We start from the raw sequence: 121,081 nt of genomic DNA, 5'->3' as shown, positions 1-121,081 counted from the left end.
GGTACAGTTGACATTAGAAATAAATCAGAGAGCCGTTGGACGATTAGCACTAGGTGCCCACGGCAAAACCACAAATGAGGTGGTACAGGGAGATAGGGGCTGGGCATCTTTCGAAGTACGGGAAGCTGAGTAAAATATTATATGAGGAACGCCTGAGGAAATTGGACAGTAACAGATGGGCAGCTAAAATATTTAGATATATATACTTAAAAAACGTTGACTCACAATGGAGGAAAAGAACTAGGAAACTAATTAGTAAGTACGCTAGTCGCAAAGACGGAGAAATAAAGAGCGTTAAGCAACAGTTGAAAAACATAGAAGGTAAAAATGGGATAAATTCGATGGAAAAGAAACAGAGTGTGGAATTATACCGAAAGTAGAAAAGGCAGATCAGGAAGGAAGCTTTCTTTGATAACTCAAGAGGCAGTGCCCTACTTTTTGAAGCTAGATCAGGGTGCATTAGAACACGCAGCTACAAAAAATAGAAAAAAAAATAACAATGAAGATGACGCATGTGTTGTATGTGGTAACTCCAGTGAAACAACTGACCATATTATACTCGAATGTAATGGTATCTATCCGGAAGTTGATGCAGGCGCAGTCACTGTTCCTGAAGCTCTGGGGTTTAGAGATACCAGTAGCCGGGTGAATAAACCGGATGTGGAAGCTAACAAAAAACGACAGGAAGATTGGTGGCTTAAAGCAGAGAAGTGACATAATGTTAGTAATGTAGAAACAAAAATTTCATAAATAGAATGATGGTATAGTTAATCATTCTAAATCAATAATTAAGATATAGGGGAAAAAAATGAGCATGACAGCTACTGCTACCACCCCGTTTCAAAGGGGACGCTCCATCCAAAAGTGCCCTCTTTCCACCTCCTATTGAATAGCTGCGCGAGTCATTCAAGGGGTCAGTTCTACACATGTTGGGCTGCTGCAGATCTGTTTGTGCCGTCGGGTGCTTTCTCCTTGATGCTTGAATGCTTACGCACGCGCATGCTTCAGAGAATTAGGAAAATTTTTCAGCAAAACGCGAGAAAAAAAGAATAAAACCAGTGGATCATGCCCCCTCTGTGAGGCAAATTGACGAACGGCGCTTTTAGTGCCGCAAGTAATTAGGTAGCAAGACAGTTTACAACGTGGAAAGTAAATCCCTTTTTTACATAGCCATCTTCACAATGCAAAATTTTATTCGATGGCTCAGTGCGGTGCACACAACTTCGCTGACTAAATATCTTAGATTTCGATACTTTTTGTGCTAATAATAATAAAAATTACCTTTATTTTAACACAAATTAAGAGTCCTGAAGGCGATATGCGAGGCTGAAGAGAAAGACGAGACCATCCACCGAATATGCCTACCAACTGCTCGCTTATGGCTAAAAGAAAAATGTCGTAAACTTGGTTAATAAGTGTCATAGAGAAAAGCGGTACGTTACTTATTTCATGCTATCACAACGCACGCATACCCTCAAGACAACCTATCTGCAGAGTCATCGATCATAAGCGAATGCTCACTGATGTGGATGACAAACATTTTGACTTTTCACAGTTCTTTTTTCGAAAGTGCATTCGGCCGCATGAACACTCGTCAGTAAATAACGATAATGGAGAAATGCTTAACTAAATGCTACGGTTCCGTGCAAAAGTTTGGTAAAAAAATGTTTATGCAATAAAGAACGCCATACGATTTCAGTTGGATAGAAGAAGTCTGGTTTAGTTGGAGGCCGTTCATGGCAAAAATTTGTGGGCGCGTCTCCTCTTTCTTTGTACTCGTAAATTGTGCGACAAAGACGTTTCATCGCGAAAATCTTTTTTAGCATTCATGACTATGCTCTCCAAAGCAGCAGCTTACAAGCAGTGGCAAATGCATTTGCGCGGCTAGCAGTAGCAGTGGTTTATTTTTTTATTTTTTTAAATCAAAAAGAAGGAAAATAGTATTGCCGACCGCGGCAACTGCTATCTAAAAAACTGAAGCACTTGATCGGCTGCCGGCGGGAAAGAAAAGGAAATAGGGAGAGGATAGCGAGGGGAAGTATAGAGGGGAGCGATAGGAAGAAAGTACAGGGGGAGCTTTGTACATTAATTACAAAGTACAAACGGTCAACGAGTTCGCGTCGCTCGCGCGCAAATGTCCAAGCACTGTCCACAAATGCCTGCGCGCGAGCGGCCACTGCAATTGTTTACATATACATAATATCATTGATGTATACATAGTCGCGCGCACGTAGCGTCCTGTCGCAGACAGATCGCGCGCGACACACAATGCACCAGCTGCCGGGGTGGGGCGCCCGGCAGCATAGGTCCAAGGTGCACACACAGAGCGTTCAGATCACGCACGCACTACCTGGCGAAGAGCAAGCGAGGCTTCAAGCCCACCTGCTGGATGAACGCACAGAGGCTCACCATTGTCCTGTCACGGGTGCGCGCACTGCCTCGGCTGACATTATGTGGCACTGCAAGCATGGCGCTGTTGTGTGCTTTTAATAAAAAGAACCAAGAGGGGCCATTCAGCACCCCTGGACACAGGAACTTATTTTTCCTCACTGAACCTCCTGGAATGCCAGCCAGACTCGCAGCGACCAGCACCTTTTGTGCACCTGCAGACAGCGCGTGCATACAATGGAAAGGGTGCCAAGAGCGCGAGCAGCGCGCTTACCAGTCGGGACTCCCCCAGCGACGTTCCCGACCAGTAGTTCAGAAATGACCGCCAGAGGAAGGTGGCGGCGCGGGTGTAGTGGGAGCAATAAAGCCCCTCTATCTTTAGGGAGCAAACTTCAGGTGCGCCCACTCGGACACAGGTAGCGTCGAACACGGAGCAGAAAAAAAGAATAAAAAAAAACATATTCGTTTTTTTTCTCTCTCTCAACACACCGTCCTCCCTCCCTCTCCGTTTGCGGCTCTGTTCTCTTCCCTTCCCTGCACGTGCGTCCTGCCGCCGCACCGACTGTACGCCCCCATCTTTTGCAGCTCCAATGCCCGGCCAGAGTCCTTCAATGAGGACTCTGGCCGGGCTAATGACAACAGACCCGGCCACCATTGAAAGCAAGCAGGTGTCAATGTGCGCGGTAGAAAATGCCGCCAGGAGAGTTGTACATACAAAAGGGGAAATTTTTTTGCCTCTAAGGGGACCCCTCGTTTTGATGTCCCAACTACAATAACCGAAACCAATGTGTTTGTGCAGAGAGTGACAAAAGGGGTCGGCAGCGCATGTCGACGACCTTCGCACATCCCCGCGCTTCCGGCTTGGAATGCTGGCCGAACTCACTCACGCCTAATCCTGAATCCTTCTGCATATAAACCCGGCGTGGCGTCTGCCCACTCAACTCCCAGCATTTGATCGTAAACCTGCTCAAACGGGGCCAGCGCTTCGTCGATGATAAAAATAAGGTGGCCACCGACACGACGCGTGAGGAATGTGGCGCACTGACACATCCAGTCACCCGAGACGTTGGTTTTCCGGAATTATCAGACTTCCTGGCTGGCGCAAGCGATGAGATTGCATTGCACATTTGACGCCAACGGGAATATCGAATGCCTCACCCTGCAACAAAAAATAGTGCCAGTATACATAGTGAAGATTTCTGAAGGTCTTCCTGCTAATGAGTCTGCTGGACGGAGCATTATAGGAGACTGCATTTGATAAACCCATTTCCTTTGTGGCACTCTAAGGTTTCTTGGGCAAATAACAGAAACAGAAATTTTAAAACACAATTTTTAGAAACTAGAACATTCATACCTTCCCATTTCTTAGGCAGTGTCACTGGCTTACGCTTAAACTTCCCGAGTATGACGGCCTCAATTCAACTGGATTGTATGCGAATAGTGAGTGGAGGTTTCCCAGACTACTTGCTATGCTGATTTTTTTTTTTCTGACTGTGCTTGTCCACTGAAAAAGCAGCATTTCAAGACTGCCAATAACACCAATTTCAAAGGTAGTTCATAGTAGGAAGTTAACCAGATGACATAGCAGTGAATGTCATAACCAGGCTATGCCAGACGTAATGGGGTTCGTGCCATTCCTGCATACATCACGAACACAGCTTTCTCTTCCTTTCCTCTGTTCTCGTACTTCTTCCCTCTGAACCACGGCACACATTTTGCTGTCAAACTGTCATGCAAACTTAAAATATAAAAGTAAAAATAAAGCATATCACACACCAAACCATAACAAATATGGGGTGGTTTCAAAGCCAGCATAGAGGAAGGCACAAAATGACAGCAAAGGACAGGCTGCCCTCACAGGCCATCAAGAGAGAGAGAAGTGGGCTTATGGTGGTCCTCCTTTATTTGATACGCAGGTCAGAACATGGATGCACCTTGACATGCATATGCTCACATAAAACGAGGTATAAGTTTAATGAAGTAAATAGTGTGACCTTGCAATATCCTATACAAGGACTAGGCAGCTAGTGTAAAGAATCTCAAATGTTTTCAAAACTGTCTGGAAAACAGCCGGACAAGACTGTGGTCACATGTTCAGTGAACCCTGGCAAGAGCAAAAAGTAAAATAGTGCTTCTTAAAAAGAAAAAAAGAAACAAACAGGCAAGAGTATTGACACAATGTGGAGACAGTGCAGTTCTCTAAAAGTATGTGCTGAAGTCCACTTGCTTCAAATGGAAGACTCGTCACCCTCAACGCATATTGCTTTCTTCGGCAATAAGCACTTCGGTCATACAGGCATTATCTTAAATACAATTGTGACCATTAAGGCAGTTGAAAGAAATCGCACAAAAATATGTTCAAGAATAATATCAAAATCTTGGCAAAAAGAAAAAATAGCCCAATAATAATTTTATGTTGCTTAGAAGCATAGCAACATCACAAGTAAAATGTCATCAGTAGAAGTAAAAAATCATTCCAAAGCCCCGTAAGAATTAAAAGGGCAGGTGTATTTTCAATCTTAAATAGCCTGAGTCAGGCACCAGATGTGCACCGGTATCAAAATGTGCGAATGTATGACTGTGAGCATCGTGTAAAGACGGCAAATACAACTTCTAAAACAGCCACAATATTGAAAATTTTTGAACAACATTTACCATGACTGACACATAAACACAATCGTGAAATCCTCCGCAAAAAATATAGCAAAGCTGAACAGAAAGATGATTGATCTAAAATATCAGTTGCTTTGTACCTGTAAAACGAAAACATTCCCAGCCCACAACTTTTTTGCAGCTATGGCGCTATGCAATTAAAAGAACGAAATGCTTAGATTTTCGAGCTGCACGGTGGCTGCAAATATAAAATAAAAATTGCATGCAAAACGTTAGTTACAGGTTGGGGCGTTTTATCACACACATGCAAGACTTCTCCGTATGTAAATATTAATGAAGGCGACGCCGCTCCAGACCTTGAGGTGCTCGCCGGCAACCTTTTCCTCTTACACAGACATACCACTGGGCATGCCATGCCAACAGCGAGTGAGCTGCAAGGTCGAGTGGTAGAACAAGGAGAAAAGAATGTCTAAAGCTGCCAGAAAATTATTTCTGAGTACTGCAGTTAGCTAGAGTTTCTTCACACAATTATATTGTCTACATTACGTCTAAAAACAAGCTTCAATAAGTCATCATGACGTCACAGACTGCACAGCCAAGTATTTAGTACATGCATTTAAATTTCCGAATGCAATATTGTCAATGACCCTGTAGTATGACGCGTGTAAATGTACCCTTAATGGTCTGTGCAAATTTGCATGCAACGAACACCCACGACTACATATATGAACATTCATGTACTCCATGTGATGGGGAAAATAGCAAATTAATATATTCGACATGTGAGCTGATTCCACAGCACATGTGTTTTTGATCCCATGGCATGCTGAAGACAATTTTGAGCATATGCATGTGACCCTCGAGCACGGAGAACAGATACCTGCCCCTAGAGTGGCTCCTTGTCAAGGGTCCTTTGGATGGAGGTGCGCAAGCTGTCTTGGAGGAATACTTTCAGGTTTTTCCGGTTGATCATTGTACCAAGGTTTCCTATCTGAGAGGCCACCCAGCTAACCACAGGAACACTGGGAACCTTCACCCAGATCTGACTGAGTTCAGTGACCTTCAATGACTTGACAGTGGCCTTTGCGTTGGGCTTGCGCAGCGGCATTTGAAGAAAAACGTCCACAGTGGCACGGTCAGCATGTGCAATGAACTGGCCAGTGACGCCCGGGATTGGTGTAAAGTTCCACCTAGTTTGCAAAGCATTAAAAAAAAGAGAAGGCATGAAGAAAACAAAGTTGAAATACTCAGACTTAAAATGAGCCATCAATATGTTTCGAACTTCTAAACAAAAAAACCTAGAAAAATACATCTCAAGCTCAGCCCAACACTTGCAAATCAATGTGCCTCACCTGTAACGCACATGTGGTCGCACCAGGCCAATGAGCATGGTAAGGTTGGCATAGTCACTGCCACAGACCAACTGCGGTGCATGGCGCAATTCAAATGTACTGAGACCCCACAGGACGCCGTCGTGCAGCCGCAGAGGTGCTATCTCACTGGGCAGGTGGAATGGCTCCTCACCACGCAGCCGGTCACGAATCCGCTCTACAAGACGCTCCAGTCGTGCCTGCTGGTCAACGTTGTTGTCACAGAGTGGGGCAATGTCTCGCTTTTCATGGCGGTGGCTGACGTATGCAGTCACACCTGAACAGGAAGAAACCAATGACAAAGGGTAAAAGTGTGTTTAACCGGTTGCAGTCCTTCAAAACTATATATGCGGTCAGAGTTGCAGATGTTTCTAAAAGGGTAGAAAACCAGTTGCCTAATGCATTTTCAGTATTTTTATCTCAAGGCATCTCTCGTTTGGCGAAGGTAAGCATTGTTATAGCTTTTCGGAGCTAAACTAGAGAGTGTTTAATGTACTACAGAGATCCTATTGTACCCTGCATACCTGTATTATTCAGATGAAGAATTCCTTTCCAGGCAGGCGGTCTGGTATATGCCAACGAAAGAGATAGATAAAACGGGAGAATAATGCTTATGAAACATCATGCCAAAACTTGCAAACGAAGTTCCCGTCGCAAATGTTGAAATCTGTGGCCTCCTTTATACGGCTGTGACCGATGCAGTTCGAAGGATGCAAAATGCAGCCAAGCTTGTAAATAAAGATTTTTGTACAAACTGAAAAACCAAAAGAGGATATAACCTTGGGGCCCTGCATTATTGCATGCCTCAGCTCTGGTGAAGGTTTGGCACAGATAAATAGGCAAAATTTATTTTAATGCCATATTGAATGAATTCTTCCTTGTGCAATGAAATTAGCAGCGCACCGCAAGGCAAAAGAGCAGTCAAAACACTACTTTCAGAAAAAATGGATAGGGAGCCAAAGCGCACGCCTAGGGTATCTGATGGCGAGTCATTTTTCAAGCGTCATGCAACAGCCTCTTCATCAAAGCTAGTAAACACGTGGCAAATAAACAGCCAACACACAACTTTGGCGTAACGTGTGGTGCTTGAGGGCATCCTGTGATGAGGTGGGCGCGCTTCCTAGCACGATGGCGAAAAAATGCTCGCACCACCTTCTTTTAAACCCGACGCGAAGTGCATTCAAAGGCTCAAAGTTCCGGAATTGAACTGGTCTGGTGCGCCAGCACGACTGCACGTACAGAAATTGTTAAAACTCTGTTGGTATAAAAATGACGATGCTACCTTCACTCCAGGAACAAAGCGGAAGCGGGGATACTTCGACATGGCAGCATTTTAAGAGCAAAGCGGCAAGCATGCCGCTCGCGCATCGCGTCAACAAATGAGGGCAGAGAACAAGCGAAAAAAGCTAGTAGGACCCACCGGCAACAGCGCACGTCGTCAGGACGAAGACAGCAAGGACTTGCATGGCTGGCTTGAAATCACTGCGTCGGTCTCGACGACCCTGAAACCTGTCGCTGTTGACAAGTCCCGAAGGTCTCCAGGCGTCAAGAGCTGACCGAGTTAGCTGCCGCAGCTGGCTCGTCCGGTCACGCGAGGGGGAAAAACAGGCGACCGTCAGATAAGCAAGCGCCTTGGCGAATGCGGCAGCCAAGACAAAGAAAGAGCGACTGGCCAGTTACTGTCCAGACGTCCGTTTAGTCACGAAAGACCGCGAAGCACGATCTCCAACAGAGGGATCAACTCAAAAAGAAGCGAGAAACGATACGGAGACAGACCTGATTGCTAACGTTGTCGGCGACTCCGCGAAATCCGTCCCTCTTCGTGGCGCTAACTTCTTCGAAAGTCATAGGCGTCAACTTCCGCCTTTCATGGCGTGAAATGAGCCGTGCTTTCTCGGCCTTGGCTGCCCGTCCCGCAACGGAAAGATCGCTGACCAAGACGCGACCACACAGCTGGCTGGAAGCAAAACTTGGCAAAACTTTTGAGTCGGCTGCACAGCTATCTTGCCGGTTACCTACAAAACAAGTTCACTGAACCTCCTAGGCGTAGTTCATTGGCTTGTTTATGTCACGTGCTTAAAGTAATGTAAAAGCCGCGAAAATTTAAAATTGAGGCAATTGTCACACCGTCATACGTAGCGTATGTCTGCTTATCCGGCGCAAACATGGCTGAAATGAAATAAAATTTACATTCTCCAATTTTCGTAACAGAGGCTCCTATTTTCCATCGAAGTCCGCGGACATTCTTTCTAAAAAGAGTTAAGTATGGTTATGGTGCTAGATATAGTATGGTCCAGCGTTGGTCCAGCGCTGGTCTTACTGCAGAAAGGTCAGGCGGCAATTTAATAATTCGTAAAGATTATGCTGAAAGCAATATTTAGTCGTTTTTTTTTTTGTAGTAAATCACTGTGCTAGACCTTATCAAATGCATGTATTTAAAAAGGGAGATCAATCAAACCGACACATAGAGATCAGTGGAAGGAGTCCGGAGAACGAAAGATAGCGGCATGCATATGTGCGTTTATACAGTCAACATGCTTTGGTGTCCGACCACAGCCATTGGCGGGACGTATCTCGACCTCGCGGCCACAGCTTCTTTTCTTTTCTTTTTTTTTTTTTTTATCAGGCCACTTGGGAAGCTCACTAGAGGACCCATGTATAAGAATCTGTGGTGTTTAGATTGAGCCTGATTGAGACATTTGCCAGAGACTGGGAAGGTCAGCAGAGTGTCACGCCACTGGCGGCGCTGAGATGATATATCCGGCAAAGTGCGTCTATCCGGCGCGGGTTTCTTTGCTCTGCGAAATTATGTGTCAGGGTGTAAACAAAAGCGCGTGATTCAAAGGGAAACTGGTATTCAGACACTGAGGTTTGATTGCTTGACTGATTATAGAGAGCTTCTCCCAAGTGCATCGATCGGCTGTAACGTCCCATCCCGACGACAAAATACAACACCTCGAGGGCTCTTGAGCAGTAAGACCTCCCAATCTCCCCTCAGCTAGTCTTAACTGGTTAATGGTACAATGTGATATTTGGAAGAAAAAGAAGAAACAATCATTTTTGTGCTTCTGTTTTCTATCGACATATAAGAAAAAAACATCCAATGAAAACATGCACAACTACATGTACGATCTCTTGCTGCAATGTTGTACTTTCCAACTACGGAAGCGCTTTTATTTACTTGGAAACCATGGAACAATGGAACGACATGGAATGGATGAATTTGCATATATTAATTAAATATTTTACAATTAAAGTTTATAGAGTCCAAAACAGCAGTTTAAACGGTATTTATTTATTTATTTATTTGTTTTTTAACCTTTACGTAGGCGCATAGAGCTGATCACATATAAAATTCACATATAAAATTACTTCAAGACTGATAAAAACTGAAACCAAAACTACGTTCAAAATTTTATAAACTATTTACTTTTTTTTTGCTAAACCCACGCGGCTATTTATATAGTATGCTGCACACAATTTCACGAACATAATGCACAACAAAATATAATTGCATGGTATGTCCATGGTTAAACATGTAAGAATATGTTTTCATGCATGTCATCGACAGCATGATCGGCAGCACCATCAAAATAATGGCTGCGCCCAGCATTTCGGCACTCATGGACATGGTATTCATGGCTGGAACTTCTGTAACATCGTGGCGCAGTTCTGTAGTATAGTTTTTCGCGACTGTTTTGTGATCTGCATCGCATCCCGAAATGATGGAAAACAGTGAAGCTATTACCGTCGTTGCGAACCCGGCCCGTAAGGTTTTTTCAGCACGGAGACCAGGGGTGAGAACAACAAACCAAGTGCCGCCTGAGATCGCCGAGGACCCTGAAATTTTGGACGCCCTTCGATGTCTGCCGTGCAATTACAACTTTGAAGTACCTAAAACTATATGGAGAATCCGCCAGCTAGGAGCTCGCAATGTCGCATTGCAGTTTCCCGAGGGCTTGTTGATATTCGCCTTGCCTATCGCCGACATACTGGAAAAATTCACCGGCTGCGACGTTGCCATTCTCGGTGACGTGACCTACGGCGCTTGCTGCATCGACGACTACACTGCTCGCGCCCTGGGGTGCGATCTCATGGTGCACTACGGACACAGCTGCCTCGTGCCTGTAGATCAGATGGCCGGCCTGAAGATGCTCTACGTATTCGTGGATATTAAGATCGACGTGCACCACCTCGTGGAAAGCATCAAACGAAACTGGGGCGTCGACACGCGGCTGGCGTTCGTGAGCACCATTCAGTTCGTGTCAACCATCCAGGTGGTCGCCGCTGAGCTAAGGAACGATGGGTACCAAGCGAGAGCGCCGCAGATCCGGCCGCTGAGTCCTGGGGAAATTTTGGGCTGCACGTCACCGATAATCGACGACGCTGAAGTAGCCATTTACGTCGGTGACGGGAGGTTCCACATGGAGTCTTTAATGATCGCCAATCCACGGACTAAGGCGTACAGGTGAACAATGAGCTTTATTCGCTTTCCGATCTCTCTCTCTCTCTCTCTTAAATACGTGTGGGCATTGCTGAGAAATAGTTTTTGCTTAGGTTTAGTCCACTGAGGTATCAAAACAGTAACAATCACTTTTGGCGCAAGAAAATGTGACGAGCAGTAAGGTAAACAGTGCCCAGTCAAGTGAATTTGCAAAGAAAAACAAATTGAGGGGCATGGTTGATTCTTTTTTTTCATTCTTGTGTGGTAATTAAGTGTTCTGCATTTTTTGCACTTAGCGCTTTCAAAAGGTATGGCATCAGAAGTATGAGAGTGAGTTTACGTGTCTCGCATATTTAGCTGCCATATATATATATATATATATATATATATATATATATATATATATATATATATATATATATATATATATATATATATATATATATATATATATATATATATATATATTCAAATGTGTACCCAGTGCAATCACCAACGGACAATGAACTGTTTACTTTTTCCTTTTTTAGCAAGGATTTCCGCCTTGCAGTTTCATTATGGCTGCCTTGCTATTTTTTGTCATAAATCTGTCATTAAGAGCTGCAATTCAAAATGCAGGTACAACCCATATGATAAGACCTTGACCGAAGAAGGGTACGACCATTCTACAATGCTCAAAGTTCGTCAGGCAGCCATACAGAAAGCTGCCACAGCCGGTACATTTGGAGTTATCCTGGGCACATTGGGACGTCAGGGCAACCTGCAGGTTGCCGATGGCTTGAAGAAAACCCTTTCTGTAACTGGAATGTCTGCGCAAAGAAAAGTGATTTGCGTTCTTCTCTCGGAGATATTTCCCAAGAAGCTGGAACTCTTCAAGGATGTGGATGCTTGGGTACAGACGTCATGCCCACGTTTGTCCATTGACTGGGGCCTCGCTTTTGCCAAGCCTGTGCTGACACCATATGAGGCTAATGTGGCAATGAGAACAGTAGCATGGAAAGAGCGCTATCCCATGGACTATTATGCCAAGGATAGTCTTGGACCATGGACTCCTAACCACAAGCCGTCTGTGTCAAAGGCCGAGGGGAAGTGTGAGAACTGCCAGTGTCAAGGCACCAGCTAACGGTTGGTCTGGATCAACTGCTCGTGCTGTTTTTGCGAGTGCTGCTTGAAGAAGCATTTACTGAAGTGCTTGCCCCATCATTGGATTGGATTGGATTGGATTTGTACTGAGGCTTCCCTTTTTTACCAGGTGGACCAGAAGGTCCTAGCCAAGTCAATTCCCGACTGTGACGCAGTCTGTCCCGCCATGGCGCAACGCCACCAACACTATTTGTCTAGTATGCGTTATCCAGTTCTCAAGGCGTCGTTTGGTTGTCTCCACAGCCACCATAGAGAAAACAGTGTTGCCAATAGGGAGCTACCACTGCTCTGTGTTGAAGTAATAATTTCATTTTTAATCTTAATGGCCATGTCGACTGCTACAAAAATGGCTGAATGTAGCCATTTTTGGGCACAGTTTTTGCCTCTTTCAGGCAGTGCTTGTAATAATTCATTAAGATTCTTGTAACCGATAAGGTGCTGAAAAGTAGCCATATATTATGGCTGGGCGTATGCATGAAAAAAATTGAAATATTTGAAACGTGGAGGCTTTCGAAAGTGGATTTACTTAAGTTGAGGACAATGCAGAGAACTCGGGAACGAAAGATGGTAGGTGTAACATTAATTGATAAGAAGAGTGCAGAGTCAGTCAAAGAAATAATTCGAGCTAATGGCATTCTAGCTGATATCAAGAAGAAACGGGCATGGGCAGGACATGCAATGCGAATGGTGGATAACCGATGATCGCTAAGGTTAACAAACCGGATTTCAAGGGAAGCAAAGCTTAGCAGGGAGTGGCAGAAAATTACCTGCGTGCGTGAGGTTAAGAAGTTTGCAGGGGTCAAGTGGATGCAGCTAGCACAGGACTGGGTTCATTGGAGGAATTTGGGAGAGGCCTTCACCCTGCAGTGGGGTATAGCCTAGCTGCTGCTGATGACGAAAAAATTTGTCAGAACACGGTAATATTAGTACTTTATATAAATTCACAAATATATGTGTAAACCTGCATATGCATCTGAGAATTCTAGTGCACCAAACTTAGCACACTACGGCCATCGAATTTGCTAAGAAGTTTGGAAAGAAAAAAGTGCATTTTGATGGCTTGGAGGCTGTATACAGAGCAGAATAAAACCGTACTTTGCGTGAGGCTGGTTATAGTAATCAGCTGTGAAGCATCCACAGCAGCTGAAACTCTCATCTCTCTACATGCTCTCTCTTCATGGTGTTCTGCTGCTGCTTATGTTTGCCGCGAGGTTCCTTCCAATGTGCGCTTTCAAGTGGTTGCTGATAATAATGACGTCTGGCCTGCCTGTGCAAACATCTTGCTCTCCTGCCTTCAAGGATTCCAGTAGTGGCATCTGACCACAGTTGGCTCATTGTTATGGAGTGCAGCTCTATTTTGACGACGACGGGATGTACAAGTCCTGTTAAAGTATGAAGAACGGGTGTTGTTACCTGTGCACCCATTCATGAAACCATTGGTTTCTTTGCATTGTCGATGGAGTGCAACTCGTTTCAGAATGCCACCTTGGCCTGTGTGAAGCCGTCATTTGCAGTGACCACTCAAGCGCAGGCCAAACTATCATCCTTGCACTTTTTTGCGGGTTGCATGAAACCTGGTCAAATGGGCTTTGCAGCTAATTGTATGGCGGCCTTATCTGTTGATCGATTCTATAACAAAAGCTTATGTGATAAGCAGGAAATGCAGTTTGTTTTCAAATTGGCCGAGATATTTGCCCTTTAACAGAAAGGCGCCATTATAAAAAAAACTGCTGGATATGCATCTTTGTATGTGCAGTGACAAACTGATGCTAATTTTTTAGAGTTGTGTAACCACAAATGATTGCAGAGACCCAAATCATGTAATTGCTTGGGGAACGCCTTGGTGGCGTTGGTCTTCTCTTGTCACTGATGTTCGCTTCCCTCCCACAGCTGCATGTGATTTTTATGATTTATTTTTTTGACCATGACAAGAGCATGATTTTATGAGTTGAAGTGCTAATAGCTATCACAGCAGAGGGGCATGACATTTGCATTTTCATAGAAGAAACACAGTGCCAGTTACACAACGTAAACGTAAAAAAAAAATAAAATATTCAAATGCGTATTGTCAATCTTTGTCACCACTATTGTGTTGCAGATAGCACAATGAAGGGCACCATTAACAATACAATGGGCCAGTTTAGGAAAGTTCATTCTAACTCGTTTATTGCGGTATCTCAACATATTGTTTGGCACATCATAGCCTTAATTGCTTTTGCGCCATAAAACTCAACATAACTAACCTTGACAAAAGGATTGCTCTTCAGGTGCCCCTCAAATGAAGAAATAAAAATGTCTTCCTTTGAATTCTTTGAAGCTAAAGTTTGTCAAGCATGACATTGCATATATAACTGCTGAAATGTCTTACAAGGTTATGGCAGGAATGAAAATATTTTACCTCATATTTCTATAATTGAGCACTGCATGTATTGAAGCAGTTAAATTCATAATTTTCCTTTGAAAATGACAGGACTCAGACTGAAGCTTGAGCTGGTGGTAAAACTGTGTTCATGTATTCCACCAAATGCTGAAATCTCAGTAAAATGTTACTGAATTGTTTAAGTGCACTATTGGGCCCAAATAAATCAGGCAAGAAAAAAAAATTGATTCCTGGATAATGAGATTTTCAAAATCTACAGCACCTCCTACAAATCTAGGTAGTATTTACTCATCCCTGGGTCATTCAATCCTATTTATAAGGCGTAAACGAGCTGAAGACATCTAATTTTTTCCCAAATACGTATTTTTGGCTGTTTGGTAGGTTAAAAAGAGAATATCTTTCCATCAAGAGCAGACAAAGGAATCATTTTATTGTAGCTTACAGTATACAATATTGGGAGCTGATTTCTCTGTGCTAGTTATTTTGTGCATTTTGTAATTAAACTGCTTGTCAACCAATCCTTTATGCGTTGAAATCCAACAAGCTAAAAATTACAAAATATTGCCTTAATAAAAAAAAGTACTTCCTACACTGCATTCCTTGTACTGCATACTATCTAGCCACATATTAGTAATAGTTTTGTAATCAGTGTTTTTCTTCCTATTGTTTTTGCAAACAAAGGAGTAAAACTTTGAATGTCTTGAAAACAGACTGACATATCAGAAAAAGTTATTACATATTTGATATTAGGATAAAAATGAGATTAATACTGTATTTTCATTGCACGAAAATGTCCCCCATAAAGGCCCTATTGTCCAGAAAGAAATGGAATTAGTGCCGTCAGCATGTGGGCAAAAAAAGAGCATGTATCTGGTAGGCGACAGGTTGTGCAACGTCACGAGACCACGCCACGCGGCCGAGTTGCAGGAAGGGAAGTGTTTTCGGTTTGGCTTAGGTTTATAGGGTTTAACGTCCCCAGGCGACTTCATGGATAGGAAACTTGCTAGTTTCGGTTTCAACTACACTGGGGACTGAAGGAGACTGATGCTTATAAAAAAAAAGACTTCCAGTGCATGCATGTGGCGCGATAAAATTCAGCGGAGGCCGAGTCGTCTAAGGCGCCGGCATCGGGAAGTGCTTTGTTTTTTGGCTGTGATGGTTCGAATCACGCATGGCGATAGTTTTTTTACAACGCTTCAACAGGCTTTCTTCCGGCCACTATGAAAGGAATTGGGGCTAGTGTCTTAAATGAGGGAAAATGGCTTCTATGGAAGTTTCCTACCCCTGGTGACTTAAGCTACGAGAGACTACATAGTGGAAAGCTCCAGACATTTCGACCATCGGGGGTTTTTTAGCATGCACCGACATTGCTCGGCACACGGGCTCGTTGCTTTCTGCCTCCATCGAAGGCAAGTATTTTCACGAGCTGGGAATCGAGCAAAGGAGCCATGGATTCCAGAGTCGAATGCATGCACGTTAACACAGTTTGGTTAAAGCGAGGCTTTGTAACTATACCAGATGGTCAGTCACATAATGTGGTAGCTTGAGACTGTATGCTAAAGAGTATGTGTGAGGTAATAGATGCACAAATTAAGGGATTAGTGATTAAAAGAGTACCAGAGTGCAGTTAAGCGAACGAGCATCTGTAGAGACAGCTGGCAGACTGGTGCCATTAGCACTAGAGAGTCATAAGGGCAGAGCCTAAGTGTCCCGTAATTTTTTAATAAGCTTACATGCACTTACCAGTGTGCCTGTTCATGAAAAGCGATGCTATCTTTGTATTGCCAATGAAGCGCTTTCAGCTTCAGACACTAGACAGAACCATAGTGTTTTGAATTCCTTCGATTAAATGGCAACCATGGTTAACTTTTGCCAACAAGGTGCAACATCAATTTTCAGTGTAGGAACTCAAATGAACTCTACTCAGTACCAAAACTGTCCCTTTAATGAGTGCGACCTCTGTGTAGCGGTGCACTTTAATGCTTGCTCATTACCGCTAGCTACTGTTGCAGAATGTTGCGTTGTACAGGCGTCATGAACATCTGTGAGTTTCTTGCTTGCTTTGGTTTTCACTGTTCACGTATGCACAGGAGTACAGTCAGAACTCGATTTAACGAAACCCGATTTAATGAAGATATCGTAATTCCCCCTCAGATGCCATAGGATCCAATGCTTTGACTAACTCGAAATAACGAAATAATTCCATGATCTTTCCCAATTTAACGAACCTTTTTCGAAAAATGAAGGTGGAAAGGGGCTATTTTTGGTGTATGTTGTGGAGAGCACCCCAAAACTTATTGATTGCGAGCCCACGGTAACAGGGTGCGGGCACCTTCGTCCCGCTTTTTTCAAACTGCGCGGCTCGAAACGACAGTTGTAGTGTTCAGTTGAACTCACCAGATGGTGTCAGCGGCAAAAAAAGCGTCATGTTGCATTCCAAGGGGTGGTGCTGCACTTTGGTGCTTTTTTTGTGGCAGGCTTCGTGTGGTTCGTTTGTCATTGTGCTTCTGCGAATATTTCCCCGTGCCTTTGAGTGCATGCTTCTTGTTAAGCCTACAGTGCAGCGTAGCACTTCAGACCTACAAGAAATCGGTGCGGCCATTGCTCACAAAGCGCACGCAGGCAATGATCACAGACTTCGTTGGTGGAAAATAAATCTGTATTCGTCTTGGGCTCTTCTTGATGAGTAACAATTTGTTTCTTGTGTGCTAGCGGCGCCGGTCATTTTTGCTCGCCGCATTTCATTTTGGGAGCACTAACGCTTCATAAGTATGATACTGTGGTAGCTTTTTGGGTACTGCCACACCTTGTAATCGAATGCACAAAACTATAGGACTGAGAAATGCCTCATTCGATTTAACGAAATAATTTACGGCTGCCCCTCAACTGCATTAAATCGAGTTTCAACTGTAGTAGTTTACACTCATTGTTGTGATCTCTGCATTACCCTTTTGGTGTTCCTCCATACTCAGAGTTGCATACTACTGAGGGTAATTGTACAAAACTAACTGGCTATATTCAGAGCTTTCCCAACAGAAACAAGCTGGCAAACCTTTCCTTCTGCTGTGCAGAAAAGGTAGCTTGCTTCACAGTCAAATGCAGGTGCAAGCATGCTGTGGTGTTGGAACAGTTTTTCATGAACTGATCATGGAAGACAGTTGGGCTAGTTGGTGTGTATTCGTTAATGACTGCGACATGAACTGAGCGCCAAGCTATTATGTTGCCCCTTTTTTGTATAACACTACTTAATCTGCTGTTTGGAATAAAGGTTACTTCCCCTTCCCCACTTGATTCTTAGTGGCAGAAGGGAGAGTAAAATTGAATTATCGTAAGGAATTGACGCACAGTTTTGAAAAATACACTGAATGCTTTATTATACATATACTTCTAAAGCATCAGGAAAAACACATCTCACCTTTAACTAACAATGCGTTCACAAGTTCGCAGTTATTTTGCGCCAAACCCACGCGGCTCCTTTTGTGCATCACAAAGGAGCAAACGACTTCAGGCAAAAGCAGAAGACTGTGTAAGTACGCATATAAAAATAACAACAGGCTTCTGAACAAGGGCCAAATTAGCAAAAAGCTAGACAGTAAGCTTAAAAGTAAACTTTGCGATACAATGGCAACATGTTGATGATTTTTTTCAGTATTTGCTGCAGAAACAAGAAGTCCCTTAGAGCTAGATACTAGCCAATACCAGAAGCACGCTAACAAAAAGCTTATCCACCCATTCCTTTCAAGTAAAGCAAAAACACCAACGCGACAACTGGCAGCACAATGTGGAAGAACGCACAGGTACAGGTCAATACCTACAGCATGCAGAGGTTTAAAATGGTGCGCCTTTGCAACAAAAACGCCTTCAACATCCACTGGAACATATACAAAGCATACGTAGCTGGTAGGGGAGGGGGAGCATTGACATGCCACAGTTCCTAACACCTACGTACAGTCACAGTTGCTTGGGTCACACAAAGAGGCAAGAAGCGAAAAAAAAAAAAAAATCTAGCAACAAATTCTTGAAAATGGCAAGGAAAAGAAAAGCAAACAAAAACTTAGCCACAGACATCACTTCAATGCTGTCACTTTGCAATGGAAATGTCTGGCCTCTCTCAATTTGTCTGCCAATCTACCAGTGCAGTAGCACCTTTGTCCTAACCCTGTGCACAAAACTGAAGAACTTCCTCATGGCCCAAAAGTTTCTCTAAGTTACCTAGAGGGTAAAGAGGTCTCGCAGCAGTTCACACACTGTGGAAAGATGGACACACGAATGCCGGGTGGAAGACGCTTGCCCTGTTTGGCTTGGCTATTGTTAGGCAAAAGTGTGGATTTGGTCATAATAATGCAAATCTTCTCGAGGCAAACCTCGAAGAAATGCTGCGGCAGCTTCCGTACCAGCCAAACATCAAACATTCACTCACATCAAATTTACAAGAGGCAAAATTTGTGTTATCGAATAAATTTAATCTGGGCAACAGTAGACCGCATCATAGCACAGCAACAAATCTGCAGCCACATCCACATTTTTAGCCTAAAAGCAGCCAAGCTAAGTACGCAGTCTCTAGTTTCCAGCACTGCCGCAGTTGATGCAGCGTTTTAAGAAATCCTTATAGATAGTGGCACCTTTACTATACTCCCCTAGGCAATTTTGAGAAACTTAATGACCAGTAGGTCTTCGCTGCGCCAGAACTTTCACCATTGCACAATCCCATAAAGCGACCTGCCCAGGAGAAAAGTAGTGCTAAAAAAAAAAAAAAAAAGAATGTGGACTCTACAAGTGACGCACAAACTGACACCAACATGCACAAACACTGGTGGCACCGCAGCATGACACATGAAGATGGACAATGGCGTGGGCACATGTCGTACCACGCCGAGGAAGCACCGTGAACGGCATTGTGCGCAGTCCCTGATGCTCCAAACGCATGTAGGGCATACTGTGAGTGGAAGCCCACTGCCTACGAGTGACACAGGTCAAAGGTCAAGCATGGGGCACTGCAACCGGGGTCCTTCTAACGCAAAGCGAGCAGACCTGGTGTAACAGCACCCACCCCCCGATGCCTCAAAGCTGGATTTGGTTGGCCTCAACAGTAGCACCACTGGAAGACTCTCGCATGGCGATGCCTTTTAAGGTGTCGCACACACGACCCAGGCTACGATTAATGTGTACGGAGGTCAACGATGCACAAGCCTAACGAGGTCGACAAGGGAATGTTGGTGCAGCCAAGGTCAATTGTCACCAACACAAAAATGGAATTGATTGGTGGGAGGAAGCTTCTCTACAAGCAAGGAAGCTAATGCGCAGCACATTGATACATTAATTTTGATGTCCACGTGGGGTACAAGGCAAGTCAAAAAGCATGCCATGTGCCTGCTTTGGCACTTAATATGAGACTGCCACGCTGCTGTAAAATGGCGCGAAAAGAAAAATGCACTCGCTGGCGATTTCACGTGCTGCTTGTAAGTTTACGTAACTGAACGAAGATGGTCTACTAAGTTTCGTAATTAAAAGCAAGGATGGTTCCAGCCTAGCATTGCTAGACTACTGCTGCCACCTTCTAACCAAAAAAGCGTACTATAACACATTGCGGGAACACAACAGAAAATATCCCGGCCAGCTGCAACACCACGGTGCCCATACGCTGCACTTGGAGAACCATGGCACGAGACATGGCATTTTACAACACCGCTGAACCTACCTTAACTACTCTGCATATTAGTCCCTTTCTGGAACAGCAGAACAATGTGATAAGGAGCTCGTTTCCCAGTGTGACCTGCATAATAACAATGCAGTTACGATTACTCGAGAGAAGCTTAAGTGCCAGTAATGAATGAAGCAAAGAAAGACCGAATTGCAACTGTAGACGCCAGAATGCTTGTCACCTTACTGCAGCACCATACAAAGCTTGCAACGATGATGTAAGAGGGCACTGCACAACAATAGTCTTATGGCCCCAAACTGATTCTATGCCTCTATTTGCACCCCCTCCTCCCATTTATTCTCCAACAAGTGTGCAGGGCTCTCCCAGCTGGTCCAGTTAATGGGACAATGTCATACTAGATGCTCTTGCCGAGGTGCTACATATCATATGCTGTGCGCTATAGGAATGTAAAGCCGCAGGTCAGAAATAAAATTGCAAGACGTTAAGATCAACAAGCAAGTACCAGCAAGCAGCACATGTGTGTTCCCGCTGTGGATACACAGTTGTACAATGGCTGTGTAAGCTGTTTGGCGACAGCTTCGAAAATACTTTGATCACCAACACAGTGTCGCAGCTTCTCTGCCACTGACAGCTTGAAGCTTAAAAGACAACACGGAAAAAAAGTCCTCTCATGTACAACTGCAGGTAAAAGGACAAGTTACATCTACACACAACGGGAATATTTGGCCTAATATCCTGCCCCTGGAATGTACCTCGCGAGAATTTGGCCGTAACAACAACCTTCATCACAAACAACGGCTGGTGAAACAGTCTTTTGAAACTACAGAGTACGGACAGCTCAGCTGAGCTACGTGAACCAAGACTGGAGTTATGTGGATAAAACTTTAGCAGTGCTTACGAACTTGATGGTTCTCAATACCATGGATAAAGATAGGAGTCAACAAAGCAGCTGATCTGTACAAGGCTGCTATCCCCATGTGTAAGAGAAGCCTTCAAACTGCAATTATGCTCTGATGGGTTGTTTTAGATGGATGGCTGTCTCCGACACTAACTACAAGCGGATTGTTTCGAACCCCCAGACACTTAAAGGACAGGTCAGGGTGAGCGATACAAAGGACACTGTTGCTACCATCACCTGTACAAGTCTAAGAGGCTCTACTTAAACTGCTACAGGAAAAGACCCTAAAATGGCGCAATAGGCCACCCTAGAAAAATAGGGGTTTGGACTTGTATGGAGAACACGCACGCTGTCTCTCCGAAGGGAAGATCACTTCTACGCACAACAGGCTGACAAGAGGTATTCCTTTTTTTTTCTTCTTCCTTTCTGTGGCTATGTACACTATGGACTGCTTCTCTTTCGACCAAAATGTATTACTACTATCAGGGTGCCTCCAGCACAGACACAACCTGCTCCCCCACCTCCTCTCCATTCCAGAAAAGAAAGAAAGATGTGGCCTCGTGTAAAACAGCACCAAAGCACAACATGTGCACAAACCGCACGTACGCCGTCGTAGTCGTTTTCCGAGGAACTGCGGCTGCTAAAGACGCTTTGCGGACATGTAGAGCACTTCAAGCAGTCCATGGGAGTACACGACAGGTGCCTCCATATCTGCACAAGGCTGTCGACAGACTTGGCAAAGCACAACATATCCTCTGGGAAAGGAAGTACAGCCAAAACTCCCTGTTGCCGATGGGGGTCATCGTCTCCTTGGAGGCGCATCATCAAAAAACAGTCCCGTCGCCGTCAGGACCAGCAGGTGGTGGCTTGGACTGGCGATCAGGTGGCTATGTGGTCCTGACGTCACTGGCATCACCTGGACGGGCACGAGCTCAGCGCCGATGAGTGGTCGCTCGATGAATTGCACGTGTTTCCACTGTGTGAAGACTGCAGGCTTGACACCGACCCCCTGAAAGGTGGGAGAGCGTAAACGGCATGTAACCTACTTGAAAACTCAAACCAGTCTCACGGCTCTAAAAATATTCGAATATTCTGGTACATCTTGCCACTTTGTGGCAGTATCGAGGGGAAGAACTCGCTGTTTAACCAGAAATTTATCTTAAACTGATCAAGAAAGTCAAAATATTAGTGGACGGTGGCATCATACTGCATCCTTTCGTTGCTACTAAATCTTCTTGGAGTGTCTGAAGTGAACATACTACATTTTATGACAATGCCACAGCGTCACAAAAACAGTTATTTGTTTTCATATCAGTGAAAGCCTACTTTTCTCCTCTTTCAATAAATTACAGCCACTTTTATTCTTTAATCTTGCTCGATTTGATTTTAAAATGCATTCAAAACAAAAAATCATGCAACCAAAGACGCTGCTATACTTGTAGCGGTGCTTCCGTCGGTAACATTGATGCGACGGCAGCGCCACTACAGGAAAAAAAACGCTGTTATCTGTGGTACGTATCACCGATTTAATTTCATTAAATTAAAAGGCCCCAGTGACACCGCCGCAGCCTTCTGTCTTTCTCCTTGCGTAGCCACAGTGACCTCCTCTCCAGAGTGTGGGACGACCTTCTTCGGCCCGATTATTTCTTTTCTGAATCGCCCGGTCATCGTACGCACTTACCGCTCCAGGCCATGAGCGCAAAGCCACGCGAGCCGAGAACATTCCTTTCCCCTTTTTTGCGTGCGGTTCCCATTTTGGTGATTTATGCGAATGGGATGTTTGCTTGCTACGATAATTGCTTTTTAGTGTTGTGTTGCCCCGTATAATTACTCAGGCGCAACAAACGTTGCTTTGAGTATGAAATCCAAGTTTGTCCCTACTGGCCCGAACCTTGCAATGGCACTCATCGCACCTGACATCCAGATTTCTTTTTTTCACCTTTTCGGAATTTCGACCACCTGGGGGGGATCTTTAACATGCGCTGACACTGAAACGAAGAGGCGTCCATGTGCTCTACGATGCCAGCTCCTCTTTCTCTCTTTCCACTTCACTCCCACCTTCCTCCCTTCCCTTATGGTAAGGATCAGGTGTCCACAGAGCAAGTGTGACAGATACTGTGCCTTTCCCTTCCTATGAAACAATTATTATTATTGCTTACAAAAGCTCCACTTTCAGTGACAATGGCCTTTTCGTTGTTAGAATTCGGTCTGATATCAAAACAGGCTAATTTAACTTTGTGCACAGAAATCCATTTGGAGCACGATCAGCATCAGATAAAGCATCGAGCGCAACATGATGAAAGCGATTAAAACGGGGTTTCAAGTCCCGACAGCCAATATGGCACACGAAGGGAATGCCCGAGCCCATTCATATCTCCTAAAACTTAGTTACAGCCCCAACCAAATGCATGCAAACAGCAACAAGTAAGCATTGTCCGATGTAAGCAAAACAGACCAGAGATAAGAATAGGCATACTGAGTTCCAGGACAGTGGAAGGAAAATTAAAAAGAGTAACCCTGCACACTCACTTGTAGTCTTGTGACTTGAGCACCTCGTAGTAGTACATCACCTTGGCCTTGTGTGGTGATAGGGGAAACTCAAACGGATGGTGCTGGGGACCCTCCAGGTGGCGCCACTGAAGAATGTACGTGCCAGGCGCACTTGTCACGTGCGAGCCCTGCAGTAGAAGGAGCATACGCAGACTCCTCAAAATCGACAGTTTGGCATGTATAAAATAGATGGAAGTGCTGACTGACAAGATCACAAATATGAAGAATGGCACACACGACATGGGAATGTCTCATTCTACTGCATCTTTTGTCACACACAGGCAGAGCTGCGTTAGCTTCACGATTTTCCAAACAGGTTCGCACTATGAATTCGCGATTTAGACAGGTGTTGAAGGCGTTGTGAAGTCTAGGAGTAGCGTGCCTGACTCGACATCCAAGAGCCCCGGAAAGATGATTCCCATCCAACTATCCCACCTCACACGAGCAGCTCAGTTGGCAGCTTCTCCCAATTTTGTGACAGGATGCGGTGTCGTTACGTCACACAACCTATCGAGGAATCAGTGCTCACCTGCCAATATGACTCGCCAGGGCCATGCCCGTGGCTTTTTGGTCACAACACTAACAATGCCGACGCCAGATTTTCCGCAGAATATGGCCTTTAATTATCGTGTTAACAAAAATCACAGCACAGCAAGCAGGGAAGTCGGAGGCCACATGAAATCATACAAGGGCTGACCTTCTAACTGGTGACATGACATTTTCGTACATCCCTCTTTTCTGTAGCAGCGCTTAAAATAAATGTTAACTACAGATTTGAATTCTTGCTTTAATTACAGATAGTAGTTTTAAGAGCTCGCATGTGTCTCCCAGTGGACATCTCACCTGGACACTCTCGCCGTCATGGCACGTGAGGCAGGGCTCCACGGTGCGGTAGTCCACCCCAGCCACCCAGCCCTTGGGCAGCACCGACGGTGGAGTGTCCAGCGTCAGCATGGTCAAAGGAAGGGGCGAATGGGTGCATCCCACTGTCTCCTCTTCGGCATCTGTGTCGCCCTCAGTAGACTCTGCAGCTGTCTTTGGCGGTGGAAGTTCACGAGTCGTATGGAACACGGTGAACGACACGTCCTCTTTCATGATGTCAAAGTCCCAACAGATGACACTGCCTTGGTCAGCCACGTTTACCACCACCTGAAAGCGTTGAATAAGCACCTTTACTAAATTTAGACATGGAATGTCTCTGGTCTACACATGGGAAGGAGATGCAGCATGAGAAGCGGGAAGTGATTGGATATAATGACCTGCTTCGAGCTCAGGAATGCAAATAGGGTCAGGGAACAAATGCTTGCCAAAAAATATGCCAACGATTACGATACTCAGTATAATGTGAACGTTGAGCGCAGCTTTGGCTTTGGCTTTATGTCGTATTTGGCTTTGCAATATGTCGAGGTAAAAAATTCGAGAGAGATGTTTCCATCTGCGCTTAGAGCATAAGATATATTTTCGAGGAACACTTAAGCTCTGCCTTTAAGGGTATGACACGACCTCGCTGGCTCCAATCTGTGGCTCAGAGTGGGATGAAGTCCTTATCTCTCCACTCTGCCCACCTGACAGCCATGGCAGGTGGCTGGTTACACAGCCACCGCTGCCGACTACACCAACAATATGCTATCCAGGAACGGGCCACATAAGAGCTACACTCTATAATATCGTAGTGGAAATCACAAAGAAATGGGCATGCGCAGGTCACGTAATGCAGGTGCAAGATAACTGATGGTTGCTAAGAATAATGAGAATAGATTTGCAGATAAGGCAAGCGTAGCAGGGGGTGGCAGGAAGTCATTTGGGCCAATGAAATTATGTAGTCTGCAGTGACGAGGGAACTGCAGCAAACATAGGTCAGAGTTAACTGAATGTCAATGGAAGAGGCCTTTTTCCAGTAGCGGACGTAGCCAGGACAATGATGAGAATATTGGTGCATCAGCCAGATGAAGCTCTAATATGCAGCATCTAAATCATTAAGTCTAGAGAAAACAGCTTGTTTTAGCATGTGCACGGCAGCAACCCTTATAGCTCTCGCACCGCAGCCTGGATAACACTGAGCACGCTTACAATGCAGCTATGTTGCAGTTAAAATCGTGACAAAATTCAATTTTCTAGCTCATTAGAGAATGAGAAATCATGCTTAAATTCAAGGGACCGTTTGCTGGATCTAAAGCATCCAACTTTTTACATGCAACAAAAAACCTTTTAAAAGTGCCCAATTCCATGAAGGTTTTGTCAGAAACGAAGCGCAAACTTTTGCCAAGAATCATGCAGTCCGATGCTGGTAAACATGATAAGTAAGCCAATACGTAGCTATTTTGAATGGGCAAAAGTGATGTACTACCAAAAACTAATATAAATCCCACTAACCAGGCGCAAGTTCTATATTTTTAGTCTTTCATGGCTGGATACAGCCTAGTTATGAAATTCCTCAAACTCTGAATGAAAATGTGGGCCAGTCCTAGTGATCAGCTAGGATATGAGCTGAGCAATCAGCCTACAAGTGATGCCAAGCACTGCACTGTAGCAACCTTCCCTGCAGCAAATTCCCCGATATTGCGAAGTTTTTCGATTCCTCAATGCCACCCCCCTTGAAGTAAGCATATGTAACTAAGCAGTGGTTGACCTTCATGAATGAGCTCGCAAAGCCGATTGTCCGTTAGCCAGTGCGAAGTAGCTTAAACTTTTTCAAAACCGTGCCAAAGCTCTGCGACAGTAAATTATGAATCGACATCACACAGGAAACTCTACGATCCTTGTGCAACGCACCGTGCTCCACTTTCATCAGCGTATCTATTTGTAAAATGCAGCAGTCTCCACTGCTTCCGTTTCTCGAATGTCGCAGCCTGTGGTGCTACAACAGTTCATGCTAAAAAATGGCAGCTGTTGCTGCTGCTGCTTGTATTGGCAAAAAAGAAAAAAGAAAAGTACACATATCGATGAGATTCATGTGCCATATATTCAAGAGTTATTTGTCTACAGTATGCTACATGAACACAATATCGCCTATGTAAAGAAATGACGAATACATTATTGCTTGTTTGTGTCCCGGCAATTTCGTTTTAAGTGACTTGGACCACATGGCATACCCTGTAGCTGTCGACATTTCTTTCTGGTGACGGTTTCGAGCTTAAAAGGGCCATCACAACCTTGCGGTCAGAGTGATGGACACTCCTACTACACTTCTCTGAAGTATGCCCGCGATTTTTTGAGGTGGCGAAGCTTCAAACGCAAGGTGCTGCATCAGTCCAGTCTGTTAGATTACCATTTCCTTCATCCTTCCATATGAAAAGAGCTGCACAAGTCAGCAGTTCCTTCCAACTTGCCATCTGAACTCATGACGCCACACAAACTGCCAACCAACCAGCGCAGTTTCACCGGCCAACCACCACCTTCCAAGAGCATGCTCGTAACTTTTTCAAGGCTGTGAGGCTTCAAACAGCTGACACCACTGACATCAGCATGGGAATACTAACACTCCCATGCCGAAAAAAGAAAGAAAACAAAAGCAGAGATGACCAATACAACTGACATGATAGAGTATGTGCTGGCATTAGAGTTCCCCTCGGACAGAGCAGTCATAACAAACTGCTACCGACTTGCTCAACTTATGGCACTGTTAATCTCATCATCATCATCATCAGCCTGACTATACCCACTGCAGGGTGAAGGCCTCTCCCATATTTCCACAATTAACCCGGTTCTGTGCTAGCTGCATCCACTTGACCCCTGCGAACTTCTTAATCTCATCCGCCCACCTAACTTTCTGCCGCCCCCTGCTACGCTTTCCTTCCCTTGGAATCCAGTTTGTTACCCTAAGCGATCATCGGTTATCCTCTCTTCGCACTACATGTCCTGCCCATGTCCATTTCTTCTTCTTAATTTCTACTAGAATATCGGTAACTCGAGTTATTTCTCTGACCCACTCTGCACGCTTTCTATCTCTTAATGTTACCCCTACCATTTTTCGTTCCATAACCCCCTGGGTTGTCCTCAACTTAAGTAGAACTCTCTTGGTTAGCCTCTACGTTTCAGCCCCATAGGTGAGTACAGGTAAGATGCAACTCTTATATACTTTCCTCTTTAGCGATACCGGTAGGCTGCTAGTCACAATCTGCGAGTGCTTGCCAAATGTGCGCCATCCCAATCTTATTTTCCTTTTTATTTCTCTTTCATGGTCCGGATTTGCGGTTACTACCTGTCCTAAGTAGACATATTCGCCTACTACTTTCAGTTCCTCGCTACCTAACGTAAACTGCTGTTCCTTCTCTAGGCTGTTAATCATTACCTTGAGAAAATTGGCCCACACAGACAAAAAAAAAAAACTTAGTTGTGACTTAGCTTTGGTTAACCCTAGTTGAATTGCGAAAGCAACGGCGGAAGCTTCTTTTGCCTGCTACATTATTCCCCTATCACGCCCTATCAGTGTAAGGTGCTACATATTGAGGACACTTAAGCTCATCCTTTCAGCATATGACGTAAGCTACCAGCCCACATATAAAGTTACGACATATAAAGTTACATATAGACGTGCCTGCGTGTCGTAGGGGTAACGAGAATGCAAACAGTTCTGGCAGGCTGATTCTGATATCACCCTCCCGTATGAAAGGAGTGACCCGAGTTGGCAGCTCCCGCCCGTGGCATAGGAGTAACGTGAATTAAAATGTCATGGCAGGGTGGTTTTTTTTTTATGAGAAGACTGTAGCTACGACTCTTCATGGCGTAGCTTCACGGCAAAGCGAGGTCTCGCTTTGGCTGTCATAGTGTTGCTTTTGCAGCAAAAAAAAAAAAAGCCATGATTCACACCTCATGAACCTGTCCTCGGGCCAGGCTGACCGAGTGGTACATGGTGTCATCGAAGAGGTGCATGCCATCAGCCTTCTCTCGTTCATAGTCCTCCTCGGACATGTAGAAAGTCTTGGGAATAAGGCCTCCGTCGGGGATCGACGTCTGCACAAAACACATCACCATCAGGTATGACATGAACAAATCAAGTCAAAACAATCATTTATGTCATTTAGAGTAAGAGCCGCAGGCAAAAAAAAAAGCTCTTAATAGAAATGCGTGCCTGCACACTTGTAGAAGATTTTGAAAACTATGTCATTGTTGCGTATTGGCAACATTACCAAAGTAACATCAATTGAAAGAAACAAGTAAGACAAGGCTGACATGCAAAAGCATCAAAGTGGAAAAAGGTTTGCTGAATTTATGAAGCCCGGGAGTGAGTGATGACGTGGTCCCTGCATCCAGGCAATATATGCAGCAGGATTCCTAGTTGAAAGACATGCTACCGTCAGATGCCCGATTCTTGTCGGTCGCAGTGCAGGACAGTCCCACAACAAGGGGTGAATGTCGGCTTCAGAGTTTCCACATTTATTTATTTATTTATTTATACACAGTACCTACAGCGCCCTCACTTGGGCATTTTTGTTGGGGGGAAATCGACATAAAATAAAAACAGACCTATGGTACAGAATAGGTTAGGCAAATGATGCGATGTACAATGTACTCAGAAAAACCAAAAAAACCCATGCGTTATGGCAAACAAAAACAAAACAAAAATGAAAGTACCATTGTAGGCAGACAAGCACGGCCAAAACACACTCACATACAAAATAAGAGCATTTCACGCTACAGCACTGCTTCTACAATAAAGATTTGAGAATAACCAACTTAGAGATTTGCAATATAGCTACAAAAGAAGGACAACCACAACACAACAACAACAAAAATAGCTGGCAGGGACATAAATGCCGGAAATGAGGCCACGTCCGAGAAACTGCAGGAGTGAGGGCAACCCCGACACAGATCATCGGAAGCGCAACCATCTCTGCATGGGTGAGACTGTGGGGGAGGGTCACTGCACAGGGAGGAGGGATACGAGCCTGTGTGTGGCACCGGAGGCGTTCCTTTCTTGATGAAAGGAAAGTAGTGTTGTCCAAATTAAGGAGTCGAGGCAATGATGATCCTGGGGTCATGAGGTGTATCACTAAATCTGCATTTGTTTGACAAGGCAGTAGGTCCCGTAAAGCCTATTCAAGACTACAGGAGACATGCTGCGAGCTGGTGGATGTCCTGACACATCCCTAGGCAGCGGCTGACAAGACTGCACATAGGATTTTGACTGTGCTCCTTCTCGCAGAGTACTTTCGCTTCCGAGTCACTGTCATTTGCCACGGCCATGAAGAGATTGAGACAACACTAGGATCTGGGCAGAGAGGCTCGAGGGCAAGAAGACATGTGGCAGCAATGACATCTCTCGTGAACACTGACACTTGTGAGCACCGATAGCGAGGGGCAATATTGCTAAGGGAGAACATTGTTTTTGTCTCGTTTTTCTCCGCTTTCACCTCTTCCTTTGGGGGACAACATCCCTCCATTCTCTGCAGCTACTTCTTTCTTTCTTTCTCTCATCGCCGCCCATCTCCATTCTCTTATCTTACTTTCCCACTTCAATCGGTGGCCTTGGAAAAACTTCGACCACTCAACAGCTCAGGGTGGGCTCTGTATAAGAGCTCATGCTGTAAAAGGTATTGTGAAGTTTGAGATCAAAGCAAATTATTTTGTAGTCACAGCAAATAATGACTGTGTATTTGGAGGCTGCGGTTAGTGCATATCTGTAGAATTAACCATTCAGCGTGATTTTTCTGCCACGAGTGTGTTCTCTAAGGTCCAGACAAGATCTATAACTTTAAGGCTGTATCTGTGCTAAGAGCCATTCAAACCACAGTAGAATCTTGCAAGCTTGAACACGGTTAACAGGAATTTTGACAAATTGGTAAAATTCCCTTGGTCGGTGTGCATTGTGTACAATGTGCAGATTCGGGTGTTCCAAACCATCTCCTGCACAAGATTCGTGTCATTAAGAGGCCACTGCACTCTATTAACAATCCATCACTGCACATAAATGACTGCATAAGCTGTCACTATTACCTGCTAACCTGTGTCACTTTTAAACAGCTCCCTGACCTTGGCAAGCTCTTTTGCAGCCTGCTATCGGGGAGTACCATATAATACTCGTGTAAGGGCCGCCCCCCTGTAAGGGCCGCACTCCCAACTTCGGGGCCATAATTTTGAAAAAAGTTTTCGAACCAAATGCAGAAGTTCATGCACTAGCACAAGTTAGCCTTCAAGAGTCCTCATTACATGGCGCTAGCTTCTTTTCAGCCCCTACCATCATCAGTACTGTGAGATCACGTGGCGACGCAGTCTCCGCCACACGGTGCATTTAAGCATCTGTTTTTGCTCCAGTGCCATTTCTTTGTGTAGTGCTGTGGTGGTAGTGTGGTTTTTGTGTGCAGCGTTATTCAGTGGATTGTGACCTGTGTTCACCGCTCAGTGACTATGGGCAAGGATTTGGATCCGTACACCACTGCCTTCAAGCTGAAAGTCATAGCTTACGCTGAAGAACACGGTAAGCGGGCGGCTGGACGCAAGTTCGAAGTCGATGAGAATAAATCGCTGGCACGAACTGCAATCGCAAATCATTCCGCGAGAAGCAGTGCAAGTTTCCTGAACTTGAAACAGAACTTGTTGAGTACGTCACTACGACCAGAAAGAACGGCTATGCAGTATCAACGGAGATGATCCGCGTGAAAGCCGTTACCATTGCTCGCCACATGGACATTCCGCTGCAAGTATTAAAGTAAGTAGGGGATGGCTTCAGCGGTTCATGAACCGGAACACTCTCTTCATTTGATGCAGAACAACACTGTATCAAAAGCTACCCAATGAATATGAGAATGAACTGAAGTTTCACCGTTTTGTGAATGGGCTTCGGAGGGAGCACGGCTATGACCTTTCACAAATAGGGAACGTGGACCAGACGCCTGTCTGGTTTGATATGCTAGAACGTAGTACAGTGATGCTGTGCATCACCGTACTACGATGGCAGAAAGTTGTCACCAAACGTGGTCTTTAAAAGAAAAACGCTGCCCAAAGAGAAGTTTCTCGACGGAATTGTCGTTCGTGTCCCCGAGAAAGGTTGGATGCGTGATGAACTCGTTTTGGACTGGGTCAAACCTCTGGGAAGGCACCAATGACACGAGCTCGTCAGATAGCTGCCAAAGCGACAGCAATGAGGAAGTTCCTTAAATAAAGTGTAGTCACTCAGTAGTGTTTACATTATTATTTAGGACAGTCACAGCAATGGTAAGACTTTCATGCAGATATAGGCCTGACTCGTGTAAGAGCCACACCCCATCAAAATCGCAGAAAAAAAGTGTGGCTCTTACACGAGTACATACGGTATATGGAAGTTCAAAGCAATGTTGAATTGAACCTGTAAATCTCACTCGCTTGCTTACCTGGCAGGCGCCTCCCAGGAAGTCGGGCAGGTATGACGGGTCGACAAACTCAGCAAGGCCCGGCGGTGCCGTGTGCCCAGTGTCGGCAAAGAAGGTGAACTTGGAGCGCGTGTTGTCATTGATGAACGTTCCCACCAGGGCCCAGAGGATGGGAAAGACACGTGGCGCCCGCACCACCAGGCAGCGACCCATGGTCTCCGGGTAGTTGGATTCCACCATCTCAATGATATGCAGCAGCGCCCGCATGCCGGGACGCCACAGGTGGCGCATGTTGAGCCCTTCCAAGTCAAGCAGGCAGGTCCACGCGCTGATTGGCTTGCCGGCCTTGATTGTGGCCTCTTCGGTGCGCTTGAGGCCCTCCTCACAGAGATGCAACGTCAGCTTGACAAGACCCTGCTCGCCGATGGACTTGATGAAGCCCTTCATGTCGACCTGGCCCAAGCGGAGGATGTACATGGGGCGGCCGTCCTTGTCGTGGTGGTGCCAACCGCCAGGGAAGTACTCGCGGACCACCGTCGGCAGGTCGTAGGTGCTGAGGATGCGGTCCACCTGGTACTTCTTGCGCCACACAAGCGACTGGCAGAGCATCTCGCGAGCCTTCTCCAAGTTGAAGTCCTGTGCTTGAAGGAACCTCACCAGCATCTGGTCGCTTGGAACCTGTGTGTGCAAGAATGGAGATGTAGATCGAGGAAGGGTAAAAAAAAACTGCTACCCTCAGACATCCGACAGCAAAGTGTGCAAAAGTCCTCTGCCTGATTCAATGGATGCCACAAGCACATACTGTACCCATGTTCCTCAATACAGTGGAAGCTTACTAATACGATTTTCACAAGAATTCAAAATTAACACGTATTATCTCGCAATCGTATTATCCAAAACAGGCCCCAAAAGGGCGCGAGTGAATCATACTTGGTACAGAACTTACTTTTATTATTGCGTTCTGAGAAACTTGTCATTTTTGTGCTTGAATTTAGTTCACTGTCCGGAAACAAGCTTTTCTGAAAATAAGTAGAATGAGCTGCAGCTCTGTCACTTAGCTCCGCAAGACCGTCTAAAACTTGACACTCTGCCAACTTCCCCGGGAGCTCCACTTCACCCCACCGCACAAGTTTCGCTGTTTTAGGCCTGCCTTTGCAACCCAAACGAAATTTCTTGCTTGCCTGAAGAAAGCAAAACAGCGATACACATACTTTTCCTTGGTGTGCTTCGGCAATCCATTTCTTCAGCATGACCAAGCAGGATTCCTGGTATGGAGTGAGTGAGCCGAGGCAACGCTCAATGTACTCCGACTCCAGTTTGAAGTTGGCATCTGTAGGGGAAAGAAGTGCAGCCAGCATTGAGGTGCGGTTTGCCTGCAGCAAATGAGACCTTCGTGATGTAATAGGCCAAGACAATATGCCACTTCGATGATATCATCATAAGATTATCAGTTAATGTTTAAAATTGTTAAATTTTCATCTGGGACCATACAGAAGTTCAGTGGTCTGGGACAAAGTTTCCAGTTTAGAGACGGCTCAACTTACCAAGATGAATCTGATGTTACTAATGGATGTTTCTGCAATCTGAGAGTGCTACCCAAACACATGCTTGAAACTGCACAGATTTAGAAGTTACGCACATGTAGAGATGTTAAGATGCAGTCTCAAAGATTTCAAGACGTTTGTGCGCTAAGTACACTTCAGAAAAAAACAAACAAAAAGCAAATGTGATATAGAGCATTAAGCCAAGGCAATTTCACATTTAACAGTGCACATCCTTACTCAAAGGTACTCTTGCGAAGTGCAGCTTTAAAAACAATGAATGGTACATGATGCATCTGCGTTCATAGCTGGCGTAGCGTTTGTCAATTCCTGGGCCAGCATAATGTTAAAGTTGTGGTATTGTAATTACTATTCATTTCAGTTTTTCCTGCTTTTAGTCAATGGCTCATGTGGTGCCCCGCCTCGTGTTCACTATCGGCTACAGGTCAACACCAGTGGTGATGTGATGCCATTTGGGCTGCTGATAAAGAATAGGAAGGGAGAAAGGGAAGGAGGGGGGGGGGGACTAAATAAGACCAGAAAAGAATTATACTAGTGAAAAAAGTTTGGCCAGGGTTCCCAACAGCCTGCACTTTTTAAGGACCGGCTTTCGTCCAATTCCTGACTTCGATCGTGCTATATACACCGACGGGTACCAGCGACAGGGTGCAAAGCCAGGCTTTCGATTAGAAGAATGTTTTTGAGCTCAAATCAGACAAAAGAACAAAAATGACAAGGTATGCAGTCTGTCAACGTCCGTCTGAAGGAGCATTGCAATTTTTTATCATCAGACCCATTATTATATGCTACAGTACACCACTGTGACATAGGGTTAGTCGGGCACTAGAGGTCATAAAAGCTTATCTGGCCAAGAAAAAAACAAAATACGAATAGCCTCCCGTATCGCTTGCAAATTGCGAATTTTTGCACCCAGACAGTACATGAACGTACTGTTACCGGACAGCAAACCAGAGAACAAAGAGAATATGGCCGGTGACCGTGAGATGAATTTAATGAATCGCTGTGGGCCTAGCTCGAGTTCTCCTGCCCACTGCCTGGTTCTTCCTCGTCCGTAACAATATATTAGCAGTGACACCATTAAGACTGAAGTCTTTCTTCCAGTTTTGTTTTCGAAAGATGCAGTATCTGTCACACTTTCTCCGGCAAGTGTGAGTTTGGACGGTACACTATTGCTCCTGTCGCGTGGCGTTCTTTGAGCGGGTTTGCAGATGGCAGGAACGCTAGACAAGGAGAACGCATCTCGCGGAATCTCGTGCACAACTCTCATGCACGGGAATTCCTTCCATGAGCCCAGAAAGGCTTTCGACTTAAAAACGGTACTCTCACTCTGATGCACACAGTAAAAGTGGAAGGTGAATAAATGGCTGAATTTTCACGTCACAGGAGAGAGTGAACTTTGAGCAGACATTGACCTTTCTGGCCAATGGCAAACAACACTGTGGCCACTTTGGCCATGTCAGTCCTCAACCTGATTCCATTAATAGACTTCACCAATGTTCTGGGTTAGAACACTGACCCTGTGGTGACAGAGACTCTGATGCACCAGCCGGCAGGGCAGCCTTCTCGGTCAGGGACTTCTTGCGCATGCTTTCGCGCAGGGCGGGGGCCTTGGCATCCCCGCTGCCACCAGTGCCTGGCTTGTCTTCAAATGGGGGAATGTATGTGATGTTCTCTTTCAGGAGCTCATTGATGTAGTACTCGATGATCTCTTTGCCCTGCACAAATGCCGAAAGGGGTGGAGCCACTTCAGAACCAGCGCAAATCTGTCAGCCTTCAAGGAACGACACAACAAGTACCGCAAAAAAAAAAAAAAAAAGGGTGAAATAAGTTCAATGCAATAAAAAGCTGCGCTAATAAGACACGGACGAAGGAAAGGTAGGACGCACACAAACGCAGTTTGTGTGCGTCCTACCTTTCCTTCGTCCGTGTCTTATTAGTGCAGCTTTTTATTGCATTGAACTATGAACCAACTAGCCCAACAAATTTTACTCAGGTGAAATAAGGCTCCTTTCATCTTTCTGTCTGTGTCAATCTGTTGAAGCTCTTTCTCTTTTTTCTCAGGTAAAAATAAAATCACACTTACTACGTCAACATGCTGCCAGAGTATATTTACCCAGAATAGTTTAACAAGTAATACTATGATGGGACTTAAACAAAGACAAAATAAAAGTGTCTCAGCCCGTGTTTCTAAGTACAGCAGGCTGCAATTTAACAAGTATTATGTTTTTGCAAAGTCAATCACTGCTGCAATACAGTGACTACAAATGCAGCCATTTACAAAAGCCCCGGGCAGGACCTCCTTGCAATCTTTGCTTCCGTGATGGAAATAGGATCCGAAGTGAGGCCATGCACAAAGGTCAGAGTAAAAGGCCCCCTAGGCTTCATTCTTCAGCTTCAGCAATTCATTTATTTTTGGATTACAGGCAACGAAAATGCACAAGCTTAGGTTTTTTATGCTGAATTCAAATATTCAACCCCTTTTATAATATGCCGGTAAGCTTTAAAATATCACACATATGTGGCTTGATAGTGTACAGTATAAGGATTAGAATGTAGGAAGTACTGTCTGCTTAAGCTAATAATAGTTATTTTACTACTTGCTGAAGTTCAATGTAGGGAGGACTGATTGACAAGAAGTTTGAATAAGAGCTCACAAAAATATTTCCAAACAGAACCGAACATTGTACATTTTAATTGCATAGCAACATACTGTCATAACAATTAGTTTTACCTACTCTAGATGCAAAGACATCCTCCTTGTAAAGGAGTAAAGAGTGAAAAATTTGTGTTTTCAGAAAACAAGGAAAAACAAAATGGAGATGAGGTTTATTCAGTATAAGAAACTTGCCCTGATATTCAAACTCAGAGGCCACGGCTCACGCGTGCTATCACCCTCTCATGTCCTGAGGTGTGGCTCCAGTCAATTCACCTTTGTTATCAACAAGAAAAGGTAATTTTTCGACATAGTATACAAATTTACACCCATAGCGCTACATACTGAAGTTGAGTTGGGGTTCCTTGGTGGAGGTTAATGTTGCATCTTTAACTAGCTGCAGCTCTAACTTGACGAGTTAGCACCTCTCCACAGCGTTGCCACTGCTGCTTCAATGTTTCACAGTCTTGCTGGCTTTACATGATTACAAGAAAAAAACTTTGGCTGTGGTTTAACTCTGGTTAAGCTTAAGATTTGCGAGAGCAATGTTTTGTTTCCGCCTCTGCGGAACCGCTTTTAGAACAAATATTCATATTTTACTGAGTGCTATCACTACTTAAGTTGGTAACAGGGACAACTCTTCGTATCTGATGCGGGAAAAGTACTATTCACCACCCCCCTAATGATGAATAAATCTAGAAAGGATAGCGAGGCATTCGCTTACAGTCTTCCTGCCTGGCTGCCATCTTCTAATGCAACATACTGCATGGTACTGATGTGCAGTCAACAAGACTGCTAGTGACCAAGTGCACCTTGATCAGTTCTACTCGAAATTGCCTCACCACCACAAGTCGACAATGAATATCAACTAACCAAACTATGCCACCGTGCATTTTGTAAGAACCATTGAGACGGCATGTACCTTGGAGATGTTGTGGGAGTACTGCTTCATGGCCAGCTTCTCGACAGCACTCTCAAACCCAAAGAAGGACTTGACGTCAAGAGAGGCACTCTGCTCAAAGCAGGTCCAGTCTGGGTTCTCTGGGTGCACCTGCCGCATCACACATGTGGTCATAAGAAATTAACTACGTCAAGTAAGTTGGGGCAGAAGGGGAAGCAAAATGACTAAGCCCTTAAGCTACATTAACAGCATCACGACAAGGGCCCAGAAATCTAAGGCAGACATCGACGCTCCAAAAATGCAAAAAAACAAAAATATGGTGCTTAATTACCGCAAAAAGGTCATTTTAGTGATATCATTCGTTCTTTTGCAGCAAAATGAAGTTCCACTAATTACAAAAACACTGTTAACGATGAACTCTTTGTAATGCTATACTTCTGCACAGTACCAGGTTTCAAAAGGGTCCATAGGAAAGCTTGTTGTTAGTCATACAGGTTATGAAAGAGTCCAAATTTTTAAGGTCTCATGGGCAATTCAGAAGAAAAGGTGGGTGTGGAAATGAACCGTAAAATCTTCAGTAAGAAACAAAAATTTTCCAACATACACTGGCTTAGCAGCAAGAAAAAAATATTGTCAACTAAAGCATCAAGACTCACCGAATAAGTGCAGTTTTCAGTGATGCCAACACGTGCTGAAAAGCTCTCGTTGTAAGCTTCGATCTTAAGTATTCGCTGCCGCCTGTCTAAAGAGTTCTTCTGGATAAAATATACAAAGTCAACTCCTATGATCTGGAAACAAACCAAAAAAAGGGCATATCTGCTTCAGAACAAAAAATTAGTTGTGGTTTAGCTCTGGTTAACCATAGCTGAATTGCGAAAGCAACGGCGGAAGCTTCTTTTGCCTGCTACATTATTCCCCTATTACGCCCTATCAGTGTAAGGTGCTACATTATTGGGGACACTTAAGCTCATCTTTGAAAGGTATGATGCGAGAGCGTAAGCTCCTAGCCCACACATAAAGTCACGCTTCAACTAAGCCATATGGACGTGCCTGCGTATCGTAGGGGTAACGAGAATACAAAAGGTTCTGGCAGGCTGATTCTGATTTCACCTTCCCATATGAAAGGAGCAACCCGTGTTGGCAGCTCCTGCCCATAGCATAGGGGTAACGTTAATTCAAATGTCATGGCAGGCTAATTATTTTTATGAGGAGACCGTAGCTATGCCTCTTCACGGCGTAGCTGCGGCCACCCGAGGTCTAGCTTTGGATGTTGTAGTATTGCTCTCGCAATAAAAAGAAAATGCAAACCTCAACGCTGACATAAACGGCTGTCTGAGATCACGTTTATTTTGGGCCCAAAGTTCTAGTGTTCAGTGTTCTTACCTACTTCCAAAAATAACCCTTCCACATAAAGCTAAATTAGAAAATGTAGCACGCTAATAATTTTCTCACTCTTCTTGACAAGTCTAAGACAAAGGAGCCTAGCGGTTATAATTTGTAGCACAATCTTTACGGTACTCAGTACATACCGACGCTTGAAAATAATGACTTAAGTAAGGCCATCAATATCCGAAATGTAGACATTTGCAAGTAGTTTCACATGGGACGGTTATGTCAGAATCAGCCTGCTAGGACCCTGGCATTCACGTTACCCTATAGACCACTAAGGCACATTCATACGGCTTGGTTAAAGCAGGTCTTTATATGTGGGCTGTGGAAGAAAAAGGAAGAAGATGGCTCGGTCACCCGCAGCTAATGCCTTCGCTCAATATTTGGTTCAGCAGCGTTGAACCCTTGTAATTTTTTTTTTTTTTTTACTTCACTAGAAATGCATCTTTGCTACCTTGATATCAGTTCATGTCAGAAACACCTGGCTTACTGGCTGAGTCAAGGAAAGCTGTCTTATTCTCGTTGATATGGCTGTCCTGTACTCTTCATTTCATGATGTTTCTTATCATATGTCTATGTGCCACTACTGTATGCTCTTGGGTTGTGAAACTCCAGTTAAGCTGTTTCCAGAGAATTTTGTCTTGTCTCCACCATAACTTAAAGGGTATGGCCGATAATATAGAATAAACTTTCAGACTGCTCTTATAGGAGTATAGACACCAAAATTCGGTGGCATTTTTCTCCTGGCTAATGACGCATAACACATTCCTGTGCATGGACCACTATGTGGTTTTTGCCTACGACAGCTAAATAAACTAAAATTGAATTTTCTTTTCCCACCGATTTCCGTTTCAGGTGCTGAGAGATGGCTGTGACGTCACAATCAAGTCTAGGTCATGTGTGGCATGAAAAAACAGTGATAAGATCGCTGATTCTTCACTTGTTATGATTGCTGTTCTTAAGGCAAGCTGGTTTTAGTGTTATGGTGAATTCAAATGATAGAGGAACAATCGTTCCTTTATTTAATTGCTGTTTTTTATTTTTTTTTTCATTCCTCACGTGACCAAGGCTTCACTTTGACGTCACAGCCATCGCTCGGCTGTTGAAACTGAAACCGAAACAGGTGAGAAAAGAAATTATTCAGCGGTCGTAAGCGAATATCATGTCATGATCAGTGTAATGTCTTGTGGATCATTACGTTTAACGATAATTTGCTCCTTGGCCAGAATTGTGAGGCGACATGACTTCACAAGTCATGATGTCTTTCAACGCCAGAGCGGGTGACGTATCAACTACTTAAGCTTCAGCTCAGTACGCACTGTTATAAGGTGCACCAGATTCCATTTTTCATTCTGGTATTGACCTGTCACAGGATGGCAAAGCAAATCAATATGTGCAACAACTTCCCACATCTACACCGATTTTAACCACGCCGATTTTAATTTATAGGAAGCTAGTACTAACCTTTTTTAATAGATATGGTGCGTCCACATTGAGGCGGCAGCGGCGTTCAATCACGTGCTCTGCACCATCCTCACTCTTGTATTCAGACACCGTGTCACTGCCCAGGAACACCGGGATCATGGGGCATGTTGGGAACCGCCGCTCGTACGCCTGCACAAACAGAATTTAACCATGAGTGGAACACAGAAGCAAAGCCTCACAAGAACACCGAAATTCCGCATCACAATGGCAAAAATGCTGCTTCCAACTAAAAGGAAGCTTTTAAAAGTTAAAAAAGTTAAAAAAAAATAATTATATACAGATACTGCCATCACATGCAGTTACCGCAAGTAAACTGCGCTGTGTCCAGGACAATGTTTTCCCTAAGGATGATTGAGGCTTTGCTACATACACTGCTATTGTTTTAGAAACAGTGATCATGGGGTCGTTATTTGTTTTGATGTCATGAGACTGAATTAAGTGATGGGGAAATACTTAAATCCAACATTCTCAGCAATCAATGACACAGCTTCTACTACTAAAAACAATGTCGTCATAGCCAGAAAAAGCACCACAATCAATTTATATTCATGATCACATTCCTAGGAGTCCCGTCTCCAGAGCAGCAAACCATTTATCAAAATACTAAGTAGAATCATTCTAAACAGCACCAGCAGTAAACCGAAACTCAGTCCCTGGCCAGAGATGATGTGCTTTTGATGCAGCAATTAGACATCACTGGAAAAATGCTTATACATATGTTCAATGGCTGAACATGCAAAATAGACTCAGATTGTAGAGTGCCCAAGACGACCTCACAGAAGACTCAAAACTTCTTCGTCATGCTGGCAGAGAACTATAACATGCATTTGATGGTTGCTATGCTACAATCCCAGCGTCGCTGCAAAATTCTTCTGAACTCGAACTACAGAAACAGCAAACATTAAAATAGATTTGTGCACGAGGGAATTGCTGCACAGTTCCCAAACTTTGTGGGGACCCTCTCAGTGACCTTGGGGGTACTCTGAAAACTTATCCAGTGACTCTAGCTCAATTCTCTACATATTGCCCTCTGCAAAGGGCATAAGTTAGCATGCATGTGACCATAGGCATATACAGCTGTAGGTATCACCTACTGGCTGAGCAATTACATTTACCAAGTCATTCATTCTTACCATAAATTATGCGAGGACTAAGCATACTACATGGGTGGACACATGACATGTGTTCCTTATATCTATGCGTGCATACTGCATTTTACTTAAACAAATGTCCCCACTGTGGTCTCAGTCGACCATGCAGAATTGTGAAAAGAGGAAGTAAAAAAAAGAAGAAAAAAAAAGGAGAGTGTGTAGAGAGTGAGAGAAAAGAGGAGAGGGAGAGATATTCTCTCTCTGCATCTTCATTTTCCTGCAAACCAATTGTGAAGTTACATTTAATTATGAACATGTTGCTATGGCTTATGCTGACCTAATAAAATGAGGTCACAATGTGACCTCATTTTATTTGAACGCCCAAACTAATGAATGCCGTTTGGTTGTGGGGTGTTAAAAGCTGTGGGCCTTTCTATCTCTGCACCTAACAAGGCCTGAACAGCTGTACCTGTCAAACACAACTCAGCACGGCACTAGTGAATTCCATAGCCTGCTGGGCCTCTCGTCCAGGTGCCGAGCTGCTCACTCCAAAACTCATGTGGCTGTTCATTAAGTGGCCCCCCACAAAATATGAGCGACGCGTGTCCAAGGCTGCCTTTCCTTTCCCGGTGCCATCTCCGCCCTCACTGTGCCGATCACAGCAGCTGCTGCTGGGCCGGCTATAGGCGCAACGTTCTCGGGCGAAGCGCGGTCAGGCGAAGCGGGCGATGAGCGTGCCGGGTGGCCGCTCCCGTAGCCGTGTCGCGTGCAAGCCGCGGTCGGGACGGGAGGCTCGGCAGTGCGCGGCGATCGATGACGCGTGCGACGGGGCCGCGCACGGGGCGGCGAGCGTGACCGCGGCACACCTGCGCTGGCCGCCCACGGATGCTTTCTCCGCGCGCGATCCTCGTTCGGGGCGTTCACGGCGCTCCGGATAAAAGCTGTCACAGAGCATCATTGCAGAGAAGGCACATCCCATGCGGGCCCCACGTGGAAAGGCGATTATTTTACCCAGGACGCCACGTTCCGCTTCTACGCGTGACGTCAGAGCTAAGCTTTTTGTCCTAAGGCAGACTTGAACGCCATCGCGTGTGATGCAGTGGGAGAACTTGCTGGCCTGCGAGGACGAGGAAGCGCTACGAGCGTCGAGTCACAATAGACGCAGTGAAGTGCGGCATCCTGATCCTGGACCGAGGATCGACCACGGCGCACAAGTGACCCCTAAGGGTCAGGAACATCTCAAATATGTGGCAAATAAAGTTTTTTCCATCCATCCGCCAAATGCTCAATCCACTGAGCACGGTATAGCCGAGGGTTATCTGCGTCCTGATATGTGAATGGAAATGCTAGTCCCGCCCACATGGAAGACCCGCGCCGCGGTGGGGGTTGAGCCCGACTACTAAACCACAGTACCGAGTTCGAACCCGACTCGATGGAGGCGAAACGCAAGACGTACTCGTGTGCTGTGCGATGTCAGGGCACGTCAAAGATCCCCAAGCAGCCGAGAATTTTCCGGAGCCCTCCACTACGACACCTTTCCTCTTTCACTACCACCTTCCTCCCTTCCCTAACGGCGCGGTTCAGGCGTCCACGGAGAAGTATGACAAATAATGCGCCTTTCCTTTCCCATAAGCCAATTGATATTTTAACATAAAAGAACAGCCGCAGAGGTCGAGCAGGACATTGCTTATGAGGAAAGGAGAGGCGCAGTAACAGTCTCACTTTCCGGTGGACGCCTCAAATACGTAGCGAAGGAAGGGATGGAGGAAGGAAAAAAGCAAAAAAGATCTGATGTATAGGCTGCCCCAGCTGATGGCGCTCGAGCAGTATAATTTGCGCGTTGACAATTTATAAAGCGTGTTGAGCGATTACATGCGGGCCAGCTTCTTCCTTCTTCCACTTCTTTCAGCTTAATTAACCCTAGAGGATCAAATTTTGCTTAGGAAGGACATTTGGTCGTCAGCTTTTTGACAAGTTTCTTAATCACTTGCATGGTTCGACCAGAAGAAGTCGGATTTTCTCATCGTCAGTGGCAGCAGCGAAGCAAAGCGAGCAGTTCTCCCAGCGATGACGCCGGTGGCGCCATCTCGTTGCGTTCCGAGCTCGCAAACATTTATTGCAATACACAAACAAAACTTTTCAAATTCAGTGCAGTTTAGTGCAGCTTAGGCCGAATGTTGATCGCTGATCTAAAACCAGTTGATAAAGCTCGTCAAACCGTCCACAAAACAATTCCGCCTGCCTACCTTCCTTCGTCGAATCTCTGCGGCAGTGTTACTGCAAACAAAACGAGATGGCGCCACCGGTGTGATCGTTGGGACAGCAGCCTAATTTGCTTCGCCGTCGCCACGTTTTCGGATCGAATCAGGCATGTACCTCCAGTAACAAATTTGCCATAAAAAAAAAAAATACTGACGACCAAATATTTTGCGCGAAATTTGAACTGCAAGGACTCGTCGGTTTAGCTGGAATCATCTATACGGCGCGCATGTAACTGCACAACACATCAGTTGGGGCAAAGTACACCAGATCGCGAACGATTTGGCGAAATCCGCACGCGCGCCACTATATGCAAAGAGGCCATGAAACAGCGGCGTTCACATTGCTGCTCGTTCACTAATTACCGCTTCACTAATTATAATTACCGTAACTTTTACCCATCTGATTATACGCATACTCACTGACATAGTCGTGAGTGATTACCACTTTACGTGAAAGACCACACGATAAATAAAATAAATCCCGCTTATTGCCGAGCCACACCGTGCCTTCTGTGGCTCAATCGGTTGTTGTTGTTGTGGCTGTAGGAAGAAGGAAAAGAAAATGCACGTGCCTGCTACTGGCTCTGTAGCTGAGCCACCTCCGCTGCCTCGTGCGGACAGAAGAGAAAATAGAGAAGAAAAGGAAGAGGGAAAGAAAGACGCGCTCCGCAACAACAGCCGTCGTCCACCACCAGCGGTGGCGTGTGCAATGACGGCCTACAGCAGATAAAAATTCGGTGCCAGGCTAGCCCCCGCCGCAAGCAGCGGTGACCCACCTGTACCAGCCCCATCAGGGGAGAGGACAGCCCCAGTAGCGTGTCTGGCTTCATATATATATATATATATATATATATATATATATATATGTGGTTAAATAATTTCAGACGTGTGGCGATCCTCGTGCGATCTTTTAACCGGTTTAATTCCATGCATGTCATCACAATTCTGTCAACAAATCAGAATTTTTCGCTCACAGCCATCAATGTCGACGACGAGTCGTGTTTTCTGCGATATACGGGCCCTAGCGGTAAAAGAAGGGCGGGATATGCGCGGACACGCCGACCATACTGCGACAGAATGGAACGCAGGTGAAGCGCATGCGCTGACGGGCCCGGTTATGCTCGGGTATCCCCTGCTACGGAAAAATGCGTGCCACGGACCACGAGCGGTGAAGCGCTGTTGTTTTTGTTGTTGTAGCTGTGGCTGTAGGAAGAAGGAAAAGAAAATGCACGTGCCTGCTACTGGCTCTGTAGCTGAGCCTCCTCCGCTGCCTCGTGCAGACAGAATAGAAAACAAAGAAAGAAAAGGAAGAGGGAAAGAAAGACGCGCGCCGCAACAACGGCCGTCGTCCACCACCGAAACGGTGGCGGGTGCAATGACGGCCTACAACAGATAAAAATCGGTGGCTGGCTACCCCCGCCGCAAACGACGTTGACCTACCGTCCCAGCCCCGTAGGGCCAGGAACTGTCACCCTTCACCACCTCCCGCCGGATGCGGTGAAGCGCGGGCGCTGTCCTCTCGTATGGTCTATGAACACTCCAATATGCGTCCATTTTGGAGACGACGGCAGCACGCTCACCCGCCTTGTACACGTCGCCACCTGAGCTCAGACCTTCATTCCACATCGCTGTGGATGACGACCATGGAGGAAGGAAACAACTTAGGAGAGGCCCTTGCCATTCCCAATGCATTGGAGAAAGTGTGGCGGAAGTGACGTCAAAATTTAGGACTAGCCAAGTCGGGCCATTAGCAACGGCGACGCTGTTGCTATGAAAACTCGGGCCACTAGCAACAGCGTTGCTAAGGGCCCTGTAGGTATGTCAGCGTCAAGGAGAAAGGGTAAAGGAGGAGGAGAGACGTTGCAGCGTCCAGTCGCGGCGCGGCCGCGCCGGCTTCAAAAAAATGACGTCAGGGCCTCAGCTTTTCTTTCTCCATGATGACGACGCACTACGCCATATAGCCGCGGGTGACGAAGACCGACAAAGTACGCCACGGCGGAAGAGGCTAGATCGAGCAGCTCCGTCGGGATGTGATATGGTCGGCTTTGGATTTGAAGCCGCGACAAATAGTGGCTCCATGGCGGCCCGACGAGAGCAGATCAGCCCAAAGTACGGCCCAAAGTTCATCAGGCAGCTTTCGCCTTCACGTTCAGTTCTAAGCATTCTTTTTTTTTTTCTCACGATTTGCTGCGCTATCCTTACTTTATTTTGATGTTTTTCCGAAGCCTCTCCTTGGCCTACAAATAAAACAAAACACTTTATACGGCCACGCGCACGTTTCGGCCTTGCGGCAACACGAACACATCCGCTTCGGTGGCCACTGCGCATCAGAATGCTACGCCATCGCAACAGCCGAACATACAGCGTGTTTAACTGTACGTCTTTCGCGCTGTGCACTGTATATTGTCATCCTTGCACAGAGGATCCAGAACAAAGCAGTACAGTGCGCCCCCATTAAGCTCCCCAACAACCGATTTCGCCAATCTTAGCCTGAAGCCTTCTCGAGAACCGAAATCGGAGCGCCAGTAAACCTAAAACGCATTTCGCCTAACCGCACTAAATTATCCATCTTTTTTTTTCTTTTTTTTTCCCTTATGCTCCAAGTTTCCGCGGCACAGGTGCAGATGCAAGGAGCAACCCGTTACACGCTGGTAACGACAGAATAAAAAAAAAAAAAAGATCACGCTCTTTGTTGCTTGTCGCTTCTCTATTCTATCTTTCAAACATTTTTTTTTAATATTAATATTCGTTGCTGATACAGCATTCATGCTTTTCACCATGACATGTGATGATGGCGCGTTGTCAGTGAATTAAATTAGTTTTATTGCGATAGCATTAACATGGTTATATATACAGGAGGAAACTATACCTAGCCGACGTCTGTGTGAAGACTCGGTATGAAAGGGTCAGAACTATAAAGGATCAGAACTATAAAGAAAAAAGTAGATTGGCCAGGGAAAAGGGGGAAAAAAAAGGCTATCGCATTTCTAACATCCAGCTGATCGCCGCTTTTTTTTTTTTTTACAACTCCTGTATTCGCGAAGAAATACAAGTTGTTTATCGAGGCCGAGAGAAAAGGAGAGAGAAAGACAGAGAGATAGAGAGAGAGAGAGGGGGGGGGGAAGGAGGGAGGGAGAGAGACAGTTGGATGTTTTTCGTAGCTCCGCATGTGCAACGGGAAATGTGACGCTTCGCCCTGGACACGTCCACGACAGCTTGCGCCGAATGGAGCAAGCGGCACTTGTAAACAACGTCAGGGGTCGCGGGAACTCAGGACCCCGTGTGCGGGTGAACAAAGTACCGGCACGGAGCGAACAGCCTCGAAAACCTATTGTACAAGGGAACGGACGCGCTTGTCTGACAGGCATCACGATCGAGATGGGAGCGGCCGGGAGGCTCGTGTAGGCATGGCGTCCTTCCCTGTCCTTTCTTTCAAGCTCGTATATACTCTTGTTTAGCGTTGACCCGTGATGTCACACCAAATTAAACTCTATAGCTGGGAGTGGGATCCGGCCTGAACAAATCTGTCCCCGTCCACGCGTTCAACAGCCAGCGCCTCGCGCTGTTATCTGGGTGTCGTGGTATTTGTCAACACCCTCACGTGTCTGTCGCGATAAGCTTTCCATGTGCTCGTCTTACCTCCCTTTAATCTAGCATAAATCGTGACCAATAGCGTACGACGAAGTCGCGGTGTACAGTACGGTCCACTGTTAACGGGAACATGAGACCGCGTTTCTGCCGCGCTTTACGAAGCACTCGAGAGAGAGCCAGTGACAAACGATCGTACAAAGTGTTTGTGCAGTAAGCACGGCCGAATGCTCTTCCCGCCCGTGCACTTGATGCCGTCCATTTTTATCAGTGGCCGGCGGCAGCGCTTTGCAATGTTTAGGCCATGCGATCCCGTGTTCACTTTAACAGTGGACCCTACGGTACATCGCCACGCGCATGGGTGCGCGCCAATAAACTTGCTTTTACTAATTCCTTTTTTTTTTTCTCCAGATTTTGTGCATTCTACGCTTTCCCGTGGTAACTGTCGAACTCGCACCAGAACCACGCCACCATGAAGGAAGAGTTGAAACATGTGGTTGGAAAAAAAAAAAAAAATACGATAAAAATTCGTCTTAAGATTGCAACACGTTTCTTTCGCTTTGGTGACAAGACAAAGTTGAACAGTGGACTACTCTTTGTCGCGAAATAATTTATTGTGTGTGGAGGTCACCGCAGAACCAATTAAGTTGCATTCGTCTGCAGTCCAAAACGAAGTTCTACTGTTATCGATTCGTGAACGCCAGATAACTATTTAGAAAAAAAAAAAAAAAAAGCGAAATTTGTTGCTTTATATTACTCTCTTTTTAAAAGAAAAAAAAAGGGGGGGGGGGAAACAAACACAGGGACCAGCCCCACGACGACCAGAAAGCGGACATAACGCCCCATAAAAGCAGGTTTATGCATACACGAAGTTTAGCCACATTACGTTCAGGAAGCAGCGCACCATGAAACTAGGACGAAAAGCCATACTCTAATCCAATGATGTTCTTACATAGCCGCTGGGAAAAACCCGATTTCGTATTATCTTTATCGCTACTGAAATGCCATTCAGAGATCCGGGTGCCTTGCAATCACAACCTCTTCCGCCGCTGACGACGAGGAACGCCGGTCGTTCGCACAACCGAATCAGCAGCAGTATCACACCACGCGGGCGGCGCCCAGCAGCCGCACAATCGCGGAACCCCTCGACAATGTAACAACGAAGTTATCGAGGCGGCGTCGCGTTCTCGACGGAGAAGCTACCAATATCTCTGCGGGTGCACTCGCGGTACAGAACAAGTGGACGAGGAGACGAGCGGCGGCCGTGTGCCATTGTTTTTCCCCCCATCTGGCGCGCGAAGGACACGCGCCCAGATCGAACGAGGTGTTTTCCGCCCCGACGGCTGCAGCGAGTGCGCCACTTCGTTTATTCGCCACCCATCGAGGAAGAAAAACAACGGGCCGCCTCGCCGGCGGGCTGCCAAACGCGCACCCATTTCGCCTCGCTGATGACTCCAGGAAGCATATACACACACACATCGCCAACCCGCACCCGCTCGGCGACACGGCCGGGCGTCTAGGGAGGCCTCTGTAGGCTGAGCCAACACAGCAGCAGAGTCGTCTGCCGTCATGCGAGGGCCGTCTGCGAGCGTACTTATACTGCGCAGTTGAAAAAACGAGATAGCACGGGGTGTCGTTTAATGAACAATGCGCGTGCAATTTCCGGTTCAGATGAGGTACCAAATGAAAAGGCTTTAATAGAGTGTAACGCGTGGTTTCGAGGTCCTCTCGAAGCTTCTGTGTACGCTATTTGAAGATTGCCATCATGCGTCTACCTAGCCGAGCGAGCTCGGAGATACGCTTCAGGCACAGCCTTTATCATAGCTTCCTCCACTTTTTTTTTCTTTTTTTTTTTTAATAGAGGAGGCTATGTCTTTATGCACTATTACCTCATTTTTACCGAGTTGAGGAATTGATGGAGGTTTCAAAAGAAACACTTCTGCAGACAGCTAGTGATCAATGAAATTCCTGCTGCTTTTATATTCCGTAAATAAAGATATGCTATCAGAGCTATATAGTTTTTTACGAGTTGTGAAAGCTAGCCGGGAGTATTTAGTTTGCACAAGTGGGTCCCCAGGCACTGCGCTCTCTCTCTCTCTGACCCCGCAAGGCTAAGCAGAAAAGAGACGGAGAAGAGGCTTCGTCTCCGTGTCGTGCGGAGTGGCTTGGGTCAAAGCCCAGGAGGCTTTGGTTGGGTGCGGAGGTTGAAGTGAATGAGGTGAGTTGAGATGTGATTGAGGTGAGCTGAGATGTGAATTAGTTGTGTTGACGTAGGCAGTTTACGAAGGCACGTCTCATTCCGTTTCCTGCGTAGCCTTTGCTGTAGAGCCACCAAAAGTTGTTCGAAAGTATTGCGTAATCATTCAGAACGGCGCAAGTCGGACAAGCCATATCTGCAACCATCTGTCGGGGCACCCGCTCGATCCAATTGCGATGTAATAAACAACTCGGGCCTTGGAAGCAGTGAAAATACGACAGCAGGAAGAGGAGGAGGGGCAAGCAGGAAACGGCGAATCGACGCACGTTACCGTGCGGGTGCTTCCTGGGTGCCATTTGAGCCGACACCCCTGCGGCGACAGAAAAGTTCCGCGTCGGGGCACGCGCCGGTGAAAGCGCAAGCTTTCAACGAAGGGACACATATATCGAGATGAGGAAATGAGACCGCTCCGACTAGGCAGTCCGCGTTTCTATCACTGGCGCTGGTCATCATCTCCGCCCTGGTGAAGCAACGCGCTGCCTGGTAGTTACGCGTAACGATTCCTGAAGCGACCGAGACCTCCTCGCTCCGCGGTACCCACGTGGATCCCGCGACAGGGCGACAACACCCTCGGTGTCGAGCAGGTTGTGCGGCCGCTGCCATAAATAAAGAAGCCAATGACGACGACGGCAGCGCCCTCGTTTCCGCGCTTTGGCCATAGAATCGGCAGCTACGAGCTTTGCAGAGAAAGAGGGCCGCCGAGAAGTTATTTATACGGCGCGAAAAGGGCCCTCCGCAATCCGCGAAAGCTGCAGCACCGAGAGGGCGCAAAATTGGTCACGCCACGGCGAAGGTTATCCGGGGCGGCGCGTCGCGCCAAATCTGGCACGGGGTGCATTCCTCGATCGGCAGTGTCGGCTCCAAGGGCACGCCGCCACTGCAATGATTTCCCGGTAGCTACAGTAAAAATTTTGTCGTGCACTTCTTTCAGACCGTGCTTGGGGGGGACGTTTTCCGCGATACAGGTAATAGCCATTGCTCTTTTCGCATTGTTCGTTTGATTCATTATACCGCTAAGAGGAACAATAGCGAGTCACGCCTGCCTCAAAGTTGACAACCCACCTCCCTGCCGGTTCTCCGCTCCATCCCGCCTTCGAATGTCACTTAACTGACCACGTTGCAAGACATAAATGATCTATTGCAATTACAATATCTGAAATACAACTTATTAGGGCCTCGGCGGCCGCTTTTCTCTGGAAACGAAAAACCAGGCGCCCGTGTGCTGTGATGTCAGTGCACGTTAAAGAACGAACCCCAGGTGGTCGAAATTTCCGGAGTCCTCCACAACGGCGTCTCTCATAGAGCCTGAGTCGCTTTGGGACGTTAAACCTCACAAACCAAACCAAACCAAACAACTTTATTATATTGCTCAATTAGTATATTTTCAAAAGTAACTGATTACAGGAAAAGTAATCGATTGGCTCTTTTTAACTTTCATTGCCATTATAAAAAACTGAGGTTTTCAAAACTGTACAGATGATTCAACTAGTTTCAGAAAAAAAAAATACTGATTACCATGTAGTCAATTACAGGAAAAGTAAACGAATTACCTGGAGCGTCATCAATAAAAAAAAATCGTTTTTAACTACAAAATTAACGGAAAACGTAACTGGCTACAAGTAACGATTACTTGTAACGCGTTACGTCAAACTCTGCATGACACAGTCCCAGTTAGTCAGGCACCGTGATGCGCAGCCGCATAAAATTAAGCCTCGTTCCACGAGTTCGAACCATGTATTTGTTTGAACATTGTACATCGAAACAAAAGTTGGTGAGGAGCACAGTTTTCTGACGCGAAATTTCTCGCATGGAAGGAGAGGGAAGAGAGGATGAAGAGGATCCCCCTTGAAAAAAAAAAAAAAATGAAACTCCTTGTTTCTGTGCGATCAGCGGGGTCCCGCGTCTGCTGCCACCACTCGGGTACATCTCAATCGACAATGTGCTTTGAGCGCTTCTAGGGCCGTGGTCTGAGGTCTCAGCCCGATGATTTTACTCGTCGTTAAGAGGCGGGGAACGAGGCCTGTCCACAGCGATCGAGAGAAAACTCGGTGTACACAACACACCATTTCGCGGAGGCTGAGCTGCTGAATTTTTTTTCGGTCAGCGGATACATTTCATGCCCTCTCTGTAGCTACGCGCCGTCATAAAAGCAAACATATCTAGTTAAAAGAATCGTTTGCCATCTGTTTCTGTCAGCGGCACGCGGAAGTAGATCCCGGTCGCGGCGGCAGCGTTTACAAGCGGGCGAAGCGGATAGGATCCCTTGATTACGCGATATCAGGGCGCTGACCCTGCGGCGTTTATTTTTTTTTTTTTTTATCTTTTTTTTAACCTCCACGGTCATTTTACTGGATCTTTCACGGCAACCTTTCATCCGTTTTCTGGCAGTTTGTACCAAATGTCGCTGTTCGTTTTGTTCAGCGCCAATGATGTTTAAAATTATTCACCCTTTCGTGGCGTCATTCGGCGCGAAGCCTTGGATGCGTGACGTCACTGGATGTACGGCCGTAGATAAGTTCGCGCTATACTTGCTGGAGGACAAAATTTTTAGATTGTTCTTTGGCACTTCAGACAAACAGTCACTGATAAGACATCGCTAAGAGTAGCCATATCGTTCGCTGCAGATTGCTTCCTGCACTTCGCGCTATAGAACGGCGGAAGCAGCATTGAGCCGGGTTTGTATCAGCCCAGAGAGAAGGCGTTTCAATATTTCCCGCGCCTCAGTGGACAGGTCTGTAGCCTATCAGAGCTGACACGTCAAGTTTTGTGGCAGCATCTGTGACGTCACAGGTTGGTACGGCATGACGTAAGAGGTTGGTCGGAACCTATACTTTCGGATTCCTGCAGTCTCTCTTAAAATGCCTCCACTCACAAAACCACCGGATGTACCTTTAAAGGTGGTAGAAATCTATTCGGAGTGTGTTTGGTTTACGGAGGTTTAACGTCCCAAAGCCATTCCGGCCATGAGAACGTCTGCTGACATCGCACAGAATACGGAACCTTGCTTCCCGCCGCCTTTTAAAAGCGGCCGCCGAAACTCGGGATCGAACCCGCGTCCTTGGGATCCACAGTCGAGCGCCACAACCACTGAGCTACCGCAGTGGGACTTGTCCTCCTTCCGCTCCCTCCTTTATAACTCCTTTATTTCCCAATTCTTATTTCGGCTCCCGACCAGTATATACCATGTATGATGCCATTCGGCAAACGCCGCCCACGCACGACACGTCGTGCCGCTCCCACACCGGAGGGAGCTATTGCCTACAGGAAGGTGAAACTGCGTGCACACAACCATCGATCGTCGTCGTGCACGCCACGCAGACATCTCCAGAGCGGAAGCTGCTCCCAGCACGGTGGTTCCCCTTCGGCGGCCATATGCACCGCACAATCTTAGCTGCCTTCCTCTAACGGTGTTCTATATGGCGCAGTAGTTGCATGGACGCGCGTAGTGTTCATAAATGGCAAGCTGCATTTCATATGTGATTCCTTTTTCTACGCAGAACACGTTTTCGGACAGGAGGTACGGGGAAGGCTGCACAAAAGCACAGAGGCACGTGGTTGGTTCGCACGCACCCCACCGACTATCTCAAATGGCAGCAATGGAAGAATCTTCGGCGCCGAAACCCAACGCCCTTGAAACCACCAATGAAACTGCGATATTAGCCCCAACCGGCATCCTCTTTACCAGAAAACCCGATTCCGCGAAAATGAGTCTGGAAGTAGATCCATCATGGTGGCTCGGCATATCGATGGCATTCATCCGCATTACGGGGAGGTAAAATTAAAAAAAAAAAAAATAAGAACGGTCGTGTGATGTGCTCGAAGTTGGTCTGAAGGAGCCTCCTGTATACGTTTTCCCATAGCTCCATGCACGCACTTGCAGCTTCAAGCTGTCATGTGCCATAACCCCACACCACTATTTGACGTCTGAAGAATGTGCATCTGCATATAATACCCACAGTATACATATCCACAGGCAATGTATATTAGGGTCCTGGTCAAGCCGCGCGGTTCCCATCTCTGGCTTTTCCTTTGCCCTGGGAAAAACGCCGGCCTGCTAAATAGTTGGCACAACACTTTTGCTAATGTTCAAGCTATCGCATTATCGTTTATGATCGGTGCTGAAGCCCCAGCTAAGTAAAAGAGAAGCAGCTTCTTTTTTTCTTTCGGCCAACTTTCGCGCCCTGAAAAATCGCGAAATAATAAAGATACTTTGATTTATGATTTACCGAAGTATGCTTCTCGGTTCCTTTTCCCCAGGCATTTTGCGTCGGCGGTCAAGGACACCGCACGCACCTCCACCGGCATGGCGCATCGCTGACACGACAAAAGATCGCGGTTCGCTCAGCTTGCCGCGACACACGGCCGGAGGGCGTGGCGGCGACCTTTCACGCGCACTCACTAGATCACCGGACGGCCGGACACCAACGAGAGCGGGGCCGCTCCTCTCAGGCGTGGCCGCACCGACGACCTTTTCCCAAATTCTGGAGACCACCACCCCGGCTGCTGCCACGCGCTGCACCTGCCGCCCCGAGTCGACGGTGACTCACCGACCGAGGTTTCCTTGCATTTACCCTGCTCCATTTTGCGGCCAAGTGTCACGCCATGTGCGAGAAGAGAAAAAGAAAGAAAACGGCCCATATTCCCGCAATGTGAAGAAACGTCGTCGCCTTCTTGCAGCCAGGACACCCTTAAACGTCGACTCAGCTCTCCATTACGGCGCGGCTAGGCGCCCACGGACCGGCGGGGCAGTTACTGCGCCTATTGCTCACTTCAACCTCGATACTTTACAACCGTTTACTCCGGCCATATGCCCCTATGTGTCGGCACTCGATTGCAGCCTGGTTCGAGGGTGGAGTGTATAAAACCGCGCTTTCGCGAAACTCTCGCGGATGCCTTGCAGAGCTTTGCAGGAACCCTCCCGGGCACTTATCTAGAAGACAGCGCACCAACGCGCCAGCATCTGACCTCTAGATATCTTGCGAGCCACAATTGATGCAGCTTCCAGCAAAAGCTGGCCTCGTCCAAACATTATTAAGACCGCGCAAAAAAACAACACGGCGCTATAATTGGGACAAATAGACGCACCAAGAGCTCTCCGGTCCAACTCACGCCATCCCCGCCAAGCAGATACACCCCCCTTCTTCTCTCTCCCTCTAGCTGATAGAGTAACGGCACTGGACGGACACGTAGCATGAAAGGCAACGCAAGAAGGCCCGATACGCGCTTATATTATGACCGCACGCTACTATGATAACGCGCCTCGCGCGGAAGAGCTCGGCCGACGATAAGGCGACCGACACATACCGCAGCCTACTAATAAAGCTCAGACAGACGCCCTTCCACGACGACGGTCGTTGGGTGCAAGGCCCGCCGCGGAACACTTCCACAAACGGAGCCATCGCAATAGCGAGGGTTTATTCCAACGACCCGTCCGACATTCGTTCCGACGCTTGTTCTGCCTGCGAACTCCGTTGCTCGGAACAGACCTGCCTGTACCACACTCTTTGACAAAAAATCCTTAATCGCGCCCACGCCGCACAGACGCAATTAGCAGTTGCCCCCTCTGCGTCATGGAGGCGACAGCTGCCCGCACACGCATACACACACGCACGCACAACCAGCTCCTTCTTTCTCCTCCTCTTAGAATCCATAAGGCAGCGATATTCCCTGTTCCTCGCCGCATCGCCGATCTCTCTGCAATCCCATTTTAGTACCTCCACTATGCAGAAATAGACTACAGAGCGCCCGTTCCTAAATCACCAAGCATATATACGTCGGCTCTCTTGGAGACACAGCGCGCGGCGAGGACTATATATAATAACTGCGCAACGCGACATGCATGGAGGCGACGTCCAATTTATTTCCCGGGACTTCCGTGATATCAAACGTTTCTGCCTTCTTTATTTTTCCCCTTGTCTGCATTGGTTAATTCCACATTCACTGCGTAAACGTATGCCAATCGCCTTTGCGTGCACGTGTCGTCCGTTTGTTTTCTTCGCCTACGTTACAGAAAAAAAAGTATGCCACTATACGTACCCATCACTACAGTGTTTCCGGAAAGTGAACCACTTTTTAGGGCTCTGTCCGAAAAATTGCAGTAAGCGAGTAAGTGCGTCCGTTTATCTGGGATCCTCCTGTATATATTTTCAGATACCATGTCTCCAGTCATAGTTGACCAAACGTTACAGACCTTGTCCCTGGCACCGTTATCTGTTTTTCCTATATTAGCATTATTATATCGAGGACGCCGCTGACGACGTAGACGTATAATTCCGCTTCATCCTGCGTCCCACCAGTAGACGATAAGCGTGGCGACCACCGAGAAGAGATGCGGTACCGCGTCTCTCCTTGCCTCGAAAACCAATTTTAGCTTCAGCCGACACACCAGCTCCAAGAGAGCAAAACAAGGAGCCCTAATTGAATCCCGCATTCCAGGAGGGCTAACCAGAGAAAAGCCGGGCCCCCTCCCCCCCCCCCCCTCCTCCCCACACACCCCGTTTATTTTTTTTCTTCTTCTGTTCAAAGTAAAAACTGATTCTGCCTGAGCGACCGTTTGTCCGGAAACAACACACGCCTTTAGCGGTAACAAAGATCAGGTTATGAAAGCCCTTCGCCACGCCCTACTGGAAAAATTGTATGAGGCCTCACATTTTCTCACATAATCTCACTCAATTCACATAGGAAATCACATACAGGTCGCATATAATCGCATAAGATCTCATAGTTTCTTGTACATTATCATAAATTATGGAAGATATTTTATGATAATGATGTGTACCGCATGAGAGTCTACGCGATTTGATGAGATTTTGTGAGGTTATTGCCCCGTAGGACTTTTGGTGGTTTTTCGGTAGGAACTGCATGGAAAGTCGGACGCCTGCAAGAGACTCCGGAATCACCGTTTTAAACGCGTTACATTCACAGAAGCAGAAGAGTGATGAATGAGTATGGACGCAAGCAGTTTGCTCGCGAGACCCGCGGGCGATGGCAATATTTGCACTTTATATTGTGGCTTGTCCTACCCTACTGAAAAACCAAAAGTTCTACCGGGCAACAACCTCAAAATCTCATCTAATCGCATTCACTCATATACGGTGCACACCATTATCATAAAATATCGTTCACAATTTATGATAATGTACAAGAAACTATGAGGCCTAATGCAATTATATGCGACTTGTATGTGATTTGTTTTGTGAATTGAGGGAGATTGTGTGAGAAAATGTGAGGTTATTGCCTCATACAATTTTTTTCAGTAGGGATAGCTTGTAAAAGCTCAGGTCCTTTGAAAGGCAGTATATTTTGTCACAATTTGCGCCCGGGATCCCTTTAAAGCTGCCCGAGTTCAATGCCTAAAAGAAAAACGGGTGGACGCTTAAAAGAGCACGATGCGACAACGTTAAATGGCTCCCCCAGGGGATCGGGTACGTGCACTTTGCTTCTCGTTCTCGCTCAATCGCTAACCCTTAATTGCGCCTCTATTATCTCACAAATACTCATTACAGCATACAGCTATATAAACCACATTACGTGAATAAAGAAAAAAAAAAAAACCAACCCGATATATATACAGGGTGTCCCAGCTAAATGTAACCAGGTTACTTTTAACAGTCTGCGTGTTTATTAGTGCTCTCCGAAACCGGAAAATTATTTTGGCGAGTTTCCCTTGCACGTGTTTCCCTTGCACGTGTTTCCATGTGCACTGCTCCCGACTTCTATCCCCATACGTTTCGCGGTGCTTTAAAAAAATACTCCGCCTCTGTAATGAGGTTCCATAATTTCACAATATGTTCTACGATGTTCATAGTATATCGTGCGACGAATGAAGGCGTCACAGGCGCACTGTGAAATCAGAAAACTACTCTCAAATATTTTGGTTCCATGTATTCCTACAGGCGCTAAGCCTTCTTTTCACCCCCAGTCGGGCCAGCCTGGCGACAGCAGCGCCACCGCATCTTGCTTACGTCATAGGCCGGTGTTTGTCTATAGGCGGGTTAAGGACGTATTCAGGGCAGGATCTGATCGAGCGAAGAACACCCTGGCAGCAGCGAGACTCCTGTCATACCATTTCGCTGCCTAACTGGCATTCACCTGATCGTCTAGTTAAGCGACTGCACGCCCTTCAAATCGGGCGTCATTGCGCTAATGAGCTCTCGAAGTGAAGCACGTATAGACCTTTGCAGCGAGAGCTCCCTGGACGTCGCCATACCGCGTGCACCTGACGTCAGCGCGCGTGGACGTTTCAGCGGAACTGGTTTGCAACAGCCCAGAGATGAGGTGTTTCGACATCCCCTTCGCCCTATGCAAAGGTCTTCCTAAGTGCATCAAAATGTTTCCTACCGTCGTGGGCAGTGTGAGAAGGGTCAGAGTCCGAGCGGCCGGAATGCATGCGGCGTTATTTGTCGCGATTTTCGCGCGTAGGAAAGATACGTGGTACGACGGAGCGGCGCGAGCACCGCCGCGGATCCCTCTATGAGAAAGCAAATGCATCAGAGAGCGGAAATGACCGCAGAGCGAGGTACGAGAAGCGACGCAGCCCCATTGTGTTAAAATCGCGAAATGGTTCATTCCAACACTATACTGTGCTAAAAGTAGAAAGCGGTACATAGGTCGCACAAGGATTCGGCGTGCTCGAACGAACGAAGATACCTCGGAATGCCCGATCGGTTACTTTTTCTAGTGAAAGGCGAAAGCCTGAGTGCCGCATTCTGTCACGCAACTGGCACTAATAAGAAAATAATTTCTGGTAATTAATGTTGTAACTAATCAGTCGTTAATTAGTAAATAGTTATACAATTGTTCAGTCATTAATTAGAAATTGATCATTGATTGGCACATGGCCATATAAGGCACGCATTCGCGCATCTGTGGTGGTACTCTGTGATTGGTCGAGACCTCTATGACGTCATCACGCCTCGGCCAATCAGAGCCGCCGCAAAAGCGGGACACATTTTGTCCACGACAGCATGAGCCATTAAAGGCGTTCGCCTTAAAACGCCGCCTTGACGCGGTAAAAACGCTCCACGTATTCCGGGCAACGTCAAAACTGTTCAGCGGGAAATCCAGCGTCGTCGCCCGGGCAGCATGTCGAGAAACAACGTCACGCGCGACGTCACTGACTAGAAATGAAATCAAAATGAGGCGTTGAAGTGTGCATTACAGGTCGGCGCATGCTTTTGCCAGGATTCGAACCTGCAACCTTCGTGTCGTCAGCCGGGTGCACTACGGACTAGACCACGCAGGCACGTTGACTTAGCCGAGGCACGAGGGGGTATGATGAGTGGGTAGTGTTGGCTTCAGCTTCTAATGCGGTAACGTAGACAATTAAGTGAGATGAACCGCTGATGGGCGCCATTAACGCCATCGCGTAGCGTTAGTGTCCCGATCAGTTTTATTTAGTCCATATATTGGCGCACATCTGCAAAAATCGTTTCTTACTTTAGTGGGGAAACAACGATAAAATTCTCCAACTCTGTGCACAATGCTTCTTCCATCTGAAACTGCTCATGATAGTACAATCGCGATTCAGCACGGGCTTTCCTTGCCAGCTGCTGTGCTGTAGGAAGAAAGGCGAAGGCGTAGTCGTCGAAAGCCTAGTTTCGCAGTCATGAGTGATGCCTAGTAACTGTAGTCATTACCGCTCAGAGCTAGCTAAGCATATTTACTCATTTCCAATCAGTTGCGGTCATTTCAAGTCGTAGTTTGACATATTGATCATTACAAGTCATTTTTGTCCTTTTTAGTCATCACTATTATCCATTAGCATTATTCATTCATTCTATCGATGTCTATATTTATTGCCTATCACCATCAATCGTTTTCGTTCTTAATCGCCCTCCTCACAAGTCAACTATTTGCGAGTGACGCATACATCAGCGCACAGCTCTTCAAACGCGAAAGTGAGGCGATGCGCGCACTCCGCGAGACATCAGCTCATCCGTCATCGCGCTCGTTCGTAAACAACGAACGCGCGGACATCCGCGAAGTCATCAGTGTAATTGACCGCCTCTTTCCGGCAACGTCGCATCCTTCCGCGGCCGCGCTGGCAATGCGGAAGCCCTTGACGCTCAACAGCTGCGGTGGTGGCAACGTGCCAAACGCGCTACTGGGCTACCCTAACCTAGCTGACGGTGTTCTAGTATTCTCATACAGCGACTCGCAAACAACGCGCGCTGGGAACGAAACGAGTCACAAAAGCGGTTTCCCGATCAACGCCGAAAAAGCGGACTGCTCGAATTAGACAATAGAGAGATTTAGCTTACCGGGATCCGTGATCCGCCACCGTGACCCTCTACCGCGCGTGGGCGGGGCGCAGAAGCTGATTGGTCCCAACGTGGCAGGTCTATGTGCCGACATCTAAAGGGGCTTTTTACCGATATCCAGTATGTGGCGCCATCTATCGGCGTCAAGGGGATCTGGGCATGCGCAGTGAAACGCGCGGTGGCGGATCACGATAGCGGATCGCGGTAAGCTAAATATCTCTAATGACAAAACGGAACACTTTACAAAATACGCTCCTTATAAGCGTAATTAGTGCTCAGTCCCCATCGTGAATCGCTCGCTGCGTTACTCCCAGCCTTTTCGCCAGTGTGCACCCTTTATCAAAAGGTTTAGAGTCCAGGGGGTCGGTCTACTTCTGAGCCATACTATGTGGCTCATAATGCATTCGCAGGTTTCAAACCATGCTGAAGGCAAGACGATTTTTCGTCCTACCCTCTCCAATGGCTAGGACTTCCACGATTGTTAAAGAAGTCATAATAAAAGCAAACCCTCTGGGCTCTAAACTTATGACAAAGGTTGTACATGTATTTTCGGCCCCAAAAGATGAGGTGTACACCATGTGTTTCAGTGAAACCCGCCACTAATATTTCTAAAAAAAAAAAGAAAGCATCAGTGTAGTCGGGCATCAGAAATTAAATGATCACGTTATCTATACGAAGCTGCTTAATTTCAACGTAGTGCACTTTCTAACTATTACGAATACGTTTAGGTACCGATAGTTCGACCAATTTTGGTCAATTTATCGCTCAATTCGAAAATCACGCGCTGTCTAAGCATGCTCAGCGGTGATAGTCGGGTGCGGTGCTATGCTGTGCGCAGCGTTCAGTGCATGCACTGTTTCGTTTTCTTGCACAGACCTGCGAAACACTGCGAGTAAAATATGCGCGTTTCAGAAGAAATGCTTCGTTCCCATTCCAGCAGCGTAAAAACAGTGCAGTCTTGAAACCGCGGACATGGTTTTTCTTTTATAAAGGGGTGAAGGGTGCTGCCATATTGGGAAGCTGGGCTGCTATCCTAGCACAGGAAAGTGTTGATGACTTCCCCCCTTAACAGCCCAGTCAAACCGGTTTCTCCATGGTTTCTCCAAGGGTTGTAAAATGGAGCGATCCGTGGGAGTACCGCAGTACAGCGCAGTCCACCGTTCATCTTCTGCATTATATGACCACACCACGTACTAGTGACGTGTTTTATTTTTTTCGTTCCTAACCATGAGAACATGCTTTAATTAAATACTCGACTATAATATTCAAGCAAGTTTTGCGCTGTACGCAGAGCCAAGACATTTCGGTACAGGCGCCCCTAGTACGCTATAGCCCCGGTTTCACAGCTTAATTGTTGTTTTCTGCTGCAGCTTCGCACGTTATTCAACTTGTTTCCAATCGATTGATTAGTGAAAGTTTCAGCTTGGGACTTGTACTAGCCGAGACAGCAACCTTTAAATGGCGGTCAATTAACTGCCGCTGAAAACACACGTGCTGGAGGTGTAGTCAAACAAGCGACGAAGTTTATTTATTTATTGCTGCTGCTGTTGTAATCTCAATCTCTTCCAAGCGCACTATACCGTTGTCTGTCCGCAAGTTACATATTTCGCGATTTTATCAGGCCCAATTGATGGGGATTATTCACAGAAGCAAGGCGACAGGGCCATCATCGAGAAATTCAATAAGCAACAAAGAATAAGCGGAAGCCTTTAGATAAGATGACAAACACTACAGGATACAATTTGGTACATCTCACTGCCAAGAGCTGTCAATAAATCTCGCGTCACAACGACAATCGTCTCTTGAAATTGTTTGGTTTGTGGGGTCAAAGCGACTCAGGAAGCCGTAGTGGAGGGCACCGGAAATATCTACCACTTGGGGATCTTTAACGTGCACTGACATCGCTCAGCACACGGGCGCCTTTAGCCTTAATCGAAAAGCGGCTCTTTTAAATGACTTTCAGCACAACGCGCACCGCCAATTACGCAAGTAGTCCCGATGTGGCAAGTGCGTCATAGGTGCACCCACTGGCCGGCACCCAGCTCCACCTGGCGCTCTCAGGGGGATCTGCGCATGCGCACTGGGGTTTGTACGCCTAGCGTTCCTATTTGCCAGTGCCCAATCATAGAAACGTCGCCCAGCAGCTCGGCTACAACGCCGCTTCAGAGTGTACTAGTACACTCTAGCCGCGTTTAGTTACCGTGACCGCAACGACCTGCCTCTGTGCAGCTGACGCGCATGCGGAGACGCAACTGTGACGTCAGTGCGCCTGCGCATTGCGCCCACGCACGCGGGAGGAGCTGAAGCGTGAGAAGGGGACAAGGCCCAGCGGGGCAGGGGAAATATGTGCGCTGAATGTCAACCTCCACTGCACGCGGGCGGCCTCTTTCCTATTAACAGGCTTTGTTCAGACACAGTAGCAATGAGGGAGAGAGCGCGCCGCAGCCTCCAAGGGACACGGTGCAAGACCATGAACACGGAGCACAAACTAAGCAATGGTCGATGCCATGTGCGAAAATCCCTTCAAACCAAAAAATCCACACTTTAGGTACTTCAGGTTCTTGTTCCCTGCGCAGCTAGAATACTCCGAAACAAAAGTGTTAAAAAAGGAAGACTATTCTGGTTCTAACAGATCCCTAACACTCCGTGAAATTTCCCTTTTTCAAAAATATTCTCCCAAGATTCCGTGTGAAAAGTGCAATACCGCGAACGGAACATCATTTATCAAGAAACTACACAGTTATATCGAGTAAGAGGCTTTTGCCCCTGACATTGGGACTTTCAGGGACTCAAAAAATGAAACAAAATACATGTGTCACCGCCACCGTCCGTTTTCGCGAGTAAACTGCGGTGACGTAAGAGGAGCTTAAATAGCCCGGATCCCTGAGGTCACGGCGAGCACGGAGTCTTCGGTACTGACGTCACGATAACTTAAATAGCATGTCGGGAGAAATTTTTGAAATGCTATTTTTTTGGGCAGTAAGCGCTTTTAAGTGTCTAACAAATGTCAGCATAAAAAATCTATTTCTACTGAGAAACAATGCAATGGAGTCGCCATGGGCTTCAGACAGGGAGTACCTAAGAAACGGTCCAACGAGGTTTTATGTGGGCCCCGGCAGAAGCGCAAATGGCTGCACAAACAACGAAGCGGACGACAAGGCTATATATAGCAGCAAAGGTGAGCTCATGTTGTGACCCTCGAAGAAATCGTGTGAGAAAACAACAAATAAATAAAGGAATAAACAAATAAAGGACGCACTGTTTCACTCGTTCACTTTCGTGAACGGCCAGCACGATGTGCTGATCCTCCTTCGCTCTCCTCCAACTATACCTCCAACCACTCGCTGCCAGTCACGTTCTGTAAACTCGGTCCACAAACATTGGGTTATAGATAGATATCGATCCTTTTGCTAGAATTAAACCCCTATCAGGGGGCTTTAAGCTAGAACGAAAAAAACACCGCAAACTGTTTTCAGAGTGTTCTGCGCCACGTCATGATGTCCCAAGCATAATTGCCCCATGTGCTACACTGAGCAGAACTACGCACAGTTCTCCAGTCCTTAGCAAAAACTGATTCTACGTCTCTCTTTCTCGGTAAGTTATTGGTAACAAAAAAAAAGAAAAAAAAAAGAAAAGAGTTGTCCGGTGGCAGCTTTTAAAAGAGGCATTCACTGGTAAGGAAGATTGGATTGAAAAGCTGAATATCTCTGCGCGCCGGTCAATCGAGCCTCCAGACGTCCACACCGAAAATGACTGCGTAAAACTAACTGTTCAGGACTGAATTGGCGGTGCAGGCTAGACAGATGCGCAAAAAAAATATATATATAAAAAAAATAAAATAATAATAATAATAATAATAATAATAATAATAATAATAATAATAATAATAATAATAATAATAATAATAATAATAATAATAATAATAATATCTGTCTTGGAGCATAGAACCTGCCGGTGAGTCACTAATGCTTTTTTTTTTTTTTTAGCCGCTTTCAATATAATGGAGAAGCCCCTCCTGAAATCGTAAGTTCACTTTATTCTTAAACAGTAACAGTAAATTCTGTCATGGGAGTGAGAGGGCTCCAGATTTAGCCGAAGACGTTGAGCGCACGATTGCAGACGGCAGTGAGAGGAACCTATTGCTATGTGACAGGCCACTTCTGCGAGTGACCTACATCGCCAGCGGTAGGCTCGGTGATTGGAGCAAATGATCAGCAAACGCCGCAGAGATGAGAAGCTCCGGCCATGGACAGAACGAGTCTGTTGCACTTGCCAGTGCTATGCATAACCGACAGTTGTGAAAAACAGGCGTTTCTTGCCCGAACCTTCTAAACAAAAAACGCATGCACTTTTTTTTTTCTTGACGTCATCCTAAGACATTGTAAACGATGAGGCAGAGAAATACAGATGAGAAACTGCAACGGCGGTAACCCCAGCGTAATACGAGGTTCTGCGACGGCCTCTTGCATTGGTGGTAGATATAACGCTGTTTATTCATTGATATTTGCATTCGTTGGTAGGGTGCGCGTGACGCCGCTATGACGTCACGTCCACGTGCTGAGCAATAACGCGTTATGCCACAAAACCCTTCAACGGCTGTTACCGTAAAAGGCCTGCGGGCGAGTGGAAGATGCTCGCCTCAACACACGGGGCGCCAACACGAAGAGTCGCCACAACTCGAAATATTTTAACGAAGGACATTTATCCATTTCCGGACATTTATTTTGTCCGCTGGTCAAACGTTCTTTAATCGCTGAACTGTTCACAGAACTGGAGATGAGTTACCGTATTCTCGGGTTGGTATTATATAGGCTACTTACACCCCTCGAATCGACTCGTATGTAACTTCGCTGAATCACTTTTATTGTCCAACCGACAAAAAAAAAAAAAAAAAGAACGAGAGAGAGAGAGAGAATCAATTCAAAATTGCACTGCGCCAGAAATGAAGGTTGTGCGTAACGCTTCAAAATAAAAGGTAACGGCGTTATAACAACATGTCTAGACCGCCTTGCATTACAGTCCACTTACTCTACCCCAGGTGGCACAGAACGTTGTAATAACGTTATTTGTTTGCTATGTATGTTGAAATAACGTTATTTATATAGTAATGTTATTCTAACGTTAAAATGTAACATTTAATGTTATCTGGTAACTTCTAAACGTTTACACAACATTTATGTTATAACTTAATATTAATTTTACCAATAAAATACCTGTATATGACACATTTAAACTTAGCAAATAATGTGTGTATGTTCAAAACATATATGTAATGTTCCGTATAAAACTGAAAATTGACACTAAAGACAAGCGCAGCTGTAACATGGAAATACATAAAGCATGAAGCTTGTACGAATACAAAAAGTCATGCCCAATGCCAAAACAGTAACCATGCTAAATGGAAGTCAAGACAAAACTCTTCATTAACATTATATGTATGTTTGGGTAATATTTATGAAGCACTAACTTACAACGTTATGAAAACGTTAATACAACGTTAAAAATACATTCAAGATCAACATGACCCCTTCAAGTACCTAATTTACCGCTGTTTGAAGGCTTTTTCTCGGATTTTTTTAGCAGTAATGATAGACTTTAACTAACAGAACTTTGCAGTTAAACCTCTTGACACCATGGCAGCTAGAGATTATACATATTAAAAACTGCACAATTCACCACTAACACACTTGAGGGCACTGCTCATAGGTAGCATATATAAGGATCAGCCCGGGTTACAGCATCAGGTGAGTGCTTGAGTGCGATATGCTTTATATATATATATTGTGCACTATGTTGTACTGCGCTGTGGTTGCTCCTCTAGCATTCTTCATGCGAAGTTGATGAAGCTGCTAGCGTGCATGCGCGTAATATAACTGCGGAGTTCGGTCTCTCAAAGTTGTTATTTTAACATTGTTTTAAGTTATTGTTATATAAATGTATGTATGTTAGAATAACATTAAAACCACGTGTGTGCATAATGTTTCAGCAACGTTACAAAAAAAAAAAAAAATGACACTAAGAACATTGTATAAACGTTTGATTCAAACAAATAAATAACATTTTACGTTTCGGTGCTACTTGAGGCTTCACTTTATTCTGAAATCATTGTGGCAGCGTAGCGGCTGCAGTTCGATGTAGGCGGAATGCAGTAACACTCGTATGCTACGTGATATCACTATAGATACCATAGCATACATGCGCCCAATAAAAACAGTCGACAGACAAACTATGCTTCAGTTAAATGGCAAGCTCAGTCGTTTGGTACATTGGCAAAAAAAAAAAAAAGAAGTCTAGCATTCAGCCAGCATCTCCGCCGCTCGTTTTCTACCGCCAGCAGTGCTCGCAGCGATGAAATATGAGGGATAAGAAGTAGTCACAATTAACGCTGCCGAATGATGCCGACTGAAACGTCACGGATACCAGCGAACACGTCGCAACGGATCGCAACAAACTTTACGTAGCAGACGCGCGCGCGCTCCAAGTGCTAACTTGCGGCTGACAAGTTAAATGTCACACTCCGCGGAAACAACGCGTGACAGTAGGGAGCAAAACGCCAACAGCTGGTAAGCAGTAATCGCCGTTCTCTCTCTCTCGAGACTGATGCGAGATTTTGTTACAAGAGACACGTCTCAATCCACCAAGCTGCGCGCTCCTGAAGCGAAAGAAGGCGCACACGCGGGCAAAGATCGTAACAATGCGGGCAGCAGGTGAAAGAAAGCAATCGACCAGTTTCGAAAGGAGCGAAAAAAAAAAAAAAAATGGGCAAGCAGAAACCAGGCCTGAGGCAGGAAACAAAAGGCCATGACCGGAGGCGGTCCGGTTACACGATGACTGATTTCACTCGCTGGCCCCCTCGCTGTCTAGAGCAGACCGAACCCCAAAGTTTTGTCGGTATGAATCAGTGGCAACTGGGTTTTATAACGGAACGCGATGCGCGCACAAAGTTCCGCTTTACATACAGTAACACGTCCCGGTTGAACAAGCTGCTGCCCCCAAGGCGAACGGGCTCAGGGACCTGCTCAGTAATCTCGTTAGCGACGATACGCCACTGCGACCACCTGAGCGGCGGCGGCGCTTCCAGGGTGGAAACCAGAAACAAAAGAATCAACACTCACCGCCATCACGAGCTCGAACGGGTATTTGTAGACCCTGACGGGTGACTGGTACTTCTGCACCATCGTTGTCTGAGGAGGACGTCGACTTGGGTAAATGAATCTAACACGGGGAGACCTAACGGATCAGGCCAGATCGGGCGTCAAATCCGTGGCGTCATTGGAGTACGCTGGTGGTCGCGCAGAGAGGTCGACAGGCTGCCGCTGTCGGCGTAGTCCTAAACGGCGCCACTGGCGACGGTCGGCCGGTCATAGCGGCGCGCCTTCACACCGGCTCTTGAAACTATGGACGACGTTGAACGCCGGACACACACCATTTCACGGAGCCAGCTGCAGTGTCCACGTCCATGCACAAGCGCTGAGCTTACTCGAGACGGCTGCAGCAAGAACCGACCACTGGCGCGACTTTCTCCCATCTAATACATCTAATAAGCAGAAGACATCAAACAGCGCCAAGATCGAAAGAGCAAAATAAAGCAAGCATGCACATCTGAGCGACCGAAGCGCCATTTATGACCAAAATCTGCACCACTGGAAAAACTAAATATTTCTTATATAAAATGCTTGAAATTGCGTATTATTTTCATCAAAACATGCATAAATAAAGTGTTTTTGCAAACTTTGAGATTATTTTGTGTTTAGCGGCTGTACACTCTCTTTTATGTCTTTCACTGCTTCCAGTCGCTGCTTTGCTTTGCTCTCTTTTATGGTGATGAAGTTTGCAGATACAGAAAGTATAGAGGCTAGACAGAAAGACATTTTTTTTTTATATTTATTTGCGGAGGCCACCTATTAATTTGCTACTGCTACCTATTAATTTGAGCTTTTGAGCTGAATAGTGTGTCCTTTCAAGCGTTTCAAGCCTTTCAAGGATGGTATGATCGTATCATGGTGTAAAGGAGCGTTTCGCAACTGTAACGTATTCGAGGCTTCGAGGTGGCACGAGTGAAAAGAAACGCAACACGGCTCTCGGATAGCCGTTTGATTTGATGCGTGCTAGACTCCAAAATTTTCGACTTCCTCTCTCGGCTTGGTTTGTCGTCTGCATAAACTGCCGTTCAAAATACGAAAATAGCGTCTTTTTTTATTATTATTATTATTATTATTATCATTAGCCTCTCACATCCGCCGGTACACTGCGCTCTGCGTTGGCGATGCTCGAACGTTTTTCAAAATTTCTATGATATTTTGGAAAATTGTGATTGGTACGTTGAAGTGAAAGCCTGACGTGAAATTTCGAGCAGGTTTGGTGGAGCCAAATCCCTTTTTTGTTGTTTTCCTCGTTTGTTGGAAATCGAATCTGTCCAGCCATTGCGACGGCAGCGCATATTACACGCCGCTACACAAAGAGCGACCGACCAGCCCGTTGGCGTTCGCGCTGTGAAAAACGCTTTCAGTGTTCCCGATGAGCCACAAACGCCTCATGCGGGCCAGGAAACGGCTCTGTTGCCCGGTCGAGCCGTTTTCGACTGCACACTCGAAAGTCTCAAGCTGCCAAGGTAGGCACCATCACTACGACGCAATTGCGCTGCTTGTGCCGCGCTGGTGGGCTCTAGATGGCCGCTGTTGCTAACGCGTGCATTCTGCGCTCTTTGACACCCACCGTGGTCGTCGTACCGTGCTCGCTGCGAAATGCTCAGCGCGTGAAAATGTGCAGATGCGGTACTCAGGCTGCACGGCGGTGACCTGTCGCGAAGCCACCACCGCATTGCCGGCGAAACCAAGTCCGCGCTGCAGATGCTGCGCTCCATATTCCCCTCGGACAAGTTCCAGGCCGGCTTTCCTGCTATCGCCATGAGGCACCAGCTCTATGCCATGGTCCCCAACCGAACAGAGGTCGACAAAGCTTTAGTAAGTGCAGCGGGGACATGGTGCTCATGTGCGTGGCCTATTAAGCCCGAGACCATCGAATCTTGGCCTCTGTGCAATGCGCGTACGCCAACCTAACCGTATATGTTAAATTTTTAAGCCCTGTAGCATTGCCATGCGGTGGCATGAATTGATGTGATGCGTGTAGATGGGCAAGGGGAGAAGGCTGCAACGTTTAGTTGAAATGTTTGCTTGTATCACACGTAGTGTAGAAGATTTTGCGCTATTCTGCAGACATTGCCATTGACCCTTTCCACAGCCTTCATTCTAGTTGGCCACACTGCTTCACTCATCTTGGCGAAGCTTCAGGCGAAAAAAGGACAGGGACGTGATGGAGACACAGGACAAAGCGCTAACTTTCAACTGAATTTTGTTCGGAGCACGGAAGCATATTGTTGTAAAAAGACGAAGGTGAAGTGTTTCCCTCCCTTGCCTTGCGGAAGGGAAAGGCAGATGACGAAGTGGGACTGTTTTCCATGGTGCTACTCGCTGCTATGCCAGTTGCAGCCGTCTTGTAAATAGAGTCTTCACGTAATATCTTTGTGGAGGTGGTGGAGATAACATATATACAGAAGAAAGCGCTTCACAAAGGAAAAAATTAGACGAGTCTCATCGCATGCTTAGCATATATACAAAAGAAAACGCTCCAAAAAGGAAAAATAAAATGAGACTTTGCACGTTCGTGAGCGTGTGATCAGTCTAAACTTACTTTTCCTTTGTGAAGTGCTTTCTTCTGTATATATGCTTCTGTGCTCCGAATAAAATTAATTTGCAAGTTAGCTCTTCGTCCTGTCTCTCTCACATCCCTGTCCTTTTTGCACCTCAGGCTTCGCCAACACGAGCAAACTCCACCAACTAGCCCAAGAAAAAAAAACAGCCTTGCCACACTACTTCAGTCATCGAATCTGGATGATAGTGCTGCTCCTAATCCTGGTGCTGCTCAACGCTTGATTGCACCATTAACCCTATATACATGGCCTCGACAGAGTCAGGTCAAGTTTTCTTGTCAAGTAAAATGCAGAGAATAGGTTACTCTCTTGACCCTCTTGTCTAGAAGCATGCAGACATTGTCGAGTCAGGGAGTCTAGTAATGAACCCTGGGATCAAAAAGCTTCCGTTGCAGCTAGTAGCAACAGCAAAATTGAATTCTTTCTAGCCCTCATCAACAAAAAAATAAGAACCTCTTTATAGTAAAAGACAACAAAATCAAACACAAACAGGAAGCTTGCATAATTAGTGCAATTCGTGACTCTAGGCAACGCTTCTATACCTACTTGCTAGAAGAGAGTTTATATGTAGACACCAACAGGGTTACCTTGCTTACCCTATGGCGTGATTCAGTTCTCTCAACGGTAGGGTCCTCTGAGCAGCGTCACCTGGCGACAGATAGCGGGATCATTGTAAAAATGAAGAAAAGCGCATTTAAAGCAAGCCCCACTCGTTCCTTCTGGGGCGGAATGGATTGACACTACTTACCTGCCTACTAAGCGAATAAAACATCGGTTTGAATCCTGTAAGTGCAACTTTTTTTTCCATTTTTTTTTTAATTGTGTAACTTTTTTATGATTTATTTTTAAATCGCAACGTTAAATTAGGCTACTAAGATCTAGCCTGGGGTGTGTTCCTCTTTAGGTCACATTATCTGATGTTTTTAATTCTTAATAGCCGCAAAACCAGCCGTGAACCGAGCCATGAAGTGACAGCATGACAATGCTTGACACTACTCAATTACCTTCATCGTAACCATTTTCTGCCTTCGGTGAGTGTATGTTACCTTTAGGTTGCGTTCACACACATCTCTTGGTAACATCGCCGTTTAACCCGCTCAGAGGCAAGCAGTGAGGAGAAAGAAGTTGCGGGACCCTACCGTTGAGGAGACAGAATTACGCTACCCTACGCTGACTCTACCCAATAATATTGAGTCCATGTATACGGGGCTGTTGTGTATGTATATAGGGTGATTACAGTCCCATTAAAGTTTGAACATCCAAAATATAGCAGAGCCAATGTCGTCACCGTATTGTAGAACTTAAGCTATCATTCATTCCTTAGGTGAACACTGTAGGCACAGAGCAAAAATATTTAGAAGAAATTCCCCTCTGCTGAGCGTACAGGCAATGTCACGAGTGTTGTTACACGCTGGCATCAGCAGTTGCAAAAGAAGGGTTGTCACATTCCCCAAGTGTTCACCAGTGCTCGGGAAGCGACAAAAGCCATGAGCAGATGCAGACAGAAATCATCAAGCATCCAAAAGCTGACTGGAAGTCTTTTTTTTTTTTTTTTTTTTGTTGCTTAGTGCTTTCCTGTTTTATTATGTGGGCTACAAAGCATGACAACCACACGTGCATTCATCAGCACCTGCTGTGATATTACATGGTCATTTTCACGCGTCTACACTTAAGGGAGCCTGCCCTCCTACCGTGCTTGTGCTGCACGGTTTTAGATTAGTGCACAACATTTTAAATATTCCTCTAGGCATATACTCCTACTCATCCTTTTCACTGGTTACTGTGTTATGATCAACAACAAAAATATCACAAATACCAGTACAAATAAATACAAATTCACTGAATAATCCATGATTTTCATTGCTACGATAATTGAGGACAGTGCATATAGCAACATGCATATAGTCATTCTTTGAAAGTCATAATATTAACAGAGGATGAAGTAATATCTGGGCAGTCATTGGGCCCTGACACATGCGTACATGTTCAGTCGGAAATTATGTCCACAGCACATAATGGCGAATATTCTCAGGTCTGCGCTCGTATTCCTCCATCGACTGAAAATTCTAAGCCCCAGAAAGGAAACTCTGAGGTAGTACTCCACTTGTAATCTGTGCATGCGCTTTTACAACACACGCACTTTGTAAAGAGAGTTAGATGGTGAATTGATTAAAAAAGTAAGAAGCTGGTGCAGTCCTACGGTTGTACTTGGGTGGACTGTAATTACTTCCTTATTACGACTATCCTCATTTGTGTGCTGGCAACGATGCAAAAGAAATCTGTAAATGGGATGTTTGATTGGACATCTTTCTTGTGGATGGGTTGTTGTTGATTGATGTGGCAGTGCAATAGGATCAAAGCCACAGGCGTAAGCTGGTATTTTAATGGTGGCACTAATGATGCCGCTTTATTAGCGTTAGGTTATGCGTTGAGTGGAAATGGTAGCACTGAAGTTGCACTGCAGAATTTGATGCAACCTGTGGATAAAAGGTGCAGCTCACGCTACAAAGAATTTCTTATAGCGCTATTAAATACTCCTTTGAGGAGTATTTAGGCTCCTTGCTTTGAAGTAGCCTAAAAAGGTAAATTTAGGAGTAATTTTTACGGCATTCAGGATCCCAGAAGAGTATAGTTCACTTAATTAAGGAACTCACTGTAAACGCAGCACTTCCACATAAGCCTAATTTTAGAGCTTTGTATTCCAGAGTGAATGCATCAATGAAATTACAAACACTGATTTCAATGAATGCTTCTATTGCTACAGAACATTTCAGCCCAGCTACAAAGAATTTGTTTTGGAAATAGAAATCTCATTGATAATTTAAAGGGCTCTGGAAGGGGCTCTGGAAATTTGTACCACCCGGGGTTAACGTGCACTGACATCACAAAGCACACAGGCTCTCTGTTTTTCACCTCCATCGAAAAGCGGCCGCTGCGGCTGGGATGCGATCCCGTATCATTGGGCACAGTAGTTGAGCGTCCTAATCACTGCACCACCATGGTGGGGTGCCACAGAGAGGATTAGCGTTGCATTAAATCTGTTGGTAATTGCTCCACCATAACCTCTCATCCAGTGCAACGAGCCCACATTGCATTTATATTACCATGTTGAGCTGCTTACCCTGGAGGTATAAAAGCTAGTGTAATCGTGCCAGACCATACCTTTAGCTCAGCGGCAGCTTGTTCTTTCGTACAATCTGGCCGTTGAAATATGCTGCGCTTAGGTAACTCAACATATTTTTTTTTGTAACTGCAGACAGAGATGACGGAGCGTGGCGAGGTGCGGGTCTTTCAGCTAGGACCACACGAAACAGACGCTGCGGTGCTTTTCACTGAAGACTATGGCATGTACGTCCACCAGAGAAGTGGTCACATTTCAGCAGTAGGCAAGTACCCTCGCTCTCACCATTGTGTGTGACCAGTGTCATTACTCTGTTGATTGAAATGTGTGCCACTGTGATCTCACAGATGCACATAGCACCTGGTCTGCATGGCAGACTGTTTACATTCGCTGTTGGCTCTAGATAAGGTAACTGTGTGAGAAAGAGTACGCATGCCATGTTTAGCATTGTCATGGATATGGCAAGCCATATGCCACAAGTTTTTACTTCCCTGATGGCATTGCATGCACAGGCAGAAAAAAGTTGCGCTTTTATTTTTGGACACAATCATTGTGCTGTCAATCTGGCAGTTTTTATTGCAATTTGAATGGGCAACGGCTCCTGCATTTGTCTTACTGTATTCACTTTGTATTACTTTTCGTTTCCTGGCATCTGCATACTGTGTTGGCCATTTCGTAATGCTGATGCCGTGTAATTTTGGCTCCTGTGTGTGTCTTAGTGTATTCACTTCGTATTGCTTTTCGTTTTCTGGCATCTGCATTCTGTATTGAACATTTCGTAATGCTGCTGTCGTTAATTTCATCTTGGTATTTTCTGTGTTTGCTGCCGAGTGCTCTTTGTGGCAAAACATCGCGTGGATTTGACAGCATGTCTAGGTAAACAAGTAAATAAAGCTGTGGTTGATTAAGGCCCGCTGTTCATACTTTGCCAACAGAAAAACTCCTGGAACGAGTCGTACTACGCTGTTGGAATGCCAGCTACAGCCATTCTTCCCTGGCCTTTGAGCACGGCTTGAGTGACTCCGACATCAGGTGAGTCGAATTCAATGTGCTTATGACTTAGTCACTGGACAGACACTGAGGGCAACATCATGGAATAATTTTTCCAAGGGGAAAAAATATTGTTGTCCTGCTCTTTCCAGTCATGCCAATGTTTCTTTCTGTCAGCAAAAAAAAAGATATGGCTAAACAGAATTGAGCGTACAAATTTTCACACTGCTTGATTCGAACTCATTTTTCTATGTCTACGCTCTGAATGCCGCTATTTCAAAATAAGTGCCGGTGTAGCTTAGTCTGTGGGATCCATGCCCATAATGCAGTGCCCACGCTCACGCGCCGCTTTCTTGCAAAAACAGGTAGTGATGGTGAAACCCTGTTTTAGGGAGGCTTATAATAGCTCTGTTTCTGGTTAGAGTGGTTTTAGTTGTTTTTCTATCATAATCTATTGATGCAGAGGAACCTTGGTTTGAAGGGTCCCCACTCAGACATCCACCTAAAAGGAAGAAACCAGAAACATTTCTTGCAACTGGAATGCTATCCCATGCTGTCCTATATTTTTGTGTAAAATGTGAGGAAAGGGTATTCGCTTGTTGCTGTTGATCCAGTTTCACGACAGTTGCCGTTGCTAGGCGTTCTTTGCGTGCACTTGCCAGTCACGAGCGACATGCTGCACCGAACTGTATCGAGGACAGTGTTGAGGAAACCCCATTAGTTGAGACGTAATGGTGTGCATGCCTTACCTCAGCCACTGTTTAGTGGAAATTACAAACACCAAACTTTTGCTTCGTGTTGTCTTTTAAATTTCTTCTTGCTGCTGCTTCAGTTCTGGTTTCAGCAACCGAACGATAGCTGCGACGTTCAATCTCTTTAGGATTTTTGCGTTACGCGAACAGCACCGAACTTGCATTTGTAATTTTGTGCCGTACTTGGGGGTACATGCCGAGTTGGAGGTGCTGCCATCCCCTAGAGAGTGAGATTAAGAAGCATTGCAAAATTGCTTACGCTTCCTTCTTGTGGAGATAGCATTCATTTCAGTTTTCACGGTTTCACACAGTGTACACTAACACACTTTCACTGTTTGTTTTTCTGCATGACCACGACAAAGCTGCTGTAGTATCGGTGTAGCCTGATAGCCCTGCATTCTACTCTGGAATCTATAACATCAACCATAAGACTCAATTGGATAATGAATTGAGTTGGTCAGTTGAATTGACAAGTTCAAATAGTAATTAAATATAAGCCTGTAGTAAAGAAGCTGAAAGGTAGCTGCTGCGTAAGAACCTAGAATGTGGCTATCAGGGACAAAGGAGGTTTTGGCGCAGACAGAGGAATGCTATCTAAAAGGTAGTGGCCATGGGAACAACCTGGCAGGTGCCTACTGTGGAGCGCAGAGGTTCAATCAGCCAGTCAAGGGAGGAAATGTTGCTCCATTTGCTCCATCCTGCTCCACAACAGCTCTATTCGGCTGCCTCAATGTTTTGCCATCAAATTTAGTGAGGAACGGTTTTGCAATTGGAGGCAATTAATATAGCACCTTCTCCCAGCCTTTTGAATCACCGGTGGTGAGGGAAATGAGAGCAGCAAGTGAAGCAGATACCGCCTACTACGAGCCATTAGGAAACTTGTCCAGCTGCAAAGAACTACACGAGTTGTTTCCAATGGTTATGCTGTGAAAACGAGTAGGTGCTTCACCATCGCACCTGTCACGCCTATGCCAGGCAAAAGCATACTTGGAACTGTTATGGGGGTGACGGCGCTTAGGTGCCAATCACTAATGTTGGAAAGCCATACTAGGCCCGTTGCCGGCGTGTTGAAACTAAGGTCCCAGCATAGCTCAAGTGTGAGCAGTCACTGGCAGAAGGCCGTGAAGTAATGAATCTAGAGGAGGAAAAAAGCTACAGTTCAGTGCCATCTATCCTCCCTGAAGGCATTACTGACCAGTGCTCAGAAACTTATCAGCACTGACGTAGGACCAGAAATAATATGCACAAGATAGAAGTGGAAATGTACTGTTCATTGATGTGAACTTTAAGTAGTGAAAATGCTTGAGCGCATCAAGGTGGTAAACTGTACCTTTGAGTCTTACAAAATAGTGAAAATTCTTTAGTCAAATGATCTTCGATTATGCAGTGTAGAAGCAAGCATTCCATTTGCTGCTATTCAAGCGAGGAAGCGAAAATCGCCGTTGTTTCTAGGCTTAAGGCATAATTTGATCGCTCCAAAACTCATTTTATTGCTCCAAGGCTGCTCCAAAATGACTTTATTACCGACCAGTGTCAATCAGTTTTCAACTTTTCACTGCTAAATATGTACTACACTATGCTGGCACCTTTGGCTGTGCAATTTTATATCCCTATTGGCACTCGTCTGTAAAGGGCCAATTTTTTATTTTTATTGACGTGGTCCTTAATTTAAAATAAAGGCAAGAGAGTTGGGCAAGTTGGTACATAAGAGAAACACAGTGCAAAGCAGAGGACGAGAAATCAACTCGCAGGTGGAGAGTTTATTACTGATGCTGGTGGGGTATTATCAGAAATTATCGCTCTTGCTAGAAATGATCGCTGTTCTTTATGATGCTATCATTAAAATACTGGCCCTATTTTCTCCGCCTTTTTCCCCAACTTTACTCGGTGTTTGTTCAATGTCATCCATAAAAAAAAAAAAACTGTGGTATTGTTTTTTGAAAAAGTTCTATTCTTAAAAGGTTATGAAGTGCTTAGGTGAGGCGACGCAGAAAAACCTGCTGTATAATTTGCATATATACATTGTATATACATAGCATGTACAGTCTTTGTCAAAAGTATACAGTCCAAGAAGTTGGCTTCTAAGCAATGGGAACAATACTGGAATATGAATGTAAGCTATACTCCGTTTCATACATCAGGTGCAACACAGCGAAAGTTACGCAAGTAGTCCGCAAGAAAAAAAACAGGAGGCGTATCACTACGCGCTCGTTCTGTAGGCGAGTGGTTCCTGCCGAAACGGGCTCTATTCCGAGCATACACGTTTGCAATAACATGCTTCGCATGCTTAGACATTTTCACAAAGCGGATCTTATAGAAAAATGCGCACCAAAGAACCATTTTCTCAAAAAGAGATGCGCAGCGCGGAGGGCATAGCCAGCGCCATCTGGTGGCGCGGGGCAGCAAAACGCGGCACGAACAAAAACGACATAAAAAAAACATACAAATTAGCCAAATCCGACCTTTTTTCCCCAAAAAAGGTGCTTTTTATGAAGTTAATGGCAAATGTAAAATGTATTAAGCTTGCAGACAAAGCAACTATTATTTTCTCTCGTCAAGAGCAGGCACTATTTTTTATCGCGGATGCGGAGAGCGCAAACAAGAGCTGTAGCTTTGGTAGTGTTGCACTTGATGTATGAAACGGAGTATAGAGGAGAGTGATGGCAAGATTTGTCTACGAGATTTCGAATGCTAGAGTTGCTTTACGAGCCTCGTTACTGGGCTTCGAACAAAAGTCCTTTGGCCGTACACTTTTGACAAAGACTGTACATCGTATATCCATAGTATGTGTACATGTTTCGTGTATACACAGTATATACATAGTTGTAATTCACTACAATTCACCAGCATCATGCTTCTAGTGCTTTGCTTCTGCTATGTCACAGGCATGATTTGCTGAAAAGGAAAAAGCATCGTCAATGTTTTATGCATCATTACAGAGAAGAAAACATGCAACTAAATATGAGTGTCAATTTTTCCATGCAAGAAAACAATGAGGAAATCAGGTTCCAGCCTACCTGATGCATCCTGTAATGGGGCTTTACATCAATGCACCAGGGACAGCTAAGAATGTGCATTGACGTGTTCCCTTAATCGGCTGCGCGGAGCAATTTTAAAAATAATTGTTCCAAGCAGTTGTTCTACATTCGACTTGAATATTCACAAAGACAACTTCTACAGATGTGTTGCACTACAGTACAGCCCTCAAAATCGTTTTTTCAAGAGGGGAACAGGTTTTTGTAACTAAAATGTTCATGTACAAAATATTTGAGGAGCATGTATTTTTGACGGCCATGTAGGTATTGCATGTAAAAGATGCAATACCAATGCATCTTCTTTTTGTCAGGAGCTTAGAGAATTTCTTCATGAAACTGGGTAAAATGCTTGGTACTGGTTTTCTTTCATCTTGAGGAATGAAATTAGGGAGAGGTTAGGACCCTGCCTATTGTAGTACTTTGTTACAGTACTGTTTTCAAGTTACCTTTTCATAAACGGCAATGTCTGGTATCAAACTTATTGGCCAATTCGAATGCGCGCTTTGTTAAACGCCCTTCAAGTGGCTCTAGGCATCTGTACAGGCATGTGGCTCCACCACTGTCACAGTGGAGCGATTGTTCAAGATGCCTTTTGCAGTGTGGGAGGTAGCCAAAAGTGTGCCCTACTCTAGTTGTGTTTGGTGCATCATAACCAGAGTTGCTTGTGCTCCATAAAACCTATAGCTAACTATCTTGTTGCCCATGCATGTGCTTAGCGAGCTGGAACACCTGGGGCTCCTGGTGCCTCAGGGAATGTGCGCCAACGGCGGTGGCCGCCGCTGGTGGCTTGGTGTTCCCGGTGCGCTCTGTTTCTTGAGGACGCTTGACCGCGGTCGCGTGGCCCTCTTGCAAGTGCTGCGAAGATCCAAGCACCAGGAGCTCTCGCGAGCCGAGCTGGAAAGCCTGCGGCTACCCCGAGGGACGAAATTGGGCATTGGTTACTTCGTGTACGACGCGGTAGGAGCGAACCTTGTGGCATGCGTCAAGACGACAGCCGGTGACGTGCTCAGGCTGAGAGAGTGAAGTGAGAGATTGACCGATGTGTGTGTGTGTGTGTACAGAACCATCCGGCGGGACAAGATGTCCACGCATACGACAGTGTGCAGTTGAGATGGGTGCGGAAAGAGTAAGCACATGTTGGGTGTGCATGTTGAAGGGTGTTTGTGCAACAGTCTCACAGGTAAGCTAGGAATGAGAGTATTTCTTCAGTGTGTATGTGGAGGCCTATCCTTTCGGGCATTAATCTACTCAGACCAATATTTTGCTGGCAGGTGAGGTCTTGCTAGCATGTCAGCAAAAGTAAGCTGCCAGCACACACGGACACTGCTATAACCAGCTTTATAAAAGCTCATGGTGAAAGCTGTGACGAGATTTTCCCAATTCCGAACTCCTGTACCAGATGGCATCGTCTGCATTGGAAGGCTTTGGGGAAATCAAGTGGGTCCAACAGGTGGTCCTTAATTGTTAAGCTTGGTTCCATACCAACTGCAGTGGTGCGCGGTGACCGTGACCACTACCTTTGTGAAGTTGCTTGCTTTCGGTGAGATTGAACCTATATTTCATGTTTGTTTTTCCACTCCTGCAGTGAAGGATGGAAGAAAAGGTTTCAAATGTTCAGTTTGTTGCTCCTACCCGTGTAATTTGCTTATTCCTTTTGTTATTTGTGTAAGTCCATGAATTTGGGCAAGCACTTTCACGCACAACAAGTGAGCAGGCTGTGTTACCGTGTAATTTGCTTATTCCTTTTGTTATTTGTGTAAGTCCATGAATTTGGGCAAGCACTTTCACGCACAACAAGCGAGCCAAGCTGTGTTATTTTTAGGAGAAATAGAAAAATTAACTTGTACTGTGCCTGGGTATGTGTCCAGCTTTACTTGCACTGCAGCCACTGAGCTATGCTCTTCCAGCTAAAGTCAGCAAGTGGCAGCACTGTGTTTTTTTTCAAGGAGATGAACTTGCAGCATTGTTGGTGTTGCATTTAATAAAGGAACAAGATCACTTCTGTCTGGTTTTGCTGGGCCAGTGAAGGCAGGCCTGGGCTCACTGCTTAGACTGGGGCTAGGTCTGACACTTTGCTGCATCACAAAGGCGTCTTGGGGCTCATCCAGCTGTAGTAGGCGGGTGGTGAGTTGTGCCTACATTTATACAGAAAAAAAAAAAATTACCACACAAGAACAACTATGTTACACCAAATTTTTGCTTCCATGCTTTTTCTTCTCTAAAGTGATGCATCAGATATTAAACCATAGTATGTACCTTTGATTGCAAAATAATCCGTAACTGAATACTTTCTTGTGCCGTTCTGGTTTCATCAGGTCATGCTAGGCATGGAAAAATCAGTGCAACTACTGGTATGCTATTTAAACTACACATTACGAATTCTGCAGTTTCTTTGGTGCCTGATGTAACCTAAACACAACTTCACTCACAGCCATCATTCAGTTTATGAAACAAACAGTGTCGAGAAGTAGTTTATAAAATGCTTAGCTGTTGCAGGAGAGTACTAAGCGGCAAATCGAATGTATTCTAATATTTCGTGCATCATTTGACAGAGGAAAACGTGGAGCTAAAATTAGGTGCCTATATAGTCCTTCCACACTACTAAAGTAAGTATCCAAAAGGCATGGCGGTGCATCAAAAGCAATTTTTCGAAGGGACTGCCCCATACTGGTTTGCAGCCATTGGCAGGGCACAAAAAATGGAACTGAATCAGTGACGTAAGACATTATTTTGCGGGTACTACTACTACCATCTTTCCCGAAAATCCACAAACCACCATGCGTGCCGTTAAGTTTGTTCGAAGGCATGTCATGGTTCTGTCCGTACCTGTGCATGCAGTCGAGCTGCAATAGCCACCAACCATTGGCGGCACTCATTTCCTGGTGACCTCGAAGATTTTTCAACAGAACTGAATTCGCACCAATTTTATGTCCTGCTGCCTCTCCTCTCATCATGGCCACACCTCAAATCGGGTGTGTTAGGCCACCCGCGGTTCTTTATAGGTGTTACTGCATCTTTCCTCCATCAAGGTGTGACTGCGGTGGCCACGATTTGATTCCATGTCCTTGAGATCGGTTGCTCAATGCCAAAGCCACTGAACGACTGACAGGCGCTCATCAGTTGGGTGATCAGACTGCGCATGACGTATGCCTGCCAATTTCCAATTGCTCATCACAAATGGTACGCTGAGAGAATTGTGCTTTGCACTGAAGGATGCACAGCCTTCAGACGAAAGCGACTGCAATTGCGTGGTCCATAGAATCTAGACTAAGCTGTTGTAGTTCATTTTGGTAACTGCATCAAAGGGGGAAAAAAATTGAAAAAACAGTTGCAGTGAACTTTCTCATGAGTCATGGTGTTTTCTCACGGCCTGCACTCCAGAACGTTTCTTATAAATTGCCATGATCTGGGTAAAGAGAACCGCAAAAAGCATCAGCAAATAAGTTCAAAATGCATTCAACGGTCCACCAAAGGCCCTAGCCACTTACCAATCAAACGTGGAATAATTTTCAATTCTCCAAGTGTGGGATGTGTTCATAAAAGTGACATTTCATAACACATGCTTAAAATGAGCCCTCTCCACAGCATTTCTTTTTCCTGGAGAGATTGCGCATCTTGGATCTCGACAGCCACTGCGAAAAGCATGTTCACTGGCGCCGCTCTCTTAATTGTGACTTTTTACCACAAAAAACTGGCCACTTGCCCCAAACACACTATATTCCTTTAAACGGCTGAAATTTCGATGGTAAGAGCATCCCAGGACTTGCCTTCAATGTGCAGCAGTTCTTCCATGTGCCGGCTAATGTCACTAGTCCTCTGTGCCTTCCGGCCGCTGAAATGAAAGACATCCTGCAATTATTACAAGGCATGCATGTGAAACACCATAATCTCGTGCAAGATGGTGGGACGACATGACCAGGAAAAGGAATTCAAATTATCTGAAAACTTTAATTATCAAACTGCCGGAAATTATTTGAATCAGTAATTTTTTTCTAATGAACGCCTCGAATGATACATTTGTGATGAAAACTAGGTCCCTCCACGTCCACTGAGCATTGTTAGTGCCCTGACGATGTTTTCACGCGCCAATTTTGAACTCTTGCGCGTCTCTCACGAACACGCTATAATATCTAGTGTGTAGTCTGGTAACTGAAGTTTTGATTTTGATGCTATATACATTTTTCCCGCGAAGTGGCTATTTTTTAGCGCACTCCGAACACGCGGCAGCGTCTCAGTCACATGCGAGAATGGCAGCATCCGCGTTGACGATGCGCACTTCGAAACGTCGTAAATCTGACGACTACGCACTATCTACGATCAGTTTAATCAACAACTCAAGCAGAAGCGACTCTGAAGATGCTGCCAACTATCGTCAGGATTCAGTTCCGACCTCGCTGACGATGGAAACCAGCCCGGAACATCGGCGGCCACTTTGTTGGCCTGTTTTGCATGAATCTGGGACCGCTTTGGATGTTTTGTTTGTGTTCTTGGTGTTATCTCATTCCCAGGGTATCAACATCATTTGGACACAATATCTTGCCTCCCGCAAAACAGGGAGTGGCGTTCTGCCCGAGAAGGGAACCAGGCAATCGTTTCAGCATGGCGCTCTGCAGCGACCCTCGTTGATTGCTCATTATGCATCAAGAACACTATTCAATACTGCACTGTTATTTTTTCGCATGGAATGACCAATATAATGCTCTGCATTTTGTATATCTCGAAAAATTTTTCAAATTTTTGTTGTTTCATTTACAAGCGCATTTCGTCAAGTTCTGTTCAATTTTTTTCTAAAATCTGGTTTTTGGGAAATTATATTCGCTGCTGTGGCCGTTATACGGACTAAGCTTAACACATATCAGAAAGGAAGGCAAAATACACCGAGGAGCTGTCCATGCGCTGGGTATGACGTCGATATCTAAAGCGAACATCCATTCAAGCTAAAGTGATGCTGGAATATGTGCTTCCTCTTTGTTTTACATGCGGCGGTTAACTACTATCGTTGAGTGCGGGTCGGGGCTCAATGAGGCGATCATGGCTACAATAGCAGTATTTATTACCAACTGCGAGTGAGAGATTTCGGCTGCAGTGAAGTGAGTGTCATCAGTGTGGGTCAAAAAGGTATACCCATCTCGAATGTCCGCTTGATGGTCCGATTGCCCCCACAACCTGGTTTTGGGAAATTATATTGTGTGTTACAACACAGAACTCCATATTCAAAGTTGTATGCCTAAAAAGCAAATCTATTTAGCTTTCTTTTCGTGTATTGTATAAAATTTTAGACATGATAGCTTTTACAGAAAAAAACTTCTACTGAAACCTACAGAAAACGGCCATTTTGCCCACGATAGGGAAAGAGTTAAGTGACGGCAATATTTTGAGAGTTTGGCAATTGAAAAAAGAAGTATTGCATTATGAAAGTTCTATACGCGTAGCCAGTCTTGGTAACACTTGTCTGCTGCAAGCATTTCACACGAATGTGGGTCGGGTCATCCCGCACAGCTTTGACTTCAGACACGCGTCCACTTTTGAACAGTTCGCCTCCTTTTCGGACTCTGTTGCCACATTAATTAGCGCCACGCACCCGCACTAACGACAAATCACATATGCGAACTTCCGCCATGTTTGCTGCCGCAATGGGGCAGCCGTGGAATGTGCCCCGTCTGAGCTTCCTGCAGCTGCCAGTAGAGGGCTTTCAGTGGCGCCCCTACAAGCGGTGCATAGGGAAGTAGCAATAGGTGGGACCACATCGTTCAACATTTCTCAGATGAAGCAGCAACGACAGTCCGTTAAAAGCCAGGCACGCGTCACTGTGCCTTTGTAAGATCTTTGGGTGTGGAAACTGAAAACTGACACTACTCCGTACTAAAAACATCTTACTGTCTGATGGGAGATTTATATTAGTCCTTGGTCATCACATTTGCTGATATTGCAATATAAATATGCAGTTAACAAATGAACAGTAGTTTACCGAGACGTGGTCATGTGGTGACATAAATACACAGGCAGTGCCAAGGTTTTACAGCGAGATGTTGCTTCAGCTCGCTTCAAAGATTTTTAATGCCAAATTAAAATTACAAACAGTCACTTCTTTCTTTTCATTCAACCATAATCTCGCGCATTGGTCAGATGTTTTTATTTTTACCATAATGTCATTTCGGTCAATTCTCAGCCCCTCTAGCATACAGCCAAGCCTATGCGATGCTGCCTCCTCTTCTCACTGTTCCTTCTTGAACCACATCAACACAGCAAATTCTTTAGCATTTCAAACAACATCCGCATATAATGTACTGCTCAGACAACATGGCTGCAACATAGCCAATAGAAATTGGGCGCTCGAATATGCCAAAACCATAACTATATCTCCAGCTACTGTGATTCCTGATAAACCTAATCAGGTGTAGGACACGCACATTTTATTTCTCATGCATTGCTATTGACTGAAAAATTTACAAGTTTTCCTTCCCTGTGACATTCTCTGCAAGTGAAGGCTGTCATGTACTGCGTATGCTTTAGCGGCAGTCTGCTTTCAACAAAGGTCAGTTCAGTCCGGCATGAGCCGTTCACGATTTTGCGATGTTACATGGTGGCGCGAAAACAGAGCAGAAGACTCACTGATGTTGGTATGCTAGTAACACTATTTTATGACTTGATTTCCCGCTGCAAGCTAGCCGTGGTTAGTTTAAAGTCTTGCCTCGTTCATATAGACTTCTTCGTTGCCAAGCAAAACTGTACACAAAGTGAGTCTGTGATAACAAACTGTGAAGAAAAAAAAAAGAGTACTCAGCGCCAACACTTTGTAAATGGGGGCTGCTGCGAAGCATAGTGCTGTGCAGATAACTAGAAATTACATATAATAGTTGTGCCTCCAAGCACATTATCCAGGTCGCCATTGTCCTAAATATGAAGCACACTTGGCACACGATGGTGTCCAATTGCTCGATGATACCGCGTGCATTTTTAAACTGTTCCCTCTCGGGTAATATCCACATATATATCTGTTGCTGCTGCCGCTTAGATTTCCATTTTAAGGCGAAAGCCTTTAATGGCTCGTGCTGTCGTGGACAAAGTATGTCCCGCTTTTGCGGCGTTCTGATTGGCCGAGGCGGGATGCGTCCCTGCCATCTGCAATGCCACACTTGAACACGCGCCAAGGAACGCCACGCGACAGGAGCGATGGTGTACCATCCAAACTCACACTTGCCGGAGAGAGTGTGATAGATACTGCGCCGTTCTTGTCCTGTAAACCAATTATAATTATATATAGCACTGCAACGAATGCCGACAAGAGGCTAATGATGGGAGGCAAATTATAGGATAGAAAGGGCAGGCTTTTGCCATTCTCCTCTTAAGAGGCATCTAAGAGACCCTCTAATTTTTTTGTTTCATTTTCTGAGCACTTGGTTGTAGTTGGCTTGAAAGAGTTGTGCTATTATCTCAATATATTATTTTCCTTATTACGATGCCTCAAATTCCCAATTCCCACCTTGCACTATATAAGTGTAAATACGGCATTGCTCCCGAAGAGAAATGCCACCTGCAATACAGAGCATACAGAGCACATGCATCAATCGTCTGTTTACACCTGAAATAAGCTAGTTACCAAATTCTGTAATAGCATCAATAATTCCCAAAACGTGCCGGACATCCCCAGCAGACTGCAAACCATTAAATACTATATGTAATTGCAATATTTATTTACTAACAATGTCTGGTTATTCTACCTACCTATGACGCCCCTGCTTTGGCCTTGGTACAAGAAATAGTTTGAGGCTTTTTTTTTTTTTTTTGCCTACCCTTACACAATTTTGTTAGACAGCACATTTCATGAATTAAAACACTGAGAATGAAAAAAAACGGCTCAACTCACATGGACCTGGCGACGCTCTTCTTCACGGGCAACACAAACAAAGAGAGGGTTGGCCGACGTCCCCTCCGGCAGCTTGGCGATTGTGACACCATTGCCAGCAGAGCTGCCAGTCTCGTCCGTTAGCTCCGCAGAAGAATCCGATGATGATGGGGAGTCCAGCTCGTCTATTAATTCTTCCGCAGCAGGCGCTGCCACGAAATGCAACAATGTTAGAACTCGCTTCTTGACGTCACTAACTGTGCGCCACTTAGAGGGCACTGTGCCTTCCACAAGCTTCCAGGCTACTTCATCAGCAATGATCAAGAGCCGAGCAGCGCTTAACGTGAACAGTGCAACCACAACACTTTTAGTCTGCTGTGCCACAGCATCCTGAAGCGGATACCTACATACACTGCAGTGACACCTATACCTCATCCCACAAGTTTGCAGAGGAGGAATGGAAAATAAAGGCGCAGCACAATAGCATCGACAAAAGCGCTGCTCTCATATGCTTTCGAGCCAACCTCACAGATCGATTGCCCAGCACTCACAGCTTCCACTTTACTGCGTGCAACTTAGGGTGAATTATAATGACGTTCAAACGCTCCTGCACAGGGCTGAAGAAACATTTCTAAAGTTTCCCCCCTTTGTTATTGATGACTGGATTGCCAGCCTTTGTGTTTTGCAAGGAGGAAAGTTTTGAAAAATGTGAAAGAACTGCTCTGCTCGGCGTTTATAGCTATGATGGTATTGTATATGCTGCGTCAAGGTGAGCTCGACAGCTTTACAAAATCCAAGTCACCTAAAATAGTAGGGCTAGTTATCCTGCTTTGAAATGCGGTTGACTGTGTGCATATTAAAAGTAAAAAAAGAAAAGAAAAAAAAAACTTTTTTTTTTTTTTTTCATAAATGGACTCCGGCAATAAAACAATGGTAAATGGTACTAGAAGAGGCTACTTTCTCCCACGATCAGCCTCGCAATGTTCTGGCATAAAGGCAGACACAGGCGACAGTGCTCAGTTGGTATTGATAATACTGTTTACAGCGCCAACCACTACGTTCATGTTCACGAGGAAAACAAACTCAATGAAAAGAAAATCCTCCAGTGCAGAAAGACGTAAGAAACAAAGGAATGGTAAGCACTTGATATCTTGTGTGACTTTTGCTCTATCTTTTTTTTTTAATCTTTTACCAATTTATACTTAAAACGCAGCGCACCCCCCTCCCCTTCTTTTGCCGTGTTTTTAAAGCGTAAGCCTGTCAGTTCAAATTTTCAGATAATTCGGAACTGCACTGCTTGGTCCGGCCAAGCTTCATAGAAGGCTCCAAAGAAAAAGCCCGTAAATTCGAACACGAGCCGGTTCCGCCACAGATAATTCGAACTACGCACTATAGCCCCATGGCGCCTGTGCAGCCTACCGCTCGGCGCATGGCCAAGGAAACGTTCCCATAATAGGGCGTCATAGTTACGAGGCTGTGCACCTCCAGAATAAGGAAGGAACCAGTTAAAACAATGGAAGAATGGGTGAAAGACAAACAGGCGCTAAGAACGGCACGGCAGCCGGCATCGCCGGCGGCAGCTACCTGGTCCCTGTTCCAAGTGACCTCCGAGACTCGGAAGTAAATATTCGTTAATTTGCAAATACAAATACATCTTCTCAATATGGAAAAGCTGTCCCTGCCAATGCCCATGTAAGGCTATGGCATTGGACGTGCGCAACGGGTCTCGCATCGGTTAGGCCGTGTCCAGGCGCGACTGGCACAGTGTAATGATCAGCAAAAATAGCACTCCTCAAACCTGAATTGCAATTTGCAAACTTGACCACACGCACTGATGTGCACGCGGCTACTGCGGCTATCGGCCGCGCACATCAGCCAGCTAACTGATCGCATTTCTACAGCGTTTCAGTCAATCATTGGCGGTACCGGGCGCTTTCCATGCTTATGTCCACGTGGCGACCCAAAAATGTGGGCTTAATTGGCCTGTGAGGAGGCACTGCTACAGTGTTGCACCGCAAAAGATGCCGGCAATGCCCATACGATTTTCAATCAGTTCTGGTTTGACGCTCCTGGCAGCGTGCACGCAATGAAAGCATTGATGGGAATGCGAAAAATAATCATTGTCACGCTATTTTCGTCCAAAAAGCAGGCAGCCATTGACCTTTTTTCGCCAAATGCATTGTCATATAATGCAAGCCACTTTTTTTTTCTTTTCGAGGCTATTCGATAATTCGAACTTCGGATAGTTTGAGGCTATCCACTAATTTTTTATTTTTATTTAGTAATACTGCAGACCAATACTTTGTCCCAAGCAGGAGGGGCTATTCACTCGGTCCTGTGGAGTTCAAATTAGCGAACTTTTACTGTAACACTTGCCAGTACATATCCGTATACCAAGCACGTTCCTCTGTTGCACAGTGCTTGCATTAAAGTCAAAGGTTTCTGTTTTTGTTGAGCAAGTGTTCTTCCTGCATTAGCTACTAGCCAGCATTCATATTCCAAATCTCCCTGACCTTGAATCATACGATTGGTGGGAACGCCAGTACCAGAAGTGGCTACCTCTTTTTGGTCCCGGCACTTCTACCAACCAGATTACTCAAAGTCGCAGAGATGGCGACACTTTCGATAATGCAAATTTGAAATATGGACCCAGGCCAAGTTTACAGACATGTAAAACACATGGCCGAATTACTATGCATTTTAGATACATGCACCTTTTTTTTTTTTGTAGATTTAAGCTTTATTTACAAAACTATAGCTATGTTCAAGAGTGTGATGTAGCACTCGGCAACATGCTTTCTTGGCAATGGAGGGGAAGCTAAATGAAAACCGTTTCATTCCACCAGACAGTGCGGCTCCACGACAGTGCTCCTGACAGGCTAGTGCGCTGCTTTCTGTGCGGTCTTTTACCTCATCTGTTATACAAATGTCTGAATCGATAAAAGCCTATTGTAACAACATGTGAACAACATGTTTGTTTTATCCTGGCTGCGGCGGCCGCTTTTCGATGGGGGCAAAAAGCAAGGCGCCTGTGTGCAGTGCGATGTCAGCGCACTTTAAAGAACCCCAGGTGGTCGAAATTGCCGGAGCCCTCCACTACGGCATCTCTCAACGACAGACAGTATCCTCAGTTGCTTTGGGACATTAAACTTCATAAATGAGACAACAAACAAACGAGATATTTGTTGAAATCAAGGAAACTGTTTCTACCTTCACTAACTGATTCTGAAAGTTAACTGTCATTTCCAAAATTTGCCCCAAATTATAAGAGTAAAATATAAGAGTGAAGTTCTCCATACGTGTTGTTTTAGCGCTTTCGAAAAATGTCAGTTACCATATATACTGTGCTTTGAGAACAAGGTGCCAACTGCAACAAGGGAGTATTTCTACTGTGTGCGAAAAACGGGCATTTTTGGGCTCTGCGGCTTTCACTACACTGCAAATAAATGCGGCGCAGAGCATAGTTCAAGATTTCACACTAAAAAAATTAAACGGAGACTTGAGCTCCACCTTAAGTAGGATGTGACAGTGGCATGTGGCCCCCTGCGGCAGTTTCCGCATTGAGAAATTGGCACAAACGTGCAGTTTGCACTAGAATGCAGAGGCACCATCTGTTGTGGTGACGACGTATCAGGTCTCTGGGTTCCGGTCGTCACAGCATGCAGGCGCCATATGTTTTTCACTGGCATAATTTTTACTCGTCCTTCAAAGCCCTCACTCAAAGTAGGGTACGGCAATGACGACTTTTCGGCATGAGCCCAGTACGCCCTCTTATAATAATGTTCAACTGTGAGTGTATCTACCTCTGCTCGGCAGCTGTTAAAAAATGTGGCGTAACTGCACACAGCTGTTTCTTACCAATCCGCCGCCCCTTGTAGTAGTCGTCATCACTGTCGTCAGAGTCAGGGTCGCAGGGCCGGGGCTGAGACAAGGAGGCGACCCATATGCTGAGGTCGTGGGGGGGGATGAAATTGCTTGGATCGAACGAACCCCGTTTGGTGGTGGCCTTGGTGGCCTGCATCTGGGCTTTTGCCCTCCTGCTGCTGTCGCCACCTGCATAATGGATGCATGTTGTAGTGTGCCTATTTTTATGGTGCACAAGCGAGGTTGCCATGTGCAAGACCAGTGGTCAGAAATTAGTTGCCACACATAAATACACAGATCTCGCAACAAACTATCACCTTCGGCCATGAGTGAAAAGTTAAGCAGCGCACCATCAGAGCCCCCTGACAACTTCAACCCCCACTGTTAGTTTAACTGCCTCAAATCTTGGCCACTTATCTATGCTACACAATAGTAATAGCATCTTTACATCCTCATGTGTTTGTTGTTCCTTGATCAGCTGAAAACAAGTGTTTACAGCAAGCCCTCATTCAGTCAAATTTATCTATCTTGATGAACATATGTTCGATTGCGAGAGAGAGAGAGAGAGAAAACTTTGCTGCCATGTTTGCACAGTGAACAAAAGATTATCTAAGCAAACCTTGCAATAAAATTGCAATATCTTGAAACACGGGCTGTGGAAACTTGCAGAAAAGACCTTCAGCCAGTGGTTCTCATGGCCTGCAGGTCAGTCCATGGATTAACGAGCAAAATTTGCTCTACCAGCAAATCATTGATGTACAGCACTATAATTTTTTAGCAGCATCACGGCACCGTAGAGCAGATGGTTGCTTAGCATACCGTGGAGGTCCACTGCAATCCTCTTTAGTTGCAGTGAACCTCCGTGGTATAATCGCATGCGCTCACTCCGTATTGTCACACCCGCAACATGACCACGGACACCTTCTGGCAGGTTCACACAGGCAGCGGACAGCAACGCAGGCGCCACAAGACCAGATCCAATGGAATGCGTGCACTTCAAACTTCTTCGTCTATGTAACAGTATCGCATTGTAGTATACTCTCGTCTGCTGTCTATCACCAGAACAACCGAGCACACAACACTAAGTGGCTACATGCACTGTGTGCACTATATCGTATCACATCCATTTCATCGCTTCAGCCCCATGTGGGATGCTGAGCGAAAATTCCAGTAAACAGTGCCATGATACTATGCACAAAAAATTTATTCGTTGCAACTGTAGGAATGCACTGCAGTACTGCATTGCACTGCATTTCAGGCACTTTAAAGCTTGATAAAAACCTAGAGGAGATGGTGTATAGGGGCAAAGCTTTGCCCAAAACCAAGACGAAAGAGGGGAAGGATCAAGCGTCTATTTCAAAGTATGCTCGGATTTGTTGACTACAACTGTTCCACTTTCGAGACCCGTTCATTCTGATATCAAGTGCTCTGCTTCTGTAGCAGGGTTGGCGTTGCACAATAGAGTGAGATGGTTTAGATTCTCGAAAACTGTGATGCCTGTTTTAGATCCTTCAATATTAGGTTTTCCTATCATTGTGAAGCAAAAATGAAGCAAAATGGATGGTTCACCTATCAGTAGGAAACGTGAGCTGGGTTTAGACTAACGGAGAGAGGTTAGTTTTGCTCTGCCAATGGCTAATCATTGCAACAGTAATTTTGCTCAGTCCAAGAGAAACTACAGATTCGGACACTTAGTTCATGTGCTTGGTCGACAGACCCACAGTGTGAAGCTACCATCTGTGGGAGGATTATGAATGAATGCCTGTAAGTCAGAACCCCGTCTAAGCACTGCAACAATATTTTGCCTGCTACTGAGTGTTATGGGTCATCGCAATTCCTGGCTCAAAGACAAGCGTACGCAGAGTACCTTACACTAGAGGCTGAGTTTTTGAAAGGCTACAGCTCCACACAGCTCCAGCTGACCCAGATTGCTGCAGCATCAATTTTTTCTGAAAAAGGACCACATTGGGCTTTCAAAAGGTGCGGCTGGTAGCCTCACCTTTGGCTCGATAGGAAGTCTATTTCGAGAAACCGAGAACCACCTTATGCAGTGAAAGCCCAATGTGATCTTTTTACGAGCTTCTCATCCTACAAGATACAAGCACCAAGTCAGAAGAAATCTTTTACCCGGTAGGAAACCGATTGGGTACCTATCAGCACTGGGAATCAAACAAAGAACCTTCCAAGTGCAAGGAAGATGCTGAAAACTGCACTCTATACTTTGTCTCGAAACTCAATTTATCTAGAAATGTTTGTTTGTAGGCTGCAAGTTAATAAGAATTTACAGCACTTCCGTAAACTCAAAGTTCAGGCTACGAGCACTGCCTTCTTCCACTTCTTTCTACTCGTCTCATCGCTTCTGCTCCTCCTGTGCAAAGGAACGCAGAAAGTAAGCACCAAACCTGTCAACTGAGGAAAGAAACACACCAGATGTTGATGGCTTGATGAACTGACACCTCTGTGCTGGTGGTGGGGGCCGACGTGCCTGCTTCGGAAAGTCACCACAATGGTCCCCTTGTGTCCGGTTGGAGTGAGTGGCTGGATAGCATCGCTCTGTGGGTGGCTGGGCCATTTGAGCACTTCCTTCTCCTGCCCACCTGGAGTAGGCTGTTGGGATGTCTTTCTTTGTTGGTGGAGGGGCCATTGCAGCAACATTCTCTGTCGGACTGGAGAAAGCTGTCGGAATGCATCGCTCTGTGGGTGGTTTAACCGTATGGGAAGCGCCATTCACCCGCCTAGAGTAGGTAGTTGAAATGTGTTGCTCTGTAGGTGGCTGGCCGATTTGAGCACTGCCCTCTGCTCCCCGGCTGGAGTAGGCTGCTCGGATGCCTCGCTCTGCAAGTGGCTGAATCATTTGCGCAATGCGCTTCTGTAATCGCATAAAGAAGATGGAAAAAAAGTGTTTAAAGGGCAACGCCTGTGGTTTATTCATCGTTTTGACTTTTTGATTGCATTAAATTCCTCGGTGAATCCAATGCAAGAAGCCGTTTTAAGAAAGTCCAAGCGGAACAATATTTGAAAGGAAAGAACAGCAAATCGAAATCCAAACTGGTTCCATGGCCAGAAATGACATCCCGGTTCATGAAACGGTGACGTCATGTACAGTATTAGAAAAACACTCGCATGTGTGTTGGATGGTGGAAATAAAGTATGGAAATCATAACGCAGTACATAAAATGCCTGAGATAGCCTAATACAGGTCAAAACATTTTATGATTACTCTGGGAGTAGTCAGTAAAGCGGGTATAATGTTTGCGACATCACAAACGCAGTGTTACCCGCAGAAATCGTCTGAGCTGAGGCCACGAAAACTGCACGTTTTAAAATCGAGTTGCCCGCGATCGACTTGTCACACAGCACCCAAATATGGTAGAATGCCTCGAGGTGCAGCGGAAAAATTACTGGAAATTTTTTTACCAGAATATGTGAATGCCGAAAAACCTCCGGAGTTGCCCTTTAAGAAGTGTTTTTGTAGTATGAGGAGGAAGAGCGTCAGCATTATGAAGAATGTGACTAGAGGCTGCGTACAGAAGTTTGGACGACAGCTAATTTAAGAATGGCATTTCAAGAGAAGAGGTAGGGTGTCTGAAAGTCTCTGACCGAAGATTGAACAGGTCAGGGATGTTTACTTCTGTCGGTCAATTCTAACTATAACTTCTGCAGTTAACACAATACTATGAGCTTAAAGGCTATAGCAGCTGAAGTTCTGTGATAGGCAGGATAATCTCATCTTCCTTGATATTAAGGAAAACCAATGGCAAGCATTTTAGCTTACAACAAAGACTTCACATAACATATTACGCAAGTGTATAAAAACTTGTTTTACATTCACTGGCATGTTTAGAATTTGCACGTAAAGATTAAGTCCCCTGAAAATTTCACGACTGTGATGCCCTAAATAAAACTTTTCTGTCTAAGACCACCTTGCATGTTCAAATCGGTTCCATGACCTACCAGTCACACGAGCGATTGTCCATATGACCAGACACTTGTGTGATGTTCAACAGATAGAACTATTGCATAACCTTGCTGTATAGCTATCAACGGCAGACACAATAGAGAAGCCATTCTAGAAGCAACACAGCATATTAAGAGTCCTCCCGTGGAACTGTTCATCAATCAGGTGATGAGAGAAAGGAAGAAAGGAAGAATTACTGGAAAAGGGACAAGACCAAAACCCACTCATAAGAAAGCAGTGTGCTGTATTGATAGAGGATTCCCTCACTCACGAACGCACAAAAGTTGCCAAGCTCAGTGAGCTCGAAAAGACTACTGAATGACACACACTTAAGGAGGAATGAGACGCTAGAAATAGTAATCAAATTATTCTGTAGCAAAGCTATAATCAAAGCCCTTCTTACGAAACTAGGCACAAACAATGCACATAAGCTGTAGCTACAAAGAAAAGGTTGAAAATTGCCCAAAAAGTGTTTACAATTTATTTATTTTATTGATAAACATTTGCATATTCTTTTTTTTTTTTTTCTCAGAAATGGCAAACAGGGTGTTGAAATTAGCATTGTGGAGGCCGTATTAAGCAACAATCACAAGAAAGGTCACATTAAATTAGCCCTGCTCCTATTGGTCGATTATGAGTGGAAGGTGTGTCGGTCAATAGGGGCGGCGGTTGACAGACGGGTTTATGACACAAAATATAAACATTTTCTAGCATAGTTTTCCTTGTTTTTGCTTATGCGCCATTAACAGTCTTTTAGGGCCACACAAGACCAAGCAATTCAGCTGGATGAATTCATGCATCAAACAGTGTCTCCTCTAATGCAACATGGTAGAGCGTGCACAGCCCTGCTTCTAGTCACTAGCTTACACTCTTTGGCCCCCACAAATGTGGCAGTGCTAGGGTACGGCACTTGTACAGAAATGCTGCCCAGGCTAGACGTCAGCACATTGCACTTAGTACATCAAGACCGACTATGCCTCCAACATAACCCACTGAGGCCCACTCCCAACACTGAAAGAAAATTCTGCTCCACTCTTGGCTCCAGACAAAGATGTTATGCTAATTTAAACTTGGTGACCCAAATTCAGGTTGAAAAAAAAAAAAAAAAAAGTGTAAGATAAAATTATATTATTAAATTACCAGCAAAATGAACAATGGTAATTTTTTTTTTTTTTTTTTTCACATATGCCAGGTTCAGTGCTGCTTTTAAAGCCATATACAAAGTTTTCCATCGAATTTGAATGAATGAACGTTATAATGCTAATACACGATGCACACTAAACAACTGGCATTCTTCGGAACGTCTTCTCAAGCAACCAGTACTTGCATCAGACCACTGACAACTTGTAAATGTTATAAATGTTATAAAGGTGCCAAGCATGAAATTGTGAAAGCAAGCAAAAAGAAGTGCCCTTGCAGCTTGCATCATGCTAGCAATGCAAAAGGTACACAAACAGCCTCGAAAAAGAACAATGGTTAGCAAGGAATCCGTCATGGTTACAAACCGAATGACCATTGATAGGATTGCTGTTCGTCAGGGTGATCCTGGCATGCACATTATTGACTTAACACAATTAAATGACATGTTTTTCTGTCAATAGCACCAAGTATAAAAAGGCAGAGAAATCAAATCATGTTGAAAAAAGGAAGGTCTCTGAAACAGCTGCTGCCTCACAGGTACACCTGGACGAGAGACTCGCACACAGTGAACAGAAAGACTTAGCGCAGTCAGAAAAGTAACCAAACAAAGTGCGGCACTAACAATGTTGAAGCAGCCAACAGGCCTGAAAGTTAGGGTTAGAGGTACAAGGACGAATTGCTTGTTGGGATTTTACGATGCACGTGTGGGTGTTGTGACCCAGGACAACCTTCAGGTGTAGTGGGGCAGCTGTGCAGGCTGGTCATGATCTCGCCAAACAACAGCTGTACAGTTATGCTTAAGGAAGCCATATTGAAATAACAGTTGGTAGCTCTGTAGCTGAAATGAATGCGACCAGTCGGGTAGAGCTCAAGCAAATCAAGCGTACCTTCCACGAGTCAGCAATACCCCTCCTGGGCATGGGCTTTATGACAGGTTCTGGATCAGCCGGCTTTTCTAATAGGCCATTGGGTTCTTCATCAGCTGTTCAGATCATAAGAGAACAGACAACTGCGTGTTATGCTGGGCTTCTCGATACACAATCAGTAAAGGCTGCCAAGCATCAAATACAGGGCTAGAAAAATCTGACTGTTATACTAGTGGACAGCTGGTTTCTAAAACAACAGCACCATTTAACTTTGGAGCAGGCCAACCATGTAGTCATCACTGTAAAAAGCTGCACACCGCCAGTGGTTCACAACACAGCAGAAGTACAAAGGTTTACCTTCCACGAACTTCGAGGTCATGTTGAAGGTGGGCGCACGAAGTGGTTTTTGCCGGTTCCAGTATGCACCGACAAAATCTTCGTTGCTGTCAGACATGTCATCTGGGATGGGATGCTGCACGTAAATTACAAGGTTAATGTACCAATTAATGCACCACGTGCTCAACCCAACATGCCACAATGGTGCCTACCTGTTTGCCAATATCAGACAGCTAGAGGTGCATGCAGTGACCGCATTAATAAGTTAGCAAAATAAAATTTCTATCTTTGAGTACCACTAGTGAACAAAACAGGAACACAGACGTTCATCCTCCCCTGGGCGAAACACCACTGGCATCGCAAAGCACATAGGCGTTTTTTGCACTTCGCCTTCATCGAAAATTGTCTTGGATTCGATCCTGCATTCAGCAGCATTCCAAGCACCACATACCAACACAGCGCGGTCATTTTTCGACTCCTATGAGGAATGAGCCATGTAATGTCCTAGTGCTGTGTGTGAATTTGTTGCATATAAGCATTGACAATAGGTTTCATATAAGCAACGTTCATATGCAACCTATTTAGTGCGATTGCGTGCAATGAGTCTAAGCAAAGGATTGAGATAACCTACGCAGGTGCTGCCCGCTCTCCGAACGTACAGTGAGATATCGTATGGTTACATTTTACGACATCACCATCCACGACCACTTAGGTATACTCTTCTATCCCATCGCGCGCATGCTTGAGGCATATCTCCAAACGAACATCTTCCCCAAACCCGGGGTCTACTCCCCTTACTGTAAACTATATGGCCAACATGCCACTCTATCCCACATACTCCCTAGGATCCCCCTTTCTCCAGGCTTGCAGCTCTCGAATCCGGACCAGTGGGAGGCAGCTTTGCTTAGCTCCGACATGGCACGTACTGTCCGGGCCTTTAAGCGCCACGGGCCAGTGCCCCGTTACGGCGCTCGACTACTGTTCCCAAGGGTGCGGGATCGAATCCCGGCCTCGGCGGCAGCTTTTCGATGGAGGCGAAAAACAAGGCGCCCGTGTGCTGTGCGATGTCAGTGCACGTTAAAGAACCCCAGGTGGTCTAAATTTCCGGAGTCCTCCACTACGGCGCGTCTCGTAGCCTGAGTCGCTTTGGGACGCTAAACCCCGCAAACCAAGCCACGGGCTCATGGCCATTTGATGAGGCTACACAATCGCTTGAGTACTTTTGTCGACAAGAATAAAGTTTAGCCTCCTCCTCCACTTCTACGCGAACAGACGCCAACACAGACCAACACAACTGCACTCACCGAGCTGCCGTTGATGGGCCGTCCTCTCCCGGCGCCGGCCGCTGCATGGTCACGATCCTGGGACATCAGCAAATTTATGCAGTAACAGAAATGCACTAAAGGACTCAGCTGAATGGACCCAGCTAACACGAATTACTTACCAAGAAGCCGGGATTTTCTGCAGCCTTTTTCTTTAATAGTTGGAATAAAGGCAGCTCTTCTAGGGGGATCAGCTCGCGGCCGCGGCACCAGCAAGGCAGCGGCTGACATTCAGCGGCTTCGTGAAAATCCAGCGGCGTTTCAACTATCTGGCTATATTCGATATCCATTTCGCGGGAAGCAGTGGCCCAGTGTCACGAAGTCAAGGCAAGGTATATGTACTGACGAAGTCGTGGACTGAAGTGCAGTGGCTAGAATGTAACTGAAGCAGCAGAAGCAGAAGTACGGCAAGCACTCGAACGCGCGCGCACATGCTGCGCGCGACGCGCACCACGTGCCTGTTGTTACAAATGATGACAAGTTGACATTTATTTTTGTTTCACCTTTTGCAGATCTTGCAGATGTTAAATTGACTCACAGGCATGTAGGAAGTAGAAATGTCACTAGTCACAGGATGATGATGAGAGAGAAGTAAAGGCACAGAGTTAAGAGGAAATGAGGTTACATAAAGTTAAGCTCTACGGTGGTTAATCATACATACTGCACGATTGGCGTTCTTCTTTTTCTTCTGCCTTCTTTAATTCCTCAACTGACTTTTTTTTCTTTTATTTTTCCCATGCTCTACTTTTCTCTTGTGCACAGAGAAGTAAATAGAGAGAAAGAAAGAGAGCAGAAATGTGCTTGAAGATCTTGAGCATAAATAAAAAAAATAGAGAGAGTTAAAAAAAAAAACGAAAAAGAGGAAAGGGGGCGTCATTTGGCGCCACCTGGTAGGGAAGCAGCGCGTTTCACGCTTGGCGGCAGCTAGCAGCAGGCAAGAGTACCGTGGGCAAGAGGGCTGGGCGAGTCGGTCAGCTGTGTGGCTGCGTCCGTGAATGTCGGCGCGGCAGCGTACAGCCGCTGCCGAGCTCATGCTGCGGCCCGACCCCGTGAGCGATAGTTGATGATGATCACGTCGCCCTATCCCGCGGCACTTCACCCAAGCCGAGCAGGTAATGTATGCTGCGCTTCCCGCTCGCGCAAATGAGCGGGCTTTAATCTCCGGCGCCTGGGCCGCGATCGCTCGTACTCGACTATGTGAATTTCTTTCCGCGCTTCCTTCCACTGCACGCGTGTAACTGGTCCCCACCGCCGTAGTAGGGACTGTTTCATATCACAACTAACGAGCACTGCGGCTGAGCAATCTGCCGTAGATCGAGTCATTTTATTGGCCTTGCCCGCGGAGCCAGTGCATAGGCGCGTTTTCGGGTAGACGTAATACTGTCTGGTCTCGGCGAGCGATTTATCGGTGCGAAGCAAAGAAGAAAAAAAAAAAAAAAAATGAGGAAAGCGGAACTTCTCGCATGTGCGCTAAAGTAGCGGTATATTAGTTCGGCGCTCATGCATTTACGCCAACAATAGGTTACGTAAAGTCACCTCAACTGTAAGTACGTGTGCCGTGTGTTGTTTTGTAACGCGTACGGCTAGTTCTAGCAAGCGCGTGCTTGCATGGTTGTCACCGGTCTTGTTTTTCGCACGTTATGGATACTAGTACTTAAGGGTAGCTTTTTCACATTCCTGCAGACGTCTAAAGAAAAGGGAGAGTCTCACGCGCCTAATTAGTGGACACGGTAACGATGCTGCGCTGCGATTCCTTGATGTAGTGCAGTGAAGCAAACCGCCAATTGGCCGCGCTGTAACGTTTGATTCTTTTTTCTTTCGTTCTCTCTTTTCAGCTCCAAATTGTTGTGATGCCTCGGCACAGTTCAGCGAACAATGAAAACCCTGAATTGCTCAGAGCTACTGGAAAAAGGTTATACGCCAACCCCTTCGGAAGCATATGCAGGTAAGTTTTTTGCGCGACTTCCGTCAGGTGGGGATCAGAAAGTCGAGTCTTGTGCGCGCGTCAGATGAATGATGTCACGTGCTAAATAAGTGCAGCATGCGACCGGCATGATGTCGCTTCTCGGTTTGTTTCGGTGGGCAAAGTTCAAAAGCTCATGGCAGCCACAGGAAGTTTGCACGGTCCGCAATCGAACGGTCCGTCTCGCTGCTACCGACCGACCAAAATCGACCTGCACCGCGCGTCGCGCATTTGCGTTAAGCTCGGACTGAAATGTAGCTGTCAGTCTGCCATATTGTATTGCACATTTAGTAACACGGCTCGCTTGCTATTAGCTGAGAAAAATTTTTGCTGAATCGAATCACTTCAAGTGCGATTGCATGGTAAATTCCTGAGTGAACAAGAAAAATTTTTCTCAATGGTTTGAAACAATTGTTTACTACAGCGATGACAAGCTATGTCTGCATAATGGAGTTTTGTCATTATACTGAAAAGTATGGAGTGATCATTGAACGCCATGTCCATTTAAATTGCATACTTGCCTTCTAATCTGTCAGTCTAAAAAAAGAGTTACTTAAAAAGTTACTTAACGCCGCTGTCAGCTGCCTTGGCAAGATTGAGGTAGTATTTGAAAGTGTACACCAATCTTGAAAGATAAACTGCTATGTATACAGTTAAAGCAGCAATATTAAAAAATGATAGTTGCTCTGGTGCTGTGGCCTGCACATAATTAACAAATTAATGTGGTTGCCACCTACATGGTAATGTATTTCCTTTCTACTTTAATTCAAGATGTGCTCTGTGCCTATTCAAACTGCATGGGCAAGCTTTGCCATTTGGAGTAACAGAAATGAGTAGAACACAAACACTGTCTTTTGAGGCCACAATGCGAATGCTACTCACTTGGTGCAAACTGCTGGGGTCAGGTGATGGCGGAGAGAATTATGCTGATGAAATCATAGAGCTCTGTGTTCGCTGCCCAACTTATTTTAAATGAGCAGAGATTTTTTATTTACTTGGGCATCGTCACATGAGCAATTAAGGTCAATAGCTGTAAACTGCTTGGTGGATACTTGTGTGCAAATTATTGAAAGAATATGTTAACTGTACACAACCAAATGCATATACTGGACAATGTATTAAAATCAATATTCTTCAAGACATGTTCAGAAGTAAATGCTCTTGCATTTACATGCATATAGAGTTCATAGACTGCTTTATGTGGTTTTAAGAACGGTTGTTTTATAATGTATATGTGATGGTTACTGTTTAAATTAATTATCCATATGCTGCATTATTGAGTGTTATGTTGCTTTGATGATTGTCCTGTGACAGGGAAACTGTTGTTACTGTGTCATACTTATTGAACATGAATCGGCAGACTTATTTATTTTGGTGTTATTATATTGAGTGCATATAATTGCACCACAGGTCAGAACACCTATTGTATATTCAAAAATTTCAATTTATTTAGTCATATTATATTTGACACATAACAAAATCATTTTTTCTTTACAGGAACGCAAATATTAATGAGAATTCACATGATGGTGAAACCATAACTTTAAAGTGGAAGTAATATATTTGCAGTGATGCAAAAAGTGGCAAATATCTGTAATTAGTGCATTTCTTGTTTAGAGTGTGGAAAAACTGTGTTTGGCATGTTGCCTCATTTCGCAACAAGATGCATTTCTTTTTTAATTCTTTACCTTAAAAAGAATATAGAAAACAAATATAGATAGCTCTTGTCACCATAGCCGTAATCAGAGCCTAATCAAACTTCGCTGATCAGTTATGCTGAATATTGTGGATAGACCTTAAAGGGAAGCTACACCGGTTTTAGATTTCGATGATTTTCAAGCGGTTTAATGATTATAGCTTGCACTTAAAGCATGCAAAATATATTGGTGTTAGCATTTGAAACAATGGCGCAATTAGCGATTAAAACAGCGGCGGCTATCAGTCCTCACCGCACTGCACAGCGACGGGTGGGGGACGCATGATGACGTCATTGACGGTACCGGTATGTTTTCTGCATAGACACACTTGGTTTGAAGAAATAAAAACATGGCTGCCGAAAACAAAGCTCTAGAAATGTTGATTAGCACCGTCAGAAAAGGCGCAGCAGCACGTGGGCGAAGGCAACGAACATCAGAAATAGTACCGTTCGTGATATCATCACCGAGCTTCTCCGGAGAACTTCAGTGCTGTGAGGACAAGCTCGAGGTTTAGTCGTCAATTACGCCATCAGTTTAAATGCTATCGCAAAAACACTTTGCATGCATTACCTACAGCCTATGCAGATTTGAATCCTTGAATATCGTGAAATTCTCGAAAAGTGATGCAGCTGCTCTTTAAAGGGCCCAAACAGTGAACTTTAAGTATGAAATTCTTGATGTAATCGAGAGCTTGCTGTCTAAGGTGCTCGATTCCACGACAGTTTTGTTCGAAGCAGTTTGAAACATTTTTACCGGGAATTATTCAGTCGGTGCCTGCATCCGTTTTTATGGTATTCTATTGCTGGAACCCATGATCAGCTAGCGCATGTTAGCAAAAGTTATATACGTACCAAAAGTTAGTATAAATCTCACCTTCCAGCAATAGACACGTTTTGTATACCACCATTCATCTCATTTTCTACACCCTACGCTCTTGTGGGACATAGACATATACCTCATTGATGAAGGATCTGGAGACTGTGGTTACTGCTTTATCAAAGAAATTAAAAGTACTGTGGCACTATCTAGCGACAAAAGCTAAAAAACATCTTTGGAGAGCCGAATAGAGCATTGCGTCTTATTGAAGGGCGTAATGAAAAGCGTAAACTACAATAAGATATAACAAGCACTCCTGGCAGAAAAAAGAACAAAATGCTTTGTACTTAAGTAAATAAATGATATTTTATGGTGATGTGGTAATGCAATGAGATGCACTGGTAGTGGCAGGGTTTGTGCAATAGCACTTAGTCTGTTTTACATGATTTTCAGGGCCATATTAAAACTATTGAAGTTCCTTGGAGTGATCAATCTATACAGTTTAAGAAAAGATGTGTCAATTTCCAACAGAATTTCTTCATACGTTTCGATCAGTGGCTGGTCCATTTAATATACTCAACCTGCATTAAAAAAAAAAACAACTGACTTTTAAAAATGAACTTGGAGAGCACCCTGTTAACTGTTACTACGAAATTTAGATAAGGGCTGCAAAGTATATGCGTAGAAATATGGTACTCTTTTTGTCAAAGCGGTAAATAAAGGCTCATACTGAGCACAGTATGAATATATATGCGAAGGGCGAGGCAATTATAGTTAGCATAAATGTATGTGCTGGCCTTATCTTCAGCAGCACTTTGTGCTGGTAGCTGCAGTTGGATTCCTTCAGTGTGTAGCAAATATATCTTTTTTTTTTTTTTTTCTGAAAGCATATTGTGTCATCAGTTGATGAATGTTTTCATTCAGAGCTCTGTTATCTTTCTGGCTCCCATTTAAGACACCAACGTGTGCTGGTTGCTTACACAAGTTGCTCAAAGGAAGCTTTATAGGCTTCTTTACTGTACTATTGCCATATCAGGCCAGCCTTGTTTAATGGTAAAGAACTGGATGATCCTTTTGGAGTATTCACAGTCGGAGTTTTTCTTGGTCATTGGTTCTGCTGTCGTTGGTTATTACGGATAAACTTGAGCCCCTGGTGGGTCTTGCTAGTGTTGAAGAAACTTGCCCCAATTTACAAGACGTAGTAACTCATGATAGCGCAGTTTTCAGTTAACCAATCAGAATAGGTGTACTTTTACAGTTGGGGAAGTTTCAAAGAGGCAGTGTCGTGCATATACGTATTTTTTTCTCACAAGCCTTCTTTTTTCTTGCACTAAAGTAGACCTCTAATTACTGTAAGCTCGAAATTTGGCCATTGCTAGCATTCTTGTCTGTGAAAGCCATAGCACTTTTCTTATTATTATTTTTGCATCATTTTAAATCAGTTTTTACAAGAAATTGTTGAGAAAATTAAGAATGTTGGTTTTGTGATGTTGACTTTGACAATGTCACTTTTTCTCAAGCTTACAGTTCCCAGTCTGTTTTTTTTCTTTTTATTGCTTATCTTTGTGATATACTAACCAAATTCGCGCTCACTTGTTTTATAAAGGTCTATTAGCTGATGCCATAAAATCTTGGAAAGCTCTTAACTCATCATCATCAGTTGGACTACACCCATCGCAAGGCAATGGCCTCTCCCATATTTTGCCAGTTAACTTGATCAGCTCTCCATTTCGCCCTGTAGCTGGTAATTAGGAAATTTAATCAAGATCACTACAATGGGGAGCTGAGGACAAATTCCATCCAGCTTTTCCTTTTTTTAGGGGGGGGGGGGGGGGTGGTAAAAAGTGAGTCTGTGGCTGCTTGTGGCTGCGTTGATGCTTGTCTGCATGTGAAAGAAAAATGAATATTGAATTATAAAAATTACTTAATTTTTTTTGCCTCACTTGATGACAATTCATCACATATGCTACAGAGAAAGACTCGAAGAGTTTTGTGTTGCCTGTTTGGAACTGAATGCCTCATGGATCTGCACGCAGAAACTGTCGATTTTGGAGCACTGTAGTTTACTTACAAAAAAGGCAATATCTAGAGTTGTCAAGTCTTATCAGTCGGGAAACTTCCCACAGAATCCTAGCATAAGGAAAGGGTGGTCCGAGTGGGCCAAAAATTGGTTTATGAACTGTGCAGATATCTGTAGTGACTAAAGTAAACTGTGTCCAAGTTGCTACCTCTGAGGTTGGAAAATTCACAGTCACCCGGCAACAAAATCAGTTGAAAAGATGCAATATGTAGAAAATTCATAGCTACAACAGTCAGAGATATAAATAGGTAAATGCAGCAAAAAGAAAAATGCTTGTCGAAAGATAAAGGCGACAGTAAGCGATATTTTTTATTTTTTTTTTTTGCTAGTTATAGTTTGGGGATGGTGCCACCATCCATGAGCAGCCAAAAGGGGGACCTTAGGACTGTCACTTTTTGACTTCCCAACTGTTATGGCCTGTGGGCCCTGACAGTACCCAAGTTTCATCATTTTACTTCTGTCTTTAAAACAGCTTGTCATCACTGAAAGGTGCGTCCTTGTCATTAGAACACTGTAACCTACCGATGCAGTTCAGCTTATATTTGTCCTCACTGTCGCTTTTTTCCAAAATTAATTTACCCTCTAGAACTGTCTTAGATGATTTAATGTCCCATGCAGCACAGAAACATGCTGTAGTTACATTTCCATTGTTTTCTCGAAGGGAATATGCACATTTGTAAGAGTTGTTTCTTGTCACTCTTTGAATTGCTAAGGTGTTAAGTGATTGTGCATAAAGTGCTGCTTTTGCTCCAGAGGATTTCATTGTTTCATATTATTTTTTCTGTAATATAATCGTGCTTTCAGAACAAGAAATTTAATTTCTGTACTGTTGAATATGTGCATAAATCTAAACAATTCAAGATTACATAGAAGTGTTTTTTTTTTTTTATATGAAATCACCCAGTGCCATTTGCTTTTTTTTTTTTTTTTTGTCACAAGCTTGAAGAGAGGGATTAGCAGTGCTGACAGCTAGTTCATTATTCGAGGCTTGCTATGACTGGTGGTGTAAGCGCATACTGTAAAGGAGGCAAAATATGAGTTCATAGCACTTCATTCATAAGTATAAAAAAATACTGCAGAGATAAGGCAGCGTCATGAGGTTCTGCAAAACCTGTTATAAGACGTCCTGGCATGTCCCAGACATGTCCTCCATAGCTCTTCTTTTGGATGTTTATGTTTGTGTCCGACATTGGCAGTGCTGGGCAACTGGGGTCTGTTCCTGGCGGCCATCGAGAGCCTCATGGTGCTGACGACAGTGGCCGTGTTTGTGCACGAATGCCACTACCTCAGCGCCTGTTGGCCCCGGCGGCCGCTGCTCTACAGCTCGCTCGCCCTCTCCGTGTTTCCCGTACGTACAACCTTTTACGCAGCAAAATGCGAAACGATGATGGGCTGTGATGAAACCCTTTGCATGTTCCCAGACTAACACCATTCTTTGTGTGCGTCTCTCTCTCTCTTCCCTTCTACGCTTCCTCACTCTCTGACATGCTGGCCTCTTCGTGAAGGTAACTTCGGTCTGTGCCTTAGTGGCCACCGTGTTCCCCCGGGTGCACGATGCCACTTCTTCTATTATCATGCTGTAAGTGCACAAATGCCATGACAGTGACACGCTTGAATGGGACACAAAACATATCAACAAAGAGGCTCATCAGTTAGATGCCTCAATGCTGATTCTTGTCCGTGGCTCGGCTGCAAAAACATTATAAATAGCGCAGTCAAAGCAGATGAGCATAGGTGCGATTCCACGGCCTCTAGTCTGCCGAATGTTTCTCTCGTAGCTCTGCAATCATTCAAAACAGTTTGCAGTTTGCGAATTTGAAGGGAAATTGGAATATTCAACTGGTCTTCATTTCATCTGCATTTAGTCACGTTGTTCGTATGTACCCATTTCATACATTTCATAATTGAGACCTCCGGGCTGACTCTCATGTCTACGTAGGGAAAACCTGCTACATCGCGTGGCATACTGCAGTTCAGGATACGCCCTAGTTTCAGATTGTGACTGCAGTGGCACGTAAAACTAGTTGCAGGAGTTGATAAAGATACATAATGGGAAAAAAAATAACACACAAGGAGCAAGGAGGCTACGCAATGAGCACTGTCTGGACAAACACAGTGCTTCGTCTCTCTCAAAACTCCAGAGTGCTAGCATCTGCTCTGTCCCTTTTTTTGTCTTCATCAGTGTACCATGTGCATTGCACAATCTGTGCTTTTGTGTCTTGTGTCCCAGTTCTGCCCCGTGTCACAAGAGGTGGGGCTTTGTGCACACTGCACCAGTGGCATTGTTTGTGTTGTCATGCAGGTATCTTCCATTTTCGCTCGTGATGTACTTTGAGCTGATTGGCTGCTACGCGGGGGGCTCGGAGCAGCTTGTCCAGAGGCTCATCAATGAGCAGATGCCACTCAGGGGTCCCCCCATTTGCTGTGTGCTGTGGTGCTGCCCGACGCCTTCCTTCTCTAAGTAAGCCCCCCTCCCCCATACTGCTGCTTTTTGCAAGCTACGTTCATACCTCCGGTTGGGCCAGTCATGTCTAGTTGGTGCAACGTTGGCCCAATATTGACACAAAATTTGCCTATTGTTAGCAGAATACAAACAATGCAGATACAGGGACAAAAGAGAAGACTTGGCATAAGCAGGCTAACTGTCAACTAATGTCGTTTTCTTCTAAAAATAATATATACATTTAGAAAATGACAAGATGTAAGAAAATAAAGAATAGGGAAATGAATGAAAGGTACACAGTGAGGAAGAGCTAAGGGAAAAAGAAGAAAGTCTTTCAAAAGAGTAACCAGAGGAGTCGACCATCTAGGTACTCTAGTTCCTTGTATAGTGAATCAACGCTTGTTCACCAGTCTTAACATTTTGCAATTCTGCCTGCATGTCAGAAATAAACAATTGAGCAAGCTATTGCTTCACTTAGTTCAACAACATGGACTTACAAAGCACAAGACAAACTCACTTGTGCCCTGTTTGTCCCGCACTTTCTGCACTATTATCATTGCATCTTGCTGTATGAATCCTGACTTAGCAACTGTGCATGCATCAGCTAGTCGACGTCCGAAAATTCGGGCATTCCAAAAAACCAATTTATCTGATTGCCACTATGGTGGAGGAAGAGGTCAGTAGCCCAAACTGATGTTTGACGGTCTCGCCGCGCATTGTTTACACAAACAGCGGGCGGCAATCGGCATTCGATGGCTGTACTGCCGCCATTTGTGTGGCTACTGCGTCGTAATACATAAAGGGCTTAAAATTTTGAGCTTAAAATTTGCTTTATATGATAACATTTTTGACCCCCTTGAAGCCTGGGTTAATGACGTTCTACAATATGTTATATGGATGCTTGGCTGCTTGCTGTGGCGTCGTGTTGAACGCGAATGAAGTCCGAAAAATCGAGCATTCAGTCTCAATGTGTTCAAAATTTCGGGAGCTCATATGCATTGGTTGTGTGGAGCTCGTCGCAGTGCCGCGAAAACGTTCGAGTAATCAAGCATGTTCGAAGAACGAGGCGTCCGAATTTTCAGTCGACTGTTTTTTCGGGATCTCGGAACAGCCACATATGTTGTGATGAAACGTGAGGCTCTTAGGTTGACAGGCTTAAAGTGCACACTGTTGAGACAATGTTATGTAACGGATACGGAGTGTATATTAAGCAGTAGCAATGCACTCTTCAGCTATCTCAGTATGCTATGCATGCCGCTACATCTGTCGAATGGGCAGACGTCCTAATGGGCTCCTGAAGCAAGGTCAGCACTTATGGTGAACACACATGGCTATCTCCCCACTTTCAAGTCGATGAAAATCTCTTGAACAGTCATGATACATGCGCGAGAGAGATGCGCGAAAGTCATGAAATTGCAAAAGGAAACTTAAGTACCCAGACGGTAAACTCCCTGGAAAAGCTATTTTTAATTTTTTTAAATTCTCCTTTGCTATGCACATTTCATTAATTTTTTTTATTCAGTTCTCATTTTCTTCTTAATTCCCCATATTTCTTTCAAGTTACATGTTGCTTATGAGACAAAAAAGGCGGCATTAATAGATAGTCAATATCTATGTGGTATCTTCTCTTTGTCCTTGAAGTTTCGCTATTTAAAATGCAATTGATGCTGCGCATCTTGGACTGTTACTTTTTAATGCATGCCACCCTTATGCACTACTATCCCTTTTGTGACTACCATGCCATGACGAGAATCAGTGTGCCATATCATCAATCCTGATATCAAAAGAAAACCAAGTTTTTGGAGTAAGGCTATACCTTGAGATTCTCATCTAAATGAATGGCAGTGCTCGATGCTGCAAGGTGGCATTGAGTAACCAATTTATAAAGCTTTGAGAAATGACGCAAAAGTGTTTTGAATAAATTAGTAGTGCAAATTAACATTCTCATCCAATGCCCCCCTAGTGTCACCCTTATTTTCAAGCTGCTGCCATCGATTATTATTTTATTTTCAACTTTGCATCACTTTAAAAGTTTGACCATATGTTCTCTAACCAAACATGCTCTTTCAGCCATTGCAAAATGAACGCGAACTTTCAGCATAGTGCAGTTTAGTTTTCAAAATTTAGGCACTTATGGTCCTTGTGGATTCAGCAGCCTTGCAGGCAACAAATGCTGAATATGTGACCCGCTTGAGCACAGCAGATTTTGGAGAAAATACTCATATGAAAGGTGCCTTGTGATAGTTTCCAGTCTTCTTTTAGCTCCACTTTGAAGGGGGCACAACAGCAGCGTCTGTGTTATCTGATGTATATGCCCATGTCTACATTTTACTAGAATCTTAATAGAATTAATAGAATTTTAATATAATCTTGAGAGCTCATAAAGCAAGTCATGCTTTCAGTAACGCATGCAGAGTTGACATTACCTCTGAGGGCATCAGTAAGACTTCTCAGGCAAGGATGCAGATTAGTAGTAAGTTAAAAATGCGCAGCATATAAAATAAGTGCATGAATGAGAGCTGTGTGCAAGTTGCAACACTGAGGAGCACAGATTGAGACTGATCACTGGATTCAGTGTTACTTGGCTTTTTTTCTTGCAGGCGGAGGTATGCTGTCCTGCGGGTGGTTGTCTACCAGCTGTTTTTCATCCCCCTGATTCTCGTCACCATCATCTTCGTCTGCACACTTACAGGCATCCATGAAGGGGACAAGGTGCGTGCAGTCCTCTGCACAAAATGACAAGTCGCAATTGCATGATTCACCGTGCTCATCCACACAGTTGGCACTGATAGTTTCTGTTCCGATCGAACAATAGTGTTAGCGTGCACTTCCTTTTTAGGCCACATTGTGTACTGCCAGTCAGACCTACTACAGAACACTTGACACAGAAAATTTCGGGAGAACTGTGGAATCTACACTGCAGAAATGCGAAAGCCTGAGTGCTGCTGCTGCACAGGGTGCATCACATTTGTTTTCATTATCATTATCAACCAAATGCACCGTCATTATCGTTGCTACTCTCATCATTGTCATTATCACTAATTGCAGCGTCTTTGTCATTGCTACTATCATCCTGATAGTAGACAACGAGAATTGTGATGTGCGTTTCACGAACCAGGCTTGGTGCAGTTGGTTAAAGCGCTCAGCTGGGATCCAAGGGATGGAGGTTCAATTCCCGGTGCAGACAGGATTTTTATTCATTACGTGATGACGTCATTTGATTGATAGCTATAGTGTGACCGGACAGACGCTGACTGTGTGAGCCATTAAAGGCTTTCACCTTAAAATGGAAGTCACCAATTTCAATAATTCGAGCTCCAATAGTTTTCACTGTGTTTTAGAGAGTTCCAGTTTTTTTGTTATCTCTCTTGCACGTGCTGCAAAGTGTTTAAGCACCAGTGTGAGGGTTATGATGCGGTGATGCAAGCATAATGTGGACTAGAGCACGACCCACAAAACAAGGACACTTTGCAGTGCTCGTCACTTTGACACTTTGAGCTCGTCAGTGGTTCTGCAGGTTGGGCTTCAGGTATGTTGCCCCCATCGGCACCTACAAGAAAACATCAGCATTGAAAGACTGGCAACGCTGGGGAATAAGACATGGTACGAGAATGCACTGCATCAATTCTGTACTTTTTGTCATGGCAGTAATTGTGTCGTTAAAAAAAAAAAAAAAAAAAAAACGCCGTGTGTATGGTTAGCAGTGAAGGTTTGCAAGACGTAGGTGTGCAGGAAAAAAAAAAGTATTTTGGTGCAGCATTGTAGGTCACTTGCCTGGAATGCTTCAAAGTACAGTGAAACTTCACTTGAACGAACTTCAAGGGACCTTAGGAAAATGTTTGTTAAAGTGAAAGTTCGCTGAACTGAAATTGTGCCGCACTTTTGAACTTAGGACTGCAGTGGTCTTGGCCTCAGTCACTGTGTGCAAGCTGCCGTGAACCTCGTCAGGCGCAGCGGTCTGCTGAGCAGCAAAGCCATTCATTTCTTCGAACCAGATCATTCCTTCTGCACATCACAATTAACCAGCATGTATGCGTACGCCTTTCTTGGAGCTAAGCAGCTTTGTAGGGCTGAAGTTGTGGCTATGGGTAGCTATGACTGTGGATTCATTTAAGCATGCAAAGATAGCTGTGATTCCGCTGGATACAAGCTTGTTTAGATAGCCAGTTAAGCTTAGAGCTACATGACGGCCAGCTTTCGTCACGCGCTAATAAAATATGTTTCTCAAAATATTCAGCAAAAAGTGCACGTTGTTCTGATTGAAATACTAAGTATGACGTGGGAAAAACAGGATGACGTTATAGAAAATGTTCGTAGAACTGAAATGAGCAACAAGTGAATTTCGTTAAAATGAAGGGCGTTTGCATAGCGTTCAATGGAGCTTCGGCGGGGGAAATTAATAAAGTTCGTACAACTTAATACTTCGTTTAAGTGACGTTCGTTCAAGTGGTATTTTACTGTATGAGGCGTTGTGTATAATTCATGAAATGAATCGTGACTCTCGAAGCAGTGTTACAGTAAGCTTGTTCCTAAGCGCACGCCTTTGGAACTTCTCTGCCCACTGCACTTGAGACTAGCCTTGCAATATTCCTCCCAGTACAGAAGTAGAAGAGGAAGCCAGCTAGGCATGTTAGTGCAGCATACTTGGACATAGTGTGTCAGGAGAAAGAAGAATGTGCCATAGCTGTGGCACGAGATTAGAGAAGGCGCACCAGTGTTAGCTGCCTGCGCTCTTACATTATATAGGTATGGTTTCACCTGCCCTTCCTTCTGGCTACAGCCCTGGGCATTATGATTCTCTTCCAGCACCTGTTCTAATTAGCCTATATGTGTGACAAGCAAGCACAGCGGACATTCTTCCCGTAGAAAATTCCTCTAGCAGCTGCCGGTCAAGCTGAGTGTGCCAGGCCAGGCCAGCTATGCTTCCTTGCGATTTTTCTGCAAAAATTTTTTTTACAGTTGCAGACATATAAAGGAAGCCGTCAGCTTATATTTAACAAGCTTATCATTTCTTTATCTTTGTTTTTACAATGAAAGTGTAAGCTTACTGTCAAGCAATAGGTAAAAGCAGTGTCGGCTTTATCCAGCCAAAGCAGATGAGCAGGTGTGAGCCATCTTTGGACACACCTCTCGCCCTCTGTGTTGTCTTCTTACTTGAGACTGATGTGTGTGGGGACTGTGCGAGCACCTCCATACGCCTGGAGATACTGGCACTAAGCCTAATTAATGTCCTGCAGTTCGACGTGTTGTTGGTCACATAGTGCTATTTGTGAGAAAAGTACGTGCAGCAAGCTTTTTAGTCGTTTCCACCGGATATGCCTGGTGGATGAGGAAACTTGGTACGTACGGAGGATGCAGAATGAAAGAGGTTTGTTGCCATGCTAGTGTTGCCCGTGGCCACAGTTCCTACAGTGTGGTTCCCTTGTGGGACTACTCGTTGCAGATGGAAGCGACCAATGCGTCCCCGTACCTGATGCTCCTCCAGGCAGGATCTTTCCTGCTGGGCACGTACGGCTTTGTCATTTTTGTCAAGCTGGCTTCGCGCCCGCTGCCACCGCAGCTGCTGCTGCGGCGGAAGTTCACTGTGCTCCACCTCCACTTCACCCTGACGCGGCTACAGCTGGTGGCCTTCAAGGCTGCCGGCCTCACAGGACACCTGCCCTGCGTGCCACCCGTCGCCTCCATGGTCACGGGAGTTTGTAAGTGCATCTTGAAACTGTCGAGTAAGGACAACTCCACCCAACTTTTTCCCTCATCCGCATTCATTGTTTAAAGATCATTGGCAGTGGAGCCCTGCTGAAAAAATAACTATCTTGACCGGGCCACAGCTGTGTCTAGTGGTGGTAGCACCTGCTTTTCATTTTGATTTTGTATTTTTAGCTTATAAAAGCTTTGCTTCCACTGAAAGTATCCTTTGTCATTGTAAAAAAGTAATCTATCGTCACAGCAAACTCCAATTTGTCCCCTGTGGACAAGCGTCAGCATAGCCAGGAAGAGCCACCAAGGCAGTGTCGTTTGTGAACACTTCAACGGCATGTCACCTCTGTTGCAGACCTGAGCAGCGCCATGCTGATGGGCCAGGGGTTCATGGTGTCCACCGTGTCCCGCTACTTCTTCCTGCACCCACAGCCCAACTCGACGTTGCTGCCACACTCGCCAGCCAGCGCACGCTCTAGAGCTTCGGCAGCAGCAACAGCATCATCCACGACAGTGGCTGCGACCCACGCCAACAGCCACCCGCGGTCATCGACCGTTTCCCCGCCGCGACCAGAGCCCAGTGCGCACCAGGCCAGTAGCCGGTATCTGGCTGCTTTCACCTACTGATGCCCACCAATACGCAGCCAGTGACTGGACGGGACAAAGCGTGCCGAAAGACGGCCAGCGTAGCGTCAAGCAGGCCCCGAAAGGCGGCCAGTGCAGCATCAAGCAGGCCACTGCACTGTTAAGTAGGCTGACGTAATGCTGAATTCGCTGCAATAGTAACGCGAACGGGCTGGAATAGTGTTGAGCATGTTGGAGCAGGCCAGCACAATGTCAAGCAGGCCAACAAAATTGAACACACAACATGAAGAATGCACTCGCACTGTTCTATGTGCGTATATGCGGGCCATCTGGTAAATGGCAGCAGCGATTTATCAACTGAAATTGCGGGTTTCCAGGAAAGTAACTCTTGAATGGTAGAGGCAGAAATGCCAAGAAACCAAATTTGATCTTTTACTTTAAAAGCTTCATGAAAGTAAGCAGTTTGGGATAAATGCAGCGTGCACAGATTCTGATGGCTTGCACGAACAAACAATACTTCACAGACATATGCAGAGCCAAGCAGTGATGCATATTTTGTTACAAGTGCCTATAGTCAGGTTCTGAAGTTTCCTTAATTATTGCCGTTTTATTCATGAACAAATGCCTGTTTAGGTAACTGGGGAAGTGGATTTACTGAAGAGAATCCATGCAGTGCTAGCACGGAATCTTCGATAGTTTGTTTTAGATTTGTAGGCCACCCATCACTCATACAGCTGCCCGAGCTTTGGAACCAAATTTGGGCTGTCAGCTCAGATGGCCATCTTCTAGAACATGATCGAGCTAGAATATAATCTGACCACAGGCAGATCAGATTTGCAAGTTTTGAGTTTATATTTACTAATATTTATTTATTTATTTATTTATTTATTTATTTATTTATTTATTTATTTATTTATTTATTTGCAGTCTGAGATGCAGGATACTCATGAACAGTGCAAATAAAAGGCCAAGGTTCTCATGAGGTGTGACAAAGTCCTTAAGGAAGACGTACTGCGTAAAAGCATAAATCAAGAGTCACTGTAGAAAGCTTTCACGGTTGCTTTCTTTGTAGTGTAGATAGTTGGGCCAATAGGTGAATAGACATAATAAAAAAAACTTTGTGTTTCTTCTTAGTGTCCTATTTTTTTCTTTTATTTAGAAAATGTCTTCATTATATGGCTTTCCTTCGATTTGACGAGCACTGGTAAATTTGAAGTAAGCTTTCTTGAGGGGAGGGGGTCGAATGCTTAATATTATCGTTAGGTAAGGAATAAATGCTTCCAACAACAGCCAGACATGAAAAGCAAGAAAAGGCATATGCTCAAGCATTGATTTGCAGTTGTCTGTTTATTGCACGAAAGGCCTCTCAGAAAGCCAGAGAACATAGCGAACAGAAAAATAATGTAAAAATAACAGGCTTAAACAAGAAGCATGATTTTCTTGTCTATTGATGACAGACGGGTGGTGAACAAACACACGAGTAGGTTAAGTAATATCTCTCAATAATGTTTTTCATTTAGTGAGATATGTCAAAAACCTGAAGTCTGTCAGCTTCTAATTGCTTCTGAATTTTCGCGCCTTTTTTGTATTTATTGTGCTACATAACTATTTAGATGGTTTTTTGAGAAGTAAAGGCATAGGTATAAGTCAGCGCTGATGTGTATGTCTCTTCTTGCATAGTATCTGGTTTTGACTGTTTGTAAGTACAAACAACTACCTACTCACCGAAGCTTTCATACTTGTAAGAAACCTGAGATTAGACTTGCGGGAAAACAACTAAATAAATTGCCATTGTAATTATATTCTGAATTTTGGTTGTTAGGTTTTTGCATTTCTGGCTGCCAAAGGTGGTAAATAGTAGCTATCACGTCCAGTCTTAAAGGACGTAAACAAATACTTGAGGCGTGAACAATTTTCATGCGTACCCATTGTGAATTTGTTGTTGGCTTTGAGCTGAATCAGCACGCATGCAAAATGCGTGCAAACTAAGTTAATAAACTCCTCCGTAAGCATTGCTCGGATTCAATTTCGCACATTGCGCTAGCCCATGTCGGACTTGCGGCAATGCGTGAACCTGTTGCATCAAGCCAGGTGACATGTTGAGAAGAGAAAATTTTCTTGCCGTACGCAAACCAGCAGTTATGGGATGCAAAAATTTCTTCATTTGTAGATACAGCCTTTCCCACTGAAATATGGCACCAGAACTATGCTGCACTGTTTCCTGGTGCAGCACCGCGTTTGGAAGCATTACCACTGGCGTTATTGATCTGAAGAGATATTCGCAGTAAACAAGGTGTAATCGCTTCATGAAAATTAGTTTTGAAAGTGGCAAAGTGTATTTTGATGGCCATTTCGCAGGCATTATAAAATTCAACAAGAATGCATATATTGGCAGGGATAAACAGCGGCTTTGCCAGTCTTATTGATTTTTTTATTGTGTTTGAAAAGAGCTGGTGGCATGGCTAAAAGGATCTGAGAATTTTTCAATAGTTGTTGCGCTGCATCTGCTGTATCTCTTGCAAAATTTCTGCATGTTGCGGTTGTCAAGCATGTAAATGACTTCTTGGAAGTTCCACAAGATTATTCTGTAGGCTTAAGCTAAGGAGAGCTCAAAGTTACCGATGCAAGGTTAGAAAAGGCCTTTAGATGTACAAATTCCCGACACCTCTTTTCTTGGGACGCAGCCACCGATTGGCGACCTGAGTTTGCAAAGCAAAAACGTCCAGCTCATGAGTCATTGAAGGGAAGTATTGTAGTCCCGGGTGAGCTATTATGCTTTAAATGCTTCCAAGACAATGTCTGTGAAAACATTGAAGGGGGAGTGAGCATTTCTACGTGCCACCTCTGTTGGGTTGTCAGTGTAGCGCGCGTGTAGGGTCAAAATGAAGCAGAAGCATAGCTTGAAGCAGCCGCCGAGTCCGGGTGTATCCTGGGATACGACAGGCTGTTACAGTTAGGTAGTAGGAAACAATGTGTGGGAACTGCAGTGCACAGTATTCTGAACTGCGAACATGGCTCTACACTACATGGTACATTTTGCTATAACTAAGTGGTAGAACTAATGGCAGTGGTTTAGATCGTGATACGTACACCTTATCTAACAAATTTCCTCTGACAATACTAACAGTTTCCCTTGATCAGCTCTAGCTGCCTTCGAACCCACTAACCTCTCTCCTCCCCTGCACCTGTAAGCACCAACAACTAGTGAACAATCAGTACACACACTCTTAAGTGTAGGTATCAAGGCAATCACCTTCCTTCCTTGTAGTACAATGTTGAAAATGCTGCTTCATAGCCTTTTAACGTGCTCGAGAAGCTATAGGCACTTGAGTCCTAAGAGTGCAGTATAGTTATTCACTAACCGATAAAGAGATCTCTAGGAAATGTTTATCTTCTGAACACAGTTCACAAAGATTATATCCACTTTCAACGTATCTGCTGCATAAACGAGATATTTTTGCAGGTCCACAGGGCTTCTGTAGATGCATACCCTTGGGTTGTGTTAGTGTGGTCGTAAAACATGAGATCTTGTTCAAATGATCAGTTGGGCAGGGGTACAGGCAATAATCGTGACACATTTCACATAACGAGTCTCATCATTGCACATTGACTTAGACGCTTGCTGCATTTTGTTTCGCATCAACCTTGTGAGAATGTAATCGTAACCACAAACCTGAGACCTCAAAGTAACATTTCATGATAGCAGTGCTGTATGTAAAGGCTCCTTCATCGAGAGAAAGTTACCCGAGTCTATTTTTCTCCCTGTGATGTACGAACCTATCCCTTAAGAAAAAACAAACACAAGAGTTGTTTTACTTTACAATCCTCTTAAGGCCTGCTTTGGTTTATTACAAAAGGCATGCACAAGCTAACTGTGAGTGGTTTCTAAGGGCATTAGGTGGAATTTGTTCAATTTCGAGGCCATGTGAAATGAAATTTTGCTGTTGTGTGAAGTGCAAATTCTTTTTTGGGAAACAATGTTTGTCTCGATTGTATTTTATAACAGTGCAAAGGCGAAAAATCAAATCGACACCACTGCACCTGGACACCGAGGAAGGATGGTGCTCGTGATGTCTACCTCGTTTATCACCTTCATCTCTGTTTTGTGTCGTGCAGCTTCATAACGGAATCAGACAACTCATACAACTTTTTGTTCTTGTAATTGCTACATAAGGCAAGCATGTCTGCAATCAACATGTGGAGCAGTATTACATCAGGACATTCTGTGAAAACAGATGACAGAGTCGCTAATACTGTTGCCAAGTGTATCGAGCCTTCTGTAATAATCGATACTCTACTGGGGAGCTGGTCACCGAGAGTGCAGGCATGGAACTGCAGCCTAGATTCCAAAAACTCTGTGCACTGCTCTGTCGAGTATTGCATGTACAGTATCAATGCATGGTTTTGGTTAATCCAGTAGGCTAGAGGTCGAACTGAGCAGATAGTGTGCGACCGTGATGGTGGGGCATCAGCCAATGAGTGCGGATGGAGCCACCTTACTTGTGGTGGGACCTCTTCCCAGACAGACTTTCCCCTCTGCTCATCGTCTTTCCTTGGCCGCATTGAGGTCATTCCCAAAGTCTTTCTTCAAAGTTTTCGAGCACGTCTTTTCACTTTCACAGCATACACAAAGACCTTTTTCCTCCCAAGTTCAAATCCTAACCTTGTTATGTCCCGTGGCGACATCTGTAGGTGGCGCGTTTAGCCACTGCGTTGATCTATCAGGGTTGACTGATGGAATGGTGTCTTTTGGTACCGATTGCATCATGTGTTCTGTGGCAGAGGTGCTGTGGTCTTCACTTGTTGGCGGTTACTATGATGGCGAGCATGCATAAGCGCACGTGGTACTGGGCAAGTTTGAAGTAGTGCATATTGAGGTCGAGCGCAAAAGAGACAAAGGACCAAGGAAAGAGAAGACGACAGATTGTTACACAGTGCTCGTGTCGTCTTCCCTTTCTTTGGCCCTTTCGTCTCTTTTGCATTGGCCTTCTATATGTGCATAATGGCCACCAGCATTGAAAAATGTCATCCAAATATAACAGAAAGAGTAAAATTTCAATCATTTAAAAAGTACAGAGAGTACCATGATGCAGTTCCCACAGAAATGCACGGGTAGGCATGGGATTCTTTTGTTATTAAAAATTTATTACAAAAATAGTTGCACTTGCCACTCACAGGTATAACTGTGGTTTCATTGGAAGTTTCTGCTTTCTGCTGAGTAGTTGTGTCAGTAGCTACTACCATGCTTTTAAGCAACTAATCTTCCAACTAATCTTTACTAATGGAAGTCAATAGATTTTGTGTTCGAAAGAGGTCAGAACATCTAGATGCACAGACTGGTTAGAGATATATAAATCCACCTTGTTTCAAAAAAGGCCCTCCTAACATTCATCCACACATCCAAAGCTTGTACAGCTGATTATGGTGCCACCTGTCGGTGGCAAGTGTAACTATTCTGGTAATAAAGTTTACCATTTAAAAAAATCCCATGTCTTTGTGTGAATTGCTGGATGTCTTTTGTATTATTGTAACATATAATTTTTGTGTTGGTTTTCACCTGAGCTTTGTAGCATATACAGCACACAATCTGTGGGCTTATTACTATAATTTTATTGGGCTAATTAACTGGCATTACGTTGGCTGATCAAATTTTTGAGAACAGCTCTTTCATATGCACTGAGAACAATTCAGATATAACATATGCCACTTTAAACTGCTACTTTCATTTTATCTTCCCAACTACCGCTAATTTCAGCACCGGGCATTAGTTGTTGAAAGTCTTTTTAGAAGTGAGAAGTGCGTATGTAATGGGCTGTCTCCGCTGATTCCTCCAAACTGTTCTGCTGGCAGAGCTCCTCTTAACTTCTTCTACCCACATCAAAACAAATGTAAAGGCTTAAAAAAAAAAAAGGTGGAGCTGCAACCACAGGCAATAAAAGTTTTGACACATTGAGGCTTGCAGCTTGACAAAAATGAAGTGTTCAATTAGAACCGGCCTAATGTGGTTTGGTAAATTTGATGTGCTCTTCAGAGAGGTGTACAAGTGCAAGCCCTCTGTATGCCTGGTTTGTTCGTCATCTTACAACTGCACAGCTGCATTGCACTGGTAGAAAGGCCCCATTGCTAGACCATAGCACAGAAGAGCTTTTCAGGGAAAGGCTTGATGTTGCTTTCTGTTTCTAACAACGTCATCACTTGTGAAAAGTGCCTCTGCCACAAAATGCAGGTCTTATCGGCGTCAACATATCATGTCTTCCTGTTCATGTAAATATTGCTGTATTTGCTCTTTTGAGTGCGTCAGAATTGTACATCTTGTCACTGATATGACAGTTTTCATCACACCGTTAGTTTATTCGTTTTAATTTTTCCGTACGTTTAAATTTTGCCACATTAAAGTGCCGTGATACATTTGTTGGAGGCTTCAGATTCAAGCTGCTTGCCATGGGAAGGTGTGGCCTGCTTATTTTTTTCTTGTGGCATGCCATAAGGATATTTCAAATACTATGCTCCAGAGAATTCCTCTAAGCCTCATAGCTCTTATTGCTCTGCTCCTCTGTGCAGTGTTCAAGAATTTATACACGAGCCTAGGTATGCCAAGGTGTCACTAGAATTGCACGAAGAGCTGCCCTGCAAATTTATGAATACATAGCGAGTGACAGTTGGGATTTTTTTGCTACTGGAACAAGATTTGTGCATGTCCAATACTTGCTTTTTTATGCTGAAAGTGAAGCTAATGTGAAAATATATGATCGAGTGCCTGTTCAGCTGAAAAAAGTTGTGCTTAGGTCTTTTGCTCTTCTTACAATTTGGTGCCCCATATTTTTTTCCATGTGCGTGATATGTACATTACTGCTCAAAAGTACAGATCACGCGATACACTGCGATTGCTGATTTTTTACGGAAAAATACACACCTGACGAAAGTACTCCGGCAAGCGGGCAAGCATATCATAGGGGTTACCATATGAAAACCGTGAAAACAGCTGGTGCGCCGTCAGGAAACGCTGGCATGCAGTCATGTCAAATTGCGTGGTCTCTCCACTTTTGCGCAGCGCTGTACATGCAGACATGATATGTACTGCGATTGAAAATTTACAGGAGGCGCAGTTTTTCATAGACCACCCAGTTTCTCTCGCACGTTGGGCTCAAATACAGATGTGTCATTCACCGTTTTCATGGTGATGTTAAAGGTTTTTGCGTGATAGCCAATTTTCTGCACTGTTGCATTGCTGACAGGAGCACATTTAAACTTTCTCACCATGCCTCTAAGTTATGCGCGGCATATGGACAAGTCATTATGCTCAGTTGGCAACACAAAATATGGTCTTTGCTTTATCATTGCTTGGAGCTTGCAAACGAGCAGCAGAAGAGGCACAAGTTCGTCATGGGGTTTTTTTCTTTTGCAGGTCACAGCCAAAGAATATTTCTTACCACGTATGTCTGTGTGCGTGTATGTGCACAAGCTTTCTTGTAGTGTTGCATTCCTACAGAGACTGTTAGTGCTGAATCAAGTCCAATGGGCTGAGCTTGGCACAGTGCATTCTTTGCTAAGCGTTCTCGCTGGAACGTTTGGCGATCATCCCACTCGCGCTACTGAAGCACGAATCAAAGTTCTCGCATTTTCACGCGACCAATTTGCCATTATTTCTACTATATTCTCATTCTTAGTAAGGTCACTGATAGTAGGCCTTATTGCACTCGTGGTAGAAGGTTCATACAACTCCATTCCCGTGTCCACGTTAGACCGTGCCACCGACTGTATGAGCTTCGTTTGAGAAAGCCTGCTAAGACTTGTTCCTGCTGTGCACTGGCTGCAGATATTCAAGCGTGCTTTCGTCCTTGTCAGCTCTAAGCTGCTGCTTAGTTTCCCCATTCGAGAAGAAAGCAAAAAAATGGAGCTGCTAAGTAGCATCTGACATCAGTGTTAGTCTTGAAAGTTGACCAGATGACTGTGGCTGGATGAGCCTCAGATGTGCATGGCTTCTAGTGGATGCCTTATTAAGAGGGAATTCTTTTTTTGACAATTGCAGACAGAGCACATTGTATATACGGCTGTATATGGGTGAGGTGCTCCAGGTTGACATTCTGCGGTCGCAAGTTTGATGGCATAGAGCCTATTTGTACCTGCATGATGACAGCTCCCACTCAGTATGATGTTAGCTGAGGTACTGGGGTGGCAGTGGAGAGTAACCAGAACAGCATGTTGTCGTGTGCTACTATCGCCATACTCGTTCTGCCTCGATGCAGAAGGCTGTCCATTCATTAGCAGTGTGTTTTGGGACCACCCCACTAATTCTTTGGAGAACTATCAAAGCTATGATGAACGCTGAGGCAACGTTCTGACGCTGCAAAAATAAAATGGCCATACGAGTATATGCGATAGCATGTTTTAAAGTGAACATTCGCGAAATGCTATTTCAAATCGAACCTCAATGCACGCTAGCGTTATTATATGCGCTATTTCTTGAGTTTAGCATTCGCGATTCTTGCACACGATAAAATCGCGTTGCCAATATGGTGGCACGATTGGGGACAGTGCGTCTCTTTTAGGACCAAACTCGTTATTCTTATCGGGTTTTTCAGTATGTTCATTAATCATAAACAGTGCATCGGGCTTTCATTTGACCTCCTCTTACCTACAAAAGCATCCAGGAGTGCAGAATGTCCTATTTTTTTATTTTGGGCTAGGCCTAAAGAAAAAGTTGGTTCGTTGACAAAAATGGCCTCATTACGAAGAACTAGATGCCGCCACGAGGCTTAAATTGTCACTGCGCTCGTTGCATATGCTGAAACTAGTAAAGGTGCGAATATGGCGAACTGTGTAACATCACTTAAAATGTCCTAAAACTTTCTAATGTTCTTTTTAGTATTTGGTATGGGTAGATGGTGTGTATTTATAGTTTTTGGAATCCACATCTGGAAACCCTGTGAGCAGACAATGCGACGCAGAAGAACACGCTTAAAGCACTTTCGTGATTGGCCATAGAGGTCTAGCTTCCATAGTGCTACAAGCCAGGTAACGCGCCGATTAATAATAATGATAATTCGTTCACAAGAAAGAAAAGGTGCTGTATCTGTCACACTTGTTCCATGGACACCTGGCCCGCCCCGTAAGGGGAGGGAGGAAGGTGGTACTCCGGCACAGTAGTCAGGCATCTTAATCACTCCGCAGCCTCGAACCAATCTTTTGTGCTGATTAGCCATATCACCAGCCATATGCAGAACTTAATTCAGTTCAGTTCAGTCGTGTCCGACTCTTCGTCTTAATTAACTTAATTAGCCTACTGAAAATGAAGTTGCCATGAGGAATTCTGTGTGCCGATTAGCCATATCACCAGCCATATGCAGAACTTAATTCAGTTCAGTTCAGTCGTGTCCGACTCTTCGTCTTAATTAACCTAATTAGCCTACTGAAAATGAAGTTGCCATGAGGAATTCCGTGTGCCGATTAGCCATATCACCAGCCATATGCAGAACCTAATTCAGTTCAGTTCAGTCGATCAGTCGTGTCCGACTCTTCGTCTTAATTAACTTAATTAGCCTACTGAAAATGAAGTTGCCATGAGGAATTCCGTGTGCCGATTAGCCATATCACCAGCCATATGCAGAACTTAATTCAGTTCAGTTCAGTCGTTCAGTCGTGTCCGACTCTTCGTCTTAATTAACTTAATTAGCCT

The 121,081-nt window shown here is 45.0% G+C and overlaps 6 protein-coding genes across 7 annotated transcripts; 3 read left to right on the top strand and 3 right to left on the bottom strand.

Annotated features, from left to right (window-relative positions):
- Positions 1-4,273: 4,273 nt before the first annotated feature.
- On the bottom strand, positions 4,274-8,380 carry LOC146189640 (uncharacterized). The gene is made up of 4 exons (XM_084604403.1): positions 8,148-8,380; positions 7,792-7,945; positions 6,354-6,648; positions 4,274-6,191 (listed from the first exon to the last, which is right to left on the bottom strand). The coding sequence occupies exons 1-4, from the start codon at positions 8,217-8,219 to the stop codon at positions 5,888-5,890; spliced, it is 825 nt and encodes a 274-aa protein (XP_084460529.1). The 5' UTR covers positions 8,220-8,380; the 3' UTR covers positions 4,274-5,887.
- A 1,550-nt stretch (positions 8,381-9,930) lies between these two features.
- Dph1 (diphthamide biosynthesis 1) lies at positions 9,931-12,749 on the top strand. The gene is made up of 2 exons (XM_084604402.1): positions 9,931-10,839; positions 11,434-12,749. The coding sequence occupies exons 1-2, from the start codon at positions 10,094-10,096 to the stop codon at positions 11,936-11,938; spliced, it is 1,251 nt and encodes a 416-aa protein (XP_084460528.1). The 5' UTR covers positions 9,931-10,093; the 3' UTR covers positions 11,939-12,749.
- A 5,578-nt stretch (positions 12,750-18,327) lies between these two features.
- Positions 18,328-66,773, bottom strand: retm (real-time). Its single transcript, XM_084604401.1, has 11 exons — positions 66,301-66,773; positions 39,706-39,855; positions 37,509-37,640; positions 36,874-37,002; positions 34,815-35,013; positions 32,948-33,066; positions 31,758-32,414; positions 28,258-28,401; positions 24,292-24,597; positions 23,428-23,576; positions 18,328-21,907 (listed from the first exon to the last, which is right to left on the bottom strand). Exons 1-11 carry the CDS (start codon positions 66,361-66,363, stop codon positions 21,811-21,813), a joined length of 2,145 nt encoding a protein of 714 aa, XP_084460527.1. The 5' UTR covers positions 66,364-66,773; the 3' UTR covers positions 18,328-21,810.
- Positions 66,774-67,284: 511 nt separating this feature from the next.
- LOC146189637 (winged helix repair factor 1-like) lies at positions 67,285-78,790 on the top strand. Its single transcript, XM_084604400.1, has 5 exons — positions 67,285-67,796; positions 67,955-68,148; positions 72,151-72,280; positions 72,951-73,047; positions 77,509-78,790. Exons 1-5 carry the CDS (start codon positions 67,703-67,705, stop codon positions 77,813-77,815), a joined length of 822 nt encoding a protein of 273 aa, XP_084460526.1. The 5' UTR covers positions 67,285-67,702; the 3' UTR covers positions 77,816-78,790.
- Positions 78,605-96,875, bottom strand: LOC146189636 (uncharacterized). 2 transcript variants are annotated; one of them, XM_084604398.1, is made up of 8 exons: positions 96,247-96,875; positions 96,107-96,163; positions 94,824-94,938; positions 94,488-94,582; positions 90,930-91,371; positions 88,497-88,691; positions 84,660-84,847; positions 78,605-80,624 (listed from the first exon to the last, which is right to left on the bottom strand). In XM_084604398.1, exons 1-8 carry the CDS (start codon positions 96,412-96,414, stop codon positions 80,601-80,603), a joined length of 1,284 nt encoding a protein of 427 aa, XP_084460524.1. In that variant the 5' UTR covers positions 96,415-96,875; the 3' UTR covers positions 78,605-80,600. The 2 variants fall into 2 exon arrangements, with proteins under 2 accessions (XP_084460524.1, XP_084460525.1); XM_084604399.1 differs by having other exon boundaries at positions 90,930-91,347; positions 96,247-96,872.
- Positions 96,876-97,050: 175 nt separating this feature from the next.
- Positions 97,051-117,319, top strand: LOC146189635 (organic solute transporter subunit alpha). The gene is made up of 8 exons (XM_084604397.1): positions 97,051-97,236; positions 97,960-98,069; positions 103,877-104,028; positions 104,186-104,259; positions 104,983-105,141; positions 107,724-107,835; positions 110,567-110,822; positions 111,176-117,319. The coding sequence occupies exons 2-8, from the start codon at positions 98,000-98,002 to the stop codon at positions 111,445-111,447; spliced, it is 1,095 nt and encodes a 364-aa protein (XP_084460523.1). The 5' UTR covers positions 97,051-97,236; positions 97,960-97,999; the 3' UTR covers positions 111,448-117,319.
- Positions 117,320-121,081: the final 3,762 nt, after the last annotated feature.

Source organism: Amblyomma maculatum, chromosome 5 (genome assembly GCF_055883805.1).
Source record: "Amblyomma maculatum isolate TAMU_Amacu chromosome 5, ASM5588380v1, whole genome shotgun sequence".
Classification (NCBI taxonomy): Eukaryota; Metazoa; Arthropoda; class Arachnida; order Ixodida; family Ixodidae; genus Amblyomma; species Amblyomma maculatum.
Note: the sequence above shows the minus strand (reverse complement) of the source record. Positions and strands in the feature narration are given on the sequence as shown.

Excerpts from the sequence above, each read along its gene's own strand:
- LOC146189637 (XM_084604400.1), top strand. The coding sequence starts at position 67,703 with ATGAGCCACAAACGCCTCATGCGGGCCAGGAAACGGCTCTGTTGCCCG. Across the intron at positions 68,149-72,150 it reads CAGAGGTCGACAAAGCTTTA|ACAGAGATGACGGAGCGTGG; the intron begins GTAAGTGCAGCG and ends TTGTAACTGCAG. Across the intron at positions 73,048-77,508 it reads TTGAGTGACTCCGACATCAG|CGAGCTGGAACACCTGGGGC; the intron begins GTGAGTCGAATT and ends GCATGTGCTTAG.
- Dph1 (XM_084604402.1), top strand. The coding sequence starts at position 10,094 with ATGATGGAAAACAGTGAAGCTATTACCGTCGTTGCGAACCCGGCCCGT. Across the intron at positions 10,840-11,433 it reads CCACGGACTAAGGCGTACAG|GTACAACCCATATGATAAGA; the intron begins GTGAACAATGAG and ends TTCAAAATGCAG.
- LOC146189640 (XM_084604403.1), bottom strand. The coding sequence starts at position 8,219 with ATGACTTTCGAAGAAGTTAGCGCCACGAAGAGGGACGGATTTCGCGGA. Across the intron at positions 6,649-7,791 it reads GACGACGTGCGCTGTTGCCG|GTGTGACTGCATACGTCAGC; the intron begins GTGGGTCCTACT and ends CTTCCTGTTCAG. Across the intron at positions 6,192-6,353 it reads CGACCACATGTGCGTTACAG|GTGGAACTTTACACCAATCC; the intron begins GTGAGGCACATT and ends TTTGCAAACTAG.
- LOC146189636 (XM_084604398.1), bottom strand. The coding sequence starts at position 96,414 with ATGGATATCGAATATAGCCAGATAGTTGAAACGCCGCTGGATTTTCAC. Across the intron at positions 88,692-90,929 it reads CATCAAGCCATCAACATCTG|GTGGCGACAGCAGCAGGAGG; the intron begins GTGTGTTTCTTT and ends TCCATTATGCAG. Across the intron at positions 84,848-88,496 it reads CTACAAGGGGCGGCGGATTG|CGCCTGCTGCGGAAGAATTA; the intron begins GTAAGAAACAGC and ends ATTTCGTGGCAG.
- LOC146189635 (XM_084604397.1), top strand. The coding sequence starts at position 98,000 with ATGAAAACCCTGAATTGCTCAGAGCTACTGGAAAAAGGTTATACGCCA. Across the intron at positions 104,029-104,185 it reads TCGCCCTCTCCGTGTTTCCC|GTAACTTCGGTCTGTGCCTT; the intron begins GTACGTACAACC and ends CTCTTCGTGAAG. Across the intron at positions 107,836-110,566 it reads GCATCCATGAAGGGGACAAG|ATGGAAGCGACCAATGCGTC; the intron begins GTGCGTGCAGTC and ends TACTCGTTGCAG.
- retm (XM_084604401.1), bottom strand. The coding sequence starts at position 66,363 with ATGGTGCAGAAGTACCAGTCACCCGTCAGGGTCTACAAATACCCGTTC. Across the intron at positions 33,067-34,814 it reads AGAGTCTCTGTCACCACAGG|ATGCCAACTTCAAACTGGAG; the intron begins GTCAGTGTTCTA and ends TTTCCCCTACAG. Across the intron at positions 23,577-24,291 it reads ATGACGGCGAGAGTGTCCAG|GGCTCGCACGTGACAAGTGC; the intron begins GTGAGATGTCCA and ends CTTCTACTGCAG.